This window comes from Pleurodeles waltl, chromosome 12, assembly GCF_031143425.1.
Source record: "Pleurodeles waltl isolate 20211129_DDA chromosome 12, aPleWal1.hap1.20221129, whole genome shotgun sequence".
NCBI lineage: Eukaryota > Metazoa > Chordata > Amphibia > Caudata > Salamandridae > Pleurodeles > Pleurodeles waltl.
The window spans coordinates 368,348,503-368,492,681 of record NC_090451.1 but is presented as its reverse complement, the minus strand read 5'-3'; positions in this window follow the sequence as shown (position 1 = coordinate 368,492,681).

Below are 144,179 nucleotides of genomic sequence, written 5' to 3'. Positions count from 1 at the left end.
TCGATGCAGGCTGTCTTCAGAGCTAACAACTCTCTTTCTAGTACAGAGTAATGTTGTTCAGCTGAAGAGAGAATATGGGACAAATAGAAAACAGGATGTTCAAGACCATCATCTTCTTGAAGTTGAAGCAAGACTGCTCCAATAGCTTTTTCGGAAGCATCGGTAACTACGATAAACTGTTTATTGGTATCTGGATGTCTCAAGATGGGAGCTTGAGTGAATGCCTTCTTTAATTCTTGAAAAGCTGTTTCAGCCGCCTTGGTCCAGACAAACCCCTGTTTTAGATTTTCCTTCTTTAAGGTATGGGTTATATGGCTGGTCTGTTTAGCAAAGTCTTGAATGAACTGTCGGTAAAAATTTGCTAATCCTAGGAAACATTGTGTTTCTTTGATAGAAGAGGGAGAAGGCCACTCTAGAATTGCTTGTACCTTTTCTAGGTCCATAGCTATGCCGGTGGAACTTAAATGATAACCCAGATATTTGACTTCCGTCTTATCGAACTCACACTTTTCGGGTTTACAGAATAGTTGATGTGCTCGGAGTCTGTGAAGGACTTGTTTCACATGAGAAGAATGGAGTTCGGGGTGTCTGGAAAAAATAAGGATGTCGTCCAAGTAGATTACGAGTGTCTGGTTCAAGAGATCGGAAAATATTGAGTCCATAAACCTTTGAAATATAGCAGGAGCGTTTGTAAGACCAAAGGGCATGACTTTATATTCAAAATGACCGAACGGTGTCCTGAATGCTGTTTTCCACTCGTCTCCTTCTTTTATACGTAAAAGGTGGTAAGCTCCCCGAAGATCCAACTTGGTAAAACATTGAGCCCCTCTGACTGCCTCTAAAATATCCTTAATGAGGGGCAAAGGATAACGATCCTTTATAGTTATCTTGTTTAGGCCTCGAAAGTCTATGCAAGGACGAAGATCTTTGGTCTTCTTAGGTACAAAAAAGAGAGGAGCCCCTGCTGGAGAAGATGATGGAACAATGAGACCACCCTGTACATTTTCCTCCAGATACTCCTTAAGAACTTCCTTTTCAGGTTTCGTGAGAGAATACATCCTCCCAAAGGGGACGACTGTTCCAGGTTCCAAAGGAATAGCACAATCGTACTCTCGATGTGGAGGTAATACAGGTCTGGATGGTTTTTGAAACACGTCTTGGAACTCTAAATAATGTTCAGGAACCCCTTGGACAGTGTTGATGGAATACTCCGTAGTACTCTTCATAGGTGTTAATCTGTTTGGTGACCAATATTTATCGGAAGCAAAGCAATTTTCTTGACAAAACTGTGAGGATAAAGAAATTGTCCGGGTTACCCAGTTCACATATGGGTTATGTCTAGTAAACCATGGAATTCCGAGAATAATGGTATGGTTGGGAGATGAAATGAGATCAAAAGAGAGGTGTTCTTGATGATTACCAAACTGTAAATTTAACATCAAGGTCGTAGTATCGACTGGACCTGAGGATATTAAAGATCCATCCACGGTGTGTACTTGTTCAGGAATGTCTTTGGGTTGAGTGGGAATTTGCAGATTAGTGGCCCATGTCTTATCCATGTATATACCACTAGCACCACAATCCAATAATGCCATAGTTCTTTCTTGGCGGCCATCAGGTAGTTGTAATATGACTGGTAACACGAACAAGTAAGTTGTATTGTCGTTGAATGAGCTGATAGAAGGTATAGCCGATGATCCCGTCCCCTCCCTTCTTACAGAGGACGGAAGGTGGCGTTTCCCAAGGGTCTAGGTGGACGTACAGGACATGTACGAAGCAGGTGACCAGCAGAACCACAGTAGAGGCACAATCCCTTCTTCCGTCTGTCTTCCTTCTCACTAGCAGAGAGTGGCCCTCGAGCAGTATCCACTTGCATGGGTTCCCCTTCTATATCTTTAGCAGGAGGACGAGATTCCTCAGGATGAGGTGGATACATCCGTGAAGAGCTTGGCTGAGACGCTCCTCTACTCCTTCTCTTCTCCATTCGTCGTTCTTGAAGACGATACTCGATGGAAAGTGCTTGATCCATGAGGCCACGAAGATCTTCAACTCTGGTGGAATGTACTAATTCATCCTTAATTTCTTCCTTAAGTCCTCTGCGAAACAAAGTTACCAGGGTACGCTCTACCCAAGTGGTCTCTGCCGCTAATTGACGGAAACGTGTAATATATCGGAGGACATCCTGGGAACCTTGCTGGATATCACATAATGCTTCCTCTGCCGAGGCTTCCAATCCTGGGCGACTAAACATTTGTTTGAAGCGGGTCACGAAGGCAGAATAGTCCGACAATACTGGATCGTTGGATGACACCATCGGGGTTGCCCAGGCCAAGGCAGGACCGGATAATGCACTAATAAGATATCCCACCTTTGTCCTGTCATGAGAGAATTGGCTAGGTCTGAAGGCGAAGTAAACCGTTAATGCATCCAGGAATTCACGCAGTTTAGTTGGTTCACCAGAGAAGCGAGGCGTTGAGGCGGAGATAGTCGGAACATCGCCACTGCGGAGGGCCAAAGCCTGTCGTAAGACCGCATTCTCGTTGCGCAATTGTTGCAATTCCTGAGCTTGTTGTTGAATAGTAGTCAAAAAAGATGAATCAGGATCTGCAGCCGCCGCCACTGTGTCATCCATAGTATCAGAAGATGTCGGAATGGTTTGGCGCTGCATTCTGTCACGACTCACGTGCTGCTGGCGCCTGGAAACCGCAGATCTAGTGGCGTAGGTCTTGAGGGTTCGGCTTTGGCCCAGAAAGGGGCGACTCTTTCTAGTAGCCACGGTGCTGCAGGCAGTGGAAACGCCAAGAACAGACCGTGCCCTTTAGAATTAGTGCCAGAGGGAAAAAAACCCAATAAAGGGGAAAAAACCTCCAAAAAATGGATTCCTGAAACGAAAACAAAACCAGGAATCAAACAGGAACAAAATGCAGGTAAATGCAAAATTGAAAAGATTCAGAACCGAAGGCTAAGAATCAGGAGCGAAGACACAATCTGAGCAGAAAGTGATGCAGCGCAAGGAAAGGGAGAAAACAGAGCCCTTATATACAAAGAAACAGGAAGTGACCAACAGGAAGTAAAAAGACACCATTTTAGATAGGGAAAAAGTACATAGGATAGAATAGAACAGGAACCATAGAAAATAGGGACCAAGGAATGCTGGGAAGAAAAAGGTAACATGGGAAAGGGGAAAGACATAAAGAAAGGACAGAAAATGCCTCGAAAAAGTAAAGAAGAAAAAGAAGAAGAAGAAAGAAAAAGAAACAGGTAAGGAGGGGTCAGGGGAGAACAGGGACACCACAGAAGGCAGAGCGAGGCCCAAAATAATATCTGGGGCCTCGCGCTGTACAAAGAAGACTCGGGGCGCGCCGCGTCCTGGGAACGCGCTGCGCGGCGCGAGCCGAATGCTCGGCTCGCGCCGCACCACGCGGCGCAACAGCCAATGCGGCCGCACTCCCGCCGCAGCCATCAGGAGATTCCCGCTGGGCCGCAACACAGGAGCCTGCTCCAAATGGAAGAATTCTTCTTCCAGCCGGCCACTTTCTCCAGACACCGTTCCAAGGTGGCTACAAAAGAACTCAAGACTAGAGTCAGATAAAAAATAGCTAAGTGTCATCTACATAAGAGACTAAAGACATCCCAAAAGGGTTATGATGTACGCAAGTGGTTTCAGATACATATTAAACAGGGTGGGGCCTGCGGAACTTAAAGGTGACCGGGAGGATATCAGAGGAGCAGGACCCATCAAATACCTGAAAAGATCTATCAGTCAAGAAGGACACGAACCAACCCAGTGCATTTCCTGCGATCCCGGCCTTGTGGACCCTGTGGAGAAGAATCTGTGGTCCACGGTATCAAAGGCCGTGCTGACATCTTGAAGTATAATAGTGACCATATCTCCTTGATCTAATCTTTTTTTCCCATCTTCCACTACTGCTAAAAGAGCAGTTTCAGTACTGTATTTAGGCCGAAAACCAACTTGAGTAGGGTGGAGGAAGGAGTTGGCCTCAATAAATTCTGACAACTGGCTACTGAATTTTTTTTCTGTTATCTTAATTAGGCCTGGCAGCAGGGAGATCGGGCAAACATTTTCAGGTAATGAGGGGTCAAGATTTGGCATTTTAAGCAGGGATTTTACCACGGCTTGTTTCTAAATCTGTGGAAACTAATCCCTTCTCCAGGGTTAGGGGAACCATCTCAAGCAGGATAGAGAAAATGTTTTTTGCTCCAATGGTTAAGATGTTGGGGTAAGCAGGGTCAAATGGAGAACCAGATTTAATTTTGCTAAAAAGTGCAACCAAATTTTGCAACATCAGCAGGGAAAATTCTGAGAAGATGGCAGGGCCCATCTCTGTACTAACATGATTGCTAGTGAGATTATCCTCCCCCTCTTGAAAAGAGATATAGATGTCAGATATTTTAGTTTTAAAGAAAGTTGCTAATGCATTGCATCTGTCATTTGAGGATTCCACTGGTGGATTTTGGGAAGCAAGTTCAAGCAAGGATTTGGTAATATGAAAGATCTCTCTTGGCTTGTTAGCTGCCTCATTGATCCACATTACAAAATAGGGGGCCAGAGCTAATCTGATCTCGGCATGGTAGGCCTGACTGTTTCCCAGTATTTTTTTTGTGTTCCCCATAGTTCTTCCTCCATTGCCTTTCTGCAGTATTACAGAGTTTTTTCAGATCTCTCTTACTTTTATTTTTGTGTGTGACTACATTTTGTGGGATCATTTGATCAAGGGAGTCGTTGATCCATTCGGATATCTGAAGATGGGCTATTTTGGGCTCAGGGCCCAGGAGGGGTGTATTCCTGAGCACATGTTCCCAGCTTCTAGGGTTAAACTGGTACCAATGATGGTCTTCCCTGGTCAGACTCATAGACGGTTCAATCTGGCCCAGGATCAGACGGTCCATACGAACCAGAAAGTGGTCTCATCACAAGATAGGGAGGAGATCCAGCACCTGTAGCTGAGGGTTGTTAGAAAAATAGGGTCTAATAAGTGTCCCTTAACATGGATAGTGGCAAGGTCGGACATGAAGCTGCCCGCTTGAGTATCGGAGGGCTCATTCAAATGTAGATTTAAATCTCCCGGGACCATGAAACAGGTTTTCTTAGTAGCCTGGCTGGCGAGGGCCTCAGGTAATGTCTTTATGAAATGGCCTGCAGGGCCAGGGGGACAGTAAATGATGACCCAGGAGAATGTACAAGTGTGAGAGAGGGAGATGGAATAAATTAGACTTTCGCAGTTCGTGAGTAGAAGCAAATCTGTAGTACATGAAAGGGTGGAATTTAGAAGGATGGCGAGCCGTCCCCTGTTTCTAACTTCCCTGTGAACAATATAATATTCAGGCGGTAAGGCCTGGACAATATCTGGCCCGGAATCTGGTCCAGACTGCTCATGGAGCCAGGTTTCAGTGAGGAAGAACACATGGGAGGGAACAACAATTTCATAAGACCATTTTCTGCCCAACCTTCTGAGGGGAGAGGGTATCGGCAGGTGAAACTGAAGGAGAGGCAGACGGAAGAGTATAGGAACGATATTTACAGAAACAGATACCTTCAGTCACATTGATAGAATGGAGGCACCTATCTACTTCCATCCCTCTCAAGTGCATTAGTTGTTGCCTAGAGTATATCACTGAGTAGGGGGGCCAGCGGCAGAGTTCCTGGCCCCCGGACTCGGTAGGGCATGGACGAGCGTGGTCAGGATTGCCTTAGGTGTGCCATTGGTGCGCCAACGATGCACTCTCTGCCCTACAATCTTTTATGTAAGACAAGTCCAACCACTACAGCGCCGACCTATCTGGCAGCTCTACGGTAGTTTGTCCTCAAGCAATCTTTAGATGGTCAGTTAAGTCAGATTCCCCCCATAATCAAAGTGCACCTTCAAGACCTATTACTTCAAGTAAATTCTGGCATAAAAATTCCCCACAAATTAAAATAAGTCACTTTCCCCCATATATAAAGACTGCTAATTCAAGCAGTTTCTCATGTTAAAATTCTCCCACAAACTAAAAGCAGTCTGTTTCCACCATCTTCAATGTGCAAGTTTCTGACTTTCAAATTCCCCAGTTAAAAGGAATTAAATTAAGAGGAGCACAGCAATGAAGAACAATCAAATGAAGAACAGTAAAACTGCTTTTACTTCTGCCTTTCAGTATAGCCATTTGTACAAACTGTGTGTCCGCTAAAACCAATAGACTCACTTGATATGTTTGTGTAACCTCTTTAAGGGATCCAAAGTGAATAAACAATGGTATCTATGGTTTTCATCTGCCAATGGAAATATTTGTAAATGTAGTATTTAGTAGTGGGTTTGTGTAATAAATGTACTTTGCGTTTTCTAAAGAAATTGTACTGACTGGACAATCATTTATTGAGTGTTATTAGTTTGTACCAGTGAATGGTGATTACTGGCTCACCCCATTTCTCCAGAGTAGGCCTGCTCTCCCTCGGTACCCTGAGAGAGTCAAGTTTACAATAGGGTGCTTGGTTCCCAGTTAGGGGATTGTGGACCTATTACTTGTGCAGGCCACACAATTAATACCCCAATTTCCTACAGAGAGTTTCTCTTCCCATAATAAGGAGTGGGCTGTCAGAGCCCCACTGGATTTTTGGGTTTGATCTTTTAGACATATCGTTTGTGGTAACCAAGACAGAATTGAGGAGAGAGTGATTCCTAAGTGGACATGTTTGACTTTCTTCTAGAAATCTGCCTTCAACAAACCGACTAGTTTGTGAGAATGCCTGGCAAAAAAACATTCTTTTGTTTTTTTTGTTATGTTCTTCTTTAGACTTTTTTCCTTGCAGTACTGTAAAATAAAATCCAAAGATCACTGTAAGCCAATTTCAGACTTATCCATTACAATGAGGTCAACAACATAGGCCATAATCAGTATTTTTCACTGCATTTATTAGCAGGGCAGCGATTGACTATTGATTATTGCTAATAGTTTAGCCAGGTATATGCTAAATAAAGAATGGGCCAAGATACATATCTGGCTAATTCCAATGCTAGTTTGTAACCAGAGGGTAAATTCCAACCAAACACAAAGTTGTATTTGTACCCAAGTAGATTCATGTAATTTTTGTACAAAGTAAAATAGTATTGCCTTCATATATAGGGCTTGAGTCTTGAACCACAATCTCTTTCTTCCACCTTATCAAAGGAGTTGACAAAATAAATTTTAAAAAACAATCAAGAGCATCATTCTTTAGTGTCCTTCCCTCTCGTTTATCAAATTCAGAGCCATTATATGCTGTAGGTCCTGTTTTAGCCTCTAAAAACACTTGAGCCTAGTCAAGTATCCCATTTTTGTGGCAAATCATCAACAGAATGCTCTAAAAATATGAAGAAGTATTCATCAGCATCCCCTATATTCATCATTGCTAGGAGCTAGAATATTTTTACCTCAGTTCTAAGCAGAGGTGGCATGGCTTTTTATCCCATTGGCTATTTCCCCAAGAGTTTTAGAGGTACATGACCTCTTCGTGTGCCTTTTTCACTTTCCCCAAAGGTAATTACGGAGAGAGAGAAAGAGAGAGCGAGAGAGAGGTCACAGATTGTTTTTAGAAGGGCAGAGACTGGAAAGGGCAAAGAGAGAGAGAGAGAGAGGATGGATAAAGACAGAGTGATAAAGAGAAGTGAGGAAGAGAGCAGGGCTGGTTTGAACATTTTTGCCAGGGCTGCTTTTGGGTTCCACCCTGTCCCTGCTTCTAAGGATTTGTTTTGAACAGGGATTATTATATCCTGACCAACAGATTAAAGTGATGGACATGTTCAAACAATATCTTCAGCCGATGCAATCATAATGGAATATTAAACTTTATGACTGTGGTGGAAAGACTGTTACGGTCCTGAGCATGTGAATTATTAAGGGACCCAATCAATACCTGTATCTCAAAAAGTATAATATTCAGTCACTCTCCTTGCAAGCGGGGAAACACATTTATTGATGGATAAAAATGTCCCCTCTATAAGTCAGCAATCAATGCTTACCATGCATGGTAACTAATATATAGCAAGATCAGGCTCATCTTTTTCAAAGAATCAACCCCAGATATCACTCTCTACTGTCACATTTTTGTCTCTTAAAGATAGTAAATACATTTGCCAATTTGCACTCCTCAATGTAGCCTTTAAGCCTGCCGTAGAGGACTATATCGGACATTAAAGCCCTGCTCCAGTGTTAAAGGCTTGAGCCAAAGACACTGCCCTTTAACAAGTGAGCAGGCCTTTCATAGTTGGTATAGCCCAGCTATGGAGGGCTAAAAGGCTATTAGAACATTCCGCCCCTAAAAGGCAGAATGTTCTAATTAGTAAAACAAGGCCTCATGGAGACCGAGGGGTTTAAAATCCCCTCAGGCTCCACAAGACCTTTGTTCACAGCAACAGAGGTGAAAGACAAGCATTGGAATGTTGGAGCTCCGGGCTTTTACCAACCATTAGAGGCCCGGAGCTACTCCATTCTCTCCAATGGAGTGCTCAACATGCCAATGTTCAAATATCTCTTTTTGAATTCATCACATTGGCTTTATAACCCTTGTGGTTGCTATCAGTTTAATTTTACAAACTGTTGCAATACAGAATTTCTTTAGAGCCCAATTCCTAGTTTTGCGCACTCAAAACTAAATAAGATTTATGAGAGCAGCTACGCACGGAGCAACAAAATAATCCTCCAAGTATCTCTCTTTTGCTAAAATACAGTTAGCATTACAGATTTTTCCCAGTTGGACAAAAAGTCCATAGTGATAGCCATATATGCTTAATTTTTTTAAGAGATTAGCAGAACTTCATTTAATGATAAAGTTATTGCTAATCTCTTCAATTTACTTAGTATTCCTTTATATTTCAACAGGCTCCTTGGACCAGGACAGGACATTTGGATGTGGTAGATGATCACTATCAAATTTGTGTCTAATCAAATATTCATGGAATTGTTCTAAACAACAACAATTGATTCATGTATTATCTAAAATTTCATTTGTGACAACCATTAATGCATGCATATTCAAAAATTCCATTTGTGCCAGAGGAAGATATATGTTTGATGTATTTTGAATGATGGAAATCACCGCCCAGAGAGCTGATTGAAGGGTCATTAGCTCATTATGGACCCAATCCCTTCAGATTATTTCGGTATTCATGATACATGGGGGTTATTACAGATACATAAATCTTCATCGTCCTCTTCTTTGCAAAAGAGAAACATATTTAAAGCTCAGTAATTACAACTGAAATATCTGTATATTTTTCCAGTAAACAATGGAGCAATTGTATCAATTTCCAAGTTAGGGAATTGTATATTACTTTGACCAGTATGAGGTATGCATTTGCCTGGAGAAAAATGCAAATGCACATCTAGTGTTGGAATTAATAAGAACAAAAAGAAAATGCTTCTTTTCAAAGTTAATAATAATGTAAGAGTACCCATTGATTGACTCTATCAATATAACTAGACTGGCTTTTGGGTGTGCCCACATTGAGCGCTCAGCTCAAACATCAAGGATACAATACCAAACAAACACATTCAGTCAGGTGGCCAGTTGCTTGCAATCACAAAATTCTGCAACAAATTTTGCATCACTGCTGGCCACACATCTGAACATACCAGTTACTTTTCATGACCACCGGTTTAAATCAGAAAATGTACATAGATTAGGCTACTCATTTCATACCACCTCTGATCTGTAATCCGTAGTTGTCCTGTTCTAAAAGCCCCCTCGCCCAGTTCAAACTATAGCAAGGGCTCTCTTCTTTCACCCGGGAACCATCATTCAATGTAATATGACACTCTCCTATTTAAGTAATATTTCTAACTGTTTCAAGGGGAAGCATTCTGATTAAAGCCAGGAAGAGGGCTAAAGCAAGCATATGATGAAGAATGATTGATCTGATCAACATATTTACACTTAACATAAATTTCGTAATTCAGAGACAGATTGGGGGGGCGTGGCTTGATGCCTGATCAGGATGGCTGCAGTCATTTGAAGCTCCGAGGAGCGGCGCGGACTGAGGCACCACTGAGGCTGCTTCCTGGGCTGGAGATGCCTCTCAACATAATTTAAACGTCCCCTGCTAACCTTTGGAGGTGTTTGCGGCCCTTGAAATGATTATTTCACGCTTCTTTCAGTGAAGCGCTTATCACCTCAGATGCACCTGCCATTTTGAATGGAGATGTTGCATGTTACTTGCCCTTACTAATTCTAATTAATTACTTGATCTTCACCGTTTTCTATGATAAATAACTCTGCGGCTGAGCTATTGCGGTGGAGGACGTTCCCTGTTTTGACCTTCCATTTCTACAGTGTGTGATATAAATATGATAGCATTTACACAGCAACTTTTAAAACTTGAACAAACTAAATTATCTTAAACAAACCTCTCAGACACTTCACAACTAGGGGCCAGATGTATCAAGCCTTTTTGCATTCTCAAAAGGTGCGAATGCCCGTTTGCGAATGCAAAAATGCCTTTCAGTATTTATGACAACGCAAATTTAAGGAATTGCTAAAATAGCAATTCCTTAAATTTGCAAGCCCGTTTAGAGAATCGCAAATTGCGATTCTCTAAATAAGAAATTGCAAATAAGGAATCCTTATTTGGGATTTCTAAACCACATGTATCAAGCAATTCCTTAATGCGAATTTGGCATTAAGGAATCGTAATTACCACCAACTAAAACTTGGGGGTAACCATGTGCAAATTTGAAAAATGCAGTAAAAATGCATTTTTAAAATTGACATGTAACACACACATGCCCCTTTGGCATGTGTGCGCCTTACATGTCCAAAAAAAACGTTTTGGGGTGCAGCAGAGGGGGCCTTAGGCCCCCAGCACCCTGGGGTTTTGCATTTCCACAATTGCGAATTCCATTTAGGAATTCGCTATTTGAGAAATGCAAAAAAATCGCAAATATGGGCCTACAGGCCCATAGGTGCGAATGGGGGCTGTATCGTTATTTGCGATTCGGTAATAGCATTTGCGATTTTTAAGAAATCGCTATTACCGAATCGCAAATATGTTACATAGCATTTTGCGAATCCGAAATAGCGATTTCTTAAAATTCGCTATTACCGATTCACAAAAGGCTTTTTTTATACATCTGGCCTTAGATTTCTAAAACTCTGCTACTGTGTCACCATATATTGATATGGAAGATTCTACATCACCTGGAAGCTCTACCTTCTCTTCAACAGTACAAGGCATTTCTGAGCAACTTAATACAGGCAAAGCTTCCATTAAATTACTTAAAAAATACTTATCCTCTCCCACAAAATCTCCTCCTTCCATCTCAAGGGTCTTCTGTTGGATGAAATTAGAGCTTTGCACCCCTTTATGGTGGAAACCACAGCTAAATTGCAAAATCTCGCTGATAGGTGGTCGTGCATTGAGGAACGGTTTTCTACAGTGGAACAAGTCACTAACCTTAATGAGAGTTCTTTCAAAGTGAATATCTTACAAACACATGTAGTTTCTCTACAAAAGCAGGTGGAATACCTTGAAAATCGTAAAGGAAGGAATAACGTTTGTATTTACGGACTTCCTGAAGGTTCAGAGGGAACAAATCCTATCTTGTTCTTTAAAACTTTTCTACCACAATTATTGAAGTTACCAGCAGGCGCACCGCTCAACATCCAACGAGCCCAAAGATTGGGTCAGTCACCCTTTGCCTCTGTCGCCTCCAAAAAAACAAGAGGTGTCATACTTTATTTTCTAGAATATAAAGAGCTAATGCAAATTACATCTAAAGATAAACAGCTTAAGTGCATCTGATGGTCAGGTCATAACATTTTCGTTTCACAGGTCTATGCTAAGAACACTGCAGATCGTCTAAGAGAATTTTTAAATATGAGACCAACTCTATGCTGTATGGGAGCTCGCTTCTCTTCAAGGTCACATATGGCAAACAAAACAACAACCTACAAAGATTTTTCTCACCTTCAAGCTTTTCTTGCAGCGTACAAAGCAGAGACTATGGGTACTAATGCATTGCCTTTTTCCTCAAAATGACTGAGACACACTTTTTTGCATGGGTTCTCTATACTTAATGACTTAGGCCTTAAAGAGTCTTATGCCATAGTGCTGTAATTTTTCTCTATTTTTAGACTAATATTCTGTATAAACATTTTATGCCACTTCTTAGAAATTAAGTCATGTTGTAAGTTTGTGCATGTTATAAATTGTTATAAATAATGTCTAACCTTCATGATATTCCTTTTTTATTATAGAAATGACTCCCTTGTATCTGTGCGCCCTCATTTTATATTTCGTATCATGTAGCCCTTTCCACATCCTGCTTACCCCTTGAAGTTTTTGACCTACCATCTTCTTTGCGTGGTCCCCCCGCAACCCACATCAAAGTATTTGTAGGTATGTGTCCCTTTTTCATTATTCTTGTTATCCTCTACTCACAGTTTCTGATACTTAGTTATATATATATGTCCTTCCTTTATCCCTTTCTTCAATTCTTTTTTCTTCTTTATTGTTTTTTATATAGTACCTTCATTATTTATGGCTATCATTTCTATTTAATAATGTTTTTTTTATTTACTGCTTCCTATGTTCTCCTTTATATATTTCAGTATTTTATCTGATTTTACTTTAGTTTTTGCATTCTTTCAATTGTCTTGACTTTGGTTTCATGAAACTTCAGATTTAAATTCCCCAATCAAACATCAAAGAGTCTTATCTCTTTTGTTAAAGCTTAATGTTCATTTAGCTTTTTTACAGGAATCAGATCTTACAGAAGTTGAATCCTCCAATATCCTGATGATCATTTTGTTTTAGCAGGTGATTGTAACCAGGTTTTTGACCCTTTTTTTGACCGACACTCTTCATCTCATTATGTCCCAAACAAAAACCAAAAATCAATTGCACATGCCATACAGAAAAATCAACTTATTTATGCTTGGAATCTTTGTAAACCTACACTAAGATAATACACATATTTCTCACCGGTACATCACACTCAGTCCCGAATAGATTCTGTTTTCACTTCTCATTCTCTCACTCAAACCCCACATGTAGCAGAAATTGGCCCTAAATTAATATTCGATCATGCCCCAGTTCCTGTATTCCTGGATCTCTTACCTAAATGTGATTCTTCTCAAAGGTGGTGATTCAATATTTCTTTACTGTTGGACACCACTTTCACTACCTCTTTTACCTTTTTTTTTATGACTACTTCCTTCACAACTCTACTGACACCATCCCCTTTCGTACAATTTGGGATGCTTTCAAAGCTTCAGCCCGGGTCTTTATTGTTAATTATACATCTAAAAAAGGAAACTTTCCAGAGTACAGTCTAAACAGTTATTCAAGGAAATGAAGAATATTAAACATATTTATTATACCTCATGCACATCGTCCTCAAAAAAACATGAATAGTGTAGAAGTAATCGATTTATAAAACTCACTGGCAGGGACTGTCTGCAGTTAGGCTCATTTTGTAGTCATCAGAACCTAACCTCAGTTTGACACCTCAGTTTATTATGAAGATAACAGCTTGTGGGTTTGTTGTTCTGCCCAGAATACACCAAACCACAATCGTGTTGGATTACCTCATGTGTCAATTATTAAGGTTAAGAAACCGGGAACAAGCATTAAGAATCAGTAAAAGAGATTCAAGCTTGCTAGTAGTAAATACGGTGTCTGAATTTTTGTACTTGGTGTGGTTGACTTGATTAGAGAGTCTGGCTCCCCTGCACTGTTAGTACCCTCCTTGCAGTTCTAGGATTGATTTATTTGTTCTGAAAGGTCTTAAACTTGATTTTAAGTTGTGATTGATTTTATATGTTGTATGTATTGGTTGTTTATATAATGACTTGCTATTTTAGATGTTAATTTATTGGTCAGTATGTTTCACTGATTTTTACTGTATATTTACTCTGCTTTTATGCTTAGTGTAATTTTTTATATTCAATATGGCAAATAAATGACTTGTTGACTTACATTTTCACTGTTCCCAAGGGTGTGGAATTTAATAAAGTATCTACTTGTCCATGGGACAGTTAGCTTCTTAAATCTACTTGTCCTGTAAAAATAATCTGCTTGTCCCTTTGGTGCCATGTAGTGCGGTGACAAATTATGGCAGCAATCTCATTATATAAGAGCCCTGAAAATAGCCTCTATGATTATGCCAGGGCTACTACTATAGTAGGCCTTGAATACCTGCAATTCCAGTCCCTACTGTAGAAATTTCCTTATTTTGCTACCTTTCCGCAGATCTACATACTGGGGCTGGAGGAAGCAGTAAGCAATAGTCCCAGGGCTGGAATGTCTTTGAGTCTGCAAACCTACTAACTTACATGTTTTAAGAATTTTTTCACCAGCTCTTCTCTAATCTTTTCCCATAATGAGAAAGGTTGGAAATTTACTCCTGACAATGGCAGAAGCAGAAAGTTCTTCCAGGGCTGGTGAAAAAGTGGTTGGAGGGAAAGTGAACTTGTAAACGCTCAATAGATTTTCACATCAGGAAATCTGCACATGCATATTTGCTCGTGCTAAAGTACAGTTCACACATATTTTCTAGGAGTACAATTTCCTGGTCTTCTTTTGTAAGTTCTTGTGAATTCATGAAAGAGACTAATTCAAAGACATATACCATGGGTGCACGTTTGTGAAATTTTTTAATAATTGGGTCCCTAATTAGGTCTGACATTAACAAAGATATTTTGTTTTTACTAAACTTCTAATTCTCTCTCTATTTATCGGCTGGCATTACTGTGAGTGATTGCATTCTGTCCTTCTACAAGAGCATATTGGCACACCAAGTAGTTTTTTTCAGTGCCAGGAACTACTGTGGCAATCAGTGGCATAACAAAACTGGAGGGGGCCCCCTTGCAAAGATCATGGATGGCCTCCCTCCAGACTCACTCAGGGCATGTGCTGTGCCGAGGGGGCCTCTTGGAAGTGGGCTGCGAAGCCTTTGTTACACCACTGGTGGCAATGTGTGCTTTTTGAGACCAAAAACTTTTTTTTCTTTTTGCCAGTGTTTGTTACAGTGGTGAGCGCCTGGTAGCTCCCACAACAATAGAGTGCAACAAAAGCCATGTTAAAACAAGAAATGCATTGATAAAACCAAAAGACTCACAAAAAATGTCGGATCGGTTGGCTTTGCCAGTGCTTGTTTATTTTCATGCTTTCTGTTAGACCTGATAGCCTTAGGGTGGTCATCCCCCAACTTTTGGCCTGCCTCACTCCACTTTTCTGACACTGTTTTTGCTGGTTTTAGGACTCTGCATACTTTACTACTGCTAACCAGTTCTAAAGTGCGTGGGAAACATCACTTACAATGCGGCAAATGCAACGAGATACATTTACCACAATGCCTTTACAACGCTTATGCGTTTACCACATATGCCTTTCCCTTGAATATACCTTTACCACGCATGCCTTTACAACGAATTTCATTGTAAAGGCATGAATGGTAAAGGTGTATGCGTTGTAAAGGTTTTAGAGGTAAATACAGGTAAGTATTAAGTGGGTTGAGTGATATATATATATATGTATATATATATTTATATATATATATATATAGTCATTATGACATTGGCGTTGAGTGATAAAGTGGCGGAAATACTGCCAACAGGCTGGCCGTAATTACCGCCAAATTTAGACCATTGCGGTGATAAGTCCCATAGACAGCCAATGTACCACACCATCCGCCAGGGCGTTAACACCACGCACCATGGTGATAGCCATCAACAGCCACGCGGAAGACAAGGTACCGCCCACTATAACATGACACTGCAATCTGCCACAATTTCTGGGGTGGATCCAACGGCATCAAAAGCCTGGGGGAAACACTGCACAGAAGACCAAAGACTCACCATCAGAGACACAGAAAAGACAACGCCGCCATGGAACCGGAACTGCAAGTCTTCCCGATGCTCTTCTACGCCATGCTCCACCTGGAACACCAACGCCGAAGAAGACGATGACTGTGAGTACAGCCACCTAGCACACAAGGGAGGGAGAGAGGAAAAGGAGAATGACACACACACGCACAACACACACACACCATACACACAACCAGCTGCAGACAAAAAACAATGGCACACAACACACGGCAGAATAATACAAGGACTAGAGTTCGGAAGTACTGAAAATGTATTTGCAAGGCAAATGCCACCATATGAACCAATTGGAAAACAAAGAGATATGTACAATTGTCCACAAAGGGCCAATGCCCATTCCAAAGTACTAAGGGCTCACATGGCCACAAGGCACAGTCCGAGGCCCAACTTGTTTCCTGACGACATCCGCACATAACTGTGCATGGGCATCGTTAATGAAGTGGGCAGGCACCTCAGGGGGAAGGGTGGTGGGGGCACCTCAGCCGAAGTCGGGAACTTGCCCACTGCTTCTGGAGGGAGCTCCATTCTCATTTCCCAATGCTGGGGAGTGCAAGGTCACAGTCTCTGAGGTGGGACACTTGCCCACTGGTTCTGGAGGGGATCCATGCCCATTTCCCAATGTTGGGGAGTGCAAGGACACAGTCTCTGAGGTGGGGGACTTGCCCTCTGGTTCTGGAGGAGGCTCTATGCCCATTTCCCAATGTTGGGGAGTGCAAGGTCACAATCTATGAGGTAGGGAACTTGCCCACTGGCTCTGGAGGGGGCTCCTTGTACAGCAGTCCCTGGAGTGTGGCCTACATGCCCGCTGCTGGAGGTGAGGGCTGCACTGTCTCAGCTGGTGAAGGTGCTTCCTGGGTAGCCTCTGCAGGAGGTGAGGGCTGCTGTGTCTCAGCTCGGGAAGGTGCCTCCTGGGCAGCCTCGGCTGGAGGCAAGGGCTGCTGTGTCTCAGCAGAGGATGTGGGCCCCGTGCCCACTGGTGGTGTTGGTACCCTGCCAGCCTCTGCAGGAGGTGAGTGCTGCTGTGTCTCAGCAGGTGAAGGGGCATCCTGGGCAGCCTCTGTTGGAGGTGAGGGCTGCTGTGTCTCAGCTGGAGGTGAGGACTTCTTCCCTTTTATGGCCGGAGGGGAGGGCTTCTTCCCTTTCATGGCAGGAGGTGAGGGCTTCTTCCCTTTCATGGCAGGAGGTGAGGGCTTACGCCTATTCATGGCAGGAGGTGAGGGCTTCTTCCCTTTCATGGCAGGAGGTGAGGGCTTACGCCCATTCATGGCAGGAGGTGAGGGCTTCTTCCCTTTCATGGCAGGGGATGAGGGCTTCTTCCCTTTCCTGGCAGGAGGTGGGGGTTCCTTCCCCTTCCTGGCTGGTGGAGTGGGATCCTACCCCTTCCTGACTGGTGGAGTGGGATCCTTACCCTTCCTGGCTGGTGGAGTGGGATCCTTCACTGTCTTGCCTCCATGACTAGGCAGTGCCTCCACTGCCCCCGTGGACTGTTTGGCTGAGGTGCTAGGCTGGGTCGTTGGGGCCCTGCACTTACAGGCAGGATGGGGGGAGGGAGTGGGAGGCAAGAAGTCAAGTTGGGCAACGAAACGCTTCTTAGGGACAGTGGGGCGGGATGAGGGATGAGAGTGGAGGTTGAGGGAGTGATTGTTGGAGGAGTACGTCTGCAGGACTTGGGTGCAGGTGCATGGGTAGTGTGCTGATGTGAGGTGGATGGCTGTTGGGTGTCTGCATGCCTGCGTTTGTGTCCTTTAGGAGGAGGGGAGAGACAGGGTGGGATAGGACACAGGGGATGCATGGATGGCTGTTGTGGAGGTGTCTGCTAGTGACGTGTGTGTCCTGCTTGGTGTGGTGATGCTGGGCGTGGCTGTTGAAGCAGTGCATGCAGGTGGCCATGACTGTAAGGGAGGAGGAGGAGGAGGGGGAGACAGTGGAGGCAGTGGATGTGGTTGTGTGTGCAACTGTCTGGTGTTTGCATGAGTGCTTGTGGGCTGAAGTGTGGTGCCTATGTATGACTGTGCCACTCTTGTGTGTTGTCTTGTGTGCCTGCTCGTCTGTATGTGTGCAAGGGATGGGTTGGGGTTGAGGAGACTGGGGCTGGGAAGTTGTAGTTGGTGGGGGGACGGTAGGAGCAGGGACCATGGCTCCCACCAGAGAGGAGGCCAGAGCCTGAATCGATCTCTGTTGGGCCTCCAATCCACTGTGGATGCCCTCCAGGAATGCATTGCATTACTGCATCTGGGATGCCAGCCCCTGGATGGCATTCACAATCATTGACTGCCCTACAGAGATGGATCTCAGGAGGTCATTAGCCTCCTCACTCAGGGCAGCAGGGCTGACTGGGGCAGGGCCTGAGGTGCCTGGGGTGAAGGAGATGCCCACCCTCATGGGTGAGCGGACACGGGCAAATCATTGAGGGGATACTGGGAGGGCGGTGCTGGTACAGGGGTGGCGGCTGTACCTGCAGCTGGGGTGGTCACAGAGGTGTCTGCCACCACCTGGGAGCTTCCATTGGAGGAGGTAACTGAGTCAGTATTGTCACCTCCTGTCTCTGCTGTGGTGTTCCCCTCACCCTCGGACCCACTGGTTCCCTCTGTGGACTCTGCCTCCTGGGTCCTGTGGGATGCAGTTCCCTCTGTTGCTGATGCCCCTGCACCTCTGCCAGATGATACTAATGCACACATGGACAGGATGACAGAAGAAAAAAGGGGTGGAGAGAAAGAAAGGGACCACTGGGTCAATTACAGCACCAACACCACAGTTGGCATACACAGCACCGTCACACACAGAGATTAGGATTGAGCACTATGCATTGCACTGACATTGATTTGGCTAGATGCCACACCAAGATGAGGGCCAAACACCGCCAACTGCACACCTCCTGGGACCCATAAAGCCCTGACTAACATGGAATGCAAATGAGCTAGGTTACCTGTATTTTCCATACACCTATTACCCTTGAGCTGGATCACGCTGCAATGTCTAGCCTGGCATTAAGGGGCGCCCACTATCTCACACGCACCACCCAGATCCTATGCCACCTACCAATTATTGTAGTAATGCATATTGTACTCACCCCCTTGTGGCTGCTGTGATGCCCTCAAGCGCCCATCCAGCTCAGGGTAGGCCACCACAGGATGCGGGCCATCAGAAATGTCAGGTTCCAACAGGCACCCCTTCCTCATTGGGAGGCCATCCCCAGGTGGGCCTCCGCGGTCTTCCATGCCCAGCTTCTCAGGTCCTCCCACCGTTTCCTGCAGTGGGTGCTCTGCTCAGTGCAGACCCTCAGGGTCCGCACGTCCTTGGCGATGGCACGCCAAAATCCCTTCTTTTGATGGGTGCGGACCTGCAGATGGAATGCAGACAGGAAGACACCATTACACAGACAATCCAGCCTGTGACACATATGGCCCACCAATCCCGTTTCAATCACCATTGGCACACACATTGTCTGGCTCCCACCATGTACACTACAACCAGACGTTCCGCCCCGATGACACGATGCTTGCACACACATCTCCATGCATCCTTCCCAAATGCATCGTGCACAAGGTGTACTCACCTGTTGGTCTGGAGGCCCATATAGAAGCCCATAATGGGGTAGTGCCCCATCCATCAGTCGCTCCATCTCCTCCGAAGTGAAGGCACGAGCCCTTTCCCCGGACACATGAGCCATGGTAGGTTCCAGACACAGGTCACAGCAGCACACACAGTGTAGGTGTTGTCCTGTGGAAGGTCAGGAAAAAAGTGAGGATTTAGATAGAAAATGGAAGCCATGTCTGCGGCGGTGTACACCGTCACCGCTGTCGCTGATCCCCATTGGCCACTGTACTCCATAGAGCCCCATATTAGCCAATGAGGAATTGCATGGCGGTGCAAGACCGCCTTCCACCACGACACCCAATGTCGGCGGAGTTACCTCACTTCCACCTGTCCCAAGATACAGGACAGGCAGTCGCCATTTCATGCTGGTGGACAAAGATCATATAGATCATAACTGCGTCATTGCCTAAAATTGCACATACATTGCCATTCCCACTGTCCCATCACATTGATGCTGTAAGAACACCAAGGTTGTGATTCCATTGTTCAAATTGTGACAGCCTACTCACTCTTGTGTCCCTTAGATACCTACCGCTGTGGATGAATAGGAGGAGGAGACAAACCCCCGTGTACAGACCCGTTGTGGACTTGGCTATACTAGAGGACTGGCACATTATACTCACATATAGACTGGACAGGGCCACAATCACAGAGCTGTGTCCCCAATTGGAGCCTGACCTGATATCAGCCATCAGTCATCCCACTGGGATCCCTCCTCTTGTGCAAGTGCTATCAGTGCTCCATTTCCTGGCAACTGGTTCTTTCCAAGTGACAGTGGGCTTGGTAGCAGAAATATCACAGCCAATGTTCTAAATAGTGCTGGCTAGGGTTTTATCTGCCCTGGCGAAACACATGTGCAGCTACATTGTTTTCCCCCAGGTGGAAGATTTGGCCACAGTGAAGGCAGGATTCTATGCAATGGGGCATATCCCCAATATTATTGAGGCGATTGACAGTACGCATAATGCGTTCGTGTCCCCCCGGCCAGAATGAACAGGTGTTCAGGAATCGGAAGTGTTTCCACTAAATGAATGTGCAAATGGTGTGCCTGGTGGACCAGTACATCTCCCACGTCACTGCCAAGTATCCTGGGTCGGTGAATGATGCCTTTGTCCTGAGGAATAGCAGCACCCCAAATGTGATGGCCCAACTACAGACGCACAGGGTGTGGCTAATAAGTGAGCCAGAGTCCCCACCCACTGTATGTCAGTGTATGCCTTCATGTGTTGTCCCCACAGCATTGTGTTAGGCTAATGTTTGTCCTTCAATACTTGCAGGTGACTCTGGCTGCCCAAACCTATCATGGCTCCTGACCACTGTGAGGAATGCCAGGACAGGGGCTGAGAACCATTATAATGAGGCACGTGGGTGAACCAGAAGAATAATTGAAAGGACCTTCGGCCTCCTGAAGGCCAGGTTCAGGTGCCTCCATCTGACAGGTGGATCCCTGTGCCGCTCACCCAGGAAGTTCTGCCAGATAGTAGTGGCATGCTGCATGTTACACAACCTGGCCCTCAGATGATATGTGCCTTTTCTGCAGGAGGAGGAGAATGGAGATGCCCCTGTGGCAGCAGTGGACCCTCAGGACAGTGAGGATGAGGAGGCAGAGAATGAGGATGTAGACAACAGAACATCAGTTATACATCAATACTTCCAATGACACAGGTAAGACAGTGGAACTGATCATTGCTCTGACTACTGATTTAATCTGTGTGTCTGTAGCATGATGGCATTCGTTTCCTTTGCATCTCAACTTACTGTCTCCTATGGCTTGTCATTTCCCATATGTTGGTGATAAGACAACATTGTCCTGATGTGATTACTACAGACAGTTACAGGTCATTAATTGTATGCTATCACAGTGTTCATATTGTTTGCACCAGATGTGACTGTTCCCCTGAATGCACATTCTCAACACATAAAATACTATCAGTCAAGTTGTGTTCAAGGGTGTTTATTGTAATGCTATAAAATTGAGGGTAAAGTGCAATTGAATGGGTGACGGTAGATGAAAGTCCAGGGTATTGTTCCAGTCTGTTTGTAGCACAGGACAAGTGTCCAAGGGGCCATAGGAAGGGGAGCAAAGACAGTTCAAAGTGGACAAGGTGACAGGTTGGGACACAAGCGGGACAATCAGGAGAGACTCATTTCCTGAGGGTGGTCTTGTTTTTGGCAATTGTCTCTGGTTTCAGTCTGGGTCGCAGGGAACGTTTACGGGGCTGTTCACCTTCTGCAGGGAGAGGGGTGCTGGTGGCCTGTGGGTCCTGTGGGTCCTGTGACAGGGCCTCCTGCCCACTAGCTGCAGTGGAAGTGGTGGGCTGGTCAATAGACTGGCTAGTGGTAGGGGCCCACTGGTGTGCTGTCCATTCCCTCATGATGTTGGGCATGTCTGCCAGCACCCCCTGCTATGGAGATAATGGTGGTGTTGAGGGCCTGCAAGTCCTCCCTAATCTCCTGATGGTGTTCCTCCTGTAGCCGCTTGTTCTCCTGCATGTTGTCAAGGATCGTGGCCTGGGATTGTTGGTAGGCACCCACGATCTTGGTGAGTGCCTCTTGGAGAGTTGTTTCCCTGGGCCTGTCCTCCCCTGGCGCACAGAGGTCCTCCCCGTGTCCCTGTTCCCCTGTGCCTCTGACCCCTGATCAGTGTGCCCATTGCCACTGACCCCAGGTCCCTGATTGTCTTGGGTGTGAGGTGTGGACTGGGGTCCACCTCTGATTGACGTATCCTGGGGACAGAGGTGTGGGGACGCTGGGTGGGTGCTGTGGTGTTGGAAACTGATAGGGAAGGTTCTGTGGTGGACTGTGAGTGGGCTGACTCCCCAACCTCCAAACAAAACCGACGCCTCACCTCTACGTCCCTTACTGAGCAGAACCGAAGCCTCATCTCCTCAGGCGCCGAAAGGGACTGACGGCGCACCAACTCCAGCGACGCCTCTCTCTGACTCCGTGCTCAACGCCGTTGTTCTCGTTTTCCAAAGGTATTGTACCAGGGGGTTTGTGTGACTCCGTGACCGGCACCGGTGGTGTCGGATTGTTGGAAATGACTCCGTCAACGTGCCATGATAGCGCCAGTTAGAGCTGTTGTGTTTTCTAGGCACTTTAGTTGGATTTAATCTTTAAAAATTCATAACTCTGCTTATGTACATTGGATTGTCATTGTTTCGATCTTACTTTATTCAGATAAATATTATCTATTTTTCTAAACCTGTGTGGTGTATTTTCGTGGTGTTGTCACTGAATGATTTATTGCACAAAAACTTTATACATTGCCTTCTAAGTTAAGCCTGACTGCTCAGGACCAAGCTACCAGAGTGTGGGCACAGGATAATTTAGATTGCCTGTGACTAGGATTGTGGTCCCTACTTGGACAAGGGTGTATACCTCTGCCAACTGGAGACCCCATAATCTTGGGGAAAATGGTTACACTGATTTTCCATTAGTAATATTTTTTGGAAATACTAGCATGAATCAACACATTTTACTAAATGACGCTTTGAAGAAATAGCAACTCAAATTTATTTATTTTCTTAACATTTTATTATGAAAGCAAAAAATCATCACTCTTGCGTACAAGCTTCTGCAAACATTTGCATCTAATCAGAGATAATTCTGGGAGCATTTACTTTGCAAACACATTTGAAAAGTTTAACAATGTTTGGCTCTTTTTCTTTACTGAAGCCACTGTCATTAGTGCAGTGTGACCTTAAAACTTTTATTTACAGTGCTCACACTAATAATGAAGGCTTTTCATTAATGAACCATAAATACACATTCAAACAGCATTAACATTTGAACACATATATTACCTCAATTGCAGACAGCTCCCTTCTCTGTAAACTGGGTACAAAGAATATGTGCTGCAGGTGGTTAGGTCTACTTGCCCCAAGACAAAATAAACAGGAAAACTTGTTGGGTTTTTTAAACATATTTTTATTAGTCTTCTTTATACAACACAGAGCGTTGTCTCCAGTGAGTTCTCCACCCCATCCAACTCCGCTGTTATTACAAACATCAGTTCTCTACATTTATTAATCATTACCCCCTCCTATGGCAAGGCTACACAGGGTACACATGCAGCGATTCCACAGTTTCTAGGATAAGCTTGTCAGATCCGCATCATGGAGCTCTTGCTCATTTTTAACTGGCTGTGGTAGAGAGTAGTTGTAGTTTGTGGGTGGAGTCCATCTGGGTGGCTAATTGATTCCCCCCCTCCGACCCGTTCCTATGTATGCCTAGCCTCCTGAAGGTGTCATCATATTCTTCAAGCATGCCGCATCTTGGGTATTTGGCATCCGTCAGTCCAAAATGTTGTCTAAGTGTGCCCTGTGTCAGATATGCTCTGTGTAAGACGTATATATTATAAGTTTGAACCGTGCATTGCGAGAGACTTTTGGGGTCCAGGCCAATATGTCCTCCCACTCTGCGGTTGTAATTTAGGCGCCCAGGTCTGTTTCCCATTTCTGTTTAAGGGTTTCGAGTGGCTTCCTAAGGAACTGTTTTATTTTCCTGTAAAGGCAGGTCACCGCCTTGTAAGTACCTGAAGCACTCGTGAGGTATAGAGCCACTCCTGAAATGGGTGGCTCTGCATGTCCGACTCGCCAATGTTTGATAATCGCCTCGGTAACTGCTCTGTGGAGAAGGAAATGACCTGGAGGGATGGAATCTCTATCACTGAACTCTTCGAATGGCAGTAGGTAGGCCGTCTCATATAAGGTGCCCAACGAGGTCACCCCAGCCGACTGCCACCTTGCCAGGTCTCTCCAATCTCCTCCATGTTGTAACGTCTGAATACATTGTAACGGGATCTCCGGCTCATTTTACACCCTACACTGCGACTTGGCAAGAAAGCGCACCCAGCATTTGTGCAACACTTTCAACTCATTGGGACTAGATGGGAGTGGGGGGCCCAGACGTAGGATCACCCTGGCTAGAGTCTGAAGATCCGGGGCAGAAGGGTTAACCACCCTATCGGCTATCGTATAATCAGCCAACCAGCGGGCCAGCCATTGCAGCTGCTCTGCCAAGTAGTAAGCCTCGAAGTCTGGGACAGCCAAACCCCCCTCCGCCAGTGGGCTCTGCAGTACCGAAAGTGCCAGGCATCTCCTGCCGTCTCTCCACAAGAAGCTCACCACTAAAGAATTCAATTCTTTAAAAAAGGCCCTGGGGATCCACATTGGTGAAAAAATAAAGCAGGTGGGGCAAAGCTATCATTTTCAGGAGCGCAATTGGACCTGCCACGGATAGCGGTAGGGTCGACCAAAAACTCAAAGAACTGCAGAGTCCTCTCAGAGCCCGTTCTACATTTCCCTCCAGTAGGTCACAATGGTTGTGGTAGACATGGATGCCTTTGTAGGCCAAACATCGTGGCTCCCACTGTAAGTCGTCAAGGTCTGGTGGGGCTGCACGGTCCTCCACAACCGGGAATAGACTAGATTTTTGCCAGTTTACTCTCAGGCCAGAAACGGTTCCCAATCTCTCCAATAACCGCCTTGCCCCACACAGAGCGCCCTCCGCATCACCCAGAAAGAGGAGGAGGTAGTCCACATATAGAGCTATGTGGTGTATCTGCTCCTTCATTGTTATACCCTTATAGGCACTTTCTGCTCTGGCTACGCAAGGGAGAGGTTCAATGGCAAGTGCAAAGAGCAGAGGGGAAAGGGGCAACCTTGCCTAGTTCACCTTTCTACTCTGTAGCTCTCCGAAATGGTGGTGCCTGTGTGGACCCTGGCTCTCGGTTCTGCATAAAGCAAGTGGGTCCAAGCAATGAAGGAGAGGGATAATCAAGGCTTCCCAAGCTGTCGTGGGGAGGATGCTACATCTCATGGCCTCCTCAAATAATGCGACTAGTCTAGGGCCCAGCTTAGTGATGTATGCTGAATAAAATTCAACTGGGTACCCATATGGTACCGGTGTTTTATTTTGTGCCATGTCAGCTATAGCAGCTTTCACCTCTGCAAGTGTGACTACTGCTCCCAAGTCTGTTGCCTCCTGGTCTGAAATGGTAGGGAGAGCTACATGTAATAAAAAGTTGTTGGCATCTGCCGGAGTCGAATGAACTTTGTTCTTGTAAAGGTCAGCATAGTAGTTAAAACATTTGCGGTTAATGGAGGATTGTGTGTAGAGACTCTGACCTGTGGAGTCAGTCAATTCAGTTATAACCGAACCTCTGTGCACCGGATTCGCTAGCCAGGCCAGCAGGGAGCTAGCGCGGTCTCCCTCTGAATGGGCACGAGCTACGTGGCTTTCATAGTCATAACAACGGAGTTTCTCCATTGTAATCACTGTGTTTTCTCGGGCAGCAATAAATGCTGCCTGGAGGCCTGGGTCCTCAGGGCGTCTTTGTTCTAGGGAACGCAGTTCCTGTTCCGCCCTTTCTATATCCTGAAGCAGTGTTCTGTGGACACCCGCAGTGATTGAAAGACATCACCCCCTGATCACTATCTTAAATGTGTCCCATTCTATCAGTCTCGAGCTTGTCGAGCCCTCACTGACTGCAAAATAATCATCTATGGCAGTGCCTATGGTATGTGTAAAAGTCTGATCTTCCAACAAGGCTGGCTGGAGCCGCCACGTGGGTATCGGTGTCCGAACCCCAGACCACTCCAAATGCATCAGTAGTGGGTTATGGTTCAATATCGTCCGGCACAGATATTCAATTTGTCGTGCTAACTCATGGATGCCCGGAGAACCTAAAAATGGGTCCAACCGCACATGCAGGTCATATAATGGTGAGTAAAAGGAGTAATCCCGGGTCCCTGAATGATGGGTTCTCCAGGGGACGACCAAACCCCACTCGTCCTGCCAGGTCTGGAACTATTGGTCAGTTCGCACTGTTGGCGAAGATGGCAATGGAGGATGTGACCTATCTAATGAGGGGTCTGTGATACAGTTAAAGTCTCCCCCCAGCAACACCTCCCCTGTGAGCAGAGGGGCCAGTCACTCAGAGAGATGTTTAAGGAATCCTGATTGATCAATATTAGTGCCTTAAATGCTGCCTAGGACTATGGGGGTGATTCTAAGTCCGGCGGGCGGCGGAGGCCGCCCGCCAGACTTCCCCCACCAAAATACCGCTCCGCAGTCGAAAGACCGCTGAGGGTATTTTGGGATTTGCCCTGGGCTGGCGGGCGACCGGGAAAAGGCCGCCCGCCAGCCCAGGGCAAATCAACCTTCCCACGAGGACGCCGGCTCAGAATTGAGCCGGCGTAGTGGGAAGGTGCGACGGGTGCAGTGGCACCCGTCGCGTATTTCAGTGTCTGCAGAGCAGACACTGAAATACAAAGTGGGGCCCTCTTACGGGGGCCCCTCGGCACCCCCTACCGCCATCCTGTTCCTGGCGGGAGACCCGCCAGGAACAGGATGGCGGTAGGGGGTGTCAGAATCCCCATGGCGGAGGAGCACGCTCCGCCGCAATGGAGGATTCTGTAGGGCAGCGGAAAACCGGCGGGAGACTGCCGTTTTTTCTAGTCTGACTGCGGCCGAACCGCCGCGGTCAGAATGCCCTGCGGGGCATCGCCGGTCTGTCGGCGGTGCTCCTGCCGACCCTGGCCCCGGCGGTCTGAGACCGCCGGGGTCAGAATGACCCCCTATGTCTCTCCCATCTGTCTTCCCAATTGCCACAGTATAGCGACCCAATGGGACTATAATAGTCGTGTTGTGTTGGTAGGGGATTCTGGGTTTAATCCATATTAAGGTTCCTCTGGCATAGGCAGAGTAAGTAGTGTAGTATACTTGGCCTCTCCATCGTCTTTGGAGAGCGCGTCCCTCAGCTGTGTCTAAGTGTGTCTCCTGAAGAAGGGCGATATGGATTCCCCGCCTAGTGAGATGTGAAAATACTTTAAGCCGTTTAGTCATGGAGTGCAGCCCTCTAACATTCCATGTTAGAACCTTGATGTTCAGGGTGGTATCCATCTGGAGTGTTGTATAAGACACAGGCCCTCATTATGACATTGGCGGTAAATCCCACTTACCGCCATGCTGACTGCTGCCAACGTACCGCCACCACGGTGGATATCCGTTCACCATATTATGACACACACACACACCAGTCAGTCACTATTCAGCCCACAGACACAAGTCCGCCACACCAAAGGTCAGTGATAAACTGGTGGTATCCAAACCCACAACATTACGCCAACAGAACTATGCCCACCACATTATGACCCACGAATCACCACGGCAGTCATTCGACGGCTGTAAACCATTGGCGGTACATACTGCTGCTCTCAAAATACACACACACAAACAAGACAACTCCACATTGGACAATCCAAACTACACACACCGGACACACATACCACACCCACCCACTCACACCACTATGAAACACACACCCACAGTACCCACAACTCCTTACGCTTGCAAACCATTGGAACAAGACAGACACCACGACCACAGACAAAATCAGAGCCACACACTACCTACATCTTTACACCCCCCACGCACCCCACATCACACACCCCAACACATCACCCTACACACCGTCACCTACACAACTCACACAACACCCATGGCACCTCAAAGACACACTAGATTCTCAGAGGAGGAGCGAAGGGTCAAGGTGGAGGAAATCATCAGGGTAGAGCCTCAGCTATTTGGAGCACAGGTGCAGCAGATATCCATTGCTAGGAAAATGGAGCTATTGTGGAGGATCGTGGACAGGGACAACGCTGTGGGACAGCACTCCAGAACAAGGGATGACATCAGGAAGAGATGGAACGACCTACGGGGGAAGGTACATTCCATAGTACAAGACACTAGCTCGCTATCCAGAGGACTGGCGGTGGACCCCTACCTCCTCCCCCACAACTAACAACATGGGAGGAGCAAGTCTTGGCAATCATGCATCCTGAGGGCCTGGGCGGAGTAGGAGGAGGACTGGACTCTGGTAAGTCAACTCTATACTACTACTACTCCCCTACCTGCATGCCAAAACATACCCCTACCCTCACCCTCACTCCCATCACTCCACCACGTCCCACACACCCCACTCATTCCAATGCCAAGACCTGCATGTACCACCAATGCATGGACATCACTCACAGCCCTGCCTGGACACCTATCCCCAAAGCATGCACACTCGAGAGAATCAGCTAGCTCACCACATATCAACTTACACAAGTTAAAGCTGACAGGGCAAATACAACCAAATAAGGCAACCCACCGATGAACAATATGTCACACACAGAAACAATAACACAGCATTTACATCCCCACAGGTATCCCAGCCAATGTCAGCGGAGAAGAGGTGCCAGCACTATCTAGTCCCCCAATTGAAGAGGCCCACAGTGATGACAGCAACTCTGGTCGCCTGGATCTGGATGACCAACCTGGCCCATCGGGGACCTCTGGACAGTCGGTTACGTAGGCCCAGTCACACATCACCACAGAGCCTCCCCCATCTGGAAACACCACCACAGCACCCACCCAGCATACCCATACCTCTGTCCCCAGGACACGTCAGTCAGCAGTGTGTCCACCTCTACAGCAACCCCAGGGCACACCTCATACCCACACCTCATACCCAAGACAATCAGGGACCTGGGGTCAGTGGCAGTGGGCACACGGTTCTGGGGAAAGAGGCATGGGCTAACAGGGAAACTGGGAGGACTGCTGTGCACCAGGGGGGAGGACAGGCCCAGGGAACCGACTCTCTGGGAGGCACTCACCGAGATCCTGGGAGCCTACCAACATTCCCAGGACACGATTGGCCAGATCCTGGACAATGTGCAGGAGAACAGGTGGCTGCAGGAGGGAAAGTACGAAGGGATCAGGGAGGACTTGCAGGCCACCAACACCACCCTGGTCTCCATTGCAGGGGTGCTGGCAGACATGGCCAACATTATGAGAGAGGCAGTCTCACAACAGCGGGCCCCTGCCACTAGCCAGACATCTGAACAGCCTTCCACCTCCGCTGCCGCTAGTCGACAGGAAGCCCTGCCACAAGATTAACAGGCCACCAGCACCCCTCCCCTGCAGAAGGTGAACCACCCCGCAAATGTTCCCTATGATCCAGGCAGAAGCCAGAGACTATTGCCAAGACCCCCGCCAGGAAATTAGACTCTCCTGATTGTCACGCTTGTGTTCCACTCTGTCACCCTGAACACCTTGAACTGTCATTGCTCCCCTTTCTATGTCCCCTTGGACAATGCACCTGTGCTACAAATAGACTGGAACAATACCCTAGACTTTCCTCCATCATCACCCCATCCCAATGCACTTGCCCTTCTTCTTCTTAGCACTTCAATAAACACCCTTGGAAAAATACAATTATGGAGTATGTTACATTTTTAAAGTATGTATTCGTTTAACCAGGCTCAAACATTGCAATTCAACTATACAGTAATTGTTTATATAGGTAAAAGACATGTAGTTTCTTGCAGTGATCACACCAGGAGCGATGGTGGGGCAGCAACATCTGCAAAATGAATTGCCAAAGGGTGCAGTAAGTGGGCATAGAAGTGGGAAATAACAGCATGCCAGTTCCAAAGATAATCTAAATAATGACAATGAAATGTGAAGAAACACAGTCTTACCTGTGTGTCATTGGAAGTATTGTCGTATCACTGCTGTTCTGTTGTCTTCATCCTCATCCTCTGCCTCCTCATCCTCACTGTCCACAGGGTCCACTGCTGCCACACGGGCATCTCCAGCCTCCTGCAGAAAAGGTACATGGCGTCTGAAGGCATGGTTGTGCAACATGCAGCATGCCACGATTATCTGGCAGACCTTCTTGAGTGAGTACCACAGGGATCCCCCTGTTAGATGGAGGCACCTGAACCTGGCCTTCAAGAGGCCAAAGGTTCTTTCGATTATCCTTCTTGTTCTCCCATGTGCCTCATTGTAAATTTCTTCTGCCCTTGTCCTGACATTCCTCACAGGGGTCTGCAGCCATTATAGGTTATGGTAACCTGAGTCACCTGCAATATTGAGGGACAACATTTAGCCACACGCTATCCCATATGGCCCACACCATACCCATATACCGATATCTACTGGGAGGGAACCAGGGCTCACCTATTAGCCACACCGGTGCCTCTGTAGTTGGCCCATCACATTTGGGATGCTGCTATTCCTCAGGATAAATGCATCATGCACCGACCCAGGATACTTAGTATTGACATGGGAGATGTACTAGTCCGCCAAGCACACCATCTATACATTCATGGAGTGGAAAGTCTTACGATTTCTGAACACCTGTTCATTCTGGCGGGGGGGGACAAATGCAATATGAGTTCCATCAATCGCCCCAATTATGTTGGGGATATGTCCCATTGCATAGAAGTCAGCCTTCTCTGTGGACAAATCTTCCACTTGGGAGAAAACAATGTAGCTGCACATGTGTTTAATCAGGGCAGACAACACTCTGGTCAGCACTACTGAGAACATTGGCTGTGACATTCCTGCTGCCAAGCCCACTGTCACTTGGAAAGAACCAGTTGCCAGGAAATGGAGCACAGATAGGACTTGCACAAGAGGGGGGATCCCAGTGGGGTGACAGATAGCAGATATCAGGTCAGGCTCCAATTGGGCACACAGCTCTCTGATTGTGGCCCTGTCAAGTTTATAGGTGAGGATGATGTGCCTGTCCTCCATTGTTGCCAAGTCCACCAGTGGTCTGTACACGGGGGTATGTCTCCATCACTTATTCATCTGCAGCGGTTGCAGTCTAAGGGACAAAAGAGTGAGGTGACTGTCACAAACTGAACATTGGAGCCACAACAGTACAATGCATGATATCAATTTGTAATGGGTCAGTGGGATTTTTCCTGTATGTCCAATTTTAACTGCGACGCAGTTATTATCTAGGGCCTGCCCCCCCCGAAATGGCGTCCGCCTGTCGTGTGTGGAGGGACAGGTTGAAGTAAGATAATTCTGCTGACGTTGGGTGCCGTTGCAGGAGGCAGTCGGGAACCGCCGTGCAACTCCTCATTGGTTAACATTGGGCCCTATGTGTTACAGTGGCCAATGGTGATCTATGCCGGCGGTAACAGTATGCACCGCTGCGGACGTGACCGCCATTTTCTATCTGATCCCTCACTTGCTACCTGACCTTCAACAGGAGAGGACCTACACTGCATGTGCTGCAGTGACCTGTGTCTGGAACCTACCATGGCCCGTATGACTGGGGAAAGGGCCCCTGCCTTCACCTCTGCGGAGTTGGAGCGACTGGTGGATGGGGTCCTACCCCAGTATGGACTGCTGTATGGGCCTCCAGACCAACAGGGGAGTACACTGTGGGCACAATGCATGTGGCATAATGCATGGAGTGGTGTGTGTGTGAAGGCCTTGTGTAGGTGGGGTGGGTGGATGTCCCCTCGGCGGGGTGCAGGTTGTGTGCTGGGCCATGTGTGTGTAAGTGGTGAAGTGAAGGGGTATGTGGTCCAAAAGTGTAACAGGCAGGACTGTCTGACTGATACTATTTTCCTGTATGTATTTCCTCTGCAGGTCAGCGCCCATCAAAAGAAAGGTATATGGCTTGCCATCGCCAAGGAGGTGCAGACCCTTGGGGTCTATGGGAGGTGGAGCACCAACTATCGGAAACGGTGGGAGGACCTGCGATGCTTGGTACGGAAGACGGTGGAGGCCCAGCTGGTGATGGCCTCCCAACGAGGAAGGGGTGCCTGTCGAACCCTGACCCCCCTGATGGCCCGCATACTGGCGGTGGCCTCTCCTGAGCTGGATGGGTGCATGAGGGCATCACAGCAGCCACAAGGGGGTGCGAACAGTTCCCATCATTACAACTTACGCATGGTAGGGTGGTATCCGGGTGGGGGATGTGTGTCAGTGGGTGCCCCTAGGCCAGGCCTGACATTGCAGAGTAGGTCCCATAGTGGCCAGGGTTCTGAAGTGATAATCCTGCTACCTAGCTCGTAGGCATCCACAACTGTTCAGGCCTGCGTGGGTCCCAGGTGTGCTTCATTTGGCAGTGTGTGCCCCTCCCCATGCCTTGGTGGCTAGCAATATAACTGGCAGTGCAATGCATAGTGTGTAGGGCTGTTCCCTGTGTTTGAGAGGGGTGTGTACGCCAACTGTGGTGTTGGTGCAGCCATTGATCCAGTGTATCCTTTGTCTCCCCCCCCCCCCTTTTCTTTTGTCACCCTGTCCTTATGTGCATTAGCTTCATCTGGCGGAGGAGCAGAGGCGATGGAGAGAGGTGCAACCTACAGGAACCAGGAGGCAGAGTCCACCAACGGAGGGGGCATCTGTGGGACGGAGGGCGAGGGGAGCACCACTGCGGAGACTGGAGGGGACAGTTCCGACACAGATACCTCCTCCAATGGAAGCTCCCTGGTGGTGGCGGACCCCTCTGTGACCACCCCAGCTACAGGTACAGCCACCACCCCTGTACCAGCACTGCCCTCCCAGCAGCCCCTCATCAAGTTACCCGTGCCCGCTCACCCAGGAGGGTGGGCATCACCTTCGGCCCAGGCACCTCAGGCCCTGCCCCAGTGAGCCCTGCTGCCCTGAGTTAGTAGGCTATTGACCGCCTGAGATCCATCTCTGTAGGGCAGTCAACAATTGTGAATGCCATCCGGGGGCTGGCAGCCCAGATGCAACAGACTAATGCATTCCTGGAGGTCATTCACACTGGCTTGACGGCCCAACAGAGATTAATCCAGGCTCTGGTCTCCTCTCTGATGGCAGCCATTGTCCCTGTTTCCACTCTCCCCTCTCCAACTTCCTCTTCCCAATTCCATTCCGCTCAACCCCAACCTATCCCAAGCACACAGGCAGACGAGCATGCACACAGGACAACACACAAGAGTGGCACAGGCAAACACAAGCACCACACATCATCCTACTGGCACTCACACAAACACCATCCAGATGCAGACATACCAACATCCACAATTTCCACTGTGTCCCCTTCCTCCTCCTCCTCCTCCACCTCCGTCCCGGTTCCGTCTACACTCACACCTGCATGCACTACATCCTCATCCACTACCAGCATCACTACCACACCTAGCAGAACACACACCTCACTGGCAGACACCTCCATAACAGCCATGCACACATCCCCTGTGTCCTCTCCCACTGTGTCTGCCCACCTCCTACAGAACACAAACGCATGCACTCAGACACCCAACAGCCATCCACCTCACAACAGCATCCAGTCCATGCACCTGTACCCAAACTCAGCAGACAGACACCTCCTACAACCACTCCCTCTTCCTCCACTCCCAAACCTTCTCCCTCTTCCCGCCCCAATCTCCCTAAGAAGTTTTTCCTCTCCACCATTGACCTCTTCCCTACCCCTCCCCCTCATCCTTCATGTCTGTCCAGGGTGGTAAAAACCCAGGCAATCACGTCAGCCAACCAGTCCGCAGGCCCAGTAGTCACCACACCCACTCGTGGTGGGAAAGGATCCAGGGCACATGTCCAGAGGGTGGAGGAGCCTGCACCAGGCAGCATCAAGTAAAGGGTGCCTGCCCCAGATGCGGCCCGGAAGACCAAGGAGCCAGCCCCAGCTGCTGCCAGGAAGGGCAAGGAGCCAGCACAAGCAAGCAGGAAGGACAAGGGACCTGGTGCAGGGACTCAGATGGCGCCCCCACCACCAACCATGGTTGTTCAGCCGTCCGAGGCTGCAGGGGATGGGATGGAGCCTCCCCCCACCAGCACCAGCACCACCACCACTATCACCACTGATCTACCGTCACCGCCGACGGACAGAATGTAGTCCTGCATCCATGGGCTGCTGTGCGGCCTGCCCCCTGCAAATCCAGTGGGTATGGCTCCCACCTGAGAGACTGTGACCTTGCACTCCCCAGGATCAAGAGCACAGGGCACGATGCCTCCTCCAGAACCAGTGGGTAAGACATCCACCAACCCCAGCCTCCCCAGGATCAAGAGTACAGGGCACACTGCCCCCTCTAGAACCAGTGGGTAAGACACCCACCAACCCCAGTCTCCCCAGGATCAAGAGCACAGGGCACGATGCCCCCTCCAGATCCAGTGTGTACTACACCCACCAACCCCAGCCTCCCCAGGATCAAGAGCACAGAGCACACTGCCCCCTCCAGAACCAGAGGGTAAGACACCCACCAACCCCAGTCTTCCCAGGATCAAGAGCACAGGGGACGATGCCCCCTCCAGAACCAGTGTGTACTACACCTACCAACCCCACACTCCCCAGGATCAGGAGCACAGAGCACGCTGCCCCCTCCAGAACCAGTGGGTAAGACACCCAACAACCCCAGCCTCCCCAGGATCAAGAGCACAGGGCACGATGCCCCTTCCAGAACTAGTGAGTAAGACACCCACCAACCCCAGTCTCCCTAGGATCAAGCGCACAGGGCACAATGCCCCCTCCAGAACCAGTGTGGAAGAAACCCACTTGAGAGACTGTGGCATTGCACTCCCGGACCAAGCACAGGGCATGTTGCCCCCTCCAGAGCATGTGAGCAAGTCACCCACTTGAGAGACTGTGGCCTTGCACTTCCCAGGACAGAGAAATGGGCATGTTAGACCCTCCAGAGCATGTGAGCAAGTCACCCACTTGAGAGACTGTGGCCTTGCACTTACCAGGGCAGATAAATGGGCATGTTAGCCCCTCCAGAGCATGTGGGCAAGTCACCCACTTGAGAGACTGTGGCCTTGCACTCCCGGACCAAGCACAGGGCATGTTGCCCCCTCCAGAGCATGTGAGCAAGTCACCCACTTGAGAGACTGTGGCCTTGCACTTCCCAGGACAGAGAAATGGGCATGTTAGCCCCTCCAGAGCCAGTGGGCAAGTCACCCACTTGAGAGACTGTGGCCTTGCGTTCCCCAGGACAGAGCAATGGGCATGTTGCCCCCTCCAGAGCCAGTGGGCAAGTCACCCACTTGAAAGACTGTGGCCTTGCGCTCCACAGGACAGAACACAGGGCATGTTGCCCCCTCCAGAGCATGTGGGCAAGTCACCCACTTGAGAGTCTGTGGCCCTGCACTCCCCAGGACAGAGCAATGGGCATGTTGCCCCCTCCAGAGCATGTGGGCAAGTCACCCACTTGAGAGACTGTGGAATTGCACTCCCCAGGACCAAGCACAGGGCATGTTGCCCCCTCCAGAACCAGTGGTCTTGTTTCATCTAAGGGGGAGGTGCCCCCCCCTTCCCCGTCCCCCTAAGGTGCCTGCCTATTTTCCAACTGATGCCCCTGCAGTGTTCTCTCCGTGTTGATGCAGGTGACAAGTGGGGCCTTGGACCTTGGCTTGTGGCACACACACACTGAGCACTGGACAGTGTCCCTTGAACTGTACATTTGTATTTACCAGTTACATTGCATATTTCTTATTTATACTGTGTTGCTCTCATTACATACACTTTTGCTAAAACGTTTTGTCCTTGCATTATTCATCTGAGGTAGGGGATAAATATGTTTTATTACTGCTCCTGGTCGGAGGGCACCTGGAGGTGGTTTTTGACCAGGTACTCAATGGGCCCTCTCCATTGCAAAAAGGGGGAGAGCCCCTCAGGGGGCGCCACAGTCCTGAGCCAGTTCCCCAAATAGTTCACCATATCCGGGCCTTCAATGTTTTTAGGGAGACCTGCTGTCTAATGTTATTGCGTCTTGCTCTGTTCTCCACATCTTCAGCTCTCCTTTCAAGTATTTTTACTCATTCTTCAAGTGTCGTCAAGTGGCCATCTGTTAAGGCCAATGCAGGTGCTGTTGTTGAGATTTCCTGCTCTGTCGTGGAGACTCGATCTGCCAGACGGCGAAGGTCATCCCGGAGTAGGCCTAAATCAATGTTTAAAGTGTCAATTTTAACCTCTAGTGCTGTTCGTGAGACCTTTATTGCCTACAGGACGTCTTGCAGTGTGGGGGCGGAGGTCTCCGCATTCTCCACAAGCCCCAGTGGCTATTCTTCCTCATTCCTGGTCAATTTTCTTCATCAGGAGCTTCCTCCTTCTCCGTCTTTTTTCTTTAGGGCCTTTCCCATGACGGATTACGTTGTTGTGCGGTTCTGTTGTTTATTTGATTGCTCCGGCATGCACCAGGATTATTCGTGGTGCCCCCTCAGTCAGAGGCCGTTCAGAGAGACTTTTGTCAGTGAGAGCCCTAAATAGTATTCCTCTTCGTCTGCGGTCCTCCTGCGCATCTCAGGGGAGTCCCACAACAGGATTGGTGTTTCTCCCTTACAGTAAGCAAATTCCCCCGCCCCGGCGCTCTAGTGGGAGGCTTTTCCACCAGGCCACAGTGCTCAGCGTGTTCAGGGCCCAGTGGTGCCAATGCCGCTGCTGCTGGGACCCACGGTGCCAGTGGCCACCCTCGAGACTCTTGCCTCCAGTGAATGGCGCCCCAGTGCTCTTCCCACCACAGTTTTTAGTAGAGCACCCAAGTCCCTGGTAGCCTCAAGGGGTCATAGGAATGCTTTTGAACTTTGTCATGCTCCCACCATAGTAGTGTCTATCCCAAAGCATTTCTGGCACCTTGACAGCCTGGGGCCCCCGCCTTCACCCCCACACCTCCTTCGCTGAATCTCTTTCCAACCTTCAGGTAGGGCCCGTTGCGGGGCCTCAGAGGCTCCGTCTCATTGCTTCCACAGCCCCAGCCGGTCTTGTGTTGCTGTCGTCTCCCACCTGTTATTGCTGCTCTTTGGCAGTCTGGGCCACGCCTCTCTCAGCCCTCGCGGCGCGCTCCTAGGCTGCGGGAGCAGGTCGCACTGCACCCATCCTCTGGTCCTGTGTGCGTGGGCGGAGCCTCTCGGCAGCCTCACTTCTTGTGTGGCCTCCAATAGGCCCCAGCTCTTGGCGAATGTAACGGGTAGGGTGACCACCCGTCCGTAAATTTCACGGACTGTCCGTAATTTCACCCTGCCGTCTGTTGTCCGTGATGAAAGGCTTAACAGACCGAATTGTCCGTAATTTTAGCCTTTCACCAAATGGACAAGGGAAGGTAGAGCGAAATTACGGGCCTAATAGTTTCCCCAGCAGGTTTCAAAGGCAGGGAGTCTCTTGTGCTCTGAGGGAGGGAGGGGCAGACAGATAAGAATCAGACCCTCTTGCTAGGGTGTCACCTTCCCTAAAGACATGCAAATGTGTGCAACTGGTAAATCTGCAAATACAAAGGGGCTTGAAAACCTGCATTGACTTTGCTAAAAGGAGTCACTGGAAGTTTTCTGGTGGCAAAGATATTTCTTTTAGAGAGGGATTGTAATGGTGTTCCAAGGTGAGCTGTGGAGTGTGTGGTTTTAATGGAGTGTTATAACATTTTTTAGTACTAGGTATAAACTGTATATTATTCAAATCTGTATTTGAGAAGCGCTTTTTTTTATTTAACCAAAATGTATTTGTGCATTTTGTAGCAGCTTTTATTATGATGTAATTGTATTTTTCACAGTTCTTTCAGCGACCTCTGTACCTCATACTACTAACAAACATTGGCAAAGCCAACAGGTCTCGTCTACGAAAGAGTTATTGTCTTTGCTAATGTGTTTTAGCCATTAGCACTGTTATACACCAGAGTAGCTGCTGTTCAGCATGGCTTAAGGTTAGTGGCATAGTTGTGTGGAGTGGAGTAGAGTGGCATAGGAGCAGTGGTGTAGAGCACAGTGGTGCAAAGTACAGTGCAGTGGGGTACAGTGCAGTTGTTTAGAGTGCGTTAGCGTAGAGTGCAGTGGTTTAGAGTGCAGTGGCATGGAATGGCGTGGGACAGAGTAGAGTGCAGTGGAGTAGAATGGCATACAATAGAGTGGCAGAGAGAGCAGTAGTGTAGAGTGGTACAGTGGCATAGATTGCAGAGTAGACTTGCGTTGCAGGGAGTGCAGTGGCATAGTGTAGAGTGGTGCAGAGTAGAGTATAGTGCTGTAGAGTGGAGTGATGCAGAGTAGAGTGGAATAGAGTGCAGTGACATAGAGTGCATTGGCATAGAATGCAGTTGTACATAGTAGATTGGTGTATAGTACAGTGGTGGAGAGTGCAACGCTGTAGAGTAGACTGTCAGTGCAGTGATGTAGAGTGGCACAGAGTGGCGTAGAGTACAGTGGTACAGAGTAGAGGGCAGTGGAGTACAGTGCCGTTGTTTAGAGTACATTGGTGCAGAGTGCAGTGGCATAGAGTGGCATGGGGTAGAGTTACATAGAGTGCAGTGGAGTAGCAGAGACTGCAGTAATGCAGAGTGGTGCAGTGTCAGAGTGCAGAGTAGACTCATGTGGCATAGAGTGCAGTGGTGTAGAGTGGTACAGAGAGGATTATTGTAGAGTGGTGTAGAGTAGAGTATAGTGCCTAGAGTTCAGTGGCATAGAGTAGAGTGGTATAGAGTGCAGAGTTGCAGAGTAGAGTGTCAGTGCAGTGGTGTAGAGTGGTACAGAGAACAGTGGCATAGAGTACAGTGGTTCAGAGTAAAGGGCAGTGGCACACAGTGCAGTTGTTTAGAGTGCACTGGTGTAGAGTGCAGTTGCATAGAGTGGCATTGGGCAGGGTAGAGTGGCATAGAGTGCAGTAGAATAGAGTGTATTGGTGCAGAATGCACTAGTACAGAGCAGAGTGGTGTAGAGTACAGTGGCGACCAGTGCAGTGTGCAGGTGGGAAGGCTTAGCAAAGGTAGTGCAGGAGCATAGGGTTTCTTCAGGTCAGTGAGTTTACAGGTTCTGGCAGGGCAAGAGAAAGCTGTGCATGATAACCCCAGATGGTGATCCATGGAATGGTCAGTAGGAAACAATGAGCAGTGTATTAAGCCTTCCTTAAAAGTATTTACTGGTAACCCCATCTAATGCAGGGAGGTGGGCAGAAAGCCAGCGAGCCACCCATTGGGCCTGTGCAGCTGAATAATAGCATTCTAAGTCCAGAAGACCTAATCCACCCACAGTCACAGGTAACTTTAGAGTGGAAAGAGCTACCCAATGGCAACGTAGCAACCAAATCAGATGTGTGGCCTGTCTGAAGAAGGAATGAAGGACGAGCAGGGGAAGGTTTGCAAAATAATACTATCATTGGGGTAGCACACCATCTTCACTAGTGCCACCTGGCCCACGAAAGAAAGCAGAAGAGAAGACCAAAAAAGCAAACTGGGCTTGGAGGGACCATTCTCTCTGCCGAGATTTTCATCCTGGAAATCAGTGTAAGAATGGTAGATCTTAATCACAAGATATCAAAAGGTAACTGGTTCCTATTTCAATCTGAGATCTAATTGTATATAAAGGGGAAAACAGTGCCATATGTTTAAGAAACACTAATTACATTTTAAAATTTGTACATTTTGTTTGTAAAATTTACATCCCAAATATTTTGAAGATTCTATGTGTACTTGACACTTAAGGATAACCCAGATCTCTAGTTTGGCTTTTGCTCAATTTCAAAACCATTTAAAGACATGGACAAAGCAGGCAATTGCCTTGCACAACCTTGCAAGGGGTCTGCCCCCTGCTCATCCTTCACAAGCACTAACAGCGGACCATTGCACCAGAAGAGTTTGCCAAGGTGGATGGGTGTTGCTTGTTCGACCACTTGATAGTGCCTCTTCTGTTTCGCTCCTGTGTGCAGAGACATTTCCCCTGGTACCCAGTACCTTCGAATAGTCTTGGTGGACCCATCTTGTCTGATTTTAAGAATTGCCCCACCTTGTTCTTCTCTTCTTTATTTATCCAGTTATTAGCAACAACGCTTTGAATTACTTGCTGAGGATCTCCCATTTGATCTAAATTTCATCCTCCTCTTTTATTATCTTTGATTTGTAGTCCAGGCTCCCATTTCTGAGATAAATGTAGAGTCCCAGACATACACTCTAGTGCAGTGAGATTACAGACAAGTTATGGGTGCCTCTTATCCTGACATTAGGTGTGAGACTGTCGCCGACACCATCTGCCCAGCCTCTTTAAAAAAAAATGATGTTGAAAGTCCATGGGCGGTTGGGGTAAGCCAAGTGTTTTTGTTCAATTTGTTTAAATTAGCATAAGGTTAATTACCTTAATGTGTCCCAAACTGTTTGCCAGGGGTTTTAAAATGTTCAGAAACATAATCAAAATGTTGCTGTTACTTTCTCTTCAAGAAAGATCGGGTAGGTTTGGGTAGGGGGGATGGGCTTTCCACAGTACTGAAAGGGCATTAATTTACTACTGAACAAGGACGTAATGTGACACCTGAATGTAGCATACCAGGAGGCAATCACAAAAAGACCACAGTGAATAAATAGTGCTCTGTTAAAAAAGAGTAAATAAATGCACTGACAACATAGTGAGGCATGGCCTCTCTTGCGTGTGTCTGTAAAACTGACGTTTGTTCTTGAATTTTTGTCCTGAATTTTGACCCTTTGTCCTGAATTTTTGTCCTGAATTTTGACCCTTTGTCCTGAATTTTTGTCCTGAATTTTGACCCTTTGTCCTGAATTTTTTACAGTCCTGTCCAGAATTTGCCTCAATCCCAGGTGGTCACCCTAGTAACGGGTTGGGAGGCCTTCCCAGTCTCAGGGGCCTCCGTTAATGCCGGGCCCCAAGTGCTTTCCAGTCCTAGAGAGCCCGGCTTCAGCGCAGATCTCCTAGCGCTCCCCCCAGCACCCCTGAGAAGCGCAATGCAACACCCGCGTTAGAGGGGCCTCACCAGGAGTCGGGCGGGCGCCATCTTAGTGCAGCCTCAGTCGGCGGCCCCTCTCAACACCGGCAGTCCTCTCCTGGCCCCTTGTCCTTGCCAATGTGCAGGCAGGCGGCAGCACCAATGTTGCTGTTGTTCCTCCCTGCTTTCCGTGGCCCCGATCTGCTGAAGGATGGGCTGCAGGGGGTCCGATGAGGCTGCGGGTCCCGGAGCTCCGGCTCCCTGCCGCCTACTCCATTTGCTGCTTGGCCACACTCCAACATGAAAACTTGTTGCTCTTGACGCGAAACAATATGTCCAGGGCGCCGTGCTGTAGGAGTTCCCATTCCTGTGCTCCAATCCCATAAAATGTATTTATTTTTCTGTACAGTAAAGTGCTCTGATATTTCAGGAACAGAGTACAGGGTCAGGAAATTGCTGAAATAGAATGGAAAAAAAATAGCTGCCCATTGAGTAAAGCTTTTTTAGCTGGACTAATACCGCAGCTTAAAGGGACCAATCTGACCCTTTGCCAAATTAACTTCAGACCTGGAAATGCCATCCATCCTGCTGCTATTCTCACCTGTTCCCTTCTATCACAGAAACAGCATTTATAGCTCCCTATATCACTATAAGCTATGTGTACAAAACTGCAAAAGTAATTCACAGTATAGCGAACTTGCAACCGGGCATCAGGTCATTAGAAACGCGATGGCGAAGGTGACCTGCCATACTTCAAAATTAACATTGACATATTTTGTGAATTTGTTACCCAGAAATGAGCCTCTAAAGTGGGGAAGCAAGGGTGAGCCTGCATTTTCCTTTAGAAAAATACAAATTTAAGGGCTTGACATTGTGGGATTTTTCACTCAGTGCTTGTTTCCTGTTCAGGGCGACTAGGGTTTCTTCAGGCCAGTCAATGCTATTTTAGATGAAACTTGGTGATTTGCCCACCTTTAAATGTGCCAGATGGGTCACGCAATGCATTTTGATAAATGTCATTCACCTGCCAGTCTCTAAATAATTTCCTCTGTAAGTGCACTCTAATGGCCATAAGACTAGTGTTTAACATACAAAAAATTAAGTTCATGCTAACTTAAGGCAACTATGCGCTTTGCTTCCATTTTGGGTGTAACATCATAACGTGTCATGTAATATTTTTTTAGAAAACCTTTAGGATAAACTTTATTTGATTGGATTTTTGAGAAAAACTAGGATACAGCATAATCAGCCCAATTACTGAACGTCTGCAGGTTGAATATCACATGTAAGAATAGCGAAAGAATATGCATACCCATAAAAAGCATGCCAACAGAACCCAAAACGGCAACCCCCCTCCTTCCCTCCCATCCTCTATTCGGCCACCAAGCCCTTGTAATGGACCCCTTAGCTGCCTCCCCTGTTAGTCCTTCTGTAGGTCACTGCCATCCCCGTTCCCCCATTATTCGGTTAGTCTGAGTACCCGGAGGTAAAGGGGGCAGGTGAGTTTTCTGAAATCTGATGCAAGGAAGTCTATGCAATGGAGCAGCACAATTTGGGCTCCATCCTTTACACATTATCATTTCACAAATATTAATTTACATTTGACATTATATGTACCTTGTGCCTTAATGATATTAACAAGTTAATACTTAAACGCATTATTAAAATGTAACTACTGAAAGACTGAAGCTTTATAACGTGCCCACTAATGTTAATTTGAAAAAGCTTACGTATATTTCTTATTTACACATTAAGTTGCATTTGTAGAATAAACATGTATTCTTTATTCATGTTCAGCTTTTATTTTGACTCATCAGATGCGTGCAACTATAATCATGTACTCGAAATTCACATTCAATGTTGATTAAAGTTAACTTGACTAAAGGCCATAATCCTAAAATGTATTTTGCTCGGATAGTGTGTTCTTTCGTTTTGCAGGTGTGTTTCAAGACTTTGGTAGCTAAAGAAAAGGAGTTTTGTTATATGGCTAGTAGTACAACTTTATTTCGGCCAAAAGGCCATAAAAGTAGAGAGTAAAAACAAAATACACAAACTTAGAGCTGACATAAATCAAAGAATGTCAATAAGATTGAAGGTCATAAATTGCAAGTGTAAAGATACATTGAGAGCAAATAGAATCCATATAAAATGCACAGTGGCATAGCAACATGTATCTATACAGTACTCAATTAGATAAAAACATACTACAACAAAATACCCACTAGGCATAAAAATACAGATACTGCCCAGATTTAACTGAAGCAATACACAGGGCAAATGGAACAAGTAAAAACACTTTTCTAAATTAATACACCTGAGGGCCAGTGTGTGTTCTTTCTTTCAGATGTAAGTTTCAAAGCTTCATTCATTAACTAGTGAAAATTAGTATTGTTATATTTATTAGTTTGCTGATTATAAGCCCTGTTAAGAGAAATCTTGGCAAGAGACTTGAAGATCTAATGAGGAGCTGAAGTCTCCTATTTGTCGCGTACCAGGAACTAGGGATATTCAAGGTTGCAGTAACCATCTGCATTCTGTGTGATGAAAAATTCAGATAATGTTGCAAATGAACCACACAGTAGGCTGGAGATGATCCTTGTGGTGGGGCTATCATGGGTGGAAGATATGACAGTAACGCACCTGGCAAGCTTCTTATGAGATCATGCACCAGTGAGCTACGTGTTACCCTGGGGAGAACCAGTCAGAGAGGCCAGTTCCTGGAGAATATCCCCAGACATATTGGAGGATCCAGCGGGCAGGGATGCTCTATCAATAGCACTGACGGACTACATAGCTCACAACTGGGGTACCACAAACAGTAGGGCCACGAAGTGGGATGCAGTGAAGGCGGTGGTGAGGGGCACATGTATGGGCCTCGTATGTAGTATGCAATTGGAATGGAAATTTGATCAGGCGTAGGCCTCACTGGTATCCCTGCAGACTGGGGATCCATTAGCTGCAGATATACACCCTGGGGAACTACAATTAAGGAGACGAATATAAGATATATGGGACAGGCTGGATAAGTATATGCTCAAGCAATATAGACAGCAGCTACACAGGAAGGGGGACAAATCAGAATGATTGCGCACTTGAATATTACAGAGGGAGCATCCACCCCCAATGGTCACAAACTTGAAATCTAGAGATGGCACTACGGTCACTACTAGGGCAGAGTCTTTGGGGTGTATAGTCAACACCTAGGCAATATGTATACAGTGGACCCCGCAGTGGTGCCAGCCACATACATCCTATTTCTGAAGGATGTGGGTCTTCCCAGGCTACCACGGTCAGACATAGATAAACTGGATGCCCTTGCTACCTCAGAGGAACTGAGGGCAGTGCTGGGTCAGCTGAATGGGCTAAAGTGCCGTGAAGTGATGGGTTCCCCCCAGAATTTGGGCAAGCCTTCTCAGCAACAATAATGCAGACCTTCACAGAGGTATTTTAGGAAGCATACGAAAAAGGGGTCCTACCCCCTACAATGCGAGAAGGGGAAATCTTTTTGTTTCTGAAGCCAGGGGGAGATGCATCCAATCTAGCAACCTATAGGCTGCTTAAGAGGAATAACGCAGATCTAAAAATATTCTATAAACTGCTTGCTAATCGGCTGGCAACCCATATGTCACAACTGGTGGATGAGAATCAGTGCCGGTTCATCCTGGGCCAGAATACAGGCAAGAATTTATGATGTTTAACTAACGTTCTTCATGAAGTTGAGTCCAGCGATGTAGAAATTCCATTGGTATCAATAGGCTTAGAAAAAGTCTTTGATACAGTGGACTGGAGCTACCAGCATGAGGTGCTAGAGTCCATGGGTATAGGCCCATATTATCGGGTTGGACAAAACAATACACTAGTCCAGTTGCTATGGTGCGTGTGGGTCGAATAAGATCGAGGCCTGGACTCTGGGACGTGGGATGAGACAGGGCTGTCTCTTCACCTTTATGCCATCGCCATGTGGCAATGCGGGCGCACCTTAGTCTTCGGGATTGGGGCATCCAACTAGATACCACTAATCACATTGTTTCCTTATACACGGACAACACATTATTATACTGTATATCACCTCTCTGCGAGTGGTAATGCCTATCCTCTTGCGGCTTTTGAAGAGGTTTGGGGGTGTATCTGGACTCCGCCTTAACAGAAATAATTCCTTATTATTTCCAATAGCAAGCCCAGCCCGTGAACTGCTGGACCAACTCCCACTGTTGGGGGACTACGCAGCAAAACGGCGCACTTTCACTACTTAGGGATGAAAGGGGCCCATACTGAAAAGCAACAACTCAGACTCAACATAGGGCGGGTGCTGGATGCCCTATAACACTCAATTGCCTTCTGGAACACATTGCTGCTTTCATTGATGGGTAGGCTAGCTATACCTAAAATGATGATGTTGCCCAGATGTCTGTATATATTGCAAAATATGTTCTGCCCTATTCCCAAGCAGATTTTTAAATGACTAAACTCAATGCTCATCTCTTTACTGTGGGCAGGTCGCCGTAGTAGAGTAGCATTGACTACAATGGCTGGACAGTATGAAGATGGGGGCCTAGAGGTACCAAATTTGATTTTGTACTATTGGGCCTCACATCTACAGCACGCAGCAACATGGTTTGCAAATGGGGACAGCTGAAAAGGGCGACTTCCAGCAGGCTCAGTGGACGCGGAACAACTACCGGCATTCTTATGGAAAGGGTGGGCGTGGCCAGGAACAGACCTTATGTTGTCTGACACATGTCCATAATATAACAAGACTTTGTGGAGATGGTGCTAAGGAAGGCTCTGGTTCATGAGGAGCTACCCATATAGGTACTGAAGCTGATTTGGCATATGATGAACAATCTCCTTTCAGGCATGGAGGGAGGGTGGTTGCAACCTGATGGGAGAATAGGTGTTTGGAGGATGGGCCATCTCTGGCTTGATAGGGAGGTGGAGGTGTCACTTATCACGCTTAGGCATCACTAAGACTCTGCTTTAGCACACTCACAAAGGGTTTGATACTAGTCCTTTGTGGCCCCCAGATGAGCGGGATTAGGGAAGGGAAGCAGGACATTTTAAAAACCTTTGGGAGTGGAAACCTTCTGAGCAATCTCCTACTTCAAAGCTGGCACCTGTTATTTATTTTGGACCATCAGATCCAACTCTTTAGTACACCTTTGAACCTGTGGAAGACTCGGAAGGACTGGAGTGCTGCTCTGCTGCAAGAGTGACTGCTATTCTGCATCCCTGCTGCCTTAGTGAAAAGGATTGGACCTGCATCTGGAACCCAGGACCACGTGACTGACTCCAAGGGTTAGTTGACTGGCCTCCTGAATGGAACCTCAGGGACAGAAAAGGCTCCAGTCACCTTGAACCCAGCACCTGGACTTTGCTTCTATCTGAGTCTTGCCCTCCAAGTAGTACCACCCCAGTCCTGGACTCCTGAAAGTGGGCCTAAAGGTGCTCTGTCAGCCCAGCTGTGGTCCAAGCAGAACTGATGCAGTATGATGGATCGCCTCACAGCTCTGCATCAGAACTGCCACTGTGTGACGCATCCCTCAGGCAGGACCCCACAGTTCTTTGGAACAACTGCTGCACAATGCCTTCTTGGTGGTGGACTTCACATTGCCGCTCCCCAAACCCTCGGAAACACCACTGTGCAACACAGCACCTTGCATTGCAGCCCCTCAGCTCCCTGGAATTGCTGATGCATGATGCATTCTTGATGGAGGACCTCGCAGCCCAGTCCGCAGCACATCAGAACCACCACTGCATGAAACATTTTCCATACAGGATCTTGCAATGCTCAGCAACCAGGATTTAAGGGCTCAACTTGGTGCTTGTATTTGAACCGTGCTCCATCACAGTCGGCTTGAACTTGTGACTTTGTCCCTGTCCGGCAAGAGCAGATAACCACAGTTGGCATTTTGTGCTTCTAGGCAATATTTTTATCTAAATCTTAAAAATTGCAGATATCCAGTTCTACTAACTGGAGTTTTGTCTTTTTGGGTGCAACTAATGTATTAAAATGTACTTTATTTTTCTAAATTAGTGTGAGACTTTTCTTGTGTTTTCATTTCATTACAGTTCGAAGTGCTGCAAACCTATTTTATACATTGCCTCTAAATTAAGCCTGACTGCTTTTGTGGAAAACTACCAGAGTATTAAGTGCAGGTTGATTTGAAGTTTGTTATGTTTCACTCTGACAAGAGTTGTGGTTGCTGCTTGAGTAGTATTTCACCACTCTCAAACAGGAAACCAATTTCCTACAAGAGTATGTGCTATTTACTGCGTCACAATGTAAAAGGTGCTACAAATGGGAGCCAAATGCAATTAACTAATCCCCAGTGTCTGCAGGGAAATGTTGGTGATGTTTCATTTTTATGGCAGACCTGATGAAAGCTGCTATTATGGTCCCATTAAAACTACGAGTGCTGTGCTGCGAATTGCGGGTATGGTCTATTTCTGGTATAACACCTCTGTTGCGAAATGATGGCACTATGTATTACTCTAAATCAGAGCTGGTGGTTCAGACAACAAGGGTCTGTCTTTGACCCCTAGGGACGTAGGTTTGAATGCTAGTAACCCACTCAGCATTTCAGCCTTCAACATTTAACACGTAAATGTCACTGGGGTGGGCAAGGCAGAATTCGGATCTCCTGAAGCAGAACATCAAACGGTAGTGCACTAGCTGAAGAAAAGACACTGAAGGCAATGAAGTCTGGGGCTCCACTTGTGGAAGTCTGATGCTGTGGCTGATGACTTGTGGAAGTCAGATGCTGTGGCAAACCATTTAAAATTGAGGTGGGAATTGGGGGTTGGTTTTGCGCACTGCAATGTTCTGCTTTATTTAAAGGTAGTTTTGATCATTGCATCAGGGCACTCACTGTGTATAATGTGGCACTTACTAATATAAAAAAAAATGCAGTTTTACTAAATTACGTATAATACACAGCAATAACTAATACTTATTACATTCAAATGATGGCGCATTCAGTATATCAGTAGAACAATTATTAAAATGTTCACATGATATTTGCATTTTGAATATCATGATTGACTTAAAAAATGGCACCATGAGCAGGAGAACCATGTTGCAGAATGCTTCGACATTCATTGGGTGTTCTTGCGAATTTTAAGCAGTAATCATATTAGGTTGTGTTTGACGCATGGTACTTGTGCATGGGTAGGTGATGTGTGCACCATTGACATTTATTTTCTTCATTATCCTTTGTGGTAGTTAATTAGTCTTGCAATTATTATAAGGTACTTACATTTAGTCAAGTAATTCTTGTTATGTTTTCAAGGCCAAAGGTCATGTGACTTCACTTGCTGGAAGCCATCTTGCACATGACGTCTCTGCGATTTCACTGGGGCCAAAGGTTGTGTGTTGCCACTACTACTACCAATGGGATTTTGGTGATTCGACATCAATGATCATATAATAAGAAAACGCGTGACATCTCAAAACCAATGTATTCATGTGTCACCTTGTGATTTTCTGCCTCTAATAGGACAGGGTGTGTAGGACACCTGTCAGTCATATCACTTTTTTTCTTTGCACAGTGCATCTTAGCTGGGAATAATGTGATGTTTTCCATCTGATCTTTGACCTTTATTTCTAGGCAATCTGTACCTCCCTGTCAACCTTTACCACTGCAGATAACGTCTGTGATAAACCTCTAATTTGATCAAACTTATTAGACTTGTGAATGTTGCTTAGGACTTGTTGTAAGATAAGACCCCATGTTTTAATTGGTCAGAACCGGTCATTCGTACCATAAATTGATAGAGAATGGCTACGTGTTACTAACGGAGAACGGCTCAACACTACGAGCAGAACAAGCAGCTTCTTCAACAAATCCTGCAGAGCAGCAAGTGTTTATTGACATGTTATGGCTATCGTCTTGTTTAGCTGTTAGATGGATTAGTTATTTAGAATTGCTTCTCTGTGGGCATGTTGCATTCTCTAAAGCCTCATCTGGTTTACTTAAAAATGGTTCGATTGCTGGGCTAGAGGTTGTTCATTAGAAAGAATCAATTGGCTTTTTATAAACCATGCGGCTATTCACAAAGATTTGTCCACAAGTAGTTGTGTTTTACGTCTTTATTAGCTTCAAGTTATGCCTGAATTTCCAGGTGTAGAGTAGAGTGAAGTGGAATAGAGTGCACTGGCATAAAGTGGTGCTGAGAAGAGTGGTCTAGAGTGCAGTGTCTCAGAGTAGAGTGACGTAAAGTATAGTGGGATCTAGCAAAGTGATGCAGAGAAGAGCAAAGTGCAGTGGTTTAGAGTGGAGTGCTGCAGAGCAGAGCTGCGTAAAGTGCAGTGGCGCAGAGTGAAGTGATGCAGAGTACAGTAGTATAGAGTGCATTGAGTGGCATGTCTTTGAGTGGTGTAGTTTAGAATGGTATAGAGAAGGGTGGTGCAGAGAAGAGTGTAGTGGCATAGAGTGCAGGGTGCAGAGTAGAGTGTCATAGAATGCAGTAGTATAGATGAGAGTGGCATGGAATGCAGTGGTGAAGAGTGCTGCAGAGTAGAGTAAAGTAGCATAGAGTGCATTGACGTAGAGTGCAATGGTGTAGAGTACAGTGGCATGGAGTGCATTGGCATATAGTGCATTGGTTTTGAGTATAGTGCTGTAGAGTGCATTGACATAGAGTGCAGTGGTTTAGAGTACAGTGGCATGGAGTGCAGTGGTATTGAGTAGAGTAGTGTGGAGTAAAGTAGAGTGCTGTAGAGTGTTGTGGGGTAGAGTGCCATGGCATATATGGGAGTGATGTTGAGTGGAGTGGTGCAGAGTGGCATAAGTGAAGTGGCACAGAGTGGACTATTTCAGAGTAGAGTGAAGTGGCATAGAGTGGAGTGGTGCAGAGTAGTGTGGTGTGGTGGAGGGTCAAGTTCAATAGCACAGAGTAGAGTGGTGTGGAGTGCAGTGGTGCAGAGTAGATTTGAGTAGTGCGGAGTGCACTGGCGTAGAGTGCAGTGGTATAGAGTGGCTTGGTTCAGAGAATAGTGCAATAGTGTAGAGTGCAGTGGCATAGACTGGAGTAGTACAGAGTAGAGTGTACTGGTATAGAGTGTATTGGCATAGAGTGCAGTGTTGCAGACTAGAGTGACATGGAGTGGCATACAGCAGAGTGGCGTGGAGTGGAGTGGCCTATACTAGAGTGGTTTAGAGTGTAGTGGAGAAGAGTGCAGTGGTGCATAGTGGCGTAGTGTGCAATGGAATACAGTGGAATGGTGCAGAGTAGAGAGGCGTAAAGTGAAATGACGTAGAGTGCAGTGGAATAGATTGAAGTGGTGCAGACCAGAGGGCAGTGATGCGAAGTGGAGTGGTGTAGAGTGGAGTGGCATAGAGGGAAGTGATGCAGAATAGAGTGGCATGGTATGGAGTGGTGCAGAGTAGAGTGAAGTTGTGTAAATTGGAGTATGTATGGGGTGTAGCACACTGCCATTACATGCAACACATTTTCAATTAAAATTACCATTGGATTTGCACAGACATAGAGTTTTACTGAAGAAAGTATACAGCGCACAAGCGATAATATGTGGAAATGTCATCAACTAGTCTATTGATTTGTTTTGATTGTATTAAAATATTTGTTTCCACCAAACTTCAGAATTACAAAAATGTGCTTTAATTGTGCTTTCCTACTTCTGTTATATTCTGAAATATCTACACACTTCATTTCCAGACATTTGAACTTTGTTGTGTGCTAGAAAAAAGCCTTTCTTTCTCAGCAAGACTGTCACATACATTTTTTCACTTTGAAGTCAGAGAAAAAAAAAGTAAACACCAAGCTCCCTTCCTTGGAAGACAGAACCTGAAATGTAACCTCTGTCTTTGAATGAACAGCAAATGTTACAGGATAAAAACAAGATCTAAAGGCCTATTTACAGAAAATGGAGAACTTGGAAGGATACTGTAAATAGGCGTGTTCCACAGGAGGAAAGAACTCAAGCTGGAGAGCCTAAAACAAATAAAGCCACCAAATAGAAAGCAAACAATTATGAGTTACAAACCACAAAGCCAATGGTCAGCAACGGGTGGAATGGATTTCCTGGGAAGCTTTCTGAAGTCCCCAATATATAGCTAGCAGGTAAGCTTTGATATAAAACAGCATTAAACGAGTAGCACAAAGAGAAAAATAAGCAAACTGAAGAAACAGACCTTAACTAGAAGACACATATAAATTGTCTTTGAAAAATGACACAAAATGTATTGCTATTTTAGCTCAATGTAAAATACTCCCTCAAACAGCAGATACTGAAATAAATGTAGTATTTCAGGAACTCAAGTAAGATTGAAACCGCATCAGTTCTTCACCAAATGTAAGCTACACATGGAAATAATGACACTCAATTTCTCGTGGGAACATCATCACAGGGAAGACAATTGATTCCAAACGGATAACAGAAAGTCATTGTTCTTTCACACATCCCAAGAGATGGCCATTTGCTAAAGTATTGTAATGTAAGGCCGGCGTTACGTGGACAGTTTTGCATTTTAATATTTTTTTAATGCAAATGGAACACACAGACACAAAGAACTTGCTGCAAACAGATTGCATTTAATAGAGGCATATTCAAGTTCCTCATTAATTGAACAATTTATAAGCTGGTTATCGACATCCCCTCCAAAGATTTGGCGGGCAGAGGATCCCCGCTGAGACATGTACTGACATTTCAAACCTTCCTTTCTGCCCAGCTGATGTCTTGCTGCGCAGTGCACATGTCTATGCCTTGCATTAACGGCAGCTTCGAAGCCTTGGCAATTCACCAGTGTGTCACAGGTGGTCAATAAAACAGTGCTGTGGTGGCCTAATTGTGGATTTTCTCATCATGACGGCTTAAGTCACCCAAGGATTGATTTTACACACGGCTTTTCAAACATACCCGCCCCAGCTTGGCTGCGCTCTTCTAATTTTCAACCAGGCCAAAAAGTTCATATTTACTCAATGCTCTGGTCTGCCACATCCTGAGACACACTTGGGACTTCATATCCTCTGCACAGTATAAGGTACACAACTCTGTCGCTCAAATGTTGCCGTAATTTAACATTTGTTGACTTAAATTCATGAAAGGCGTAGCAGACTCAAAGTTAGAGCACAACAAAATTGCTGGTATGGTGAAAGCAAAAATCTCATTAACAATGTACAAAAGAGACAGAGTAATTTCAAAATGGCATTCTGACCTTCCTTATCCTCAGTTTAGGTCGGTGCAAATCAAGGAAAAGAGGATGGTAAAGTGTTTTTCTCCTCTCCATACAACTCATAATTAAATGTATCACTGCTTTTTTTTCCACTGCATCTATGGTTGTAAATCATTGAATGATTTCCTCCAGTCTACAGATTCCAGTGTGTGTGTGCGTGTGTTGGCGCGTGTGTGTTACATGCCATTCTTTACTTCAGGAGTCGTTATATATATTTATATATTCACTGGAAAAAACTAAGGATAAAGTAACATTAACGTTTGAACTAAAATAAAACACAGACATTCACCTTGCGCCCCACAATGCACTGCTTATGATCTCACATATTGCATCATTTACACATATTCAAGATACTCAATTCTGTTCCAAAATTAGGCCCATATCTATGAAAATGACACACAACCGCTCTAGCAGTTGTGAGTCAAAAATTTTAACACGAGCTATCGTCATTCTCTAGCGCCATCCGTGTGCTATATTTTAAAAATTACGCACAATGGCAGTAAAGAATGGTTAGCGTAAAAAAAATGGCACCAACCATTGCAACATGCTGCAAAAATGGCGTTACATCGCACCATTGTGACGTGCTGCAAAAATGGCGTTACATCGCATTCTTTACTTCAGAAGTCGTTATATATATTTATATATTCACTGGAAAAAACAAAGGCTAAAGTAAAATTAACGTTTGAACTAAAATAAAATACAGACATTAACATTGTTACAGCACTGCTTATGACCTCACATATTGCATAACTTATACATATTCTATGACATCATTTATGACATTCCCTGATGACATCTTGAATGACATAATTGATTACATCACTGATGACATCATCCAAGCTGCTTTTGTACATACTACTCTATAAACCAGTCTGTCATTAGTGGCTTGAGAGTAAGCAAAAATAGCTAAGAATAATAAGAATAATATAAAGGATCATTAATGACATCACAGATATAACTTCCCTAGCTGTAACATGCATGTATTATGTGCAACATTGATTCTATACCATACACTTCACAGGTAGCCCAGTTCACATTAACAATCAAACACAGATATATGGGAAACCCTCATTACAGAAGATGTTTAATATGTATACAACTGCTCAGAGAAAGCCAAGTTCCTCAAGATACTCAACTTCTGTTCCAAAATTAGGTTCATATTTATGAGAATGACATACAACTGCTCTAGCGCAGTTGTGTGTCAACATTTTTAACACAAGCTATTGTCATTCTCTAGCTTGCGCTATATTTTAAAAATGACGTACAATGGCAGTAAGGAATGGTTAGTGTACAAACAATTACACTAACCATTGCGACATGCTGCAAAAATGGCGCTAGAACATTTTGCGGCACGTATTTTTGCCGCATTAGTGTAAAAAATAATGCACAAGCAAGATTAAAACATTTGGAAAGACAAGATGGAGAATGCAGACCAGGAGTGACCCCAGGGAGACCCCAGTAACCCAAGTACCTGCCAGGAGAGTCAAGCAAATTCCCAGGAGAAGGAGAAGAGGAAGCGGAAGTGTTGCTTTAGTGAGGAGGAGCATGACATCCTGGTCAGAGAGGTGACGAAGCACCAACACCAGCTCTTCATCACCTCCAATTGCCAGTCCATAGGAGAGACGCCATATGACAGGCAATAGTAGACAAAGTCAACAGCGTGGCAGAGGTGAGGAGGACGGTCACCGATTGCAAGAAGCTCTGGTATGATTGTAAGTGCAGGACAAAGTAGAAACTGTCAAGGAACCGAAAGGCAGCACTGCAGACTAGAGGTGGAAGTCCTGCACCACAGAAGGGCCTGGATGAGCTGGAGGAGATGGCTGCAGCAGTCATCCCGGAGGCCCTGGTGACTGGAATAGCAAGACACTGCAGACTACCAAAAACTACCACAAATGCAGAGTAAGTATCTGGAATCTCACAAATGGCAGAAGTGCAAGGCACATAGGACATACTCAAAGCATGCTAAAGGGTTGCATTGGGACACATAGGCCCTGAATCAAAATGCCCCATTGCCACCCAACCCACACTTGTATTGACGCTCTGGTTGCTCAATGCACTCTGACATATACAATATGGGTATACTCCACCATGTAAATATGCAGCACATTGCCTGGAAGTGAAGTGCAATTAGTGTGGCTGTGCCAAGACAACACCCATTGCATATTGTCATCGCCCCTGATTCAACACAACTTGTACATCAGAGACTGGGACTGAAGTCAATACCACCCCAGGGGTGGAGTCAGGATGGCGTAACAGGGCAAAATGCTTCCCTTCCTCCTTGTGTCATTGAACTCCTCATGTGTGCTGCATCCTGCATCACACATTTAAATGCCACCTTGAAAAAAGATGTTGCATGCATTGATCCACATTCAACATCCTTACACCAACACATGCCTGTTGCCGATATGTTGTGTGCAAGCAAATGTTCCAAATTTAAGGAGAGACAATCTAATGGGGCAAACAATCCATAATGGTTGCACTGTCCCTTCCTATTAGCACATGTGTGGGGCCTGCTAAAAGCAGATGAGAATGTAACAAAAGCATTAGTCCTATCATTCGTAGTGCTAATGCATTATAGCACCAAAAGCACTACTGTGGCAATGTCCATCATGGTGAATTGGAAGGCTAATTACATGCCACCATGGTGTCAGTGGCAGGGACAAGGAGCCTGCAAGCACGTAGGTGGTGTGGGATCAAAGCACAAAGGGCCAGATGTAATAGTAAATGATGTGCCATTCATTTTCAAAATTCAGCGATGCCCAGTATTTACTAGAATATGGGGCACCCCTGTGTTACTCCCTGTACCAGCGCTAAATTAGCTGACGTGAACCAACGCACCAACCCTTGCACCATAGTGCTTCTTTCTGCACAAAAACATTCTTAGAAGGCCATTAGTTCTGTCTATGTGTGTTGCGAAATGCAGCAAACATAGAAAAAGTTAAAAATCAGGAGAAAAGATGGCATTTGACTTTGTTGTGCCATACTAACGGCACCCCTGGGGTGGTGTTATAGTTTGGCAATAAATCTGAGACATTGTCAAAATGCAATGGGTGTTGCTGTGGCACGCCCACAGCAGCACCCATTGCACTCCCCTACCAAACAATGTGCTTCGTGTAAATGGGCCCTTTTTACAGCATGGCGTTAAGCCACAATAAGTCGCTTAGCGACACCTTGTAAATCCAGCACAGGGCATAGCGCAACCAGGGCATCACAAAAAGTGAAGCTCCAGTAGTGCTAAGGGCTCCTAAATATTCCCCAAAATACCCTGTGAGCTTGCCCCATGTGTGATGCACAATGCTACACATAATATACAACTACAACCTTGGGTCAGTAACATTTCACTGAGCCTTTAGTAGCAAGTAAATGATGTGCCATGTCAACAGCCACAACAATCCAAGATTGACATTTCATTATCTCATTAGAGAGGCTGATGCCTTACCTCCTGCCGACCTGCCTGTCCAGGATTTTACAGATGACCATCTGCCGACCATCAATGAAGAGACTCTCCAGGATGTCCTATGTTCCCTCCAAACACCACCTCCAGTCACAGGGAGGACACACAGCGTTGTAGGGTCTACACATGAACCACCCAGCTACCAACACACAGCACCGGCCAGTCATGACACAGCCCTGGACTCCGAGGACCCAGACATCACCTTCCAGAAGACAGTGGTAGGAGTCCAGCAGGAGCTGGCCAAGCAGGGGTGGGTGGGGATATAGACCATGGCAGGCAGCCTAGAGGGAGTGCAGAGGTGCCTCAGTCCAACTAAGGACTAACTCAGCTGCCATCAGAGGAAACCCACTCCCCTCTACATGGACTTCAGCAGTCCCTGGCCGACATAGCTGCTGTCCTGAGGCAGAGGCTTCAACAATTGCCCTTCCAAAGTGACAGCAGCATGATAGACATTGTGATTGCCACAAATGGCAAGTGCCAGGACCTTTGACTCCACATATCTACCCCCTGATGTGTGTGTGGCCCCCTCAACCTTTACAACAGCATCACCCATGGCACAGAAGTCAGCGCACACATCAGAGGATGAAGATGTGGAAGGAACAGTATTCACAAGGTAAACCACTAGGTACACCAGTCTGTGCCACATGGAGATTATCTCCTTAGTTCTGTGTTTAAGATTATGCCAGTTGTGACAGCAGGAAATGTGCCCTCTTCACTCAACCACGGTTGACCTGTCTGCTGTGTACTGTCATTGTCTCATATTGTACCTATTGGCAATTTGGACACCTCCTCACTAATGCACACTTCTCACTTCTCCTAACCATGTCTCATTAAATGTTCCTCACCCCTGGAATCTGAATGTACAACAAATGGCCAAGGTTCTCTCATGGGGTCTGTGAACTAGACATTGTATAGCATTGGAAATATACTTGCACCTGTAAATAAAGCACACTGTTCACATGTAACATTTCTTCATTTACTGTGATCCATCACTCAGCTAAATGAATGTATTGTGTGAAGCCATGTCAGTGAGTACAGAACATAATTACATTAGTGCGTTACTGTCAGACACAAAGCCACACACTAGGATTCTCACATGAACAAGGTGAATGAGGTTGTTGTGGGCTAGAGCCAACTTACAGAGTCTTCAATACATGTATTGAACAAAAATCCTTGGAAGTTGACAAATGGCATGTGTGGGTCAGAACCAACTCAATGGTAAATTACCCAGACGAGAGAACCAGTACAACTAATATGTGTGGTACAGAAGTGGCTAATCTAATCAGTGACAGGCATCTGTCAGTGTTGCAGGATACAGTCCCAAATTTGCCTATTGTCATATTTGCCACACTTTCCAACAATGATACTGCTAGATCCCGCCAACTACAGTTGAAGTACCATACTTACCTGTTCAAGATAACGTATACATACACAATGTGAATGGCTGGAACAGTGGATGACAAATGTATTGACTAGTTGATGTTACTTGGCAGCCAATCTGACAGGTCCCTGGTTATAGGGGATGCACACAATAATCAATTGAAATAAAGACAGGAAGCATACCCTAAGCCATTCCTCCTACTTGGCCAGTGTACACATGAGAACACCCAGACAATCAATCAACATGGAGAACAAATAGTCTAATACAAACAGGATTTATTTAAAATTATTTAAAACTTCATACCTAAACCTATCGTAAAAACTACCTACACTAAACTAACCTAAACTAACTTATCTTACACCTACACCTATCTAACCTATTGTTATTGAAATAGGGTCTTTGGTTGGTAGTCAGGTTACCCCCTGTCCAAGCAAGGACCCTCACTCTAGTCAGGGTAAGTCACACACAATCCAAATTATCCTGTGCCCACCCTCTGGTAGCTTGGCACTGAGCAGTCAGGCTTAACTTAGAAGGCAATGTGTAAAGTATTTGTGCAATACATCATGCAATAACACAGTATAGCACCACAAAAATACACCACACAGTGTTTAGAAAAATACGTGATATTTATCTGCTAAAATGCAGGTCAAAATGATTAAGATACAATAAGTATATGTTGAGATATCACTGTAAAAGTGATATAAAGTGTCTTTAGTCTTTTAAAGCAATGAATGTCTCTTTTAAGCACAAAGTACCTGGTTCACGTTCAAAATCTCCACAAAGAACTGCAGAGGAGGAGATGCGTGGGAAACAAGGAGGTGTGTGTCGATTTCTCGGGCCGCCCACGGCGATGCATCGTTTAATTTTCACACAGGGACAGCTGTGCGTCGATTTCCGGTGCTCGGTCGTGGATACTCTTTGGGTTGCGGGGCTTTCAGACGCCCCCGGGACGATGCGTGGATTTCTGGCACTGACAGGACAAAGTCACAGGGTCTGCGTTGATCTGGTGAGCATTGTGTGGAACTTTCTACCGCACGGCAGGTGCTGTGTAGCTTCCTCTCTGGAAGTCGGGCTGCATTGATCCTGTTTGGCTGTGCGTCGATCCAGTGGGCCGTGCGTCGAGTTGCCGGTCGCTACACTGGCGCTGCATCGATCTTCTTGTTGCGAAGTCAGGCTGCGACGTTCTGGTTCGGCGTGCAGTGAATTTTTTACCGCAGTGCAGGCTGTGCGTCATTTTTGGCAGGCTGTGCGTCGATTTTCACCACACAAGAAGTCCTTCTTGTAGAGATGAAGTCTTTTCGATCCTGAGACTTCAGGGAATAGGAGGAAAGCTCTATCCAAGACCTTGTAGAGCACTTCTCAGCAGATCCAGAGAGCAGCAAGGCAGAAGGGCAACAGCAAGGCAGCAGTCCTTCACAGAAAGCAGTCAGGTGAGTCCTTTGGGCAGCCAGGTGGTTCTTTTAGGCAGGTTGCAGATTCTGGTTCAGGTTCTCTTCTCCAGGAAGTGTCTGAGTTGATAGAGGCAGAATCCCTGTTTAAATACACAAATGTGCCTTTGAAGTGGGAGAGACCTCAAAACGTTGCTTAGAAGTGCACAAGGTCCCCTTTCAGATCAATCCTGTCTGCAAGGGTCCCAGTAGGGGGTGTGGCAGTCCTTTGTGTGAGGGAAGGCTACTGTACTTTGACATGTAAGTGTCAGGCCCCCCACCCTCCCAGCCCAGGAATACCCATTCAAAATGCACATGTATGCAACTGAACCCAGCCAGACGTGGATTGTAAGGCACAGAAGGATTTAAGTGCAGAGGAATGCTCACTTTCTAAAATTGGCATTTTTAAAATAGTAATATTAAATCCAACTTCACAAGTTAGCAGGATTTTGTATAACCATTCTGGCCATACTAAATATGACCTTTCGTCTTTTTTCACATCAGCAGCTACCATTCAAACAATATATGAGGCTAGCCCCAATGTTGACCTATGAAAGGAGCAGGCCTCACAGCAGTGTAAAAATGAATTTAGGAGTTTTACACTACCAGGACATGTAAACTACACAGGTACATGTCCTGCCTTTTGCTTGCACAGCACCCTGCTCTATGGGTTACCTAGGGCATACATTAACCGTGACTTATATGTAGAAAAAGGGGAGTTTTAGGCTTGGCAAGTACTTTTAAATGCCAAGTCGATTTGGCAGTGAAACCTCACATATAGGCCTTGCAATGGCAGACCTGAGACCAGGTTAAGGGGGTACTTAAGTGAGTGACACAACCAGTGCTGCAGGCCCACTAGTAGCATTTAATCTACAGGCCCTGGGCACATATAGTACACTTTACTAGGTACTTATAAGTAAATTAAATAGTCCACTTGGGTATGATCCAATGCTATCCTGTTTAAAGGGAGAGAGCATATGCACTTTAGCACTGGTTAGCAGTGGTAAAGTGTGCAGAGTCTTAAAACCAACAAAAACAGTATCTAAAAAGTGGAGGGATGCAGGCAAAAAGTTAGGGGTGACCACCATAATGCTGTCAGGTCTAACATGTGTCCCCCCAGCTGAAAGTGGGGAGAGCTACCCAACCTCCTGGGAGCTCTCATCGCTAAGGCGGAAGTATCTGGAGAGACCATCAGCGTTGGCATGGTCAATCCCCGGTCGATGACCCACCATAAAGTCCATCCCCTGTAGGGAAATGGACCACCTCAAGAGGTTAGGATTCTCACCCCTCATCTGCATGAGCCATCTGAGGGGCCTGTGGTCTGTCTGAACCCCAGAAGTGAGTCCCAAACAGGTAGGGTCTCAGCTTCTTCAGTGCCCAGACCCCAGCAAATGCTTCTCTCTCAATAACTCTCCACCTCTGTTCCCATGGTAATAGTCTTCTGCTAATAAAGACTACTGGTTGGTCCAGACCCTCCTCATTTAGCTGTGCTAGAACAGCCCCTATGCCATGCTCTGAAGCATCTGTCTGCACAATACATTCCTGAGAGTAGTCAGGAGCCTTGAGCACCCGGGCCGTGCACATGGCTTCTTTCAGGGAATCAAAGGCCTTCTGACAAGCCTCTGTCCAATTCACCAACCTAAGTTGCTTTTTGGAAGTAAGTTCTGTCAAGGGTGTCACAATGGATCCATAGCCCTTGACGAACCTACGGTAGAATCCAGTGAGGCCCAAGAAGGCTTTCACCTCTGTCTGTGTTCTAGGTGGTTGCCAGGCCTTGATAGTTTCAATCTTAGTCTGGAGTAGCTGCACAGTGCCACCACCTATTAGGTGTCCCAAGTACACCACTGAACCCTGCCCAATCTGGCACTTACTAGCCTTTATAGTCAGGCCTGCTGCAGAGCCTGAAGCACCTCCTTGAGGTGAAGCACGTGTTCCTCCCAGCTGGAAGTATAGACGGCAATGTCATCTAGTTAGGCTGCGCAGAAGACATCTTTGCCAGCTAGCACCCCGTTGACCAACCGTTGGAAGGTAGCGGGCATTTTTCAACCCAAAGGGTATCACCCGGAATTGGTAATGGTCTCAGGTGTGGAAAATGCAGATCTCTCTTTAGCCCCCTCAGTCAAGGTGATCTGCCAGTACCCTGATGTGAGTTCAAACGTACTGAGGAATTTGGCAGCGCCTAGTCTGTCTATGAGCTCATCAGCTCGGAGGTGGGGTGAGCGTCAGTCTGTGTGACTGAGTTGAAATCCCGGTAGTCCACACAGAACTGGAGTTCTGGCTTGGCACTGGGTGCAGCAGCCTTGGGTACCAGCACCACAGGGCTGGCCCAGGGACTGCTGGACTTCTCAAAAACCCCTAGGGCCAACATCTTGGCAACTTCCTCCTTGATACTGGCCTTCACCTTATGTGACAACCTGTAGATTTTGTTCTATAAGGGAGATTGTCTCCTGTGTCAATATTGTGGATACACAGGTGGGTGAGTCCAGGAGTAAGGGAAAACAGGGAAGAGAGCTGCTCCAACAACTCATAGCAGTGTCCTCTATGATTTAGAGTCAGGAAGTCAGAGAGATTGATACCCTCCACTGACCCATCACCTTCTTTGGCAGAGAGAAGGTCAGGGAGAGGTTCACTCTCCTCTTCCATGCCCTCATCTGTTACAAGGAGCATACTGACTTCAGACCTCTCAAAATGAGTCTTGAGTCGGTTGTGGTGGAAAACCTTTAGGGGGTGTCTAGGGGTCTTGAGGTCTACTAGGTAAGTGGTCTCTCGCTTCCACTCCTTGATCTCAAATGGGCTATTCCAGCGGTCCTGGAGAGCTCTAGGCTCTACTGGCTCCATTACCCAAACCTTGTCTCCAGATGAGAACTGGACCAGAGTGGCCTTCCGGTGATACCATTCCTTCATCACCTCTTCACTGGCCTCAAGGTTACTTTTGGCCTGCTTCCAGAAGAATTGGGCTTGGTTGCAGAGGGCCAGCATGTAACTGACCACATCCTGGGGAGTTGTCTTGGGAGCTTTCTCCCAGCCCTCTCTCACTATGCTTAGTGGTCCCCTGAAAGGGTGACCATAGAGAAGCTCAAAGGGGTTGAACCCCACCCCTTTCTGGGGCACCTCCCTATAAGCAAAGTGAAGGCATGGCAAGAGGATGTCGCACTTACACCTCATGGCCTCAGGGAGGCCAGTGATCATGCCTTTGAAAGTCTTGTTGAATCTCTCAACAAGCCCATTGGATTGAGGATGATAAGGGGTGGTAAACCGGTAGGTCACCCCAGACTCATTCCACATGGACTTCATGTACGCTGACATGGAGTTTGTGCCTCTATCAGTCACAACCACCTTTGGGAATCCCACACGGGTAAATATTCCCATCAGGGCTCTGGTCAACACCGGTGCAGTCACTGTTCTCAGACGGATTGCTTCTGGATAGCGGGTAGCATGGTCCACCAAAACCAGGATAAACATGTTGCCCAAGTCAGTTTTGGGGTCCAAGGGACCAATGACGGTGATGCCCACCCTTTTAAAGGGGGTGCCAACGACGGAGAGTGGGATCAGGGTTCCTTAAGCCTTTTCCCTGTCTTCCCACTAGCCTGGCCCGGTGGGGCAGGCCCTGCAGAAATGATCTGAGGCTACCCGCATTCTAGGCCAATAGAAGTGGGTGACTAGGTAAGTAGCCTCCCCCTTCCGCTCCTTGATCTCAAATGGGCCATTACAGCAGTCTTGGAGAACTCTAGGCTCTACTGGATCCATTACCCAAACCTTGTCTCCAGATGAGAACTCGACCAGAGTGGTCTTCTGGTGATACCATTCCTTCATCACCTCTTGACTGGCATCAAGGTTACTTTTGGCCTGCTTCCAGAAGCGTTGAGTTTGGTTGCGGAGGGCCAGCTTGTAGCTAGCCACATTCTGGGGAGGTGTCTTGGGAGCTTTCCCCCAGCCCTCTTTCACTATGCTTAGTGGTCCCCTGACAGGGTGATCATAGAGAAGCTCAAAGGGGCTGAACCCCACCCCTTTCGGGGGCACCTCCCTATAAGCAAAGAGAAGGCATGGCAATAGGACATCCCACTTACGCCTCATGGCCTCAGGGAGGCCAGTGATCATGCCTTTGAGGGTCTTGTTGTATCTCTCAACAAGCCCATTGGATTGAGGATGATAAGGGGTGGTAAACTGGTAGATCATCCCACACTCATTCCACATGGACTTCATGTACGCTGACATGGAGTTTGTGCCTCTATCAGACACAACCTCCTTTGGGAACCCCACATGGGTAAATATTCCCATCAGGGCTCTGGTCACCACTGGTGCAGTCACTGTTCTCAGAGGGATTGCCTCTGGATAGTGGGTGGCATGGTCCACCAAAACCAGGATAAACATGTTGCCCAAGGCAGTTTTGAGGTCCAACGGACCAATGACGTTGATGCCCACCCTTTCAAAGGGGGGTGCCAACGACAGAGAGTGGGACCAGGGGGGCATTAAGCCTCTTCCCTGTCTTCCCACTAGCCTGGCAGGTGGGGCAGACCCTGCAGAAACTGTCTGAGGCTACCCGCATTCTAGGCCAATGGAAGTGGGTGACAAGCCTGACAAAGGTCTTGGCTTGGCCCAAATGTCCTGCCAGGGGGATGTCGTGAGCCAGACCCAGTAGGAAGGTCGGGTAACACTGGGGGGCCACCAGCTGGCGCCTTAGGCTCACTGTAAAGGAGATCATTCTCCCTGTAGATATGGTCATCGCTAGAGGCTTCGCCAGCTGCTTGGGCTGCGGCCTGTTGCCTCAGACCCTCAAGGGTTTGGCATTCCTTCTGCGCCTTGCAGACTTCTGACCTGGTTGGACCACCCTCGACTTGCCAGCCAGCAAGTTCAGGCAGGTTGCCCAGGTCAGCAATATCTTCTCTGGTTGGCTCAGGGACCTCCTCCTTTGGGACCCCGTCCACCACCGTTGGAATTTCTGAGGTGGGTTTCCCGCGTCTCTTGCCCTTCCTCTGTGCAGCTGTCTGGGCCAGTGTTCCAGGCTCCAGACACCCTTGACTCCCTTCCTAGGCAGCCATGGACCTTGTGGTCATGCAGATCCACTCAGGCAAACTTAATATCTCCAGGTGGGATCTAAGCTCTACCTCTTTCCAGGCAGTATGATCAAGATCATTGCCTAACAGACAACCTACAGGCATGGCAGGACTCACAGCTACTTTTAGAGTACCAGAGACCCCCCTCTCAAAGGGAACCAGAGCCACCGGTAGGTGACTCTCGCAATTGTCAGTGACTATTACCTGGTGGAATGTATTAGGGACTATGTGCTCTGCTGACACCAGCTGACTCTTGACAGTAGTCATTCTGGCTCCTGTGTCACACAGAGCCTCCACCCTTTGCCTATCAATGGTGACCCACTGCCTATACTTGGAAGTATTGGCAGGCATGTGGGCTTTTGGCACCATCTCCTTATCTCCCAGGAATACTAGGGACACCTCCATCTGCCCCCAAAGCTAACTGGGACTGTCTCCCCCCGAGCGCTACACTAGCCAACCCAGGTGTCTGCCCTCCAGTGGTGGGCTGTGCTCTCTTGGAACACTGGGGGTCGCCCTTAGAGTTTCCATGCTTGTAGCACTCTAAGCATTTGGGGATGAACTTCCCTATCTACTTCTCGAAGTACCCTGGTGTCTTCCCGAACCCAGAAAAGGAAAGGTTACCGCCCCCCCACCCTTGGGAATTATTATGGGGCCTTCTGAGAGATCGTTATCTTTAAGTTCCCCCCCCTTTCTTCTGTTGGGAATCCTGACCACCTTTGTAGGTGTCCCCCCAGATACCTTTTTGGACACTCTGGTGCTAACCCTGAGGTGCGCCTCCTAAGCAAGCTTCCTGTGATCAGTGAGCTTACTGTCTACTAAGTGCAGGCACAACTCTGTAAAACAAATTCCAAGCATATGCTCTCTCAGAATCAAATCATATAATGCTTTGTAATCATTTACTTTGATGCCTCGCACCCATCCATTCAGTGCTTTATTGGAGAAATCAAAACAGTCTACCCAAGTCTGTGTGGAAAGTTTGTTTCTGTCCCTAAACCTCTGATGGTATTTTTCAGGGGTCAGCCCAAACTTGGCCAGTAAAGTGGCTTTCATGGGTGCATAGACATTCTGATCTTGTGGATCTAGTGTAAGGAGTGCGTCCCCCCCCACTACTGGTACGTAAAACCACAAGGCCCCCCATAGCTCCTCAGGGGTCCCGTTAGCCCTTATTGCAACTTCATAGGCAGCCAACCACTTATCAATGTCATCTCCCACCACAAAACTTGGCACCACATTTTTGGGTATACAAATCTTTCTCTCCCCAACAGGTCCTGCATGTATGCTGCCACCATCACTGCTGGACTCAGACTGTTTTGCCTTGGTATCCAGCTCCTTGAGACTCAGTTCATGAGCCAACAATAGTTTCTTTTCAGCCAAGGCTCTCTTAGCTGCAGCCTCAGCTTTATTGGCTGCTCTTTTAGCTTCAGCATCAGGTCTCCTCTCCTCTGCTGCTCTTTGAGCTTTCCTTTCCTCTGCTTCCATGTTTAACTTTGCCAATTGCAACCAAAATTCTCTTTCCTCCCTCCTTTCCTCTGCGGTCAGGCCATGGTCGGAGACACTGCTCCCTGGTTTGGCAGGGGAGACAATTACAGTGGTAACATCCTTCACTGACGGCAAAAAATCCTCTGAGGGGCCATCCTCTGGACCCTCCTCCTCAATCTCCTCCTCTGATTGGGCTTCTGCCCAGGCCCTCAGTGCTATTTGAAATTCCTCCTTTCAGGAGGCACCTTGGGTGGGTACTCCCATATCCATGCAGAACCCTTTCAGCTGCTTAACAGTGTAGGTCTCCAGCATGGCCAGATCAAAATCTTCATTTCCTGCTTGAGATCCAGCCAGAGACATGTTGAGTGAGGATTTTAGTCAAACAATGTCAAGTAGAAAAACTAAATTGCAGAAAAAAAAGATAAAAATCAAGTTGACCTTCAACTGTGGGTAGGTAGTGAACACTTAACTATTGTAAGTCACTGCACAAATACAAGTCCTATCCTCACCGCTGATCACCAATGTTAGAAATAGGGTCTTTGGTTGGCAGTCAGGTTACCCCCTGTCCAAGCAAGGACCCTCACACTAGTCAGGATTTTAAATTGATTTAAAACTTCATACCTAAACCTATCCTAAAAACGACCTACACTAAACTAACCTAAACTAACTTAACTTACACCTACACCTATCTAACCTATTGTTAGAAATAGGGTCTTTGGTTGGTAGTCAGGTTACCTCCTGTCCAAGCAAGGACCCTCACTCTAGTCAGGGTAAGTCACACACAATCCAAATTATCCTGTGCCCACCCTCTTGTAGCTTTAGACTGGGCAGTCAGGCTTAACTTAGAAGGCAATGTGTAAAATAGTTGTGCAATAAATAATGCAATAACACAGTATAGCACCACAAAAATACACCACACAGTGTTTACAAAAATAGATAATGTTTATCTGGTAAAATGCAGGTCAAAACAATTAACATGCAATAAGTATATGTTGAGATATAACTGTAAAAGTGATACCAAGTGTCTTTAGTCTTTTAAAGCAATAAATGTAAGCACAAGGTACCTGGTTCGCGTTCAAACTCTCCACAAAGAACTGCAGAGGAGGAGATGTGTGGAAAACAAGAAGGTGTGCACCGATTTCTCGGGCCACACATGGCAATGCGTTGTTTAGTTTTCACTCAGGGACGGCTGTGCGTCGATTTCAGGTGCTCGGTCATGGATCCTCTTTGGGTTGTGGGGTTTTCGGATGCCCCAGGGACGATGCGTGGATTTGCAGCACTGACAGGACGAAGTCACAGGGTCTGTGTCAATCCAGTGGGCGTTGCATGAAAATTTCTACTGCATGGCAGGTGCTGTGTCGATTCCTCTCCGGAAGTAGGGCTGCATTGTTCCGGCTCAGCTGTGCATCGATCCAGTGGTCCGTGTGTCAAATTTCCGGTCGCTACGCTGGCGCTGCGTTGATCTTCTCATTGCGAAGTCAGGCTGCGATGTTCCGGTTCGGTGTGCAGTGAATTTTTCACTGCGGTGAAGACTGTGCACCATTTCTGGCAGGCTGTGCATCGATTTTCATCGCACAAGAAGTCCTTCTTGTAGAGATGAAGTCTTTTTGGTCCTGAGGCTTCAAAGAGGCAAGCTCTACCCAAGCCCTTGGAGAGCACTTCTCAGCAGAGCCAGAGAGCAGCAAGGCAGCTGTCCTTCACAGAAAGCAGTCAGGTGAGTCCTTTGGGCAGCCAGGAAGTCCTTCTGGGCAGGTTGAAGATTCTGGTTCAGGTTCTCTTCTCCAGGAAGTGTCTGAGTTGGTAGGGGCAGAGGCCCTGTTTAAATACCAAAATGTGCCTTTGAAGAGGGGGAGACTTCAAAGAGTGGCTTAGAAGTGCATAAGGTCTCCTTTCAGTTCAGTCCTGGGTGCCAGGGTCCCAGTAGGTGGTGTGGCAGCCCTTTGTGTGAAAGAAAGCTCCTGTCCTTTGACATGTAAGTGCCAGGCCCTCCACCCTTCCAGCCCAGGAAGACCCATTCCAAATGCAGATGTATACAAGTGAGGCTGAGTATCCTATGTTTGGGGTGTGTCTGAGTGAATGCACAAGGGAGCTGTCAACTGAACCCAGCCAGACATGAATTGTAAGGCACAGAAGGATTTAAGTGCAGAGGAATGCTCCCTCTCTAAAAGTGGTATTTCTAAAATAGTAATATTAAATCCAACTTTACCAGTCAGCAGGATTTTGTATCACCATTCTGGCCATACTAAATATGACCTTTCGTCTTCTTTCAGATCAGCAGCAACCACTCAAACAATATATATGAGGGTAGCCCCAATGTTAGCCTATGAAAGTAGCGGGCCTCACAGCAGTGTAAAAACGAATTTAGGAGTTTTACACTACCAGGACATGTAAACTACACAGGTATATGTCCTGCCTTTTGCCTGCACAGCACCCTGCCCTATGGGTAACCTAGGGCATAACTTAGGGGTGACATATGTAGAAAAATTGGAGTTTTAGGCTTGGCAAGTACTTTTAAATGCCAAGCCCAATTGGCAGTGTTACTGCACACACAGGCCGTGCAATGGCAGGCCTGAGACAAGGTTAAGGAGCTACTTAAGTGGGTGGCACAATCAGTGGTGCAGGCCCACTAGTAGCATTTAATCTACAGGCCCTGGGCACATATAGTGCACTTTACTAGGGACTTATACGGAAATTAAATAGTCCAATTGGGTATGATCCAATGTTATCATGTTTAAAGGGAGAGAACATATGCACTTTAGCACTGGTCATCCGTGGTAAAGTGCGCAGAGTCTTAAAACCAGCAAGAACAGTATCTAAAAAGTGGAGAGAGGCAGGCAAAAAGTTAGGGGTGATCACCCTAAAGGCTGGCAGGTCTAACACCTATTCTAAACTAATCTTACACATGTAACACCACACTCTAAACATTGCCCCCTCAGCCCCCTTAAGAGACAAGATACAAGTAGGGTAACATAAACTAAGGCTACACATGTACTTACTTAACCTGTGTCCTAAATATATATAGCTATTTATAAAGTTTTTTAAAACCCCCATAGTAAGAAATGTACTGAAACCCACCCACCCAACTCTGCTTACTCTTACCTAAACCCCACACTAGTTCACTGATCTAAATCTACCCATCTAAAACCCAATATAAATATCTAATAACTGTAAATGGGAGAGGGGTAAGGAATTGGAAGGTTTTGGCACTGACACTTTAATTTGTTTCAATTATTTTTAATAGTACTTTAGCAGCTTATGATTATTGGCACTCTCCTTCTCCAAACGTTTCAATCTGGCCATCATGACAGCTGTGCCCCGTCTCATGTCAGATTCAAAGTTTGATGTTGTGGCTGCAGCAGGTGGCTGTATACGTGCCTGGCTTGAGACAGGTGCAGCTGATGTGGAAGGGTTCCGACCCGCAGAGGCCCCCTGGAGCTCTTATTATTTCCCAATGTGGCCTGCTTTGTTTGTGGCTGCTGCGGAGGTCCCCCATATGGGAATGCACACCATGCCCCTGTGGTCTTTTCCTTCCAGAACCTCCTCTCCATCCTTTGGTACCCGGCATTAACCTCCAATATGTGTCTGTACCTGTCTGCCCATTTGTGGAAAGCATGTTGCTCTGCTGGGGTCATATTGGCACTTGAAAAATGAGGAGAATAAAGCATTGAAATACAGCATTGGGTGGAGGTAGAACAGACATGCACTGTACACAGCATCTGCAGATGACACATGCAGTCCACAAGAGACTCCACAACAATGACTAACTCCAAATCTATAACTATTTCCTAACAGCTGTGTACAGTATCATGTACATGTAACTGGGATAACGGCTATCCATTGTTGACCTTCAAGGCCCAGAGGTGAGTGGACTACCTCATCCTTGCTCAACATTTGTGTGAACAAACTAGTGAGGATCATGTGGCCCAAGAAGTCTAAATTCTCTGTGCCATTGTCAACATGCAGCACTTTGTATGCAATCCACCACTTTGACACCCCCGGTGCTACATCAAGCCTTCCCCAGGCATCATGGATGCAAGGAGGGGGTAATCTGATAGGGAGGGTGGAAACTTCCCACTGGCTATTCTATGATTTGGTAAAGCTTCATTCATGTGTCCTGGTTTAAGACATGGTCTAAGCATACGTTACAAGGGGGCACACCACTGCTCATGATGTGCCCACAATTACAAGTGATGCAAACTTTCCATATAGTTTGGGCAAAGCCTGAACAGCACATCAACGTTATCTACAGATTTCGTAACTATTGCCCCATACCCAGTGCTATGTTATGCAAAATGTGTAATGCAACACACACTTGGTGGCTCTATGGGTGCCCTTAGGGCCACAGTAAGATTGGTACTGCACTGGGTGCTGCTACAGTATTCCTACCTATTGAACAACATGTGCATGCATGTCAGGCATCACCTAAGTACAGCCCCCTGGTTGCATGTTAGGCACAAGTTTAAAGAGATCCACATCACTCAATCCACTGTGCACATGCATCAGGGCCCTGCCAATGTCAATAGTCTATGTAGCCTGATCAGTGGTGTTAGGGTGTTTTTGGAGGGGATCTAGCCTGTTCATGATTGCTCTTCAGCAGAGCAGTGTACTGTCCCCGGCAAACAGACACATGCATAATTGTGTTCAAAAGGACTGGTATATAATTTTTCCTCTGGGGTACTTGATGTCAGCCTTTCCTTATCATGTACTGAGGACAGGATACTTGCACTTGTAGGACATGTCTTGTCATTTGGCATGGTCTGACAGACATGATTTTATGTCCTTTGTAATTTCCATGGCTAGCTTGGTTAGGGGTTGTATCTCTGTTGTGACTTCTAGTTTGGGAACGTGCCAGCAGACACATGTTGTTATCTGTCACTGCCTCTTGTCATGTTGGTATGCGATCGGCAACTAACAGGTTATTGTAGTGGCAAACATGAGTGGGTTATGTACTGACCTAGCCATCCTCTCTGTACCTATGTTGGGTGAACGCATGTTGACATTGATGTGTAGCACAGTCAGTATTGGTCTCTGTTAGTACCTTCTCCATGTTTTACCACAGAACTTGTTAGGAATTATTTGTGTCCTACATTGCTGCCAATCTTTAGGCTGCTTACACTTTGTACACGTCTTCTGCAGCAACATTGTCCGGTCATACATGGATAGGATTCAACGTGTGACTTGTGTAAATTGTAGATGTACACATCTTCTACTACTGGTTGGATGATAGCTACTGTCCCATTGCCTGGCTTTGTGAGATTACATGACTGCCACACACACGACATTGTGCCTGCCACAGCACTTGTGTCGTCTCCAAGTGACCTCCCATGTTGTATCTCCAAGTATCTGTGGGTATCTCTCAGCTGTCCATCCACATCCCTTGTTGAACAATGGTAGGCATTTATTCTTGCATTCCACAACCTATGTCACTCTTACCATGTGGGTATGATGTTAGTGTGTGAAATCATCTCAGTGCTGTTTTTTTCTTTAGCCACATGCAACATATCTGTCTACTACTCTCATTCATATTTTAATGGATCTGTGACATGTTTGGACATTGCTGGACATACTTTCACACCCCACACCTGATTGGCATGTTGGAAACCTAGACATATTAGGGCATTTTGGAACTGTTGGTATTTTTCTCTTGGTCTGGCATTTGAGTGACAATGAGTGGTGTGTATTGATATGTGCTGAGTGATGGTGTAATACAGACTATACTAGGTTACCTTGCGGACACATCTCAACCATTGTTGGTATTTGCAAACACTTTGCTACTAAGCCATACACCCACACATCTGTCTTCATATCAGATTTGCTGTAGGTATGTGTCAAGACAGCAGATTTGTGTGACAACTGTGTATAGAATGTACATAGGGTGTGGAACACACTCTGCCTAAATTCCTCCCAGACATTAATTTGGTGGTGCATTGTCCTGTTTTATTCTTAGATTCTGACAATGGGCCATTGGTTTGGATAGTGGTTCAAAACCCATTGATGCTTCATTTGCCTGGCAACCCATAGCACACTCCACAGCCAACGTGTGTGCCGTAAGTGAGGTACAGCCCACCATGTGTCAGGGTTAAGCCCAATGGCAGTGCCAAGACATAATCCATTGATATACAGTGCAGGCTCTGGCTCAAACGTTGAGTACTAACCCTGTACAGTAAATCAAGGTCCATAGTTACCAATTATGTTCCCCCTTGTCACACATGCACAATGCTGCTGTAGCAGCAATCCACCTGAGATGTGACACTGTTCAGTTCCTACATTACTTAAACACCATTTGACAACAGCCCCTACCTTACATACATCCTGCCAGGCGTGGTGATGATGTGGGGAAAGGGCTAAGAATTTGCACATTGGCCACTTAACAGCATATTATATTTTGTGGTGCATGGATCTAGGCCTTCAAGAGCCACATGCCTGTAAGTTACATGTCACTGGTGTGTAACATGGAGGCACGAGTTATGAGTTAAATTCCAATGGTATATGATATAGTGGAGAATGAGTAGACCATGGATTTTAGGTGCCAAGTAATTTATTGGCAATATTTATAAAGTGATTATATTTGTACAGTGCCTATGTGTAGAAGTTCTGTACAATATGTTGTCTTCTGCGAACTCCTGCAGCAGTGTTTTGTAGTCCCCAATCCAAATGTGCTGCACCATTGTCATCCTCCTCCTCCTCGTTGGGGGCAGCTACCTGTTCATCCCATGGAACACTTTTCTGTATACATATATTATGCAAGATTACACATACCAGTACCATCTTACATACCTGTTGTGGAGCTTACAACAGGCTTCCTCCTGCCTGGGACAGGCACCTGAACTTTGACTTCAGAAGCCCAAATGTTCTCTCCACCACATTTTGTGTTCTTCTGTGCCCTTCATTATATTCCACCGTTGTGGGATTGCCAAATGGAGTCATCATCAATGTTCCCTTTAAGTGGCACGCTCAGGCATACGTACAATGCCTTTCCCCACCGTGCACACACATTTACAAAGCGCACACTTTCCTACTACTTCACTGCCTGCATCAGACGAGAGCGTGACACCATTTGTTAGTGCTGCATTTAAAAACAAGCAGCACATAAATACGCTCTCTTTGCAGCAGCGCAGAACAAGCAGCAGCAGTCCACCCAGAGAAGAAATTACAGTGACTAAGATTTGTGGTTTTTCAGGAGTTACAGCAGGTCACGGAGTTTAATTAGTTTTGTTTGGCTGGAGGGCACCGGACTGCATTCAGGGCAATAAATCATGCTTATCAGCAGGCTGGCTGGCTTATACAGCTAGGGGGATCCCTTGCAAGATAAAGGGCCGTATTTACACTTTTTTTAGCGCCGCATTTGCGCCACTTTTTGACGCAAAACGGCGCAAACCTACAAAATACAATGGTATTTTGCAAGTTTGCGCGGTTTTTGCGTCAAAAAACGACGCAAATGCCGCGCAAAAAAAGTATAAATACGGGCCAAAATGTTTATTCTGTCACTGAGGGCATTGTGTTCTCTTCAGTGCGTAATTTGTAAATAAAAACATGCCAGTGCAAACACGGAATACTGAGGAAGCATAATCCTGAAGCCATCTTGGGCCTCGTCAATCTATTTAAAGCCAGTCCCTGTCCCTGCAGCTCACTCTTGCAGCTTTCTGTTTTCTCCCATTGCAAAGCTTTTTTGTTTTTCTCTTCCTCCGTCTTTTCCATATGTGTCTTTTACTTGCAGTAAATGATTGAGTAAGAAAAATAAGCATCGGCCCTCAAAAATATGTGCCACCGCTTTGCACTGGGAACAACAAGTAAAAAGTTTCTCTTTAAATCAGTACCATCTTCCTTATGGCAATGCTTTTGAAAGTGCAAACATCAGGATGGTGGCCAGCTGTCCCTGAGCATCACGAATTGTGACATGTCTTCTTAGTATTCATTAGGCAGCTCTTCTGCTGTGCAAATTGTGTTTTTGCAATTCAACCTTATAGTATGTGGGTTAGTGTACAAAATCAGATACTGGTCACAAAAAGTTAATGTATCAGTTGTGACCAATTTTGGCAACTAATACAATATTACATCTGGCCTTCAACCTTTTAATCCTTTAAGTGAACAATGGCACAGTCATTTTACTTTGCAACAGATTATTTCTCAGTGTTATGTATCTTATTTGAATTTCAAGTCCACAACAGCACACGAAAAAACACAGGCCCTCATTAAAACCCTGGAGGTCGGTGATAAAGTGGCGTTAATACCACCAACAGGCCGGCGGTAATACATGCGGGATTATGACCACAGCGGAAACAGCTCATACAGACAGCCACTTTAACACACCAACCGCCAGGGCGGAATCAACAGGCACCACAGCGGTAACTGCCAACAGTCAGACGGAAGACAATGTTCCGCCCACTGTAATATGACACACCAATCCACCAACTTTTCCGGGGCGGTACCAATGACATCAAAAACCTGGTGGAAACACTGCACAGAAGGGAAATGACTCACCTCTGGAGACTCAGGGAACAACCATGCCACCAAGGAGCCCGAGCTGCATGTCTTTCCGATGTTGTTTTACGTCCTGCTCCACTACGAACACCAACGACGGCGAACACAACCACTGTGAGTACTGCCACCTTGCACACAGGGGAGGGGGGGTGGAAAAAGAGAGTGACACACACACGCAACACTCAACACACCCACCCCCAACACCATACACACAAGCAGATGCAGTTACATAACATATCCACCCCGTCCCCCTCAGGAATAATGCAAGGACAACTACTATACAGCAAAAAGAGTGTAATAAGATAAATATAGTAGAAATACGTGCATTCAAATAAAAAAGTATATACATATTTACAATGCAAGGAACACTGCCCAGTACTCAATGTCTGTGGGCCACCGGGCCACGTCACAAAGTCTAAGGCCCCACCTCACTCCTGCAACAACACAGAGAGAAAACTGCAGGGGCATCAGGTAAAAAATAGCCAGGTACCTCAGGGGGACGTGGAACGGGGGGGGCACCTCAGCCGGAAGATGGTACAACGCCATTGATCCTGGAGGGGGCAACATGCCCATTACTCTGTCCTGGGGAGTCTAAGGCCACAGTCTCCCAAGTGGGTGACTTGCCCAAATCCTCTGGAGGGGGCAACATGCCCTGTGCTCTGTCCTCCGGAGGGATAGGCCACAGTCTCTCAAGTGGATGGCTTCTCCACTGGTTCTGGAGGGGGCATTGTGCCCAGAGACCTTCATCCTGGGGAGGATGTGTGAGTGAATGACATCTCCACTGGTTGTGGAGGGGGCATCGTGCCCAGTGAGCTTCATCTTGGGGAGAATTAAGTGAGTGGATGGCTTCTCCATTGGTTCTGGAGGGGGGCATTGCGCCCAGTGAGGTTAATCATGGAGAGGATGGGGTGAGTGGATGGCATCTCCACTGGTTTTGGAGGGTGAATCATGCCCTGTGATGTCGATTGCAGCTGGGTGTGATATCCACATGATTCGCAGGGGCCAGGCCGCACAACAGCCGATGGACACAGGACTACATACTGTCTGATCAGTGGTGGCAGTGGTGGTGCTGCTGCTGGCAGTGGTGTGGGGAAGCTCCTGCCCATCCCCTGTAGCCTCGGATGGCTGCCCACTGGCTGCTGCTGCTGCTCGTTGCAGTGCTTGTGGCATGCTGGCAGTGGTGGGGAGAGGCTCCAGCCCATCCCCTGCAGCCTCGGACGGCTGCCCACTGGTGCTGCTGCTACTGCTGGCGGTGCTGGTAGCGCTGCTGGCAGTGGTGGGGGGAGGCTCCAGCCCATCCCCTGCAGCCTCAGATGGCTGCCCACTGGTGCTGCTGCTGCTGGTGGTGGTGCTGGTGGCAGTGGTGCTGCTTGCGGAGCTGGTGATGGTAGTAGTGGGGGGAGGCTCCAGCCTATCCCCTGCACCCTCGGATGGCTGCCCACTGGTGCTGCTGGTAGTGGTGCGTGTGGCAGTGGTGCTGCTTACGGAGCTGGTGGTGGTAGTGGTAGGGGGAGGCTCCAGCCCATCCCCTGCAGCCTCGGATGGCTGCACCACCATGGTTGGTGGTGTGGGCTCTGACTGAGTCCCAGCACCAGGCCTCTTGTCCTTTCTGCCTGCTGGTGCAGGCCCCTTGCCTTTCCTGCCAGCAGCTGGGGATGGCTCCCTGATCCTTTTGGCAGCAGCTGGGGGTAGCTCCTTGCCCTTCCTTGCAGCAGCTGGGGGTGCCTCCTTGCCCTTCCTTGCAGCACTTGGTGCAGGCACCCTTTCTGTGTGGCTGCCTGGGATACTCTCCCACCTGGAGTGTGGACACTACTGTGCCCGTGGACTGGGTGGCTGAGGTGCTTGCCTGGGTTTTCGCCACCCTGGCCAACGTGAAGGACAGGGGGAATGATAGGGAAAAGGTCATTGGTGGAGAGGAAAAGCTTCTTAGTGACATTGGGGAGGGAAAAGGGAGAAGTTTTGGGAGTAGAGGAAGAGGAAGTGGTTGTAGGAGGTGTCGGTCTGCTGTGTTTGGGTGCAGGTGCATGTGCTGGATGCTGTTGTGAGGTGGTTGGCTGTTGGGTGTCTGAGTGCTTGCGGTTTGTGGGAGGAGGGGGCCCAGACACAGTAGGAGAGGACACAGGGGACGTGTGCATGGATGTGGGGGTGGCGACTGCCAGTGAGGTGTGTGCTCTGATAGGTGTGCTTGTGATGGTGGTAGTGGATGAGAATGTAGTGCATGCATGTGTGAGTGGAGACACTACTGGGAGGGAGGTGGAGGAAGAGGAGGAGAGGGCCACAGTGGAGGCAGTGGATGTTGGTATGTCTGCATCTGGATGGTGTTTGTGTCTGTGGGATGATGTGTGGTGCTTGTGTTTGCCATGTCCACTCTTGTGTGTTGCCCTGTGTGCATGCTCATCTGCTTGTGAGCTTGGGATAGGTTGGGGTTGAGGGGAATGGGATTGGGTAGAGGAAGTTGGAGGGTGGAAACAGGGACAATGGCTGCCATCTGAGAGGAGGCCAGAGCCTGGATTGACTTCTGTTGGGCCACCAAGCCAGTGTGAATGTCCTCCAGAAATGCATTGGACCGTTGCATTTGGGCTGCCAGCTCCTGTATGGCATTCACAATGGTTGACTGCCCAACAGAGATGGATTGCAGGGGGTCAATAGCCTCCTCACTCAGGGCAGCAGGGCTAACTGGGGCAGGGCCTGAGGTGCCTGGAGCGAAGTAGATGCCCACCCTCCTGGGTGAGCGGGCACGGGAAACTCGCTGAGGGACTGCTGGGAGGGCGGTGCTGGTACAGGGGTGGTGGCTGTACCTGTAGCCGGGGTGAGCAGAGAGGTGTCTGCCACCACCAGGGAGCTTCATCAGAGGAGGTATCTGTGTTTGAACTGTCCCCTCCAGTCTCCCCCATGGGGCTCCCCTCGCCCTCCGTTCTACTGGTGCCCTCACCGTCGGTGGATTCGGCCTCCTGGGTCCTGTGGGATGCAGCTCTCTCCATCGCCGGTGCCTCTGCTCCTCCGCCAGATGATGCTAATGCACAGAAGGACAGGATGGCAAAACAAAAAAGGAGGGGGAGAGACAAAGGATACACTTGGTCAATGATGGCACCAACACCACCGTTGGCGTACACAACACGCATTAGGCAGTGCACTACCAGTCACAATGCTAGTCATGAGCCCATGGATAGGGACACCTAACACCAATTGCAGCATACCTGAGACCCACAGAACCCTGCCAAGCAGTGGATGCCTACTAGCTTGGTTGGAGGACTTTCACATCAGAACCCTGCCTAACATGGGACCTACTCTGCAATGTCAGGCTGTCCCAGGGGCTCCCACAGGCCCACATCCCCCACCCGGATACCACCCCACGAGGCATATGTAGTAATGAAAGTCACTGTACTCACCCTCTTGTTTCTGCTGTGATGCCCCAAGCGCCAATCCAGCTCCGGATAGGCCACCACCAGTATGCGGGCCATCGGGGAGGGGTTAGGGTATGACGGGCACCCCTTCCTCGTTGGGAGGCCATACCCAGCTGGGCCTCCGCCGTCTTCCGTGCCCAGCGTCTCAGGTCCTCCCACCGTTTCTGACAGTGGGTGCTCCGCCTGCCGTAGACCCCAAGGTTCCGCACCTCCTTTACGATGGCACGACATATACCCTTCTTTTGATGGTTGCTGACCTGCAGGGGAAATATACACATGGAAAGGTATTAGTCTGACCATCCTACCTGTTACACTTATGGCCCACTATGCCCCATCCCATCCCCATTATCACAGACATGACCCAGCATACATGCTGCACCCTGCCCAGGGCCCATACACCCACCCACCCCTACATGAGGCCTTCACACACAGCACTCCATACATACACGCCCCATGCATCGTACACACAGTGTACTCACCTGCTGGTCTGGAGGCCCATACAGCATTTGGTACTGGGGTAGGACCCCATCCACCAGTCACTCCAATTCTGCTGAGGTGATGGCTGGGACCCTTTCCCCAATGACATGAGCCATTGTCGGTTCCAGACACAGATCACAGCAGCACATGTAGTGTAGGTCCTCTCCTGTTGAAGGTCAGGTAGCAAGTGAGTGAACAGATAGAAAATGGCGGTCACGTCTGCGGCGGTGCATACCGTCACTGCCGGCGTACATCACCATTGGCCACTGTACCCCATAGTGCCCAATGTAAACCAATGATGAGTTGCACGGCGGTTCTCGACCGCCTTCCGCAATGGCACACAACGTCAGCAGAATTACCTAATTTCCACATGTCCCTCCATACAGGTCAGGCAGATGCCATTTCGGGGGGCAGGCCATGGATCCTAACTGCATCACTGTACACAAATACACATTATGGACATATCCCACCACAATATTGTAACAATCACAAAATGCATTGCACTGTAGTGGTTATAATGTACAGATAATGACCAACTGCTCACTCTTTTGCCCCATAGATTGCAACTGCTGCGGATGAATAGGAGATGGAGACATCCCCTGTGTACAGACCCCGGGTGGACTTGGCAACAATGGAGGACAGGCACATTATCCTCACCTATAGACTTGACAGGGCACAATCACAGAGCTGTGTGCCCAATTGAAGCCTGATCTGATATCTGATATCCGTCACCCCACTGGGATCCCCCCTCTTGTGTAAGTGCTATCTGTGCTCCATTTCCTGGCAACTGGTTCCTTCCAAGTGATAGTGGGCTTGGCAGCAGGAATGTCACAGCCAATGTTTTCAATAGTGCTGACCAGAGTGTTGTTTGCTCTGATTAAACACATGTGCAGCTACATCGTTTTCCCCCGGGTGGAGGATTTGGCCACAGTGAAAGCTGACTTCTATGCAATGGGACATATCTCCAACATCATTGGGGCTATGGATGGGACACATATTGCATTTGTTCCCCTCCCCCCGGTTAAATGAACAGGTCTTCAGAAATCAAAAAAGTTTTCACTCCATGAATGTCCAGATGGTGTGCCTGGTGGACCAGTATATCTCCCATGTCAATGCTAAGTATCCTTGGTCTGTGCATGATGCCTTTATCCTGCGGAATAGCAGCATCCAAAATGAGATGGCCCAACTCCAGAGGCACCAGGTGTGGCTAATAGGTGAGCCCTGGTTCCCACCCAGTGGATGTTGGTGTATGGGTATGGTGTGGGCTGTAAGGGTGAGTGTTTGGCTAACAGTTGTCCCCTGATATTTGCAAGTGACTCTGGTTACCCCAACCTCTCATGCGTACTGACCCCTATGAGGAATGCCAGACCAAGGGCAGAGGAACGTTACAATGAGGCACATGGGTGAACAAGACAGATTATAGAGTGGACCTTCGGCCTCCTGAAGGCCAGGTTTCGGTGCCTCCATCTAACAGGTGAATCTCTGTTCTACTCACCCAAGAAGGTCTGCCAGATCGTCGTGGCATGCTGTATGTTGCACAACCTTGCCTTGTGCCGCCATGTGCCTTTTCTGCAGGAGGAGGAGGCTGTAGACGGCCGTGTGGCAGCAGTGGACCCTGTGGACAGTGAAGATGATGAGGCACAGGATGAGGAGGAGGACAACAGAAGTGCAGTAATTCGTCAATACTTCCAATGAGACTCTAGTAAGACAGTGTTACCTGGCATATCATAGACAGTTTGATGTGTGACATTAGCAAAACAAAAGGATGATGGACGGAGTGCTGAACAATGCAAACTCTCACCTCCAGTCACAGATCTGGGTTTAATCCATCATTCTTTTGCTCACCATGCCACCCCAGTTGAGTCCCAGCCATATGCAAATCAGTCTTGATCCTCTTCCTTATGGGAACAGTCCAGCCCAAACTGCCAAGCCAGGTCCTCCCTGGAGCGGAAACAAGCATCCTGGGACCGGTTTCAGTTTTTCACCCTTCATCAGCCAGGCTAGCTTGAATCCAGTGGCACAGTGAGCAAGGGACCCACATCTAGGCATACCCTTCCCACTTAGGGCAACTTTAGCAAAACAAAAGGATGATGGACGGAGTGCTGAACAAGGCAAACACTCACCCCCAGTCACAGATCTGGGTTTAATCCATCGTTCTTTTGCTCACCATGCCACCCCAGTTTAGACCCAGCCAGATGCAAATCAGTCATGATCCTCTTCCTCATGGGAACAGTCCAGCCCAAACTGCCAAGCCAGGTCCTCCCTGGAGCGGAAACAAGCATCCTGGGAGTGGTTTCAGGGTATCACCCTTCATCAGCCAGGCTAGCTTGAATCCAGTGGCACAGTGAGCAAGGGACCCACGTCTGGGCATACCCTTCCCACTTAAGGCAACGTTAGCAAAACAAAAGGATGATGGACGGAGTGCTGAACAATGCAAACTGGATTAAACCCAGATCTATGACTGGGGGTGAGTGTTTGCCGTGTCAGCATTCCGTCCATCATCCTTTGGTGTTGCTAAAGTTGGCTTAAGTGGGAAGGGTATGCCCAGACGTGGGTCCCTTGCTCACTGTGCCACTAGAATCAAGCTAGCCTGGCTGAAGAAGGGTGATACCCTGAAACAGGTCCCAGGATGCTTGTTTCCGGTCCAGGGAGGACCTGGCCTGGCAGTTCGGGCTGGACTGTTCCCATGAGGAACAGGGTCAAGACTGATTTGCATATGGCTGGGTCCAAACCGGGGTGGCATGGTGAGCAAAAGAACGATGGATTAAACCCAGATCTATGACTAGGGGTGAGTGTTTGAATTGTCAGCACTCCGTCCATCATCCTTTGGTGTTGCTGATGAGTGACATTGTCAGTGGCAGGCTGTGGTTTCCTACTTCTATTCCCACTCACTGTACCTTTTGGCTTCTCTTTTTGCAGATGTTGGTGCCCCACTATAGCCCCTGGTGTGTTCAGTGCAGCCAACTACAGGTCTTTGCTATGTTAACATTACTGTACAGTTGAATTGCAATGTTTGAAACTTGTTAATCAAATACATTTTTAAATGATTTGACAAACACAATACTTGTATTTTTTCAAAAGGTGTTTATTTAAGTGCTAAGGAGTAGGGGGGCAAGTGCATTAGGCTGGGGTGATGATGAAGGAAAGTCCAAGTTAGATTCCAGTCTATTTGTAGCACAGGTGCATTGTCCAAGGGGGCATAGGAAGAGGAGCTGTGGCAGTTCAAGGTGGACAGGGTGACAGAGTGGGACACAAGGGTGAAATTCAGGAGAGTCTTATTTCCTGGCTGGGGTCTTGGCAATAGTCTCTGGCTTCTGCCTGGATCGCAGGAAAAGTTTGCAGGATGGTTCTCCTTCTGCAGGGGGAGGGGTGCTGGTGGCCTGTTGGTCCTATGGCGGGGCCTCCTGTCCACTAGCGGCAGCGGAGGTGGAGGGCTGTTCAGCAGTGTGGCTAGTGTCAGGGGCCCGCTGTTGTGCCACTGCCTCCCTCATGGTGTTTGCCATGTCAGCCAGCACCCCTGCAATGGAGACCAGGGTGGTGTTAACGGCCTTCAAGTCCTCCCTGATTCCCTGGTACTGTCCCTTCTGCAGCTGCATGTTCTACTGCAACTTGTCCAGGATCTGGCCCAGCGTATCCTAGGAATGTTGGTATGCTCTCAGGATCGCAGTGAGTGCCTCCTGGAGAGTTGGTTCTCTGTGCCTGTCCTCCCCCTGTCACACAGCAGTCCTCCCAGCTTCCCTGTTGTCCTGTGCCTCTGTCCCCTGAACCGTGTGCCCACTGCCACTGACCCCAGGTCCCTGATTGTCTTGGGTTTGTGGGGTGACCTGGGGTCCCGGTAGTGGTGGACACACTGCTGATTGACGTGTCGTGGGAACAGAGGTAATGGCCCGCTGGGTGGGTGCTGTGCTGGTGTTTCCTGAGGGGGAGGCTCTATGGTGGTGTGTGAACATGCCTGGGTAATTGACTATCCAGAGGTCCCTGATGGGCCAGGTTGGTCACCCAGATCCAGGTGACCAGAGCTGCTCTCATCACTGTGGGCTTCTTCTGGGTGGGGGGGGTGGATGTAGTTGGAACCTCTTCGCCGGTGACATTGGCTGAGTTACCTGTGGGGATATAAATGCAGTGTTATTTTATCTGCTTGTGGCATCATGTGCATGGGTGTGTTGCCCTCTACGGTTGTTATTGCCCTGGTAGCTTTGCCTTGTGTGAGTTGTTATTTGGTGGGCTAGCTGTTTCTCTCTAGTGTGCTTGCTTTAGTGATAGGTGTCCATGCATTGTTGGTGCATGCAGGGCTTGGCATTGGGATGAGTGGGTTGGGATAGTGGGATGTGTGGGAGGCGGTGGAGTGATGGGAGTGAGGGTAAAGGTGGGGGTATGTGATGGCATGCAGGTAGGGGGGTGATAATAAGAAAGAGTTGACTTACTACTCCTGCCAGGCCCTCAGGATGCATGATTGCCATTTAGTTTTGGGGGAGGATGTGGGGTCCACCGCCAGTCGTCTGTACAGCCAGTTGGTGTCTTGCTGCAATGGAATGCACCTTCCCCCATAGGTTGTTCCACCTCTTTCTGATGTCATCCCTTGTTCTGGGGTGCTGTCCCACGGCATTGACCCTGTCCACGATCCTCCGCAATAGCGCCATCTTCCTTGCAATGGATATCTGATGCACCTGTGATCCAAATAGCTGTGGCTCTACCCAGATGATTTCCTCCACCATGACCCTAATCTCCTCCTTAGAGAACATGGGGTGTCATTGTGGTGCCATGGGTGTAGTGTGAGTGGTGTGGGTGATGGTGTGTAGGGTGATGTGTTTGTGTGTGAGATGTGGGGTGCGTGGATGGTGTATAGGTGATGCTGGTGTGTGGCTGTGGTCTTGTCTGTGGTCTTGCTATCTCTCTTGTGGCAATTGTTTGTAGTTGTAAAGGGTTATGGGTACTGTGGGTGTGTGTTTTATAGTGGTGTGGGTGTGTGGTGTCTGTGTATGTGTGTCAGGTGTGTTTAGTTTGAATTGACCAATATGGTGTAGTTTTGTTTGAGTGTGTGTATTTTGAGTGCGGTGGTATGTACCACCAATGGTTTACCGGCATTGAATGCCCGCCATGGTGATTCGTGGGTGATAATGTTGTGGACGTAGTTCTGTTGGCGTAACGGTGTGGGTTTTGATAGTGCAAGTTTATCAATGACCTTTGGAAGGCAGACTTTTGTGTGTGGCTGAATAGTGACGGATTGGTGTGTGTGTGTCATAATATGTGTAGCGGATATCTGCCGCAGCGGCGGTATGTTGGTGGCAGTTGGCATGGCAGTAAGTGGAATTTACCGACAATGTCATAATGAGGGCCATAATGTATTATTGGCTTACATTCTCTTAATCATATGTATTGGCACTTGCTTAGTGCAGTGCTAACACAAATGTGTGATAAAGCCCCTTTCAGTACCGGAAACAACAAGCTGTGTTGTCATTCACTATGATGTCACTTGTATACTGCCCCACATGGTTAGTCCCACCACTTCTTTTTTTTTTTTCCACTTCTGCTATCCCAATCTGGAAAAGTCACCAGAAGGAGAAGGGGATGATGTCTCTCCATTCTGACAATGTCACTCATGCTTTATTTCCCTGGTTGTGTTTTACCCCTTCTGCTTGCAATAACGTGTGCACTGCTGTTAAGATGGCATGGCAATTATTTTCTTTCTTAAAGACTCTGCCGTAGGTAGTACTTAACAGGTCATGTACTTGGGGTGTGCCACCAGGTCACAAAACTGCCTTTATGTCCTATTACATGGAGCAATGTTTATAAAAATATCCCTTTTTTGCTTTGGTGGTAAAACAAAGCTATGGAGAGGCAAATGCCAAGGATCTTGGTAGTTGTGCACTGCGCTCGCATAAATGGTCAATTTCTTGGCTCACGTATCCTTGGCTACAGCGCACAGAGACCTTACACTGCCGCACACAGTGGAAAAAAATTAGAGGGAACATTGGTCATCACCCATGGCTGCATTTCGTAACCTTGGTCGGCTGCGAAGGAATGAGAGAAGATGTGTTGGTAATGCTTGATAGTGGTTTGGTATGTAGCATGGCAGTTGTTAGTTTTAGGTGGACTAGTGAGTCAGACTTGCTTCTGGTATAGTGTATGTTCCTATTTTGTGAAATGGTTTCATAGTTTTGTGTTGATGGACATGACAACTTTGGGTTGTGGCTCAGGCACCTGGAGATTGTAATGTTCATTCCAAAGTTATGGTTCAGCCATTGCAAATATGTGTTGTGTTGTCCATATTTGTGCCAGTGTACTATTATTGGTGAAATCTTCCACCTCCTTGCACCACAGTGGTGTCATATGTAGAGACACCATGCTAGCCTTGCAAAGCCAAAATCTGACCTCCATGTTGTCATGTGGCACTACGCATGCAGTGCAACACATAGTGACCCTTTGTGGCAGATGATGGCTGTGCCTGTCATTAAGTGTACTAGGTTGTGATTCACACAATTGGAGGATGAGCAAAAGTTGGTACAGTCGAATCTCCTAAGTTCCTAGATATGATTTATCACCAACACTTTCAACACATGCACAGTGCAGGGGTTGGGAGAGGGCACACCATTCTTTTGCATGGGCACCCTATGCACAGTACATGAAAGGTCAGGTATATCCTCTATAGTCCTAAAGAGTCCTACTGTGGCATCCATGATCTTTACAGTATTGCACAAACTCTCCATCATCGTGGACCATTTCTTGTATACAGCACACACATAATGGTGTTAGAGGGTGGTAAGGGTGCCTGCAAGGTAGCACTGGACTAGGTTGTGCATGACTTCTCTTCATTTGCCCCATGGTCTTTCATGGGAGGTAATGTATTCCTATGTGTGCGATGAAATGCAGCAGACAAGTGAATGTGCACACTACAGATATGTCACGTATGTATAGGTGATCCATAGTTGGTCATGGCAACACTTGGGTGGCATTTGATATTTGTGCTGATAGTTGCTTGAAACCCATGACTAATGTGGGGCTGTGCCTGTGTGTGACTTTCTTTACATTGACATGGCCTTTGCCATTCAAATTGCTGAGCTATGCATTATTGGGTGTAATTTGTGTGGGATCTGTATTTAGGTGTCAACCAGTAGACACTTGTAGTTGTTTGTGCCCAGCTTCTGTATGCAAAGGGGACTTTGCTCCACCTGTCAACACGTGGTGTGCCAGTCAGGTTGTGGCTGTTTTATGTACATGTGGGTGTCTATGTGTGTGTGATGTGCAATGATTGCGGTGTAATGTGGCATGTGGTATATGTGTTGTTGCCTGTACATCTGTGTTCTCCTACCTATGTGTGTTTAGTGTAGTGTATGTCTTGTTTGTCGTACGTGGTAGGTGAGTTGTCTGTGTACTGATTGGCATGGTGGCTTACCTACGAGTAGGCCACTGCCATATTGCCCATCCTGAAACCGCGCATTGATGGTGGAATGCCAGACTATGTAATCATCATGGACACTGCCGGGATCTTTGGCAAGGATGTTCGAGAAGAACCAACGGTGGCCCACAATGGCCTGCACATTAATGGAATGAGTGTGCTTGTGGTTCCTGTATCGGTGTTCTGTTGCTGCACCAGTTGGAAATGGGTGCAGTCCATTTCACCCAGCACATGCAGGAACCCAGCAATTAGATAGAAACCTTGCTTGGTTTCCTGCTGCAGTTGGTGGATGTTGGGGAAGCAGATGTGGTGGGGTGTGAGATGTATGATTGTGTCCAGAACCTTTAGAAGGAACACTGAGAAGGATGGCTGGGGGATACCAGCCACTTGTGCACCCGTTGTCTGAAAAGATCTTAACGCCAGCATATGGAGTACAGCGAGGATTTGGTCATGGGTGATATGTTTGTTGGGGTTGCAACACTCACAGTGGTGTCTGGCGAATGTGGTGCAACAAGCCTATTATTGACTATTGATATCTTGTTCCCTGAGTCCAAGGATGGTTGTACACTGTTAAAAGATCCTCTCTCGCCTTCTGCAATGCCTTTGTGGCTGCTGTGGTGGTGTTTGGGGTTGCTTCGCTGGTAGTGGTGGAGGGACCTGTTGTTGTCACTGACATCTACAGTGTATGTCAAGCTGCAGCAATAACAGTTCCATGTTGTTCTGGAGGTTGCCAAAGCTCCTTCTGTGTGTTTGCCTTAGGTGGTGGGTGTGTGGGCCTCTTTTTAACGCCTGGTCTGACCAGGCGTTAAATTTTGACACAAATCGGCCTTTGCATAATTTTTTGGGTCTGCTTCTTTTCTGTGCATCATTTATGCATCGGGAGGTGAATATGGTGCTGGAGGGCTAGCATCATATTTTGGAAGGGAATGTCTACCTTGCATAACATTGTTGCAAAAAGATGCAAGGTGGGTTGGCGTTCCCAAAAAGTGACGCTAACTTGGTTATTTTGACGCTTGATGGGTCTAGCCTCAAAATATTAATATGGCTGTAGGTTTGCGTTGCTTTTGCATAAAAAAAATGACTCAAACTTTTCATAAATCTGGGCCTTAATGTTCTACTATAGCTTTTATCAGTATCAAGCCCCTCGCAGTCACCAACCTAATCTGAGAAATGAAGTATATGAGTAGAAAAGTGGGTACTGTAAACAGTTTTTCACTCTATGGAAACTCTCGATGAGAAATACACCACAGAATATTAAAAGTGATCTACTAAGAACAGTGTTCACTCTATGCAACACTTGTCAAAAATACATTATTTCCTTAAAACAACCAAGGTCTGAAGGTGCTAAAGATTTTACTGCTGGCAGCCTTCATATTGTGGTGAAAACTTTACAGATAGCCCATCTTCTGAAGCAAAGCCAAATGCATGAAGTTAGGATGATTTGTTCTTTACAGACGTGGAGCTTCAACTAAGGCACCTCTAAGTGCTTCTCTTTAAGTTTTAATTTCTGTGAAATGAGCATCAGGGCCGAAATGGAATCTTACCTCTGTATTTACCCAACAAGAGCCTGCACTTTTACCCAAAATGTCTACCCAACTGGAGTACTTTATACCTGTTAATTTGTAAGTGCTACTTTGGTGGGCGAATGCCCAGTGCATATTATACACTGCACCTGCATAAAGGACCATGCGGTGAGAGTGCTCTTGGACTTAGTGAAGTCATCAAAGATTTTCCCCATTTGTCTTATGGACCTTTTTTTGGTTGTGTGAAGCACTGTAAGAGACTAGGCTTCAATAAGACATTTCAGATTTGTGAAACCATTGTGACTCCAGAATGAGTGCCAGGAATCAATAATTGTGGTTAAAGGTTGTATTACAGGATAATAATCCATTCAGTATACAAGCCTAGTAGCAATACCTTCAAAAGATATAGCAATGCAGCTAGTATCTCAGTAGATTTAGTCATAAAAAGATATACAGAACAGTGACAGCTACAACAATACACAATGTATAGTGAACAGGTGTCCATAAAGAAACTTCCTCTCTCTCTCCTAAACATATGGTGACTTTCAGATCCTCTAATCAGGGCTTCTAATTAGGGAGTTAGGAAGGTGTTAGCATAGCAAAGACTTCCATAGAAGTGTTCTGGAAAAAGGATTAAATTTTTAGGATAAAGGTTCCCAATTTCAAGTATAGAGGAAAAAGCACAGAGGTATGTACCTCTCAGAGTCTAAAACGATATATCTCTAAGCAATTGTGTGAACCTTGAACAGCTATTGGGCCTGGTACTTGGTTAACAAGAGGCATCTTCTCACCATTTAGTCAACACGCTCAATGCCAAGTTCTTCTCTTCAGCAGTTTAATACAAACAATACTCCTTTCTCTAGCTAACAAGTATTAATAATGCTTAATAATGCTCCTGCAAAGATAGAACATTCTGGCATAGCTAAATGCATTTCAAAATAAAGCCTACAGACAGGCTACGTTAAATTAGAATTTAACGTGAACTAAAATATATGATTATACATACACAAGTGTAACTTTTAAAAAAAAGCAATACGTGAACAAAGGAACATCATGATTGCTCATTTATCCAAACAGTGTGTTTGAATATACATCTCTAACCTCTGCAATGGTTAAACATTTCATTAATACATTTAAATGCTTCACACATGTTAATGACATTTAGACACATAGGGGGTCATTACAACCCTGGCGGACGGTGTTAAAGCTGCGGTAATGCCACAAACAGGCCGGCGGACAAAAAAAGGGAATCATGACCGTGGCGGAAACCGCCAACATAGACAGCCACTTTAACACTCCGACCACCACAGCGGTACAGACAAGCAGCGTGGCGGTTACCGCCAACAGACAGGCGGAAGACAATGTACCGGCCACAGTATCACAACCCGCCAATCCGCCACCTTTTCCGGGGCAGATTCACCGTGGATAAAAACACGGCAGAAACAGCTTTTGCAATGGGAAAACGCTCACCTTCTACACACTCCACGAGGAAGGAGGACACCATGGAGCTGGAATTACAAATCCTACCTGCCCTTGTCTTCCTGCTCCTTTATGAACACCAGCAACGGCGGCGGCGAAGACAACAGTGAGTACTGCACCTACGACATAGGGGAGGGGGGAGGCAAAAGTCAGGGGGACACACACGAAACACCCCCACCCTCGCACAGTATAACACACACAGCTATGCATGTCAAAACATCACAGTAACAACCCACAACCCCTCCGGAAGAATGCAAAGACCAAAGGAAATCAGTCGATAAATTGTAATGTATCAAAATACAGTTACCAAATATATATATATATATATATATATACACATTCAAAAGTATATACATTACGAGAAGCAGTGCAGGTATGCACATATCAATGTCCGTGCACCAATGGTCCAAAAATGCATGGGTGAGGCCCACAAGAGATACCTGTCCACAAACCGAGAGAACACTGCTGGGGCATCAGATAGAAAGACAACAGGCACCTCAGGGGGAAGGGAAGGGGGGGCACCTCAGCCGGATTACAGCACCACGCCAGATCTACGACGGGGCTCCATGCCCATTGATGTATCCTGGGGAGTGCAAAGTCACAGTCTCTCAAGTCTCTACAGTGGGTGGGTTGCCCACTGAACAATCCTGGGGAGTGAAAAGCCACAGTCTCTCAAGTCTCTACAGTGGGTGGTTTGCCCACTGTACCATCATGGGGAATGCAAAGCCACAGTCTCTCAAGTCTCTACAGTGGGTGGGTTGCCCACTATACCATCCTGGGGAGTGCAAAGCCACAGTCTCTCAAGTCTCTACAGTGGGTGGTTTGCCCACTGAAGAATCCTGGGGAGTGCAAAGCCACAGTCTCTCAAGTGGATAACAGTCACCACTGGTTCTGGAGGGGGAATGGTGCCCACACTGCATTTAGCTCCCCGTGACGGTTCCTGTACGTCACAGTCCCAGCTGTACATGGGATAACGATGCTTGATGTGGCGGTGTTTCTTTGTTCAGCGGTGCTTTACCATGGCGGTCCCTGATCTGTTCAGCGGTTCTCTGCCCTGTTCAGCAGTGCTGTGCCCTGTTCAGCAGTCTTCACCATGGCGGTGATTCCCTTGTTCAGCGGGGCTTTGCCATGGCGGTCCCTGATCTGTTCAGCGGTTCTCTGCCCTGTTCAGCGGTGCTGTGCCCTGTTCAGCGGTCTTCACCATGGTGGTGATTCCCTTGTTCAGCGGGGCTTTGCCATGGCGGGCTCTGATCTGTTCAGCGGTTCTCTGCCCTGTTCAGCGGTGCTGTGCCCTGTTCAGCGGTCTTCACCATGGCGATGATTCCCTTGTTCAGCGGTGCTTTGCCATGGCGAGCTCTGACCTGTGCATTGGTGTGTGGCATGACGGTCCCTCATTTTCCAGCAGGGCTGTGGCAGCCGGGGCCCTCCTGGGCACTGACTCCGGCGGGGGTCTCCTGACCAGTGACGATACTTGTGCCCTCCTGGGCAGTGACTCTGGCGGTGGTCTCCTGACCAGTGACGATACTTGTGCCCTCCTGGGCAGTGACTCTGGCGGTGGTCTCCTGACCAGTGACGATACTTGTGCCCTCCTGGGCAGTGACTCTGGCGGTGGTCTCCTGACCATTGACGATACTTGTGCCCTCCTGGGCAGTGACTCTGGCGGTGGTCTCCTGACCAGTGACAATACTTTTGCCCTCCTGGGCAATGACTCTGGCGGTGGACTCCTGACCAGTGACGACGGTGCTTGCGGTGGCGTCCCGTCCGCCGGGGAGGATGGCGCCCTTCTCCGCCGTGCTGCTCTCACCAGACTGTGCAGACTTCCTCTGGCCCTCCACCACCTTTGGAGGAGTCACAACTGACTCTGCAATCCCCCTGGGACCCTTGTGAGCAGTTTTGCCGCCCGGAGTCTTCACCCTGTCCCGTCGGCCACTTTCCAACTTGAGATGCTTTACAGGGGGTGGACTGGCAGTGCTTTGGCTCCGTGTCACACTGCCTGCCCTGGTGGCCGGTGCACTCCACACACCTGTAACACGCACCACTGGTACTGGAGTCTTTTTGGCTGAGGTGCTACTACGGGACTTATGAATTGGAGGGGTGGGGATGGGGGCAAAGAGGTCAACGTTGCTGAGGGAGAGTTTATGACGAACACTCATTTGGGTCGCTGGAGGGGGTCTGGGAGTGGAGGAAGAGGAGGTGGTTGTAGGAGGTGTCACTTTAGGTGTTTTGGGTGCAGGTACTGGAGGCTGTCATGAGGTGGATGGATGTTGGGTGTGTGGGTGCCCGCGTTTGTGTACTTTGGGAGGGGGCGTCAGAGACACACTGGGAGAGGACACAGGGGATGTGTAAATGGCAGTGGGGGTGGTGAGTGCAGGTGAGCGGGGTATGGTGCTGGGTGTTCTGGTGCGAGTCCTAGTGCCTGTAAATGTAGTGCATGCAGGTGAGAGTGTAGACGACACTGGGAGGGAGGAGGGAGATGATGAGGAGGGGAACAAAGTGGAGGCAGTGGATGTTGCTGTGTCTGTATGTGTCTGATGCTTGTGTGAGTGCCTGTGGGATGTGTGGTGCCTATGTTTGCCTGAGCTACTTTTGTGTGTTGAGGTGTGTGCATGCTTGTCTGTTGGTGTGCTTGGGATAGGCTGGGGTACAGGGGACTGGGTCTGGGTGGAGGAAGTTGGAGGGGGGAGGCTAGACACAGGGACAATGGCTGCCATCAGTGCTGTGGCCAAAGATTGCAGGGTTCGATGAAGGGCAGCCTGACCAGAATGAAAGCCCTCCAGGAATGCATTACCGTGTTGCAACTCCCTTTCTACACCCTGGATGGCATTTACAATGGTAGAGTGCCCAACAGTGAGTGACCTCAGGAGGTCAATGGCCTCCTCACTGAGGGCAGCAGGAGTGACAGGGGCAGGTGCTGAGGTGCCTGGGGCGAAGGTGATGCCCACCCTCCCGGGTGAGTGGGCACGGGGCGAACGCTGAGGGGCTGCTGGGAGGGTGGTGCTGGTAGGGGAGGTGGCAGCTGTACCTGTAGAAGTGTGGGGCACAGATGGTGCCACCACCACAAGGGAGCTCCCATCGGCGGATGAGTCCATGTCACTGGTTGGTGATCCGGTGCCCGACGTGAAGCTCCCCTCGCCCTCCGTCCCACTGGTGCATTCTGAGTCCGTGGTGTGGCCCTCCATGGCCATGTGGGATGCAGCTCCCTCGTGCTCTGGTGCCACTGTACCTCCGCCTGATGATGCTGATGCACAAAAGAACAGGGAGAGCAGAAAAAGGGAGGGGGACGACAGAAGAAAGACAGGTTGAGTGCATGGCATACCGCTAACGTTGGCGGACAATACAGACACAGCAGCCCCCTGCACTACGCCGTGCTCCTGGCCTCTACAGATGCAATTCCTTAGATATGGCTTACATGGCTATAGTGGACATCTGCACACATGGATGCCACAGGGGCATGTATACCTCTACTTGCCACTCTACTGCAGTGGGGTGGAGTGCCACATGACCTACATTACGGAGGGACCTAGCCTATGGAAATCGCCCTGGCCTAAGGAAACCCACAGCCCTCCTCCTCCACCCAGACCCCTCAACTGCGCGCAAAGTCCCCAGAATGATTGTGTACTCACCCCCTTGTGTCTGCTGTGATGCCCTCAAGCGCCCATCCAACTCAGGGTAGGCCACCGCCAGGATCCGGAACATCAGGGGGGTCATGGGGCGATGGGCACCCCTCCCACATTGGGAGGCCATCCCCAGCTGAGCCTCCACCATCTTCTTGCTCCAGCGGTGAATGTCCTCCCATCTTTTCCGGCAGTGGGTGCCCAGTCTCTGGTGGACCCCCAGGGTCCAGACGTCCTTGGCGATGGCACGCCAAATGTCCTTCTTCTGGTGGGCACTGACCTACATGACATGCACAGGGGAAGAAGAGAAGTCATTAGCAAGAGCACCGTCAAAGTGAGTGGCCCCCATCCCTGCCCTTGCCACATGCATTCATAGTCCTTCATGTTCACTGCACTCTGCCCCCTTCCCTCTTACAACCAGCCCTGTCCACCCAGGCATAGCCCATACAACGTGCTCCCTGTGTACTTACCTGTTGGTCTGGAGGACCGTAGAGTATCGTGTACTGAGGGAGGACCCTGTCCACGAGCTTCTCCAACTCCTGAGCAGTGAAGGCAGGGTCCCTTTCCCCAGACGCAGCAGCCATTGTCTCTTCCAGACCGAGGTCACAGCAGCACTTGCATTGTAGGTCCTCTCCTCTCGAAGATCAGGTATCAAGTGATTGAACAGAGAGAAAATGGCGGTGACCTCCGCGGCGGTGCGTATCATCACCGCCGGCGCACTTCATCATTGGCTCCTGGGACCCATAGGGTCCAATGTTAACCAATGCAGCATTGCGCCACGGTCTACGACCGCCTACCGCGACGGTGTACAACGCCAGCACAGTTACCTCACATCACACTGTCCCAGTTAAGAGGTCAGGCAGCCGCCATTTCAGGGGTCCACATGGCTTAATTTGCAACTGCGTCACACATACCTGGGCCTACACTCGACACACATACAGGAAGAATTTTTGTCTTTGGTGTCGTGTTCCGTGTATCTGTGGATACATACCTGGGAATTTGTTGACTCTGTGGTCGCTGTTGTCCTTCCTAGGCGCCGTCAGCTTGGACATTTGACAAGATGGCGGAATCCTCCGGTGTACTGACCGCTGGTGGACCTGTTGACAATGGAGGAGCGACATTTACTCATCACCTACAGGTTTGACCGTGCCACTATCCAGGAACTATGTACCCAGTTGGAGCCAGACCTGATGTCACCAATCCGCCATCCCACAGGAATCCCACCTCAAGTGCAGGTGCTGTCAGTGCTCCATTTCGTTGCAAGTGGATCGTTTCAGACAACAGTGGCCATGGCATCAGGGATGTCCCAGCCTATGTTTTCCAACATGTTGTCCAGAGTGTTGTCTGCCCTGCTGAAACACGTAAGGAGCTACATCGTTTTCCCTCAGGTGGAGGATTTGCCAACAGTGAAAGGTGACTTCTATGCCCTTGGACATATCTCCAACATCATAGGTGCTATTGATGGCACCCATGTAGCTCTGGTCCCCCCCCCACAGGAGTGAACAGGTGTACAGGAACAGGAAGAGTTATCATTCCATGAATGTACAGATGGTATGTTTGGCAGACCAGTACATCTCGCAGGTAAATGCTATGTTCCCTGGATCAGTGCATGACACCTACATCCTGCGCAATAGCAGCATCCTTTATATGATGGGTCAACTCCAGAGGCACCAGGTGTGGCTACTGGGGGACTCTGGTTACCCACAACCTGTCCTGGCTATTGACCCCAGTGAGGAATCCCAGGACCAGGGCAGAGGAGCTCTACAATGAGGCCCATGGGCGGACTAGGAGGGTGATCGAACGCACCTTCGGCCTCCTGAAGGCCAGGTTCAGGTGCCTGCATATGACAGGTGGTTCCCTATTCTACTCACCAAAGAAGGTGTGCCAGATCATCATCGCCTGCTCGATGCTTCACAATCTTGCTTTGCGACGCCAGGTGCCTTTTCTGCAGGAGGATGGTCCAGATGACGGTGTTGTGGCAGCTGTGGAGCCTGTGGAGCCTGTGGACAGTGATGAAGAGGACGCTGAGGAAGAAGACATAGACAACAGGGAGTCAGTCATACGGCAATATTTCCAGTGACACACAGGTGAGAACAGTTTTCTTTTTACCATTACATTCACTTTCACACTTCTACCTCTATCCTGTCTGTCGGTTCATAGCAGTATTTGTTAACTGAGTTGTACCTTTCCATTACTGTTTCACAGGTGTGATTAGCAACATGTGTCATCTGCTTGCATCCTTCAAGGACTTGTGATGTGTGACATAGGTATGTTGGCTATAAAATTGGAAAGCATGTTGACACTGTCATTGATTATACATATTTACCAAATCACAGACTGACTCCAGATTGTTTTGTGGTTCAAGGTTGAGCTCCTCCCTGAACCCCAAATACAGTTCGTCCTGTAGGCGCTGGGTCTCCTGAAACTTGGCCAGTACCGTGGCCATCGTCTCCTGGGAGTGGTGGTATGCTCCCATGATGGAGAAGAGGGCCTTGTGGAGGGTGGGTTCCCTTGGCCTGTCCGCCCCCCTGTCGCACAGCAGCCCTCCCAGTTCCCCTGTGTTCCTGTGCCTCCGTCCCCTGGACCGTGTGCCCACTACCACTGCCACCACGTCCCTGTTGTTGTTGGGGTGGTGGGTTATCCTGTGTTCCCTGTAGTGGTGGACACACCGCTGATTGACGTGTCCTGGGTATGGAGGTATAGGCCCGCTGGGTGGGTGCTGTGCTGGTGTTACCAGAGGGTGGAAGGTCAGTGTTGGGCTGTGCCTGTGCAAGGGGAACCGACTGTCCCGAGGCCCACGATGGTCCGGGCTGGTCATCAGGGTCTAGTAGGGCAGAGCTGCTGTTGTCACTGTGGGCCTCTTCTGTGGGTGGAGTGGAGATGTCTGGACCCTCCGGTGTGGTGACGTTCCGTAGTGGTCCTGCAGCGATATAAGAGCATGATTAGTGCATGTGGGTGAGTAATGGTGTGCAATGGGTGGGTGTTTGTGTACCCCAGTGCGAGCATTCCTGTGTGTGGGTTTGTGTGATGATGGTTAGGGGGTTGTTATGGGTATGTGCAGTGAGCATGCTTTGGTGAGGGTTGACCATGCTTTGTTTTTGCATGCGGGGCTTGGTGTTGGGATGGGTGGTTTGTGTTATGAGTACATTAGTGAGGAGTTGTAGTGATAGGGGAGGGGGTGAGGGTGGGGGTGTGTGATAGCATGCAGGTAGGGTGGGGGATATAATAGTTGAGATTTTAACTTACCAGTGTCCATTCCTCCACCGACTCCTCCGAGGCCCTCTGGATGCATGATGGTCAAGACTTGCTCCTCCCATGTTGTTAGTTGTGGGGGAGGAGGTGGGGGTCTGCTGCCAGTCCGCTGTACCGCGATGTTGTGCCTCGATACCACTGAACGCACCTTCCCCCGTAGGTCGTTCCACCTCTTCCTGATGTCCTCCCGATTTCTTGGATGCTGTCCCACAGCGTTGACCCTGTCCACAATTCTTTGCCGTAGCTCCATCTTCCTGGCTATGGATGTGTGCTGCACCTGTGAGCCAAATAGCTGTAGCTCTACCCGTAGGATTACCTCCACCATGACTCTGAGCTTCTCCTCGGAAAACCTGGGGTGTCTTTGGCGTGACATGAGGTGGTGTGGGTGATGTGTGGGGTGGTGTAAGTGTTGATGTGTAGTGGTGTGTGGTATATTGTGGGTGTAATGTTGTATGGATGATGGTGTTGTGTGCCTCTGTGTGGTGGGGTTCTCAGTTGCTGTGCTCTCTGTCTATTTGGCCTTCGTCTCTAATTTTTTGTCATAGGGGTTTGTGGGTGATGTGGGTGTGTGTTTTATATTGTGTTTGGTGTGTGGGAGTAGTGTTTGTATGTGTCTCAGGTGTGTGTATTTGTAATTGTCCAATGTGGCAGTGTTTTGTAGATGTGTGTGTATTTTGAGCGCAGCGGTGTGTACTGCCAATGGAATACCGCGGCAGAAAGACCGCCGCGTGGATTCGTGTGTCGTGATAGCATGAGCGTGTTTCTGTTGGCGTGACGGTGGAGGTGTTTTGTTTTCCCCAGTTTATCGCTAACCTTTGGTGTGGCGGTCTTGTGTGGGTGTCTGTATTTCAGCGGATTCCAAGATGTGGGTCATAATAGCTGTGGCGGAATTCCGAGGCCGCGGCGGTGTATTGGCGGTCTTCTACACGGTGGCAAGCGCCTTTTACCGCCAATGTTGTATTGAGGGCCACAATATGTATAACCTCAAATATGAGCATACAAGTTTATAAATATGTAATATACAGAGGATGGAGCCTAAAGTGCGCTGCTCCAAGGTAATGTCTCCAGCAACCTTGTGTATGTGTAATTTAGGCAATGTGATTGTTCCTTGTGAGTCTTCACACAGAAATTAGTGACAAAAATAAATCCTTGTATAGAGACGACAACAAGACTACAGACAAAGAGTTGACTCTCCACCAAACAAGGACAGTTCTGACTATATTACATGAAGTAAGTACTTCTTTGTTTGGTGGGGATGTCCTCATATTCCTCTGCATCAAAAATGTGCTCGGGCCCCTCTGGTAAGTTGAGCTGTCCATCAGCCTGGAAAATGGCAGGAACACTGTTGCATACTACTAACGTGGAAGGGGCGAGGCCAAACAGGTAGAGCATGTAGATGATTTGGAGCCTTTCCATACTCAGCAGCAATTAAAAGGGAGAACCATGGACTGTGCTTTCCGACCAGGAGATGACAAGAACCCACTAGACTTGGTGAGACAATACAGAAGAGATTGTGCTCAAATAAGTCCACAATGCATTCACCTCCATCAAAAATGTCAGATCTTTTTTCAATGTACAAGTTGTAGAGGAGACACATTTCCTTTTAAAAAGGGAAGGAGGACCATGCACTCCCCCCTTCCAGAGCCTCATTAGGCCCTGGGGGACCTAATCCCTCAGGGTTGTATTTTGTTTCATGGGGAAGGAGGCCACAAGGCCGATCCCCAACGAGCCATATTTGACCCCAGGGACCCATCCCCAGGAGCCTACCTTTGAAATGGGTGGGTGCCTAGGTGCCCACCTGAGGCACCTACATACAACATGTTGGGAGCAGGGGAGGAGCTCCAGGGCCACCACAGCCCCAGCCATCTCTGCACAGGGTGTGGGAGTGGGCATTGCTCCCGCCCGGAGGGAGCAGCTATTTATATTGTGCTCCCTGCGGATGCGGGCAATCTGTTAATCTGTTTCCTAGCCTGCATCAGTGCAGGCAGGTAAAAAGATTTTAAGTCTGCTCCCAGCCAGAGGAAGCATTTTTAAAACTTTCTCCTGCTGGGAGCAGATTTGCTTCTGTTTGGTGGGAGTTTTCAGAATGCTAGTGGGTGTGGGCAGGGAAACTACTGTGCCCCCGGGTGGGATACGTGCCCCGCCCCATTATTATTAAATTGGGCCCCAGGGGATGAGGTACCTGGGGCCAACTACAGCTTGGAAAGGGGGGCCACATGCTCACCTTCTGATATTAACAATTTGGGACCCGGGAGATATAGGGCCATATGTATGAAAACTGGAGCTTGCGAATCGCAAATAGCGATTTTTAAGAAATCGCTATTTCCGAGTCGCAATTGGCCATGTAACAAAGTTGCGATTCGGAATTAGCGATTTCTTAAAAATCGCTATTTGTGGTTTGCGAGGCCCATTTTCCGAATCGCAATTTGCATTCTCGCAATTTGCGATTTTTTTGCGATTCGGTAAAAAAATCGCAAATTGCAAGAAAGTTCGAGAATGCACACCTGGAGGAGCCTGATGACATCACCAGCAGGAAATGAGTCATCCCAGGCAGTTTCAGGTGCCACACCCAGACCAGCATCCTGAGAGAGAGCAGCCCAGCCACACAGAGCAGCACTCAGCAGGAGCAGACACACCTGAGCCAGGATGGAGACCCCAGGAACATCACAGGAGAAGCAAGAGAGGAAGCGCAAGCTTAAATTTAGTAGCTGGAGGTCCTGACTGAAGAGGTTGTGAGGAGCCATGACCGCCTGTTTGGGAAATCTTCATTCCAGGTTCCTGAGAGCGAAAAAAGAAGGTTATGGCTGGACATCCAAGGAAAAATATGCGCCATTGGAGTGGCACAGCGCTCCATAAAGGAGATTAAAAAAAGGTGGTATAACCTGCGCTCCCGGGCAAAGGAGAGGGTGGCAAGGAGACTTGCGGAGGCCAGGGGTACAGATGGCGGACCACCAACCGAAGCACCATCCACACCATTGGATGACCTGGTGGAATCCACACTCCTCCCTGAAGCTGTGACAGGGGTCACAGACATCGACACCTCCGGTCAACCGAGTACCAGCCAAGGTAAGTGCAATGTTGTTTGTGAACCCAATATGTGTATGCACAAAAGCCCCTTAGGAATTAGCATGTAATGTGAAGTAGTGTGTGAAGTAGTCCAGTCCACATCTTAGAAGCAGCACAACAATGCATTATGGGAGTTGCGGTCCACAAACTAGTACAGACAGTAGCATAACAATGTAATGAAGCATTGTGACACCCAAGGTAACACTACACACACAACACCATGTAGAGCAGTACCTGTACCTTTATTGCCATTTTCAGACAGATAATGTAACATACAGAACTGACATGCTGCATATTGTTGTCGCAGGTGGGCCAGGCCCAGCAGCCACACACAGTCTATGTGTAGGGGAGACGGACACCCAGCAGCCCTCTGACACCAACACCAGTGGGTCCCTCCACATCTCCACTGTGCGCCGCAGGCCCAGGGCACTACCTCTGCCAGACTTCAGCGGCGACTCGGATGTGCAGCAGGAAGGGCCAAGCACACCGTCTGCACCAGACATGCGCAGCCAGATACTGGAGGGCAGGGGTCAGCCAGCACAACGCAGGAGTGCCACAGAGTCCCAGCAGCAACCTCATGAGACAGGTGAGGGTCCGTCCTTGTTCGGGGGCCTTGAGGATGCTATGTTCCAGCAGCAGCGCCTGCAAAACAAGCGCATACTTAGTTTGGACCGGAACCTGTGAGTCCGCAACAGACACATGATGGGCCTGCATCGGCAACTGGACGCACTGAATATCAACATCACACAGCTGCGTGAGGGACAGGTGCAGGCTTCTGAGGACACTAGAGACCTTACTAGTGCAGTCCGTGACCTCTGCCAGGAGCTGCGCCATGAAAGGGTTAGCCGGCGCAGACAGGAACACCGATTCAGGACAATGTTTGGCAGCTACTGCAGGTCCTCCAACAGGATGGCGAACTCCACAACACTAATCACCCGTCGCGCTGTGGCGGTACAAGTGGAGGCTGCACACACCAGCAGGGATGTTGTCCAGGGCCTTGTGCACATCACAAATGTGATTGAACATGTCATGGGACAGAGATCTGCCACTCCCAGTAAGGTAGCCTTGGGGGACACTGAGGACAGTTCTAGCCTCAGTAGTGTTGCCTTACCTGCAGCAGACACCAGACGGCGCAGTGCCAGGCACAGCACTGCCACTGAAGGTGACATTCAAGGTGCCAGTGAGTTAACTGGGCACCCGAGTGGTGTGCGTGGGAGGAGAAAGTGACTCTTGCCGCAATTACACTGCTGTTGCCACTATGACGTAATAGTGCGTGACTCAGATCATTTGTTAATTTGAGTTTTTTACATCACCTGTTTACTTTATTTATCACTCATTCATTACCTGACGTAAGGTAATACATTTCTATCACTACAGGTACAGTTGTCAGTGGATTTTTGTCATTCATACTCACGTCTGAAATGGTTGTGTGTGATGTCGGCATGCCTTTGCCTTCCCTCTGCTGCACTGGTCCTGTCTGCTGGCTGTAGAGGTGGTATGGGATCGTCATCCTCATCTGATTTAGTGTCACTGGTTTCTATAGGTATGCTCCAGGTTGTAGCTATATTGTGCAAGATTGCACAAGTAGCCACTATTCTACATGTGGTTTCTGGACTGTACTGTAGTGCCCCTGCACTTTTGTGGAGGCAATAGAAGGGACTCTTCAGCAGTCCAAATGTGCGCTCCACAACATTGCGGGTTGCCCTGTGTGCTGCATTGTATCTCCATTCTGCTGGTGTTGTGGGATTGAGGTAGGGCGTCATCATGTAGGTGCTCACTGCGTAGGCACTGTCTCCTGGAAGGGACAGAAGGTGTGATGGGTAACTGAGCCATCTGACATGGGTTTGCCATCTATGCACCAGTGTACAGAGTGACATTACCTAGTAGATATCCTTCACCAAACTCCCCAGCTAGCCGTCTTGTGTGAATACCGCTGTGGCGAAAGATGTACGAATCATGTGTTCTCCCTGGGTACCTGGCCACGAGATCAGTTATGATATAGGAGGCATTGCATATCACCTGTATATTCATGGAATGTTGGTATTTACGGTTTCGGTACACATACTCTGTGACTGATGGTGGACATATTGCCACATGTATGCCATCTATGGCACCTAGGACATGGGGGAACTGTGCTATCTGGTAAAACTCTATTTTTGTCTGCTGTATTTCCTGTGGGGTGTGGGGGAATCTGATGTTCTGTTGGAGTTTGCTTAGCATGGCGTTGATAAATACATTGAAAAATCTGGAGAGGGTACTCTGTGACACCCCCCCAGCCGCTGCTATGACCCCTTGATAACTCCCTGAGGCGAGTAGGTGTAGGGAGCATAATACCTGCACATGGGTGGGTATGCTGTGAGTCCTTAGTGTTCTGCGCTGCAGTATGGGTTGTAGCTCAGCTATCAGATCAAGTATCATGGCTGAGTTCAACCTATACCTCTCAAATATTTCCTCCTCTGTCAGGTCAAATAGTGTAATGCGCACTCTGAAAATGCGCTCCTGTCTCCTCCTCTCTATCCTCAAACCTGCCAAGATCCTCATCCTCCTCGCCATGACGTAGAGTGCAGCCATTGTGGAAAAGAGTCTGAGGCATTCTGGGCCTCTTTATATAGGTTGCACCTGGTTACCACCTGGTTTCACTTAGTGGTATTTTGCATGTGCAAAATGCCATTCTTCGACAAATCGCTAATTGCGATTTTTTGATGCATCTATTTGCGAGTTGGATTTTGCAAATAGCATTTTGCGCCTCACAATTTCCTACTGGAAATACCACATCGCAAAATGCGACTCGCAAAACCAGGTTGCACCGCAAAAAATTGCAATTTTTGCGATTTCTTATTTTAGGTCTGCGAATGCCTTTCATGCATCGCAGACCACGTTTTTGCACTCGCAAACGGCCGATTTTTGCGATTCGCACCGTTTGCGAGTGCAAAAACTTTTCATACATCTGGCCCAAGGGGTGCACGTAATCCCCTCCCTAAATTAATAAATTGGGCCCTGAGCTCTGGGCCCCTCCCCTTAATTAAAGAACGCAGCCCTGGGCTGACAGTTTATTTCAAATCCCATGGGAATATTCCAGAATTTCACAAAAAATTGCCCTTGCAATTACATTTTTACCCTAAGGGATGTCCTTCTGGGTCCCCCCATGGGGCTTGAGGGTGCATGGTATTCTTACCCTACTCCCTTCTATTACTTTCTTTAAGTTCATGACAGGGGACTAAATCCCTGTATTGAGTGCTAGCAACATTTTTGTGATGTTGCTGGCAGCTAATCAGAGTGCTCGCTCCAGCTGATACCCATGGGAGTGATTTGGCTCAAGGAGAAAACATTTCCCTGGGGCAATCAGAATGTTCCATTTTTAAATTGGAGCTCCCGCAAGACTCTCTTGAGCCTGTCTCATGTAACTATAACTCATACACTAAAGTAATTATAACTTGTGCCCCGTCATGCACAGCATTATCAAGAATGATGGCATTTCAGATATGATTAGGGATGTTATAAATGTAGCCAATACATATATCATAAGTGATTTAATATGTGAGGGTTAAAGTAGTGTATGGCGAGGGCCCAAATTATAGTTACTTTAGGGGATGAGTTACACTTACTTGAGATAACTATAACTGGTGAATTTCAGTGGTTTTGTTAGTTTCAGATGATGGTATGTTTTATGTGACATTTTCACTTAACTATAGCATTCATTTAACCTTTGTTTTTTTCACTGAATCCCTAGGGGTTTTTAATGTAAAGTTAGACATTCTTTCAATTCCTAACTACAATGCCACTTTAACCTTTATTTTTTTCAGTGAATTGCTAGGAGTTTTTTTAGCGTAAAGTAATATGTCCATTGTAATGCACAGTTGAGGGGCAGGATGCAGGGTCTGGCATGGCTGCCCCTAGCCACTTCCTCCCTGCCTTTTGTTATCTGAGTCCATGCAATTGCCTCCCCCCTCCTGCTTTGCATGGTCAAATGTGCTGCTCTGCCATCCAGTTAGCTTGATGTCCCTGCTGTCCCTGCTGAATTGTGCTGCTGCAACCCCTGAAACCTGCTCTGTAGGGTCAGATATGGTGCCAAAGCCCATCTCTCTCCTGCCCTCTGTTATCCAAGTCCATGTCCCTACCCCATTCCTTCTGCCCTCTGTGATCCAATATACTTGCTAACATTTTGAACTTAGTAAGAGGTGGATTTTGAAAAAAAAAACCTAGGGAATTGATTTCCTCCTTTGACTTACATTGAAAAAGAGATTTTAGGCAGGAGACAGATAAAATAAAGCTCTTTTGGGCTTAAAACATGAGGAGGTTGCTTCCTGAATCGGGTCTGTTGGCATGTATGATTGTGGTGCCACTGCCTCTTCCTTCTGCCCTCAATGGTCTGTTATATTGCCACAGCCTCTCTTGCCTGCCCTGCATGGTTGGTTTGTTGCTCCTGCCCCCTTTTCCCCTGCCCTCCATGGTCCTTTGTGCTGCCACTGTCCCTCCGCCTGACCAGCGTGGTCAACATGTTGCATTTTCACCCTCCTCCCTGCCCTCAGAAATCTGAGTCTGTGCCCCTGACCACTGCCTCCCCACAGTATTATAATGAGCAACTAGATTGCTAACATTCTATATTTATTGCAAAAATGTGGTATGCCTGACATCATCTTGATGTAATCAAAACTGTAATACCTAAAGCATTTCCTTTAGAAATTATAAAAATGAGAGGGTCTTACTTCCATAGAAATTATGGTTAGAGCTGTAAATAACAAAAATTAGGACATTTCTGGTCTGAGTTCTCAAATAGTCACAAAGCACTTTTAAATTATTTGCTATCTTTATATATTTTTATCCAGTTGATCACCTGAATATATGTTTCCCTTAGAGAAAGGATGTGGCTTTATAGCCAGAGCTGCAGACTTTGCAACTGGGGAACCAGGTGCATGTTTTGGTGCCAATCTGGGTGAATAACTTAATCTCCCCATGCCTAAAACCAAAATGGTTGTGTCCTTGTGTTATGTAACTGATGCTCATGTAAAGCACTCCAGTACTTTCTGGTCAAGTTTGCGCTATATAAAACTGCAAAAAAACAAAGAAATTGAGGGGCATATTACATGGAACTGGCTTAGTGCAGCACTGTGCTAAAATTGGCAGCGCTGTGCTGCATCAGTTCTGAAACACAGGGATGCACCGTATTTACAAAAATATGGCACACCCCTGTGCTTCCTCTAGGGCTGGCTCTAAATTTAGCTGCCAACGCAGGCATCCTTGCACCGTAGTGCAAGGGTGTCTGTGTTGAAGGGAATGATTGTTTATGTGCAGGAAGGTGTCTCTTCCTGCACATAACAATCTACAATGGGGATTTGGCCCTTCTATGTGTGCTTCAGAATGCAGCACACATAGAAAGAGCAAAAATTAGGAGAAATAAAAGTTGCACCATGCTAACGCCACCCCTCGGGCTTTCAGTTTTCAACTTCTATTCCATCAAGATTGTGTTCAGGTGTGTCATACTTTTGGCATGACTTCAGAATGTTAGCACTCTAGTTGCTCATTAGAACACTGTAGTAAAGCCACTGATCAACAGGGAGTTAATTGGCAGTCTGCTGCTGGTGTTGAAAGTGCATATTCATTCTGCATGTCAGATTGTGTTAGTGAAATGGAAGAGTAAGAAATTTGAGAACTCACTTACAATGTATCCTAATGTTTCTTTCTACAGTATCAACTGTAAATTCTATGACATAATGACTCCCCTCATTTTGTTCCTTTCTAAATTAAATGTTTTAAGTTTTACCAGTTTAATTCACTTAAATGGCTTCAGGTGTGTCACAGTTTTGTCATAAGCAAGACTGCTCGCCCTATGAGAGGCTGCAGTAAAACACAAGGGAATGAATTGGCAAAGTGTCCCTGTTGGAAGTTCATGTTTTATTGAGAATGTCAGACTTCATTCTCATAAGGCTGAGAAAGATAGTGTGAATTTACAGAAAATATGCTGATTGGAGCACCTTCTATAACCTCTACGGGAATATTATGACTAAATAGTTTTCTCTCAAACATGATTTATGAAATCCCACCAGGGTGAGATCACCTTAGAACACACCATAATTCCTAAAATTAGTATGGTACCATCAAAACATTATTTATATTGTAACTACAATTTGTTATCACCCTTTATACATTCTCCTTTGTGTGACCTTTGAAACCTGCCATTCACTACAATGCATTTTAGTGGGGTTTTGTCATGTATATTGTCCCCAAGGTGGCTGCCAGCACTGGCTGAAGTGCTGACAGCCAATTAGGAGATCTGTGCTTAGGTTCCGCCGAGATGTACCAATTTCTTAGCCCTTTAATACTTTCAAAACTAGAGAATGATTTTATACCAAATAACAACAAGCATACTTTCTGGATAAAGAACTACCTTCCTGCCAAATTTGTGCAATTCCGTTCAGCGATTCGGGCTGCAGTCGTGTCTAAAATCTCTATGGGAATTAACATGGGAAACACACTTTTTTGACTCCCCCTTTTTTTAAGCTCCTTGAAGGATCACCCCGAACCTTTTCATGTACAACAAGACCATAGAGGCCAGTTTTATGCCGACCATTGTATTAGTTTTGATAACTTTACTGGGCTATTTTTGGTTGTTATTCCTTTCCCTTGCATCATGTGATCACTCACCTCACAGAGCACCACATTTCTCTGAAAACCTCACAACATGTCTAATTATTTCCTATTCTTTGTTTGCTAAATGTATATATCTGTATATAAACAGTCAGTAAAATTTGGTCTTTGCAAAATGGTATATATGACACATACTGCATTATTATATTAATCATTACTATCTACAAACTGGGTAAACGTTGTCTGTTCGTAATGATACCTAGTTGGACTTTTGTTTTTCTTTAATATCATCTGTGCTATCTCCACTGTGCATCTGAAATGCACAGACAGGTTGGGTGAGGTGGAAGGAACATTTTATTATATCAATTGAAGGTGGTTTTGAGATACAAGCACATATTCAGTGAGACCTGCAATGGGACAACTTATTTTTCACAAAAGGTATGGTGTGCTAAGTTCATGGTTATTGGTACCACATCCAATCCTATTCATGAGCTTTCACCTGAAGAAGCGGTCCAGGCCACAAGTGAAGTAAACAGGCTTTCCATGTTAAAAAGATGCTCAACAGTTGTCTGTTGTCTAAACATTTTTAAAATATGTATCTGTAGATATTAAATACAAACCAAGCTGGGAAGCAACTGAATGCCGAGCAAAAGGGTGAGATTCCACTGAAGAACGTACATGAACCTTGCAGCTAGATATGCCGTAGAAGGGTTCCTATTGAGTGTGGAATAGTGTTTCTTGGAGAGGGATAAGCCTTCAGCTTCTTCTTCAAGCAGGGCTCTTGCAGTCCCTATATCAGTAGGATGCTGTTCCATAACTTTGGGGGCAAAGATGGAGAAGGCTTGTCTCCTTGTTCTTTCTGTCTTGCATAATTTAATCTCTAATTAGGGGTAAAGATGGAAACGACCTGTGTTCAGGTTCTTTCTGTCTTCCACAATTTCAGCTCCATTATGGAAAAATCTTGTTTTCTTTTCTGGCCCTTTCTACCTGAGGAGGTCTAAAGTGGTATTTGTATATCACAACATTAGTACCAGGACATTATACAACAATTCTGTCCTTAATGCTACCTTCCTGCCTTAATGCAATGGTAGATGCATCTAAGCGCATAGATACTGACTGACTTAGCTGCATTGAGTGAATCCAGGAGGTAGTACCGGGTCAGCCTGTCATACATGTATGCACAGTGCTATTTGTACATGGATGAATGACTAGAGAATACAATTTTCAAGCTACTTTGACTTTGATAGGAAGTCAATACAGTGCCTTCATGAATGACAAAAGCTTGCCATACTGCTTGAGACCAAGGATGAACTTCAGTGTTTCATCTTAGATAAGCTGAAGGTGAAGAATGAGGTGACCAGCATATGGTATTTCAGATATACAGATTGATGAAGATTCTCACCACTGAAATCCAATGATTCATATAAGCTGTAGTGCAACATCTTTGGGAAGATGAAGATAAAAAATCCATACTTTACCCGACCGATTGCTTGCACCTCTCCAAAGAGTGTTAGGTCTATAGCTAATCTCAAATTCTTAATATGTTAGTACCAGTTCCAAGTCTATGGTGCTTGACCAGTGAAAAACAAAGCTAAAAGGTGAGAAGATAGATTGCCGATCATACGACCTTGGTATTGGAAACATTGAAGTTCAACAAATACACCTGCATCCATGTATGTATCTCACACAAGAAGTGACTGCTTGATAAACACCTACTTGCCTAGATTATCCCTTGCCTCCACAAACACAGAGTTAGCTGATTGTTGTTGGCATATATTTTTGAAAGTCTGAACTTTTATGGGTTAATATTATTGCCTCATCCAGCATGCGCATGGCGTGGTAAGGAGGAAGTGGAAATAGTGGACTTTCGGAGAATAGTTCTATTCAAAATAGCTGATGTATAGAAAAACCATTTCATCCGAACTTGTTGGAGTTGGCTCTACCTTTGATAGTCATCCAACCTAACAGCATCCGGCTAACATTCTCTAAAGCGGCTATGAGTTTCAATAATTTGGGAAATATTGTATTAACCTTGTGAACCCTGACCAAATGTTAATGAAGAATGTAGATCATGGCTAACTTGCCTACGTGGAGAAGTGAACTAAGATTAAAAAGGGTGGTTGAGTGAGTTAAGTGCTCACTGGTGAAATCTCTTGTGAGCTAAAATCTTAGTGTCCCCTCCTATTTTAGGATTCTGTAAATTAAGTAAAAGGAACAAATGTCCTTCACAACATGTAGTCGAAAATGGCACAAGAGCGGTAAGTAGTGCTAAATAAACAGAAATTATTGTGGTTATAATAATGCTGATAATAATAATAATTATAATATCAACAACTATTATAATTATTACTACTACTACTACTAATATTATTATTATTTTTTTATTACCAGAGGTAATAGTAGTTGTAGTCCCTGTCAATAATATGGCCCTTAACCAGCAGTATACCTATTCTTTCCACAATCTTGAATAGGAACTGGAAATTTGAGATAGGTCACTAATTGGTCATCTTTCACTTTTTGTGCAATATAAGTTTAGCTCCACCCCTGACATCAATACTTCAACCTATATGTATACGTTACATGACATATAATGTGTGTTCTAACGTTATTAATGAAAATTGTTGCCCTTGAATTCAGTACATGAAGTGCAATCACTGTAGAAATTAAGGAACTCTTGTACACTGTCTGCCTTAACATTAAATTAAATGTAATTGTTTGAAACAAGTAAGAGAAAACCTTCCTCATGTTAATGAAGTGTATTTGCCCCTGAAATTGGAAGAGCTTTGTAGACGTATACACTAATGCTTGTATTCCAATGATAAAAATTGTAGTTCTCAGTCACACCTATGTTTCTGTAAATGTGCATTGAAGAATATCCTTGAGTTGTCCTGGCGAGGCCTGTATTTCTTTCAAAGAGAGAAGCTGTTTTTAATTTCTGCTAATGTCTCATTTAATTGCAGGTGAATTCACACAAAATATTAATTTGGAAACAGATGTACGATTGTTTAGTAACAGAGAGTCGGAGAAAAAGACTTTGATAGAAGAACATGGAGAAATTGTGTGTGAGATGGCTATCCCTTCTTCACATGTGTTGTCAATAATGTCTAGAAAACCAAGGGGAGCAGCATTCTCAGGACTGCTCTGGGAGACAAAGTGAATGTTTCAACTTACAACACGAAGAGGAAAGAATACAATGGAACGTCTGACAGTGTGATAAGGGGTGTTGCCTAACAGAATTGTGTAGTATTAATTAGCATTCTCACAGGTAGACTTGAGCGGTACAGACCACTGACTTCTCCCTTGTCACTATGCTTTGCTGAGTGTGGCTTAGGCTAACACTTAATTCTCTCTAAGAAGACTCTTGACCAAGCTTTTGAAATTTTGACACATAGGGGGTCATTACAGCATTGGCGGTAAATGCCGCTTACCGCCGTGCAGAAGACCGCCAAAACACCGCTGCAGCCGTGGAATTCTGCCACAGCTATTACGACCCACAGCCCGGAATCCGCCAAAATCCAGACACCCACACAAGTCTGCCACACCAAAGGTCAGTGATAAACTGGCTATAACAAAACCTCCTCCATCAAGCCAACAGGAATACGCCCACACTATCATGCCCCACGAATCCACGCAGTGGTCTTTCTACCGCGGTATTCCATTGGGGGTACACACCGCCGCGCTCAAAATACACACACACTTACAAAACACAACCACATTGGGCAAATACAAATACACAAACCTGATACACATACACACACCACTCCCACACATCCAATACAATATAAAACACACACCCACATCACCCACAAACCCTTACGACCACAATTGAGACTAAAGGCCAGAGAGAGACACCACCATCTACAATCTAGCATCCACAGGCACTCAACACCATCACTCATACAACATCCACATACAAAACACCACACACCCCTAAACATCACCCCACACATCTCAACACAACCACCCCACACATCACCCACACCACCCCATGGCACCGCAAAGACATCCCAGGTTTTCTTAGGAGGCACTCAGGGTCATGGGGGAGGAAATCATCCGGGTAGAGCCACAGCTCTTCGGATCACAGGTGCAGTACACCACCATAGCTAGGAAGATGGAGCTATGGCGCAGAATCGTGGACAGGGTCAACGCAGTGGGACAGCACCCAAGAACACGGGATGACATCAGGAAGAGGTGGAATGACCTACGGGGGAAGGTACGTTCCGTGGTCTCAAGACACCAGATTGCAGTTCAGAGGACTGACGGCGGACCCCCACCTCCTCCCCCAGAACTAACAACATGGGAGGAGCAGGTCTTGGCTATACTGCATCCTCAGGGCCTCGCAGGAGTAGCTGGAGGAATGTACTCTGGTAAGTAAAATCTTAACTATTACATCCCCCACCCTACCTGCATGCTATCACATACCCCAACCCTCACCCTCACCCTCACCCTTATCACTCCAACTCCTCACATATGTCCCAATATTACAAACCACACATCCCAACACCAAGCCCTGCATGCAACAACAAAGCATGGACACCCATCACCAATGCATGGCCACTGCACATACCCACACACACCCTTAAACATTTTGCACACAAGGTCCTACACAAGAATACAAGCACTGGGTAAAGGATCACCCACCCATTGCACACCATGGCACACACAGATGCAATAATCTTGCCCCAACGTCACCGGACAGGAGGTTCCAGACATGTCCACTCCACCCACAGAAGAGGCTCACAGTGATGACAGCAGCTCTGTCCAACTGGATCTAGATGACCAGCCCGGCCCATCTGGGATCTCAGGACAGTCGGTTCTCCTCACACTGGCACAAGTCACAACAGAGCCTCCCCCCTCTGGAAACATCAGCACAGCACCCACCCAGCGGGCCCATACCTCTGTCCCCAGGACACGTCAAGCAGCAGTGTGTCCACCACTACAGGGAACCCAGGCAAACCCACCACCCCAGCAAAACCAGGGACCTGGGGGCAGTGGCAGTGGGCACACGGTTCAGGGGACAGAGGCACAGGAACACAGGGGAACTGGGAGGGCTGCTGTGCGACAGGAGGAGGACAGGCCTAGGGAACCCACTCTCCACGGGGCCCTATCCAACATCATGGGAGCCTACCACCATTCCCAGGAGACGATTGCAACGGTACTGCCAAGTTTCAGGAGACCCAGCGGCTGCAGGAGGAACAGTATTTGGGGTTCAGGGGGGAACTCAAATCCATCAATACCACCCTGGGCACCATTGTGGGGGTGCTGAAGGAACTCGTCAACACCAGGAGGGACACTGTGGCACAACAAGGGGCCCCTGACACTAGCCTGGATGATGAACTGACCACCACCTCTGCCGGCGCTAGTGGACAGGAGGCACCACCACAGGACCACGACACCAGCATCCCACCCCCTGCAGATGGAGAACCACCCCGCAAGCGGTCCTTGAGATCCGGGACAAAGACAGAGAACAATGCCAAGACCCCCGCCAAAAAATGAGAGCACCCTGATTGTCATCCTTCTGTCCCACTTTGTCACCCTGTCCATCCTTAAACTGCCCCAGCTCCAGCTCCACTTCCTATGCCCCTTTGGACAATGCACCTGTGAGACTAATAGACTGGACTCTGCCGTGGACATTCCTCCACCATCATCCCTGACCATTTTACAACCCCCTCCACTATTTAGCACTTAAATAAACACCCTTAAATCACAAAACTATCTGGAGTCAGTCTGTGCTTTCGAAAATGTGTATTTGCAAAAACTGTGGAAAACTGCTATATCCATTGTATTGTCAACATACCTATGTCACACAGCTCTAGTCCATGAGGGAACAAAGCAGATGTCACACAGTGGGACCCACATCTGTGAAATTGAAAGGGAAAGTGACAACTTAAGGTCCATACACTGGGTGAAAGTGACAGACAGATTAGAGGTAACACAAGGGTATCAGATGTAGCAGGCAGTGATGTCTTCTTACCTGTGTCTCATTGGAAGTATTGATGAATCACTGTATTTCTGTTGTCGATATCCTCTTCTTCTGCTTCCTCGTCTTTACTGTCCACAGGCTCCACAGCTGCCACAAGACCTCCATCTCTACCATCCTCCTGCAGAAAAGGTGCCTGTCGTCGCAAAGCCAAGTTGTAAAGCATACAACAGGCCACGATGATCTGGCACACCTTCGTTGGTGAGTAGAATAGGGAACCACCTGTCAGATGGAGGCACCTGAACCTGGCCTTCAGGAGGCCGAAGGTCCTCTCTATAACCCTCCTAGTTTGCCCATGGGCATCATTGTAGCGTTCCTCTGCCCTTGTCCTGGGATTCCTCAGTGGGGTCAGTAGCCACGACAGGTTGTGGTAACCAGAGTCACCTGCAAATGTTGAGGGAAATCTGCTAGACACACACTAACTCTTAGGGATATCCCCAGACACCTAGTCACACTGTATAGCGTCCATGTCCTCACCTAATAGCCACACACGGTGCCTCTGGAGTTGCCCATCACATAATGGATGCTGCTACTCCTCAGAATGTAAGGGTCATGCACTGAGCCAGGAAACTTGGCATTCACATGGGAGATGTACTGGTTGGCCAAACACACCATCTGCACATTCATCGAATGGTAACTCTTCCGGTTTCTGTACACCTGTTCACTCCTCCGGGGGGACCAAGGCCACATGTGTCCCATGAATGGCACCAATGATGTTGGGGATATGTCCCAGGGCATAGAAGTCACCTTTCACTGTAGGAAAATCCTCCACCTGAGGGAAAACGATGTAGCTGCGCATGTGTTTCAGCAGGGTAGACAACACTCTGGACAAAACGTTGGAAACCATAGGCTGGGACATCCCTGATGCTATTGCCACTGTCGTCTGAAAAGACCCACTTGCCAGGAAATGGAGTACTGACAAGGCCTGCGCCAGAGGGTGGATTCTGGTGGGTAGGCGGATAGCTGACATCTGGTCTGGCTCCAACTGGGCACAAAGTTCCTGGATTGTGGCACGGTCCAGTCTGTAGGTGACAATTACATGTCGCTCTTCCATTGTTGACAGGTCCACCAGCTGTCTGTACACCGCAGGATGCGGCCATCTCCTCACCTGCCCCAGCGGACGTGCTCTATTGAGGAGAACAGCGAGCACAGAGTCAGCCAACACTGAGGTACGAAAACACAACTTTATTCCACAAATTTTTAAATCCGCTATGTGCCTGTCTTAGTGTGTATGCAAGGCCTAGCTATGTGTGAAATTAATGCCATGTGGTCCCCTGAAATGGCAGCTTCATGACATGTAATGAGGGACAAGGGGATATGAGGTAACTGCGCTGGCGTTGTACACCGTCGCGTTAGGCGGTCGAAGACCGCGGCACAATTGGTTAACATTGGACCCTATGGGTCCCAGGAGCCAATAACGATGTACACCGGCGGTGGCCGTACGCACCGCCGCAGACGTGACTGCCATTTTCTCTCTGTTCACTCACTTGATACCTGATCTTGGACAGCAGAGGACCTACACTGCAAGTGCTGCTGTGACCTCAATCTGGAAGAGACAATGGCTCATGTGTCTGGGGAAAGGGCCCCTGCCTTCAGCACGGAGGAGTTGGAGAAACTAGTGGATGGGGTCCTACACCAGTACACGCCACTTTACGGTCCTCCAGGCAAACAGGATAGTACACTGTGAGCACTCTGTATGGGCAATGCCTGTGTGGAGTGGTGTGGAGGGAATATGGGGGGGAGAATGAGGCGTGCATGAAACAACGGTGAGTGGATGTGCGTCATGGCAAGGGTAGGGATGGGGGCCAATGACTGTGACGGTGCGGACGGGTATATCTTCTCCTTTTCCCCTGTACTATTCCTGTAGATCAGTGCCCAAAAGAAGAAGGATATTTGGTGTGCCGTCGCCAAGGAAGTCCGGACCCTGGGGGTCCACCACAGACGGAGCACCCACTGCTGGAAAAGATGGGAGGACATTTGCCGCTGGAGCTAGAAGACGGCGGAGGCCCAGCTGGGGATGGCCTCCCAATGTGGGAGGGGTGCCCGTCGCACCATGACCCCCCTGATGTTCCGAATCCGGGCGGTGGCTTATCCGGAGTTGGATGGGCACTTGAGGGCATCACAGCAGCCACAAGGGGGTGAGTACACTCTCATTCAGCTGATTCTGTACGCATTTGAGGTGTCTGGGTAGGGGAGGTGGGCTGTGGGTTCCCCTAGGCCAGGGCGTCTTTAGTAGGCAAGGTCCCTTCGTAAGGCAGGCCATGTGGCACCACCCCACCTGTGTTCAGAGGCATCTACACCTAGTCAGGCTCCTGTGACTTCCATGTGTGCAGCAATCGGGCATGGGCCTTGTAACCCATGTCCCTGTGATTAATTAGGGTACTCAAAGTGCACGGCGTAGTGCAGGGGGCTTCTGTGTCTGTAGTGTCCGCCGACATTAGCGGTATTGCATGCACTGAACATGTCTTTCGTCTGTCTTCCCCCCCCCCCTTTTTGTGGTCTCCCTGTTCTTGTGTGCATTAGCATCATCAGGCGGAGGATCTGTGCCACCGGAGCAGGAGGGAGCTGCATCCCACATGGCCCTGGAGGGCGACACAACGGAGTCTGAAGCCACCAGTGGGACGGAGGGTGAGGGAGCTCCACGGCGGGGACGGGAGCTGAGACCAGAGACACAGACTCCTCCTCTGATGGGACCTCCCTTGCGGTGGCGGGCCCCTCTGTGCCCCGCATCTACAGGTACAGCCACCACCCCCCCTACCAGCAGCCCCTGAGCGTGTGCCCCGTGGCCGCTCACCCAGGAGGGTGGGCATCTCCTTCGCCCCAGGCACCTCAGCCCCTGCCAGCCCTGCTGCCCTCAGTGAGGAGGCCATTGATCTCCTCAGATCCCTCACTGTTGGGCAGTCTACCATTTTGAATGCCATCCAGGATGTAGAGAGGCAGTTGCAACAGACAAATGAATACCTGGAGGGCATTCATTCTGGTCAGGCAGCCCAACAGCGACCTTTTCAGACTCTGGCCTCAGCACTGATGACAGCTGTTGTCCCTGTGTCCAGCACACCCCCCTCCAACTTCCTCCACCCAGAACCAATCCCCTGTACCTCAGCCTATCCCAAGCACACCATCAGACCAGCATGCACACACCTCAACACACAAGGGAAGCTCTGGCAAACATAAACACCACACATCCCACAGGCACTCACACAAGCATCATACCCATGCACACATACCAACATCTACTGCCTCCACTGTGTCCCCCTCCTCCTCATCTCCCTCCTCCCTCCCTGTCTCGTCTCCACTCACACCTGCATGCACTGCATCTTCAGCCACTACGTCCATCACCAGCACACCCATCACCACACCCCGCTCACGTGCAGTCACCACCTCCACTACCATTCACACATCCCCTGTGTCCTCTCCCAATGTGTCTGTGAGCCCACCTCCCAAGGTACACAAAAGCAGCCACACACCCACCCAACAGCCATCCACCTCACGACAGCCTCCAGCCCATGCACCTTCACCCAAAGTCAGCAAACGTACACCTCCTACACCCACTACCGCTTCCTCCACTCCCAAATCTCCTCAATCTACCCGTCCCAGTGTGTCCAAAAAATGTTTCCTGTCCAACCTTGACCTCTTCCCCTCACCTCCCCCACCCCTTCAGTCCCCTAGGGTCCGCCTTTCCAGGTCCCAACCCATCACCTCAGCCACCACATCAGCAGGAACAGTGGTGCCAGCAGTAACCAGCTTCTGGAGTGCGCCAAGCAGCAGGGCAGCCAGTGTGCCAAGGAGCCAGACCACAGACAGTCCCCCACCTCAGAAGCATAAAAAGTTGGCCACTGCCTGGCGGGAGAAAGGCAACATATCTGGCACCAAATGCTCTCCCAGGAGTACAGTTGGGAGTGGGAAGACAGCTGCGCCACCATCCAAGGTGGGGAAGGAACACAGAAAGAAAGGCAAGTCGCTGCAAACCTGCACGGCGTACAAGACCGTCACCAGCACCGCTGCCAAGGACACCACCACCACCAGCATCGTTGCCAAGGACACCGCCGCCACCAGCACCGCTGCCAATGACACCGCCGCCACAAGCACCGCTTCACAGGACAACGCCAACACCAGCACCGCTGCCAAGGACACCGCCGCAACCAGCACCGCTTCACAGGACACCGCCACCACCAGCACTGCAGGCCAATGAGCTTAGAAAGCTACAACGCTACTGAGTCCGCCACAAGCAGGTTGTAGCACTCTGGACACAAATCCCCCTCCAGAACCAGTGGAGAAAGACATCCACTACCTCTGTCCTTGGCAGGAAGAAGCACTCTGGGCACAAAGCACCCTCCAGAACCAGTGGAGAAAGACATCCACTACCTCTGTCCTTGGCAGGATGAAGCATTTTGGGCACAAAGCTCCCTCCAGAACCAGTGGAGAAAGACATCCACTACCTCTGTCCTTGGCAGGATGAAGCACTCTGAGCACAAAGCCCCCTCCAGAACCAGTGGAGAAACACATCCACTACCTCTGTCCTTGGCAGGATGAAGCACTCTGGGCACAAAGCCCCCTCCAGAACCAGTGGAGACTGTTATCCACTTGAGAGACTGTGGCTTTGCACTCCCCAGGATAAAGCAGTGGGCAAACCACCCACTGAAAAGACTTGTGAGATTGTGGCTTTGTACTCCCCAGGATAAAGCAGTGGGCAAACAACCCACTGAAAAGACTTGTGAGACTGTGGCTTTGCACTCCCCAGGATAAAGCACTGGGCAAACCACCCACTGAAAAGACTTGTGAGACTGTGGCTTTGCACTCCCCAGTATAAAGCAGTGGGCAACCCACCCACTGAAAAGACTTGTGAGACTGTGGCTTTGCACTCCCCAGGATACAGCAGTGGGCATGGAACCCCCTTGTGGATCTGGCGTCGTGCACTCATCCGGCTGAGGTGCCCCCCCTTCCATTACCCCTGAGGTGCCTGTTGTATTTCTATCTGATGCCCCTGCAGTGTTCTCTCCGTTTTGATTGGGTATTGAGTGTGGGCCTCGCCCATGCATTTTGGGCCCAGTGGTCCACAGACTTTAATGATGCAATACCTGGACTTGTATTCTTGGTGTATATATTTGTTTGTAGCGTATATATATTTTTGAGTACTGGATTTTAATAGATAACAAACGTTCAAATCATTTCCTTTTGTCTTTGCATTCTTCCAGGGGGTGGGGGTTGGGGGTGTAACTGTAATGTATCATGTTGTATTAGTGTGTGTGTTGTCATGGGTGAGGGTGGGGGTGGGGGTGTTGCATTTTGCGTGTGTGTGTCACTCTTTTTTCCCTCCCCCCTCCCCTGTGTCGTAGGTGCAGTACTCACTGTGGTCGTCGCCGCCGGCGTTCGTGCTCCTGGTAGAGGAGCAGGAAGACAAAGGCAGGGAGAATCTAGAGTTCCGGTTCCTTGTGGGGTGTGTAGAGGTGAGCGTTTTCCCTTTCAATTCCTGTTTCCGCCATGTTTTTGTTCGCAGTGAATCCACCCCGGAAAAGGTGGCGGATTCGCCTATTGTAATACTGTGGGCGGTACATTGTGTTCCGCCTGTCTGTTGGCGGTTACCGCTGCGGTGTTTGTTTGTACCGCTGTGGCGGTCGGAGTGTTAAAGTGGCTGTCTATGTTGGCAGTTTCCGCCCGGTCCTGATTCCAATTTTTTTTACCGTCGGCATGTTGGCGGTTTTACACCGACCGCCAGGGTTGTAATGGCCACCATAATATCTTTTCCCCTTAATTTTCTCTTTTTGCAATAACTTACCGACTCTTTGACACTTTTCGCCATCATTTTTATAGAACTATTTTAGGTAAATGATCTAGATTGCACCCATGGATAGGAAAGATGACCAAAGACTTTTGTCTGAACATCAAATTCTGTTGCTGATTGTTTTGTATTACTGTCACTTAAGTCTTGGTTTTCCTTTTGTTAATTCACCTGAACTTCTTCAGGACATTTGATTATCCTGTTGTTATTTTGTATCTTTACAGCATGTTTTTGAGATCTGTTTATATTAACCTGACTTTTCACTTGTAATAATATCATTAATATTATTTCCGATTTGTGTCCTTATTGTGTCACCAAATGGGTTACACTGTAAATTGATGTTGACTTGGTTGAGAACTAACTTCCTACATCTTTCCCTTAAAAGAAAAAAGACCCATCACTTAAGGAAGACAGGGAAAACACTTCATCAAACCTGGTAGTAGATGTAGGATGGTTTCTTCAAGGAAGTGAGGAAGTTAGGGTGGTCCATTATAAAATTGTCCAAACACAGCTCAAAATGCTAAGCCCAGGGTTCGTTCAGCGTATTAATGGCATCCAGTACTTTTACAACTCAGCAGAATTGTGAGTATCAATATGGTTGAGTGTTGCAATCTCTTACGCTTAGCTTGCTGTGTTTGCAGTGATTGTGAAGTGTTTTCCAGAGATATTTTAAGTTGTTGTGTGAGTGTGGCACTTATTGAAAAGAAGTTATGATGGTTATTGGGTCTGTCATAGCCTAAGACTCTTGGATAGATGAAAGTATAGAATACATTGTGTTGTTCTTGTCTGCTGTGTTGTGGTACTAGTCATGAGACATTGTCAACAGTACTATTGCAAAGGGACTTCTTTTGCGTGATTGTGGGAGACTGGTATAGTGAATGCCAAGGTATGTGGGGAAACTGTATCAATCTGAGTGAAGCACCGATAGTCAAGGCTTCATTCAACTGTGTTTTAGAGTAGGTCTGAAAGTGTCCCTCTGAACCAATTCTTGAAGTGATTGAAACCTTTATTTTCTTTAGATGAGCAGACAAAGTTGTTCTTGAATTTGCTTGCATTTATCTATGTGTGAAAATAGTTGAGAGACAGAGAGTTTGAGGAAAATTGTAAAAGACGGTGAGACGTTTCAACGGGTAAGGTTGATGTCACATAGTGCTGAGCTGGTATAGGTTGGATGGTGTAAAGCTCTGCTGGTATTGGTGGTCTATGCCATGGAGCGATATACTGCTATCCGTTGTGAATGCCGAACAAAGGATTGTGGGTGAAGGATTCATATCCTGGCTGTAAATGAAAAGCCATTGTGAAAACAGCATATTGGATTGAAAAATTACATTCTTTAAAGCATTGTGAAGTTTGAGGAAGCAAGATGTGACTATACCTGTTAGAGGGGGAGAAGATGTGCCTCCTGAAGGTATGCCAGGTCATTATATGATGATAAATGTTGGTCTTCACACATGTATTTGGCTTGAACAATTGTACAAGATCACTGAAAAAGAGGGTGCACTGACATTTCCACACTATGAAACACATGATTTGGGAATCATTGAACATTTGAGACAGATGTTATATGATGTGAAACTGCCTCCTAGACCCGCACAATATGAAACACCTAATGCTTGGGAGCACTTAGCTTATAGGAAACAGAAAGATAAATATGAGGGAAAAATCAGGAAAGTGCTGCGTACTTGTGCAGATGCTAGATGAGATAATCAACAAAAGACTTGGAGGACAGACATAATAGAGGGTACTAGATTATACCCTGCCTTGACAAGTGAAGACGAAGGGAAAACTAAATGAAAAGAGAAGAAAAAGGAAGAAAAGATAAAAAGGCATTGAGAATAGAGATGAGAACAGTGATAGTGATGTGGATAAGAGCTATTATTGAATCATCCACCTCCGTATAACATGCCTCAAGTAGGAGGAACATATCATATAATGGGGAATAAAAATCTTGATGTACCCACAGCACCAATAGAATTGAATTCAAATCAGACAGAGAAGGTTTAGGGATGACAGTTCCTCAGTGTCTAACTGCCTTAGTTGCCCAAGAAGCACTGACTGTTTCCCTTACAATTGGTCCTGTAGTTCCAATAAATGGATTGGTAATGATAGGGAGTAATACACATACACTGACTGTTCCTATAGAAAAGGGTTTCTCAGTTAATGGCAATTCTGAGAGGGATATTTCCTTCAGTCCCGATACAAAAGAACATCACACACATCACAAATACAGATCATAAAACAAGTCAGATGGAATTTTCCCCAAATATGAAGTTTACACAGGGATCGCCATCTTTTTTCATACCGAAACCAAATACTATTCCAAATGCCAATTGCAGTGCTCCTAGGGCAGGAATACCTTTGAATTTGTCAAACTTTGAATTGTCCATTGTGAATACACCAGACAATGTAAACCTGGGTACTTCCTGAGGAGAGACAATAAATAATACGCCAGCAGAACAACCAGGTCTTAGTGCCCAGCAATTATATGTTGGCTCAAGGGTATGAACATTCCAAATGAGACTAAAGGTTCGGGATTCAGCGGGAGGAAGTTTCAAACCCTAGATAGAGAGAAAAAGCAATAGATGTGGCTAAATTGAAATTAGAGCTACACAAAATGATATCTGGAACCCTTGACATGTCCTGATTAGATATTAACAAAAAGGATGATCTCTTGTTCATGTGGAAATACACTACAAAATGTGCAGGACAGGCATATGAGAGATTGGCTGAATTGGCTCAGGAATATGAAGTTGATTTGAGTAAATCTAAGGTGTTGCAGAGAAGCTATTGCTTAAGCTTTAATTATCAGGACCTCTCAAACATGAGTCTATCAGGAATGAAGTTACAGATCAGAGAAATAATTGTCTATGTTCGAAAATGGAGTAAATTTGATAGGTGGAAGGAAGATGGAAAAAAAAGAAGAGCCGAAGAAAGTAAGGTTAAATCTGCCTCCGGCTGGAGCAGATGAGGAGGAAGGTGTCAAAATGGTTCCAAGGATGGAAGTTCCTGGTGGAGGCTATATTCATGTACCCGAGAGTAGCAGCGATCTTGCGTCATTCACAAACGATTTCCCAAAGTTGAGAGAGAATCCAGTGGAATGGTACAAACAGGTTGACCTATTTGTGAAAATATAAAAGGTCCTAAGCGTCGATTTGAACACCTTGTCTGAGATTGTTGTTCCAAGTGATCTATGGCTTGAATGCAAAATATCTGTTGAGTGGCCTGAAAAAAAACCTTTATGACATTCAGAGATGAAGACTCCATCTCCAGTAGTGATGAGAAAGTATCATCAAGTGATCACATTCTTGAAATCGAAAGTGTGACATTGATAGGGTTAAGATGGAGAGAATGACCCATAAGTCTAAAGAGTTGATACACTCTTATTATGAGAGGCTGTTGCAGGTGTTTCAGCATTATGGTGGCAAGAAGATCATTGAGTCTAAAGCCATGGGGCACTTTGTGTTTAGATTTTTGCATGGATGAAACCTGAGATTAGCACAATGATACAGCAACATGTGATTTGTTGGTAGGGTAAGTCAATTGACATAATTCTGAGATATGCAAAGTATTGCAGTGATGAATTGGAGATGAAACAGAAGAAATTGAAAGAGAAGCTGATGGTGGCACAGAAGAAAGCTGTAGAACGAAGTCAGACTTCAGAATTCGTAAGGAATATTGGTGCAAAGCAGGGAGTGTATCAGCAGGAAGTTCCAATGATGGAAATAGATAATTCATTTCAACTGCTGAATAGAGGACATAGTGTTCCAATAGATCTGAGTATAGGAATTGATATGACTACTTTGAAAAAGACTAATTATTGTCATGTGTGCAGCAAAACAGGCCATTGTAAGAGAGAATGTTGTTTTAATCCAAATTGTATGTTAATTGAGAACCAGTTACAGAATGGTGGATTGATACAGTCCCAAGGAAACAATCAGATTCAGTCACGGCAGACACAGAGACAGAGAACACAAAATGTTATTGTACACAAGGACAACTGATGACATTTCCATAAGCTCTGATGCCCCAACAAAAGGCAAATGTTCTGAGATCTAATTTGAACCAGCACCCTAATGCAAAGGGTAACCCCTTTGGGAATCAGCCTCATAGTCCCGACAGAACACCATGATACCAACAGTTGAGGATTCCAATTCCAATCAGTCACAATGATTGTCCTTGAGGGGGAGGAGAATTGCATACTTGGCGCATCCTTAGAGGTAGGCCAACGTGGTACATTCATAGATGGTAAGGTGTATGGCCACTCGGTATCCTTCTTTATCAGCACTGGTACTATCAGCTTTGCTGTGAAAACAGAAGAGGTCCCCGACCTATCCCTCTCGGTAAAAATAATCCAAGTTGTAGGAGTTGCAAATATACCATTGACTAGCCCTGTCACACAAGATGTGCCTGTTAAAAATGGAGTCCTTTGAAGAGAATCACCAATTTGTAGTGTGTGCTTCGAGTCCTGTGAGTCTATTTGGACGTGACCTCTTGAGTAAGCTAAGTTGTTCCATCAGTTGTACAAGAGACATAGAACTCCAGACTCATGATGAGGATGTCACATTCAAAATTCTGAATCAAACCCCAGATGTCAGACTGTACCCCATGCTGGTAATTGATGATCTACCTGCAGATCTGAGAGACACTCTACTACCTGAAGCCTGGGACTTTTCAGGATAGGACATAGGTCTCATTAAAGGTGTTGAACCTGTGAAGCCAGATGCTCAGTATCTGAGAATCCCACAATGTAATCTGACCCCTGAAACCATTGCTCAGACTGCTCCAGTAATTAACTCAATAATTTAGCAAGGGATACTTAAGGAGATTATAAGGAGTCCATTTAACTCACCAATCCAGGGCCTGAGGAAGCCCAGTGGCAAATACCACTTCGTGCAGGACCTAAGTAAGATCAGTTAAATTGTAGTTCCTTGTTTTTCCGTGGTACAGAGTCCAGCTGTGGATTTGTTTCTGATTCCATGTGAGGCCAAATGGTTTACTGTGATGGACCTTTGTCAAGCTTTCTTTTCCATACCATTGCATGAGGAAAGTCAGTTTCTCTGTGCATTTCAGTTTGGCAGTTGTGTTTTGGCATGGTGCCAAGTCCCACAAGGGTGCGCTGAGAGTCCTTTGATTTTTAACCAGATCTTTAAAAGGAATCTGGAGACCCCAGTGATGCCCTACCATTCAGTCCTAATTTAGTATATTGATGACCTATTGATGGCATCAAATACATAAGAGGCTTTCAAACATGATACTATTGCCCTGCTGAACCACTTAGCTGAGAATGGACAGAAAGTATCCCCAACCAAATTCAAGTACTGTAATAGAGACATTCTATACCTTGGACATCACGCTGAGAAAGTTGCAAGGATGGTGTCATGAGAGAGGATTTCAGCAGTTCTGAAAATGAATCCGCCAACCACTCAGAAAGAAGTCACGTTGTTCATGGGAATGGTGGGCTATTGTTGTCAGTGGATTCTCAACTTTTCCCTGCTTGCCAAGCCTTTATAGAGGCTGACACACAAGGAGTATTTTTGGCACAAGTGGCTGAATTGATTGGCCTTACAAAAGTATGGTGTGTTTCGGACCAGCTGAAGGGGACAATTTTTACTGATAGTCAGTATGGCTTTAGTGTTGTCTATGACTTTGGACAGTTATGGTCACAACAGGGATTTATGACCTCTTCTGGATCTCCAATTTGTGACGGGGAAAGAAAGCACAATTTGTTGAGGGCATTACAGCTACCTGCCCAAATGGCTGTTGTGAAGTGCTCTGCACACCGCAAAGGAAATTGCTATGTGACTGTTGAAAATAGGTACGCAGTTGAGGTCACCAGATGTTGTGCCTTAAATGCTTGTGCATTCATTGGTGAATATCAAAATGAGGAAACAGATGAGACCAAATACAACCTCTTGTTAACTGCAGCAGATACATGGGAGGAATTTTAGAGGTTACAGGAAGAAGTGTCAGAAGCAGAACAGCAAGTTTGGATTAGAGCAGGATGTGTCAAAAGAGATGAGGATGATATGTGGGTTTTAAATGATGGAAGACCTGTGATGCCAGATAGCTTGTTACCCCCCTACGACAAGGCATTGCCACAGTCTAGCTCATGAAAGGAAGGGATGCAATGGTAAGATTGTTTTGGCAGACATGGTTCAATTCCAGGTTTAGATTGGTGGCTGAAGCATTGTGTGAAAGATGTGTTGAGATACAGCAGATTATTGTAGGCAAAAGGACTGCAGTATCATTAGTCACATAGAAAGATCAGGAGGTCCCTTCAAAAGTATGCAGTTAGACTTAATTGGGCTACCTGTGTTCAATAGATTGAGATACACCCTAGTGATTATATGCATTTTCTTGCATTGTGTTGAAGCTCACCTGACTAGGAGAAAGGACAGTCTTGCAGTAGCAAAGCTGTTATTAAGAGAACTCCTTCCCCGGTCAGGTTCCGAAATTCCCCGGAGTCAGACTGAGGAACTAATTTTAATAATGAGGTCCTGATATTACTATGTGCAGCATTACAAGTTGAGCAAAGATTACTTTGCAGCTATCGACCTCAGACTTTAGGGATGGTTGAACAAGTCAATGGAATGATTAAATCCAGACTGGTTAAACTGTGTGCTTTCTCTTCTTTGAAATGGAATGATGCGTTGCCCTTTGTGTTGATGAATCTTCATAGTACTCCAGATAGGAGAACAGGACTGTCTCACAATTAAATAATCATGGGAAGAGCCATGCGATTGCCAACTCTGCCTTCAAATGTGTTTGTGAATATTACAGATGACACAGCTCTTGATTACTGCAAATGACTGGCTGATGTAGTGTGTTCTGTGTCTCATCAGGTTGGAGAAACTACATCTCAGCTGCAACAAGAGCAGTTCCATGATCTTGGTCCCGGCGACTGGGTTATGGTAAACAAGCATGTGCTCAAGACGTGCTTGGAGCCTCGATGGAGGGAACTTTTTTCAAGTGATCATGATCACTACAATTGCTGTGGACTGTGGAGCCCTCCCCAACTAGGTACATGCAGCACACACCCGCAGAGCCCTGTGTGACCTTAATGATTTAACAGCACCTCTCCCTGAAGGGCAGGTGGTTACAGTGAGACGAAGTGAGCAGGTTAGTCAAGCTGCTGGGGATCAACAAAAGTGTGGGACAGCACCTATTCGATCTGAAGAGGGTCTGATTGAGTCAACAGTTGAAGCTGGTACAGAAGGGTCACACCCAGAGGTGATGACTGCAGTGTAAGGCTCAGATCCTGGCGAAGAAGCTAGTGCAATAGTAAAGTGAGCCAAGAGAAAATAAATTGCCTGAAGTACGAGTTTCACAAACTATTCTGGAAGAGATTAAGGAATCTGGCCAAAGTGACAGTGATGGTGAAGGGCCAGTAGTGGGGCTGCTCCTCACTGAATGGACATATTTTGCTGCCAATGATTGCGAGAGAGAATTTGGAGTCTTTTGTTATAACAATTTGAAGTCAACTGAACCTCCTTGAACTGAAATTTGTGGCTGAACTGACCTTTGAAATTGCATTGCGACTAAACAGACTGAGACATTTTATCCTTGATGTGATTAGTGAATTTGAACTTTGCAATCATTAGAGACATAAAATAGTCTTTGTAGAGAATAAGGAAGTGGACCAAGGTCTGAGTCTGCAGAGACATTGTAGGATTGTCATTTAGAAGAACATGGAGTAAGTAGGGTTAAGAAAGATTCAAAAATATTTTACAAATAACATTTAAACTTTTATTGCATGGACATTGATGCTTTTACACAAGTGGGGATTAAAGAGAACTATCGCTGCTAGTGCATTTTATTAAAACAGTCTTGACTTAGAAAAATCATGGAACCTAGAGACAACAATGGTAGATGCAGGCACATACCTGCAGGAGTGTTAGTTGTAACAGTTATAGTAATAATTGTTTGTAGGATTCAGTTTACCCACACTTTCTAATATAGAGAACATTACAGCTATAAGTGTCTCTAAGGTCCCGTTTTCTACTGATGATAGAAAGCATTCACTAGATGAGAAAGATTTACACCTAGACACTTCTAGAGGAAGTCTTTCATCAAACATTTATTATAAATTGCTTTATGAGTAATTGACAGTATAGATGCAAATGATTGCTATGTGTGTACACGATTACTTGTATCAGCTGCAGAAGGCATAATGTATCACATATTCCTTTTACTTATGGTGTTACTTGCAACTTGTTGATGAGCCTTCAGGATAAACAAGAACATTTCCAGCACACTGTTATTGAATTATGATTTGGGACCTGATTTAGACCTTCGGAGAATAGGTCCTGCTGTCGTTGTTTGGTCAGATAATCTGTCCGTTGACTCGGTGGTCCATCCGCTATATTTACATGCTGGCCTCAGTGAACCACTGTCACCACCAAGATTTTACACCTGCATCGATGCTGCTATAAGCAAATGGAGCTGGCGGTTGAATAACAGACAGGTTACCACCAGGCCAATCATGATGGGCCTTCCACCGACATAACTGTGACAAGTAAACCTCCTCACCTGAGTTGGCAGATTGCCAAAAATATAAGCTTGAAACTTGCCTTTTTTTTCTTTTTTTCACTTCCCTGGCCACCATGGACTTGATCATAAAAGTCCTGCCTTTGCTACTGATACTGGCCATGAAGAAAATCAAACCTGTCATCACCAGAATCAACGGTAAGTGTCTTTTTTACCTTTTACCATTGGAATGGCCATTTTACCTTAGCTCAAGACTCATACATTTTAAAAAATGCGTACAAGCAATAGTATAAAAATGTCCAATGCATATGTGTGTAATGTGATAGTTTAAGAAAATTAAAGAAAATAGACCTGTATATATTTATTTAATTTACCAATTTTGTCAAAACTGCTCTCATGCTAACGGACACTTACACAAAAAGTCACATTAATCCCAAATACAAAATGTGTCCATACAGGTATGTCTAATCATTTACCCCAAACTATCAAATCAGATGCATATGCATTACACATTATTTGAACCCCATAAATACAATAAAATGTGGTAATTGTATTACACAATGCAACAAGTGGGCTTTTAAGAAATATACATGCAATGTCACGTCTAAACTTAAAACATTTCATGTATGTATTAATTTAAAAAATTTCCTTGTCTGGGACATTTTCTGTATACCATCAAATTACATTTAACTCTAAAGTTTTTGTTATGTGTAATGCATATGTGTTTGTGTGTAACACTTATCAATTTGAACTAAATACACCTGTATCAACATGTACAAATAAATTACACATTTTTAATTTTGGTGGAAGTGTCCATTATCATAATGAATGTATGCATCAAAATAAACATATCCATAACAAATGTTCAGCACTAATGTATGCACTATACAAATAGGTCAAAAATAAAAACCTGTTTTGTTCACTGTTATAAATGAAATTCAGTTCATATAACTCACATTTACATAAATGACACTGGCAAGTACTTTTAATTACTAAAAAATGTCACAGCTAAATATGTGAAATCCTTTTTTTATTTTTTTTATGAGATCCTTCTCTCAATATCCTGTTTTTATTAATAAATTATAAAAAAATAAACAAAGACAGGATGCACTGCATCAGGCTTTGAGATTATGCCAAAAGGTGCTAGTCCGAATCAGCAAAAAAGGGGCATCAAGCCCATAGAAATGGGGATAAAATTAATGCAGAGGACGTCCACTTAACGCGTAACTCCTCAGCTAGTGTGGCTGATATTCATTTAGAACCCACAGATGTAACGGTTTCGAAGTGGCTTGAGGCAGCTTTAGATAAAGTAGCTCCTATTAGATTGAGAGGTCCCAAAAAGAGAAGAATTCTGCCCATGGTTTTCTAATTTATTAGGAGAATTGAGAAAGCTTTGCCACAAGCAGGAAAGAAAGTGGCACACTAAGCTAGGTATCAAAGAGAAAGAAAAACACAAGGCCCTTCTTGCCACATATTAGCCTACAATCTTCAAAATCAAATCCATTTATTACACAGCTCAAATAACTCTAGCGAAAAAGTACACCAGGTTGCTTTTTAAAGGGATTAAGAACCTACCTACCCCCGCAAGCAAATGGGAGATCAATGTGGCACAAGCTTTTTGTGACAGACAAGCTACATATTTTAGGGACAAGATCCTTAACATTTATGCTGAATTTACCTCAGTGGAAAGTCTGTCGGAGGATGGTTTCAGTCAAGTCATCCCCAGTGTTCCTCAGCTGCTGTCCTTTCCACCCATGCCAGTGTCTAAGGTCAAAGAAATCCTTCTGGGGATTAAATCAGGTTCTCAAAATGACCCATGCCCCCGGAAGGTTTTTCAGTTGACTCCTGACCCTGTGGATGAGTTTGAGGTAGAAATATTTAATTGCATTCTGAGATAGGATGTTTTCACTGAGAAATGGAAGAAAGCTTATTCCATTCCTTAAAAAGCCTAATGTAGAGTCTGACGATTTGAAGAACTACAGACTATCTATCCTCTTCCCACTCCTGCAAAAATACTTGAGAGACACCTGAATAACATATTAGTTAATCATGTTACTGATCATGATCTCCTGGACCGTTCTCAAAATTGCTTCAGAAGTGGCTACAGCACTGAATCAACTCTCATTGCCTCTACTGATGCGATGAGAATGCAGGTTGACCAGAGTGGGCCTACCATCTTAGACCTATTGGGTTTGTTGACAGCCTTTGAGACTATCTCCCCACCATGTATGGTTAAGCAGCTTCAGCATGTAGGGGTGGGTGAAAAGGCATTGAAACTGGTTTACTCCTTTCTGGTTGAGAGGCATCAGATTGTCAGTTGTGGTCAGTACAGAGCTAAGGCCTTTACTCTCCCTTATGGAGTACTGCAGGGCTCCACACTTAGACCTACTCTTTTTAATCTGTATGTTACACCATTGGCAGCCTTGGGGAGACCTTTCAGTTTCTAGGTTTTGTCATATGTCCATGATACTCAAATTATTTTGTCTTGCACTGATACTCTGTCTGAAACAGCTGGGAGTTTTAAAAACTGTATAAAGGAAGTGAGCCGCTGGATGAAGAAATATTTCCTAAAGTTGAATGCTGACAAGAACGAAGTAATGGTCTTTGCAGCTTAGTATTCTGTATGGTCAGCGTACTGGTGGCCGGAGTCATTTGAGCCCCACCCCTCACCTGTAGATTCAGTTAAAATCCTATTATATTACTAGATACTTCTCTTAATTTTAATCTACAGCTAAATTTTACCACCAGTAGCTGTTTTCTTATTATTTGTTTCCTGAAGATCTTTGTTTTCATTCCTGAGAAATTTTGCATAATTGTGGCTCTCGCACTGATCACCTCGCGATTAGACTACTGTAATGCCATGTATCTAAATATCAATAACTATTCATTGAACAAACTCCATATGGTGCAGGAAGGTCTGTGGAATCTGCACTAGCTTCCATTTTGAAGTAAGTGATCTTTATGGCACTCCGTATAATGCATCTTGTGCTTCAAAACAAAAGATCACTTGCAATCAGGTTTGATTTTCATTTGTACAGGCCGTCTAGGCTATTGAGAGCAGCCTCTGGGAAAAAAGTGGTTGTTACCAAATTTAGAAAAACAAGATGGGGTGCTTGTTCCTTCACTGCTAAACTGCGGAACACTCTGCCTAAATACGTAGCCCTAGACTTTGGCCCCTTTCAAAAACATTGAAAAGACTGGCTTTTCATGCCTTAGGTCTGTTTTATAAGGTGTATTACACAAGCAGCTGCTTTCTCATATTCCCTGTTTATTGCCTGTAGGTTTTTTTTTTTCTTTTTGCTCCTTTTGCTGAGATCATGGATAGGTTTTTTAGAATTATTTAGGTGTAGCACCTTGATACCTGTGAGTTAAGTGTGTTTTATAAACCTATTTTCATTTCATTTTATGCCCAAAAACTTGCCTCCGAATGACACTGCCAAGGGACAGCCTACTCAGGAAGGGGCATCTAGGGGGCACAGAGCAGGTACCTCAATGATCCTTCTTGGGAGAGGTGGGATTGGGATTCATAGAGGTCAGGGGCAAGTAAGAAGTAAAACTGGGTGGAGGAGAAGAGGTAGAATGGGTGGGAGAGGATTGGGTTTGAGAGCTAGAGGGAGCTATAGTGGGTGATGTGTGTGTCTTTCTGTTTTGTAGGTGCATATTGGTCTGGGGTATGTGGGGTATGTTTGGAATGTGTGGGATGTTCGAGTGCGTGTGTGCATTTGCATGTGCGGGTTTTGTTGAGGGTGTACCGTTCTGTGAGTGTGTATGTTTGGATGAGTGTACTGTTGAAATAGTTGGTGTGGTTGTGGTGCATGTGTCTGTATGTGTTGTAGGTGCATGTGTGTCTGGTGTATGTTTGGATGTATGTTGTTATGTAGGTTTTTTATATTCAGGTGACTGTGAGCATGTACGATTGGTGGTTGTTGTTCTGCATGTAGGTGTGCATGTGTGTGACTGTTTGGATGAGTGTGCTGTTGTGGTAAAAGATGTGGTTATGGTGCTTATGGGTGTGCTGGTGGCTGTGGGTGTACTTGTGATTGTGGTGATTGTGGGTGTGGTGGTGCTGCTTGGGTTTGTGGTGGTAGGTGTTGTGGTTGTGTTGGTGGGTGTGGTACCTGTAGTTGCAGTGCCTGCAGTGTGTGTATATTGGATTGGTGTATGCTTGTCTTTCTTGGTGTGATTGTATTTATCTGTACATGTGCTGTTTGTGTCTGTTAGAGTGGGTTTGTGCAAAGAAGTGAGTTTGCTTGGGATTAGGGTGGGAGTTAGGATTTGGGATGAGAAAGAGACCAGAATAGGAGCACAAGGATGGGCCGGTTGGGGGGCTGGAGTCAGTGCAGAGGCTATTTTCTGCATGCCAGACATTGAGCTAGGAATGAAATCCAGGAATGCAACCATCTGTTGCATTTGAGAACTAAGCCACTGGATGCAATTTACAATCACCATCTGCCTTCCAGAGATGCTGTGAAAGAGGTCAATAGCCTCTTCAATAAGTGCAACCAGGGGGACAGGTGCAGGGGGATGGGAATCTGGTGGGTGGGCACGGTTGAAGATGGAATAGGTCCTGTAGGGTCCACCACCACTAAGGACTGGTCACTTGTGGAGGCATCCGAAGAAGATGTTAAGCTTGTGGCTTCCGTGCCAGTCCCTTCACCCTCCATACTACTCTGTCCATTGGTGTATGATGTTTCCTCACCTGACACACAGTGGCCAGCTGCTTCCCTGCCTTTGTGGCCAATGTCTCCTTTGCCTACTCCTGGAGATGCTGAAAAGACACATACAGTACATACAAAACAAATGGTCGCAATGGACACAATGAATAGGTTAACTCAATTAAAGTGTCCTAACGCAATACAATTTTAAGTGTCAACAGGAACCATATACATCTATTTTCTCAAAAGGGGAGGAGTAAATGCACAAACACATCACAAAAAAAATACAAAACATACAAATTGTAAAATAAATGCATATATATGAACATTATCTACATATAGTTGGTTGCTCCATTACATATAACAAAGTGAGCATCAAAAAAGTGCAAGTGTAGAAACAAAGAAGAAAAAGAAAGGGGACACCATACAGTAATCTGTCTCTCTTTAGAACAAAGCCTGTCCATATGTCCATTCAAATAAGTTAATTTAGTTCCATTTCCATGAGGTAATTGCTTAGGTCAACCCTGCCTTCCTGTGGATCATATGCCCAATCTAAGCTATAGAGACAGGGAAATGTTGATGTTTTGACCCGTGAGGAAGGACAGCAGGCCAGTTAGGACCTTTGAACATGGGTCTTCATCAGGACAAAAAAGAGGGGGTAGCAACCTTAAAAAAGAAAGGATTAACTAGTTACTAACCTATTAAAAAGTGTGTGTGAATAATTACAGACTTCTTCTCAAATAGACATAAGACATTCACCTTGAGACATTTAGCGTCCATTATAGAACAAAAGGGCATATTTATACTTGTTGTGTGACAAATTTGTGTCATTTTTTTCATACAAATTCAGTGCAAAACTAACTCCATATTTATACTTTGGCGCTAGACCTGTGTAGCACCAAAGTTATGGAGTTAAAGTTTTTTGGACGTGGAAACCTACCTTGCGTCAATGAGATGCAAGGTAGGCTTTCCAGTGCAAAAAATGACTCTGTGTCCTTAGCGCCATATTTATCCCCTCGTGCTAAAAACACGCACGGTGAGAGGAGGGGTCAAATAATGGTGCAAAGCTTGCTTTGCACCATTATTTAACATATGGGTCAGGGCAGACTTTAGGGGGCCTGTGGGCCTATTTCCATTGTGGAACACCATGGAATAAGCCCAGGGGTGCCCTCCCTAAGTCCCAGGGACACCCCCACCCACACCAGAGGGACAGCGGAGGATGGGAGACCCCATCTCAGGTAAGTATCGGTAAGTACAGGTAAATATTTCATTTTTGTAAGTGCCATTGGGTGCTCTCAAATGGGCCCCCCTACAAGGCACTGGGTGCAATGGCCATGCCCAGGGGTCCCTGATCCCCTGTGCTGGCCATTGGGGTGGTTTGCCATGACTCCTGTCTTTTCTAAGACATGAGTCATGCGGTATGGATGGTTTTGCATCAGAAAATGACGCTAGGCTGGTTAGAGTCTCTTTCTTTTTACTCTCACCTGGCTAATGTCATTTTTTGGTGCAAAACCTCCTTTTCCCATACCGCCACCTCCACCCAGCTAACGTCCTTTTTTTTTTTACAGTAACCTACCCTTTGCGCCGGTTTGCACCATTCCATAAATATGGTGCCTGGCTGGTACTCAAGAATGGTGCAAGTCGGTGCAAAACTGCGTTAGTGCAGTTTTGCACCAAAAAGTATAAATATGCCCCTAAGTTGCCAAAGCAAAGGCCAACCGGCTGCTCGTCTAGATGATAAAATCTCCTACCCTAGTGTAATCTATATTCCATTGACTGGGAAAGCAAACTCAGGTGCACAAATCCTCATTTGTTCTATATGAAAAAAAGAACACACATGTGTGTATCTACCACTTATTAAGGAAAAGTATGTGACCATGTTGCTTGTGAATACTAAAGAACAAATGAACCCACCAAATGCCCTGAATCAATTTAATTCATTCAAAAAATATATAGAGCGCCCCTCCAGGATGTATTAGTCACTCAGCTCTGTAAGAAGCCAAAGCAGTTCATTAACCATCATTGGAAAGCTTAAAAAAATACAGGCCCTCATTATGACTTTGGTGGCAGGGGGGCTGTTCTGGTAGAGGGGTTGGGGGTTCTGGTATGGAGGGAGGTGGGGGGTTTGGGCTTGCAGTGGAGGGTGGGGGAGTCATCTGCCTTTGAGAGGAAATAAATTTCCTGTCACCAGTAGCCTTTCCGCCAGAGTTTTCGTGTCGGTGCTACAGCCGCGGAAACCTTGGTGGAAAGCTGGTTCTTCATTCCACTGGTGGTCTTCATTGGACCACCGGGTCGGAGATGCTAATCTCCGGCCCAATGGGACCAGCCACCCTGGTGGTACAGGCGAGGATGTGGCGGGTTGAAAGCAGCCAACTGCCACACTCATAATGTGGCAGGCCTCACCGCCAGCCTGTCAGCAGTGAAACCGTCACTGTGGCCTTTGTGGTCTGAGGACCCCCATAGTCATAATGAGGGCCACAATGTCTCAGGGCAAAATAGCATTTTTTTTCTTACCTGATACTAAGTATCAACGGCTCGTTCTCGCCCGTACTGGACATCCATGGTGCCCGGTTCTGATACAAAGTATCAACGGTTCCCTCTCAGCAGCACCAAACATACGTGGTGCCCTGGCTCTATAACAAGCCAAAGCACTACATTAACCATCATTATGGGACCAAGCTTAGAAAAACAAGGCATCTCATGGCAACCCAAAAGTTACTCTTACCAGATATGAGCTATCAACTGCTCCCTCTTAGCCACACCAAACATATGTGGTGCCCCAGAGGAGAAAATAAAGATGCAATGTATGGAGTAGAGAGCATACAAAAACCACAGGTGAGATCTTAACCATTTAAAGTCACAGGGCATGTATTGTGCAAATAATGATGAGTTGATTGCTCCTGCCAATACGTTCTGTGCTCACTCACTATAAACAAAAAGCTGTCATGATTGTGATGCCTTACCTAATGACAAAATCCTGCCTCAAATCCTGCCTCAAATTTGCCCCCACAGGGAACTGTGGGGGCAAATTATCCCAGCAATCTTCCCAGAATATGAAATAGAATGATCTCAGGTGGGCCTTATCCATGAATAACCAACTATTAATACCTTATCATAAATAGTCATTCAACACAGTTATTAACCATTTTTAATTTTGAAATACAGTGTCCCACAATATTAGACACCACACATCTGACAAGGAGAAATATTCACAAATAACTCACATACCATACAGGACAAACCATATGGATTTATGCCAAATGAGACAAAAATCTAAAATAATTCTGCCCTGTGGAGTGCATTTTTTACATCAAAAAACAATTCTACAGCCATATGGCAACCATCTGGTAAACTCACCAAATTTTCCACATTGCCCATTATGATCTAAATATAACTGTCAATCTAAACCTTAACAGTTGTGAAACACCATGCTTAACCATTACTAAAGGTGGGCACTTGTCCCAAAATTTCCTCATACTAATTGACACCCGAGCCACTGTATACAAAAGGTGAAATTAAGGGTATTGGCAAAATTACATCCTCTCGGATTGGCAATGACCTTCTTGATTACTACCCATCATAAACTGTCCACAGGATGATTAAAAGTCATAAAGTGCTCTACCAAGGGTGCCCCATGAACATTACATCTAATTCTGCTCCGGTGTTGTAAAATGTGGGCTTTCACCTTCTGTCAAGTTTGACCAACATATAAAAACACACAGGGTCACATGATCACATAGATATTATCTGTACTGTTACAATTTGTGTGCTCCTTCAAAGTGTATATGTGATCATTATAAGTGAACGTCATTTTAGCGTCATTATGACTTTGACGGTCCCACCACAGGACCACCAAAGCCGTGGGGAAGATGCCGCTGTCATCTGACGGCACCCCCCCTATCGTATTACAATGTTCCCGCTGGGCTGACCATTGGGAACATTGCCTTACCACGTTCCCGCTGGTCAACGCCATGGGAACAGTGCTGCGGTATTGGTCCCAGTTCCCTTAACGGAACCACGGCCAATATCGTAGCACAGCAGCACCATCTGAATTCATGGTGTCTGCAAAGACAGTGTGCATTCCAATGGTGCTGGGCAGGGGCCCCCTGCAATGCCTATAATTTGGGCTTGGGCAGTGCAGGGACCCCCTGTGGCCTCCCGCACTGGCTTTCTGCCAACCTTTCCATAGCAGGGTGACCACCATGGAAAGGCTGGTAGAAAGCGGAGTTGAAATAAGCAAGGTGGCGCTGAGCTCAGCACCGTCCTGACTGAACACAACTTAGACTGCCATCAATCCGTCGGGTACCATGTTTCTGGTGGTGACGGCGGTCTTTAAGCAGTCCCGCCCACCAGGGACATAATGTGGTGGTGGGACTTCCAGGACTGCGCCAGTCCCACTGCCATAACGAGTGTGGCAGTCTGAATACATAATGAGGCCCTAAGTCTACACAGTCATATCAGGCCTTCCACTTTACACATTTAAAATGACCTATACCCTGTGGGAAATTCTGCATCATAAATATAGAGGGTCTTGGTGGTTCCCCTAAATAAGAGCTCACCACTTAGTCTTTTATGCTTTTCGCCCTCTTGAAGGCTGGTATCGGAGGCCCATCAGTCCCGTCTTCATCTGCAACCAAAGTCCAATGCTGATTTATAATCTTATGTATCTCATTACTGTGAGTACAGAAAGTGGTTAAACAAATCATCCTATTCTCAGTAACCTCACTACGTTGTTTTGGGTCTCATAGGACTTCTCTAAGGCAAAACCAAACCCTCTTTTGGGCTTTCTTCAGTAAACTTTTGGGATACCCCACTGACTGCTAGATGTCAATGAGACTTTCCGACTCCCAAAAGTAGCCTGATTTATGTGAGCAATTCCTTCAAAGCCGGAGAAACTGCCCATAGGGTAAGGTATCTCTCAGGATCCTAGGATGGTGACTAGAATAATGCAAAAGAGCGTTTCTCTCACTGCCCTTTCAAAAAAGTGTATAGTATAAGTGATCAGCGTCACCTTTAATCCCAATGTACAAAAAGTCAATCGCTATCGAACCATACTGAATCGTGAATTAAATATCCTGTTTTTTCTCATTCAACCCGTTATGAAAACTGATAAGATCATCTGTACTGCCCGTCCAAATCATCAGAATGCTGTCAATATAACATTTCCACAGTGTAATGTTAGCAAAGAACGGAATTTCGGTGTTGAACACATTGGGGGTGATTCTAAGTCTGGCGGGCGGCGGAGGCCGCCCGCCAGACTTCCCCCTCCAAAATACCGCTCCGCGGTCGGAAGACCGCTGAGGGTATTCTGGGTTTTGCACTGGGCTGGCGGGCGACCGCCAAAAGGCCGCCCGCCAGCCCAGTGCAAAACTACCTTCCCACGAGGACGCCGGCTCCGAATGGAGCCGGCGGAGTGGGAAGGTGCGACGGGTGCAGTGGCACCCGTCGCGAATTTCACTGTCTGCAATGCAGACAGTGATATTCTTTGTGGGGCCCTCTTATGGGGGCCCCTGCAGTGCCCATGCCATTGGCATGGGCACTGCAGGGGCCCCCAGGGGCCCCACGACAACCCATACCGCCATCCTGTTCCTGGCGGGCGAACCGCCAGGAACAGGATGGCGGTATGGGCTGTCAGAATCCCCATGGTGGCGCAGCGAGCTGCGCCGCCATGGAGGATTCAAATGGGCAGCGGAAAACCGGCGGGAGACCGCCGGTTTTCCACTTCTGACCGCGGTCAAACCGCCGCGGTCAGAATGCCCAGCGGGGCGCCGCCAGCCTGTTGGCGGTGCCCCTGTCATTTTAGCCCAGGCGGTCTTGGACCGCCAGGGTTAGAATGACCCCCATACTGTCCCTCAAAAAGCTTGCCCCTATTGCAACTCCCATCATCTGGAAATAATAGTCACCTTGGAAATAGAAAAAAAAAATGTTATTGTAATCTCAAGTAGATCTGTAATAAGTGCCTTGGAGACCTGTACTGGTTGTGGTCTCCTATCCAAAACTTCCCTGATCACCTTCAGTGCTGGCCTCTGTGGAATATTGGTAAACAAGGAGGTGATTTTCCTTGTTACCAAAATTTGCTCACTTGGGACAAATGCAAGATTGTCTACTAATTTGATATTTTCCATAGTCTCCCTTAAATATGCCCTTGTGGTTTCCACACAGGGTTTAAGGAATAAATCCACATATTTACACAATGGTTCTAAAATTGAGCCACATCCAGAAATTATAGGCCAGCCCGGAGGTTTTTCAAAATTCTTATGAATTTTTGGAAAGGGTGTAGATAGGCATCAGAGGTTGCTTCTTATTCAGAAAATTGGGCTCCAATTCATTTGGCATACCATCCTCGAGGCTCATTATCTGTCACCCTACTTATGAGACCTGCTATTTCTTTTGTGGGATCAGTCCTCAGTCTGCTTTAACTGACTCCATATGTCAATTGAGAGATAATCTCAGACTTATAGTCTTTCGTGTTTTGCACCACTATTGCAGATACAACATTTTATTGTAGGTGCGCTAAAAAAAATGATCACAATGTGCTTTAACAAAACTTGTCCTCATTTAAATTTTTCACCTGCTCCAAGGCTATAAAATGTAGGCGTACTTTACCATTACTTCGTGCATGCAGGGAACATATTATGGACCCATTTGCTCACAGGTTTCTAAATTACCATAATTACTCCCATTTCATTGTAGATCCTTTCTCTTAAACACTATAAATTTGTCATGGAATTGTTTAACATCTCTGTATGGTACACATTGGTTGTTTTGAATAGTGAACTCATGTCACAAAAATAAGCAAGAAACCTTTGTACCATGTACATTGCCTATCTGCAAAAGTCCCTTTCAATCACTCCTTCGCTTCAACATTGGTTTATCATTTAGACATAACAAAGGACACAAAAATGTTGCTATGGGTATGGGTTACTCTATCACCAATGTGTACACATTCCTGTCTGTTTCAATTAATAATGTTTGACTACTACGTTAATGTTTGTTGAAACAGTCTGGCCAACATGCACATTTGTGAAGGAGTAAGGCTTCATGCCAATCCGCAACTGTCAAAATGAACTAACTTGAATTTTGCAGTGAAAATATATTTATGAAATATGTTTGCTAATTTTTTTTGCCATTGTTCTCATGTTCCTAGTCATTTTGGATCACATGCTCAATATTGTTTGATCATTATACCAACTCTCCAATGTGAAGTTTGGAACATCCACTGTATCATAAGTGAATTGTATGCTATGTTACCTGTAATAGGGCCAACATAACATCTTCACAATTGTGATGGAGCATCACACATGACAGAATCATAAATTGTGGCCTGATTAGTACAACTGTCCATCATAATATAGGCAAAATCCAAGTACCTCTTTATTTGGGCTGGCATGACTTTGACTATTGGTGTTATTAATGTGGGATTTCTATTGTGAGGCAGGATGTCTGGCTGCAACTGATGACATGAATGAAGAATAGTTTGTCTATTTAATCAGATGTTTGTGATTTTATCCCATTCTTCACTGGTGTCAAGATCAGGAAATGTAAAAATTAAAATGGTTTTGTATGGCTTCTAATTTTTTTTACATTTGACAAACAATTCTTACTTACTAATGTATGGAATAATACATTACAATTTTTTAATGTTTGTTCTGTTTCACTTTTTTGAGAATGGGAGAAACATTACCTAAATTAAATATTTTTTTGGTGGAAAATGTTTTTGTATTATTTGCATATTTAAAATAAGGATGGAAGGAAGCTATAAAAAGTAAATGCCATGAGAACTACAACTCTACTCTTTGGCTTTGTTTTTCTTAGAAGTTATATTACAAACAGAAATAAACTGACACAGGATGAAAACCAAATAACAGAGTTGAAAACCAAACGAAAGAGGCAGTCATGGTGAATAAAACTATTATTTTGATGGTAAAATTGTTTGAAGGCCAATGTACACAATACGACTGGCATCTAAAAGGTAAATGTGCCCAGAATGTATTCCACAGACTGAATGGTAGTCACACACTGGAGGAAATGAGGTTCTTCATCTCTTGCTGGTGGTGGAGGAGGTCTTGCCATCCTCTCCTGGTTTTCTGAATGAATGCCCCCTCCTGAGTGGTGGGCACAGTTTGAGAGACTGAGGTGGTTGTAGGTGGTTGTGCTTGTGGAAGGGCCTCCCTTTCTGTGGGTGAGGCAGGTGTAGTGAGTCCAGACATTGTATGGCCACAGAAAGGGGTAGATGTTGCTGGGCAAGCCCTTCACAAATGGTATTTAAAGTCAAACAGCATCACAGTAAGTGAGCTCAAATTTGAGTTTAGATTCAGCATCTTTACATTATGCTCCCTTTGCAACTGCTTCGTGTCCTGGAGGTCTGTAAGGACCTGGCCCATCATGTCTTGGAACTGATGTAGGGTTCCCAGGAATTGGTCAATAGTGGTCTGTGTGACAGTAAACCCAGTGGCCTCTCTATGCTGGTCCACTGATTCCCTCCTACCTACCCTACCCCCACTACCCTGTGTCCTTGAGCCAGGGTGCTCCATCCCACTGGGTTCTGGCTAAACTGGAGGTAATGGTAGTGTTGGGTCAACAGCAGCCAGGACTGGGGAGTACAAGATTGGATTGATGTTCCTTTGGACACAATGTGCCCATTGCCTGAGGTGCTATAACAGCTGGGGTGGGAGGTGTAGGTGTGGGCCGAGTGGGACTCACTGGAGCTGTCTGCCCAGACAGACCAGATGAACCACGCTGCTCCACATCATCCGGACTTGCAGGAGTGGAGTCCTCAGTAAAAGCTTGTTTCTTGTCTGGAGTGGAGGTATCCTTAGCAGCAGATGGTTGTCCACGCACTCTGAGTGTAGGACCTAATATGAAATACAAAAATTAAATTGTAAAAGCCTGGATTATGCATCAACTGTGTTTTGAGCTACAACTGAAGCAAACTGATTTTTTTAAAAAAATTGTATTAATAATATGTTTAGACCTTTCAGTGTAATTACCCAAACATTATAAATTATACACATGCACACTTCAAAAACGGCATGTGAAGAGATGTCCTGAAAAGAAAAAGATCATAAAGGAAGTGTACATATATGAGACCATACTTACAACCCAACCGAGCATTGAAGAAAAATGAGACGTAAACAATTCCAAGGCTTTCACATTCAAACAAATAAACAAACAAATACAAATGATCAATGAAGAACAACACACATATTGACCACACATATTGCCCAGTAGTAAAAGGAGTGATTGCACCATAATGCTACTAATGTGTTGATGACAACAGATTTGTGAGTTTTAAAATTGTGCTTACATGTTTTGCAAAGGTGGAAAATAAATTATGAACAGCTAACCTAAGAGCTAAAACTACATTTATGCTTGGTGAGACATACATCTAAGTCTAACTTACCAGTCTCCACTCCACCGATGATTCCTGCCAAGCCTTCAGGATGTAGGATCTTTGAGGCCTTCTCCTCCCAGGGAAATAGTTGTAATAGAGAGCTGGAAGAACGACTACAGTTCTCTGGGCCTCCAGGTGACACTTGAAGCCCAGGGAACGTGTCCTCCCCCACAGGTGATTCCATCTCTTCCTTATTTCCTCCTGTGTGCACAGGTTGTTGACTACATCATTCACTCTGTCAACTATTCTGGACCACATTTGCCTTTCCTGAGATACAGTTGTATTTTGTTAGGAGGATCAAGCTTTCTCTATTGCTGCTGCACGGCATTAGAAACAATTACCTTCACATCTTCAAAAAGAACAGAAACTTATCAGGTATACGAGGACCCTCACCACATGGCTGTTCACAAAAACATTGTGAAGTACTCAGATAGATAGGCCCTCATTACAACATTGGCAGCAAAAGCCGTTTACCGCCGTGCAGAAGACCGCCAACACACTGCACATCACCCACAAACCCCTACGTCAAAATTACCGAGAGAAGGCCAGAGAGAGACACTACAAACAACTGCCAAGCATCCATAGGCACACAATACCATCACCCACATAACTTCCACGCACCTCACACAACACACCACTAAATATCACCCCACTTATCACTACACACACCACCCCACACATCACCCACACTACCCCATGGCACGGCAAAGACACCCCAGGTTCTCTGAGGAGGAGCTCAGGGTCATGGTGGAGGAAATTGTCCAGGTAGAGTGACAGCTATTCAGATCACAGGTGCAGCACACCTCCATAGCTAGGAAGATGGAGCTATGGTGCAGAATAGTGGACAGGGTCAATGCAGTGGGACAGCACCCAAGAAATAGGGATGACATCAGGAAGAGGTGGAATGACCTATGGGGGAAGGTGCGTTCCGTGGTCTCAAGACACCACATCGCGGTACAGAGGACTGGTGGCGGACCCCCACCTCCTCCCCCACAACTAACAACATGGGAGGAGCAAGTCTTGGTGATTCTGCATCCTGAGGGCCTTGCAGGAGTAGATGGAAGAATGGACTCTGGTAAGTCAAATCTTAACTATTACATTCCCCACCCTACTTGCATGCTATCACATACCCCCACCCTCACCCCCATCACTCCAACTCCTCACAAATGTCCCACCATCACAAACCACACATCCTAACACCAAGCCCTGCATGCAACAACAAAGCACGGACACCCATCACCAAAGCATGGCCACTGCACATACCCATACACCCCCCTAAACCACCATCACACAAGGACCCACACAGGAATGCAAGCACTGGGGTACAGGGTCACCCACCCATTGCACACCATGGCACACACAGATGTAATAAGCATCCTTTTATACCCCTGCAGGACCCCTACCCAACGTCACCGGACAGGAGGGTCCACACATGTCCACACCACCAACAGAAGAGGCCCACAGTGATGACAGCAGCTCTGTCCAACTAGATCTAGATGACCAGCCCGGCCCATCTGGGACCTCTGGACAGTCAGTTCCCCTGACACAGTCACAGGCCACCACAGAGCTTCCCCCTCTGGAAACACCAGCACAGCACCCACCCAGCCCATACCTCTGTCCCCATGACACGTCAAGCAGCAGTGTGTCTACCACTACAGGGAACCCAGGCTAACCCAACACCCCAACAACAACAGGGACCTGGAGGCAGTGGCAGTGGGTGCACGGTCCAGGGACGGAGGCCCAGGAACACAGGGAACTTTGAGGGCTGCTGTTCGACGGGGGAGGACAGGCCATGGGAACCCACTCTCCATGAGGCCCTCTCCAACATCATGGGAGCCTATCACCATTCCCAGGAGAAGGTGGCAAAGGTACTGGCCAAGTTTCAGGAGACCCAGCGCCTGCAGGAGGAACAGTATTTGGGCTTCAGGGATGAACTCAGATCCATCAATTCCACCCTGGGCATCATCGTAGGGGTGCTGAAGGAAGTCCTCAACACCAGGAGGGACACTGTGGCACAACAAGGGGCCCCTGACACTAGCCTGGATATGAACTGCCCACCACCTCTGCCGGCGCTAGTGGACAGGAGGCACCGCCATAGGACCACCACACCAGCACCCCACCCCCTGCAGAGGGACAACCACCCCGCAAACGGTCCCTGAGATCCAGGACAAAGACAGAGAACGATGCCAAGACCCCGCCAAGAAATGAGACCACCCTGAATGTCATCCTTCTGTCCCACCTTGTCACCCTGTCCATCCTCAAACTGCCCCAGCTCCACTTCCTATGCCCATTTGGGCAATGCACCTGTGAGACTAATAGACTGGACTCTGCCATGGACATTCCTCCACCATCACCCCTCACCATTTTACAACCCCCTCCAATATTGAGCACTGAAATAAACACCCTTAAAGCACAAAACAATCTGGAGTCTGTCTGTGATTTTGAAATAGTGTATTAGCAATTACAGTGACAAAATGCTCTTTTAATTGTAATGTCAACATACCTATGTCACACAGCTCTAGTCCATGAGGAAACAAAGCAGATGTCACACAGTGGGACCCACATCTGTGAAATAGTAAGGGAAAGTGACAACTCAGTGACCATGAGAGTAGAGAGGTAGTAGTGTTAAAGTACATGTAGTAGACAGGTTTGTGTTCTTGCCTGTGTCTCACTGGAAGTATTGCAGGATAACCGAGTTCCTGTTGTTGATGTCCTTTTCTTCTGCTTCCTTGTCTTCACTGTCCACAGGCTCTACAGCTGCCACAACACCGCCATCTGGACCATCCTCCTGCAGAAAAGGCACCTGTCGTTGCAAAGCTAAGTTGTGAAGCATACAGCAGGCCATGATGATCTGGCACACCTCCTTTGGTGAGTAGAATAGGGATCCACATGTCATATGGAGGCACCGGAACCTGGCCTTTGGAGGCCGAAGGTCCGCTCTATAATCCTCCTAGTTCGCCCATGGGCATCATTGTAGCGTTCCTCTGCCCTTGTCCTGGGATTTCTCACTGGGGTCAGTAACCATGACAGGTTGGGGTAACCAGAGTCACCTGCAAATGGCGAGGGCAACTGTTAGACACACACTAACCTGTAGGGATATCCCCAGACCCAGACAACCATTCCCACCGACTTGCTTCTGGGTGCTCACCTAATAGGCACACACGGTGCCTCTGGAGTTGACCCATCACATAAGGGATGCTGCTATTCCGCAGGATGTAAGCCTCATGCACTGAGCCAGGGAATTTGACATTCACATGGGAGATGTACTGGTCTGCCAAACACACCATCTGCACATTCATGGAATGATAACTCTTCCAGTTTCTGTACACCTGTTCACTCCTGCGGGGGGTACCAAAGCCACATGTGTCCCATCAATGGCACCTATGATGTTGGGGATATGTCCCAGGGCTTAGAAGTCACCTTTCACTGTGGGCAAATCCTCCACCTGAGGGAAAACGATGTAGCTCCACATGTGTTTCAGCAGGGCAGACAACACTCTGGACAACACGTTGGAAAACATAGGCTGGGACATCCCTGATGCTATGGCCACTGTTGTTTGAAATTACCCACTTGCAAGGAAATGGAGTACTGACAGCACCTGCACTAGAGGGGGGATTCCCGTGGGATGGCGGATAGCTGACATCAGGTCTGGCTCCAGCTGGGCCACAGTTCCAGGATTGTGGCACGATCAAGCCAGTACGTGATGATCACATGTCTTTCCTCCATTGTCGACAGGTCCACCAGCGGTCTGTACACTGGAGGATGCCGCCATCTTCTCACATGTCCCAGCAGACGGTGCCTATGAAGGACAACAGCGAGCACAGAGTCAACCAACTCAGAGGTACGTACCCACATCTAACACAGAACACAAATCATAATTTGGCATGTATGAGTGTTGAGGCAAGGCCTACGTATGTGTGACACAGTTAAAAATTAAGCCATGTGGGCCCCTGAAATGGCGGCTGCCTGACCTGTAAAGTGGGACAATGGGATCTGAGGTAACTACGGTGGCATTGTACAACGTCGCGGTAGGCGGTCGAAGACTGCGGCGCAATTCTACAATGGTTAACATTGGACCCTATGGGTCCCAAGAGCCAATGACGATGTACGCCGGCGGTGACGGTACGCACCGCTGCGGACGTGACTGCCATTTTCTATCTGTTCAATCACTCGATACCTGATCTTCGACAGGAGAGGACCTACCCTGCAAGTGCTGCTGTGACCTCGGTCTGGAAGAGACAATGGCTTGTGCGTCTGGGGAAAGGGCCCCTGACTTCACATCGGAGGAGTTGGAGAAACTCGTGGATGGGGTCCTCCCCCAGTACACGCTACTCTACGGTCCTCCAGACAAACAGGTAAGTACACTGGGAGCATGCTGTATGGGCTATGCCTGTGTGGAGTGGGGTGGATGAAAGATGGGGGGGAGATTGAGGCGTGCATGAAACGACGGTGAGTGCATGTGCCACATGGCAAAGGTAGGGATGGGGGCCAATGATTATAACGGTGCAGTTGGTAATAACTTTTCTTTTTCCCCTGTATAATTCATGTAGGTCAGCACCCACCAGAAGAAGGATATTTGGCGTGCCATCGCCAAGGACGTCCGCACCCTGGGGGTCTACCACAGACGGAGCACCCACTGCTGTAAGAGATGGGAGGACATTCGCCGCTGGAGCAAGAAAATGGCGGAGGCCCAGCTGGGGATGGCCTCCCAACGTGGGAAGGGTGCCCGTCGCACCATGACCCCCCTGGTGTTCAGGACCCTGGCAGTGGCGTACCCGGAGTTGGATGGGTGCTTGAGGGAATCACAGCAGCTACAAGGGGTTGAGTACACTCTCATTCTGCTGATTTTGCGCTCAGTGGAGGTGTCTGGGTGGGGGAGGTGGGCTGTGGGTTTCCCTAGGCCAGGGCGAGTGTGCTAGTTAGGTCCCCTTGTTCTGGTAGACCCTGTGGCACCCCACCCCACCTGTGTACAGTGTTAAGTACACCTAGTCAGGCTCCTGTGACATGCATGTGTGCAGATGTCGGCTATAGCCTTGTAGGCCATGTCCCAGGGATTGAACAGTGGACCCCAAGTGCGCAGCGTAGTGCAGGGGTCTTCTGTGTCTGTCGTGTCCGCCAACGGTAGCGGTAATGCATGCACTCAACATGTCTTTCTTCTGTCTTTCCCCCCCTTTTTGTGGTCTCCCTGTTCTTGTGTGCTTTAGCATCATCAGGCGGAGGAGCAGTGGCACCGAAGCAGGAGGGAGCTGCATCCCACATGGCCCTGGAGGGTGACACCACGGACTCGGAATTCACCAGTGGGACGGAGGGCGAGGGGGGCTCCACGGCGGGGACAGGAGCTGACACCAGTGATACGGACTCGTCCTCTGATGGGAGCTCCCTTGTGGTGGCGGCCACATCTGTACCCCCGCATCTACAGGTACAGCTGCCACCCCCCTACCAGCACCGCCCTCCCAGCAGCCCCTCAGCCTTTGTCCTGTGCCCGCTCACCCAGGAGGGTGGGCATCACCTTCGCCCCAGGCACCTCAGGCCCTGCCCCAGTCACCACTGCTGCCCTCAGTTTGAATGCCATCCAGGGTGTAGAAAGGCAGTTGCAACAAACAAATGCATTCCTGGAGGGCATTAATTCTGGTCAGGCGGCCCTTCAGCGAGCTTTTCAGACTCTGGCCTCAACACTGATGGCAGCTATTGTCCCTGT